Below are 144,179 nucleotides of genomic sequence, written 5' to 3'. Positions count from 1 at the left end.
CCAGACGTTCTGTCATATACTTGGTATTTTTCTCCTCCAGCAGTTTCAGCTGGCCTCTCAGGTCACTAAGTTCATCTGAGGTAGAAAAACACGTTTTACTTTTAGCAGCTCCAACCAAAGCCAATTATTTACCTTAATGACCTGGACTCTTGATGATCCTTTTCCATTTACTAAATTTTGCTTTTTGATATGAGATAATAATTAGAGTAGAGAAATTGTAATCAGCTTGATGATGAGGTTAGAAATAGTGAAGTTATATTGTGGAAATAAATGTTCAACAGATGTAAGGACATTATGACTTGATATTATCTACATTGGTAAAGGTGACACAGAAAGGAAAAGGTACTCAGTGGTCCAATCACTCTGTAGTCCTCATCCTAATACAATGTAGAATGTGACAGGTACATACCTGGGTACAGTATTTCTTAATTACAAATGCCGATATAGTGCAGGCAAACAAATAAAGGGAAGTAATTCCGTCTACAGTGGGTATACCTATTTCATGACTAAATACTATATCCCAAGAAGTATATGTATCCTAAAGTTAGCATCTGTAGGAAATACCATGTATGAGGTATCCCCATACATAATGTGACACAGTGAACAAAGAGTCAAATGGGACACTATTGCTGATGCTTAATTTGACAATAAAGAAGAAACAGCAAATGAATTATGAACCAGATGAAGTGACAAACTGAATGATGGATTAAAGCCTATAATCCCAAAGTCAGATGGATAAAAACTTATAATCCAAAAGTTAGATGGATAAAAACCTATAATCCCAAAGTCAGATGGATAAAAACTTATAATCCAAAAGTCAGATGGATAAAAACTTATAATCCAAAAGTTAGATGGATAAAAACTTATAATCCCAAAGTCAGATGGATAAAAACTTATAATCCCAAAGTCAGATGGATAAAAACTTATAATCCCAAAGTCAGATGGATAAAAACTTATAATCCCAAAGTCAGATGGATAAAAACCTATAATCCCAAGGTCAGATGGATAAAAACCTATAATCCCAAGGTCAGTAATGTAATGATGGATAAAAACCTATAATCCCAAGGTCATATGGATAAAACCTATAATCCCAAGGTCAGTAATGTAATGATGGATAAAAACCTATAATCCCAAGGTCAGTAGTGTAATGATGGATAAAAACCTATAATCCCAAAGTCAGATGGATATAAACCTATAATCCCAAGGTCAGTAATGTAATGATGGATAAAAACCTATAATCCCAAAGTCAGATGGATAAAAACCTATAATCCCAAGGTCAGTAATGTAATGATGGATAAAAACCTATAATCCCAAAGTCAGATGGATAAAAACCTATAATCCCAAGGTCAGTAATGTAATGATTGATAAAAACCTAAAATCCCAAGGTCAGATGGATAAAAACCTATAATCCCAAGGTCAGATGGATAAAAACCTATAATCCCAAGGTCAGCAGTGTAATGATGGATAAAAACCTATAATCCCAAGGTCAGATGGATAAAAACCTATAATCCCAAGGTCAGATGGATAAAAACCTATAATCCCAAGGTCAGCAGTGTAATACCAATGGAAAGGTCTTGTCACAAAGAAAACGTGTCCGATATGTATGGTTAACATATATACTGTGGCCAAGGTTGTAGTTTTTTTTTTTTTTTAAATTAGGTCAAATGTCATGGTCAAGGTTAGCAGGTCCACAATGTAGTACCAATGGAAACGTCTTTTCACAGGGAACACACATATAAAATACCTAAGCTATATCCTCATTAGTATTGAAACAACACTGTAAACTTTAACCTAGCTGTATACAAACAGCAGCGACACCACCAACAGTATAGCAATAGCTCCCCTGGACTTTGTCCCAACAAGCTAATAAAACATAATCGAAGCATAATGGTATACATAATGGTATAACTTACCTAATTTCTTCTTGTAAGATTCTATACTTGATTCATACTTAGACTGAAAAGGAAATGCATACATTTATAAAATATCTGATGAAAATGGAGATGGTGGTTTTACCATATTATAGCATTCCACAATTCAAACATTTAATATAGCAAATCAATACCATGGCTATACCTACATACAGGTTGTGTAACCGAAATAGTCTGACCAATCTCAGTATAAAAACTCAGTATACTGCTGCCTTGGTACATGATGAGTGACAAGATGACGTTTGGTATGGAAAATCATTAACATTCAACATCAACCATAAACAGTGATTTAAAAGCTTTGTTTCATAATAAAAACATCAGCCAAATTATAAACAGTTGTGATTTGCAGGGAATACTTACAACTTGTTCTGATGTGTGACGAAGGACATCCACCTCGTCCTTTAGAGAACGTGCCTCGTCTGCTATTGCCGTGAGCTCGACATTCTGGGGACATAAACCTCAGTTTTACCATCAAAAGGTACTTACTTCCACATATACATACAAAGATCTTCCTTAATACCCCAAACCAATAGTTCCCATTAAGTTATACTACAATGCATATTCAGTGAGTAATTTGTAAAGATTGATGATATAAATTTTTTCTTTATTCAGGTTTTTATTTACTTACCTTTTGTTTAATTTCAGAAAAATCCCTTGCAAGAATTTCAGACTTGATTCTTATGTCATCTCGACCTGAAAAGATGCAACGGTTACTTTAAATTAAATATATCAAATGGAATAGACGTTCTATTGTCATTCATCTGTGTATTGATGTAAAGGCGTTCTAGGTCAGTAGACAAACACCAGTTACAAAACAGTTATACTTAAAAAAGTAAGATGTAACTACAAAATTTACTCACTCGACTCCAGTTTAAAATTCTCTTCCTGCAGCTTATCAACCTGTTGTTGTAGTTGTTGGAACCTCTTACCGGCCGGGGTACTGTGAAACAGATATAAACATAAGGTCATTAGCGGGGTACTGTGAAACAGATATAAACATTACGTCATTACAAACACTGGCTGTAGTCACATTGTTTTTTTTTTAAATCAAGGTCTCCACACAAAACACCTGAGGATCACAATCTTCTGTCCTAAGTACCTCATACCCAAGTAAGCTCATTAACTAGTGGTTTTTAATGTATTCAGGATATTATATCAACAGGATAGCCAGGTCCTTAATATATAATAAACTGTTAAATACTGTCGTGGACTCCTGTTATTTACTGTACATGTAATTCATCCATATATTAACATGTAAAACTGTCTTTAGATATCTAAGATATGTCAGAGTCCAGTCTGTAGTTATATCCTATGCTCTCTGTCCTATCTGCTCCAGACTAAATAGGGAAAACAGAAACGAAAATGTTTTGCAATTTATTTTGGTATTTATAGCTTAATTAAGACAAACATCACTGCTGAAAAACTATCAATACTTTGAATGAATGACACAGAAATAATGTAATGGAAGAGTCTTAACTATCTATATGTCATAAGATCAGAATTCCTTCCCAACATTGACACTGGTATTGACTGCTGAAGTATCCATGATATGACTAGTATCAGGTGATATCAATGACAGCATCCATGATCAATATGACTAGTATTGGTGATATCAATGACAGCTTTAACTACTTGGTGCTGGTCTAAAAGATATGATAACAACTGTACAAACATATGCTTACACTGTGATAGGAATACTGTTTTTTATAATGATAGAATCTTGAAGATTTACGACTATTTATCAATTCCAGTGCCTGCTACATTAAAGTATACACATGCCACTATCAAATTTACACCTATCCCAAAATTCAAATGCAAAATGTTAGAAAGACAGGATACTTTAGTTAGAACAAGACTTCGCTTAAGGGGTTTTCAGTCCATCATTCCATAAAAATGCAATTTTAATCACAAAATACAATAAAATAATTCTTAAAAATTTCAGTATTTATTAAAACAGATATACAGTAATTTTATCTATGATCGATTACATCATACAAGGCCAAGCCATTGATTTATAAAATAACAATTGGTTTTGGATAAAAAGCAAATTAAAGACAAATTAAAAAGTTAAATAATCTTGAAAATGATATATATTATATACGAATACAATTATGAATAAAATCTCAATAAATACTATACAGTGTTACACAAAAGCACACAATAAGAGACAGGGTACTGAACCCACAGTTATCCCAAGGAGGTAAAATGTAAGCAGTATTCAATGCATGTGTATACAGTAATAGTAATGGGATATAGATAAATGAAGAAGCTGGAGAAAATTGGCTGGCATAGATATTCAAGAATATGATGTGATCAATCTTTGGAAACATGTTTTACCTGTAAAATCTAGAAGATACTTAAAACTTACATTTTATCTGAATTTTTTTTTTCTTGGAAATAGTATGCACAATTATATAATATAACTACAACCAGTTTTTTTGTTTTTAATTAGGTTGAATTCCTAGTAAGAAAAATCAGAATCAATTAATATTTTGAAATATCAAAAGAGTCAGAAATAGTGTTATTTGAATGGTTAAAAATTCTAGTTAGAAAATTTTTAATGACTTTTTATGAAGTTAAGAAAAATTACATTATTTAGAAATAGAAGTCTTAGTAAGAATACTGTACAAATCTGGTCTCAATACATCAAAAATAGCTACACATCACTCAGAAATAGGAGAATACGGTCTATAAAGCTGGTCATGGTACAGTAAAAGTAGCTACAATGTATATATGTATAGACTAATAGGATAGTCACTAATAATATAACAGTATTCAACCACTATAACAATTATATCTTCATTTCAACTTAGATACAAATACGGTGGAAACAAATTTACATTGCTTTTAGCTAGGTGACACAACACTCCAGATATTATTTTACCAGACTTGTCAGTGTCTAAACAGCTTTTACTTATACTGACTGTGAAGTGGATTGGTGCTATTTACAATAAGCAAGATCAAACATTATACTAAATTCTGAAGAAAAAAAAGAAAAAAAAAGAAAAAAATATAAATTCATGTAAAGTAGATATTTCCAGATGTATAAATATAAATGTAGAAATATAAAACATATAAAAAGTTTATGAAATATATGCCAAACAGATATATAATACACATGATTTTGTTTTTACAAAGCTACAAATCTGAATCTGGTCTACCCTGAGGTGGGGGTCTCACACTGACAATCCAGGCTGGTGTAACACGACAAATAAAGGGGTCGTACATAGCTATATATATATTGCCTGTCCTCAACAACTGTTCACAGCGTTACTAAGTGAGGATGTGACAATGTTGTGTGTATTGTACTTTACAGTGTCTGTATTTAGTCTTGTCTGTGATGTGACTTGTAAACTTATTGAGGCGAACGAAAATATCCATTCCTGTCATGGTTTGAGTCCAAATGCAAACTAGTAGTATCTGATGCACAAACGTCTGAAGCCCAAGCATATATCCAATTAAATCTCAAGTCCATATAAAAATAGCTGTCCAGAGACATGACATGCTTTGTAAGTAGGGTCAAAGGCCAAAGTCAGCTAGCCAGGCAGGTAATAAAAGGACACAATACAATAATTATAATCTTTTACCCTGGCGGTACATTGTACATGAATTGTATTAATTTTTCCTTGATAAATATTTTGTGTTTCAAAATAGGACAACAGTACTAATATCAATTAATTATTAGATATTACTTGTTATTAAATGTATAAAAACCTGATAGTGTTGATTTTAAAACAGCAGTGATCATGAGATATACTATTCAGTAATCCGGAAACTGTACGCATTATCCTAGGGGAGTTTTTATGTAAAAATATAACATTTTTGTACAAAAAAGCTGTACTACAAACCCAATACTTTTGAAATTAACACAGAAAATAACACTGTCATTCTATCGAAGTCCAAAGATGTCAGGATACAGATCTGGATTAAAGATTACTAATAATGCATTAACGACATTTTACAAGACTTTTTAGTGTTCATCAGTCAAATATCATTTCTGTTGAGTATCATCAGGGGAACACAGCCTGGTACACACACAGACCACGGCCTGTCAGATCATGCTATTGGTTGTCCCCAGACCTACTTGGGACAGACTATGTCAACAGGCATGCTCACAAACTTTCTGTGTAATTATCAGTTGTTCCCATACCATCAAACATGTCTCTGATTCACTTATACACCTAATTCTTCTGTCTCTTACAGACATACATATACAGAAAAAACTGTCTAGTTACTCTCTCAATGTAACTAATATCTCAGAGAAATGGTCTCAAATTGATAATTCAGGAAAATTATACATGTATATCATGTACATTTCGTTGTATTTTTCAACCAGTTATGATTTCATCTAAAATATGTACTATCATAAATTTGATAAATTATTAAATTAAAATGTGATAAAAATTTGATATAAACTTTCACCCCTGACATTCATTTGGCTAATGTAGAATTTGATTTGTTAAGAAAATCTATCAAATTGAGACTATTTCTGAGACCACTTGGTTATTGGTAGAATAATATTTCTGTTATTTAGGAAAATAGGACTTGCTTATTTCCTCATGCAAGATTCGTTAAATGCCTATTAACACTATTGCTCTGTTACCTGGACTGAAGAATGTAATTGACACACCTGGTGAAGGAAGAATCGTTACAGGTAAATTACAGCTGTGCTGAAATAATCCTTATAGATCCTCTAATCCATAACACAGTGCAGCAAACTTAAATCAAAATCTAACTAACTTGAGACTCTCAAAATAAAATCAAAATTAGCAAAGCACACCATTAAATACAGAGCATATCATAGCTGTTTATGACTAAAATGATATCAATTTATTAAATAAAGTGCAGCGATATCATACACATCTAGAGGTACCTGTAGTACCAGGAATTGTAGTGAGTATGTAACTATATAAACTTTAAAACAAATAATTATCACTTTTGAACCAGTTACTGGTAAACCATTATATACATGTGTGTGTATATATAATTATATCTATAAATATATATCAAAACCTAAAATAGTGTACAGTATTTATATCCAAAAGAGCAAATCAATTGTAAATTGCTACAAAAAATGCTTGTCACAAATAAGTCAAATATTTTAGATGTCATGTACATATAAATACATCACATACAAAATAATATGGAAATTATATATAAATCATGCATTCATCCATTATATGGTACTATTTTTACTTCCTGTGAAAATTATTCTGGTATTCTGAACTGTTGCTGTTAGAGAAAGGTTAGACAATTTCTATTTTTCTTGGTTTATTGAAATCAATTTAAAGTCAATTATTTATAGCTCCTTAATTTGGATGTTTATAAAGTCATGTACATTGCTTTCCAGACTTATATTATACAAATATTCACACTTGTCCAAAAACTTTTCTTGATATTAATATCATCATGGTAATTACTTTATTCCAATTTGTTGGCAAATGAAAGTGTATGTTTTGAGAGGGTTAGCAGGAACTGTTTGTGGTGTAAACCTATACCATCTGGCTGTGCTGTTACTAAACAAAATTACTTACGCTGGATCATCCAAGTTTTCTGCTAAGTTTAGCCTTTCGTTTAATTTGTCATTCTCAAACACTAATGCCTGTTTTTCTTCCATTAAACCAGCCACCTGTAAAAATGTTTTTAACATCACAAAACAGATTATCACAAGAGGAATATAATTTTCAATGTTCTAATTATCATTTTAGGGATTTTAAATTCTGTTTTTCATTTTTAGTTTTGTAATTTTTTCTGGCGTGAAAGTCACTTAATTTACAGCAATTTTTTAATTATTCTACTGGAACAAAAACCTCTGAAAGAGTTATATCCCCTTGCTCAAAATGCATGCCATTTTCCTGACATTTGTCAGCATTTTACCTGTTGGTCGAGCTCATGGCATCGCTGTGTCAACTCCTCTCTTGCCTCCAGTGCACTGTTCATTTCTTCAGTTGTCCGTCGCAACTGTAGTAACATTGAATTGTTAGATCTCATTTCTTAATAGAGATGTTTCACTGGTTTGTGAAAAAAAGAATCTCTGTTGAATAAATGGTTCCATAGATATTTACCTGAGATCAATGGGTCTAATCACTACAGGGGAATGTATCTTTTGAATACTAAATAGTAATCAGCAGTGGAATACAGCTAGGTAATGACAGATCTATATAAAACACATCCCCACTGCTATCTGTCTGAATCAATATCTAATTACCTGTTCCGCTAATTCTGATTCACCGTCACTACTGGTGGTGATTTCTTTCGTCATGAGCTGGAAAAAAAACAAAAAAAACTGTCATCAAGGATTTTAAATGACCCTTGGGAGTGATGTTTTTGACTACTGAGCATTAGATTTCATTTGACCTTTGGTAGTGATGTTTTTGACTCCCCAAGAATTAGATTTCATTGACTCTTAAGAGTTATGTTTTTTACTCCCCAGATTTTGAATTGAGTTTAATTTGTCTTTAAGGATATTTGACATGTGCTTTGACCTTGAAGATTGATGATTTGACTTTCAAAATTGCAAGATGTCAATTGTCAACAGAAAGTGCTGGTCATGGTATTTTATCTCTTTATGTGTGACCCTCAGTTCAATAATCATTGATGTGTTTTACACAATATCAGATATTCAGATACTCTAGTCATGATGACCTACCTCTTGTATGGCATTCATTACAACATGCTGTACCGACTCCTCCATGGACATGATGCGCTGGATGTACTCCTGTTTAGCTTCGCAGTTGACAGCACATCCCAGAATCAGCTGAAGCAGGCGGCCCAGTTCTGACACATTACTGTGCTCACCTAATAAACGATTAATTCAATGATAAAACTTCAGAGAATATAAGTTCTATTCAGACTGAAAATAGTACAAAACAATTTGATTTCTAATGTGAAATGTGCATCACTTTTTGAGTCTCAATTTTGAGTCCATAACATGGAAAAGTTAATCATATTTGCACTCATGTCTCAAGGTATGATAGTAACTTAATTCCACTACTAAGACTTATTTATTGCATTTTTGCCAGTGAAATATAGAAATTTATCAAACTAATAAAACTTATATTTTCACTGCAGTGATCAGCAGTGAAAATATAAGATTTGGCAGTGAAAATATAAGTTTTCCATTTTTGACCAATCAGACCGGACCTTTGTATTCACTTCGTTGAAACTTGCTGATTTTTCCAATCGAAGCGGAGATAGATCAATTGGTTATTTTGCTATATTTCTGAAATTGGTTATTTTGCTGTATTTCTGAAATTTTCAGTATCTTTTGACAAAATATTCACTTGACGTTAGCTATTCATGCACAGATTCGCCTGTAACAGTAGAAAACTCTTAAATTGCGTTGAACAGTCCTTTCAAAATGTCACCGTCAAGTTGACGTGGAGTAACGTCACAAAGAGATGACGTCATTACTGATTCCCCCACTTTTTGACACTATTAATTTTTTGATGTTTTTAATTTTGTTCATAAGTTTATGAAATGCAATAAAAAGAAAATTGAATGGTTGCCTGTTAAATATAACACATATTTCACTCGTATGACAGAATATTTCGATATTTTTCACTCGTGCTTCACACTCGTGAAAATATCGATATTCTGTCATACTCATGAAATATATGTTATATTAAACGGGAAACCATTCAATATCATCTATATATCACATTTGTGTAAAAGTTAACACTGTCCAGTAATATTGTTTATGATAATCTCACAGGTTTTGTCTATCCTAGCAGGACACATGTGTATCGATCACTCAACATGTTCCTTAATTCACAAACACAGACTATGCCTCCAAATTTGATACTTTTACCAAAGGTTCCATTGAATTTCAGGCTTGTGAGAAAGTTAAGATGAAGTTGTTGGAAGCCAAAATATATAAATGTTCAGCAGTTCAAAGAGTTTGTGTTTTTAATATCTTATCTAACAGTACATATCACACATTAATATCATGAAGTAATCAAGGGTATCAGTATTTTATCTGGTTTAGTTTGCTTGATTATCTAGTAAATTAACTTATGAAGTCTATGATCTTGGTTTTTATAAGTACACTAGATGTAGCACTGGCTCTAGCTCTTGATGACATACATTTCAAGTACAACCGGATGTGAGCCTAGTCGCATTTCATAATAGCAGGGTTAGTCATGATACACGTGTACTTGAGGCTCAATTATAATCAATCCTTCACTGGAGATATAGTGATACAGTATAGACCTGTCAGACTTTAATTCTGTACAGTCTATGTACTGGAGGTGTATAATGATACAGTATAGACCTGTCAGACTTTAATTCTGTACAGTCTATGTACTGGAGGTGTATAATGATACAGTTTATATCTGTCAGACTTTTGTTCTATAAAGTCTAGGTATATATACTGTACCTCTCGGACTTCAATTCTATAAAGTCTAGGTATATATACCTCTCGGACTTCAATTTTATAAAGTCAAGGTATATATACTGTACCTCTCAGTCTTCAATTCTATAAAGTCAAGGTAAACATACCTCTCAGACTTCAATTCTATAAAGTCAAGGTAAACATACCTCTCAGTCTTCAATTCTATAAAGTCAAGGTAAACATACCTCTCGGACTTCAATTCTATAAAGTCAAGGTAAACATACCTCTCAGACTCTCATTCTATACAGTCTTGGTACTAGTGTATAGTGATATATATCTGTCAGACTTCCATTCATAGTATATATAGGTATGAGTGTATAGTGATACAGCACAAACTGTATGATATAACTTGTATATATTGTAGTTGAACATACGTTGTAGTGACACCGTATACCAATAGAGTTTTCACAAACAGTATATATTGTAGTGACACCTTACCAATAGAGTTCTCACATACAGTATATATTGTAGTGACACCGTATACCAATAGAGTTTTCACAAACAGTATATATTGTAGTGACACCTTACCAATAGAGTTCTCACAAACAGTATATATTGTAGTGACACCTTACCAATAAAGTTCTCACAAACAGTATATGTTGTAGTGACACCTTACCAATAGAGTTCTCACAAACAGTATATATTGTAGTGACACCTTACCAATAAAGTTCTCACATACAGTATATATTGTAGTGACACCTTACCAATAGAGTTCTCACAAACAGTATATATTGTAGTGACACCTTACCAATAGAGTTCTCACAAACAGTATATATTGTAGTGACACCTTAACAATAGAGTTCTCACATACAGTATATGTTGTAGTGACACCTTAACAATAGAGTTCTCACATACAGTATATATTGTAGTGACACCTTATACCAATAGAGTTCTCACATACAGTATATATTGTAGTGACACCGTATACCAATAGAGTTTTCACAAACAGTATATATTGTAGTGACACCTTACCAATAAAGTTCTCACATACAGTATATGTTGTAGTGACACCTTACCAATAAAGTTCTCACATACAGTATATATTGTAGTTACACCTTATACCAATAGAGTTCTCACAAACAGTATATGTTGTAGTGACACCTTACCAATAGAGTTCTCACAAACAGTATATGTTGTAGTGACACCTTATACCAATAGAGTTCTCACATACAGTATATGTTGTAGTGACACCTTACCAACAGAGTTCTCACATACAGTATATGTTGTAGTGACACCTTACCAATAGAGTTCTCACATACAGTATATGTTGTAGTGACACCTTACCAACAGAGTTCTCACATACAGTATATGTTGTAGTGACACCTTACCAATAGAGTTCTCACAAACAGTATATATTGTAGTGACACCTTACCAACAGAGTTCTCACATACAGTATATGTTGTAGTGACACCTTACCAACAGAGTTCTCACATACAGTATATGTTGTAGTGACACCTTACCAATAGAGTTCTCACATACAGTATATATTGTAGTGACACCTTAACAACAGAGTTCTCACAAACAGTATTATATTGTAGTGACACCTTACCAATAAAGTTCTCACATACAGTATATGTTGTAGTGACACCTTACCAATAGAGTTCTCACATACAGTATATATTGTAGTGACACCTTACCAATAGAGTTCTCACATACAGTATATATTGTAGTGACACCTTACCAACAGAGTTCTCACATACAGTATATGTTGTAGTAACACCTTACCAATAAAGTTCTCACATACAGTATATGTTGTAGTGACACCTTACCAACAGAGTTCTCATGCAGTAGACGTTGTAGTGGATATTGTAGTGACAACTTACCAATAGAATTGACATCAGGCATTTGGAAGTCGTGGATCTGAATACCAATCACCTGTAATAATAGCTCAAATTTACTCAACCTGTACACATGTACAGACACATGAAATGACAAATTTACCTCTGCCATTAAATGTGAGTCTTTAACAACACGTACAAAATTTACTTCTTACTTCTCATGCATTTTTTATCTCAAAGAAAATGTGAACTCAATTAAGAAGACAATGTAGGGGTCACATGTTACACTCATGATCAGGACATCCAGTAGTCCCTTCAGAGTATGTTTTTGACACCCAAAAATCATATTCGATTCTTGGGGTTTTGACCCTTCAGATTTCTGAGAAATAGTATTTGATTTCTGAAGTTGCTGAAATACAAGGGTCAACTGAATGTCCTATGCACAGAACACAGTTATACTTAAAAATACAAGAGGTCCATGGGCCTAAGTTTTGATATATTCTAGCATATTTGTCCCCTGTGACCTTGAATGAAGGTCAAGGTTATTCATTTGAACAATCTTTACAGTACTAGTACCCTAGGATGTCATAGGCCCAATATCAGGTCTGTGGGCCACATGTGACCTTAAACAAAGATCAAGGCCATCCATTTGAGCAAACTTGGTAGCCCTTCATCACAGCATCCTACAAACCCAATATTAGGTATCTGGGCCTCTTGGTTATCACTACTGCCCAGCAAAGTCATTACAAATCTATTACAAACCCATTACAAAACCATTAAAAACACTGATTCCATTAAAATTGGCCATTATTTCTCGTTTCCATTTTTGGGACAAACCTGGAGTTAAGTAATGTAATGGGCATTATTTTTCTAAATTTCAATTACTTTCCTATCAATATTTTCTTTGTAATGGTCATTAACAAAATAATGGCCATTACTTCATGTTTTGTATTTTTTTTAATGGCCTTTATTCTGTTTGTAATGGCCATTAGAGTGGAGTCATCATAATGTTATGGCCATTACTAACTGTGGATTTTATGTACTCCCATAACATTTTCCATTTAATGGCCACAACAAATTATGATCACAATGTAATGGCAATTATTTATTGGTAACTTCATGTAATGCCCATTACATTTTCCATTTAATGGCCATAACAAATTATGATCACAATGCAATGGCCATTACTTATTGGTACCTTCATGTAATGCCCATTACATTTTCCATTTAATGACCATAACAAATTATGGTCATAATGCAATAGCCATTACTTAATGGTACCTTTATGTAATGCCATTACATTTGTTATTCCTCATAAGTGACATTTTTTTTCTTGTAATGGCCATTACAAATATTACAAATATCATCACATCATATTGTAATATATATGACAATGTTTAATATACTACCATGAATTGTTGACCTTAAATTAATGTATTATTTCAGTATCTTATTTTTCATTATATTGTTATTGTTGAATTCCATGTCTATATTACAATTTTGTTGTTGGCTTAAAGAAGAATAAGGAAACTGTACAGGCTCACTAAACCCCTTCACAATAAAAAAAACTTCAAATTTCCCGCCAAATTTTTCCCGCCCAATAACTTCAAGCAGGAGAGTTCCAATACATGGCAGCCATGAGGCTTTTCTCACACATATGAACAACATGTTATTTTACAAATGAAGGGAAGTATTTATCTTTAATACCTGGTTCATCATTAATACAAGACTACCAGGAAATGAAATATTCAACTCTGGAAGTATGTCAACCTGTTTATAGGTAAGAATTAACTTAAAACCAATCACCATGCATGTGACCTAAATTTACATAGTGTACATTATATTCAAACAGCTTTGGCATTTCTTAAATTGTATTGCCTATTCAACCAAATTGTACAAACACACATCATATGTACATTGAGAATTAATGCAATAATGAACATAAATCACTCTTACATGTATCTGAAGAATATTAAAAGGATTTTGGGTCCACATGATTGTGTACTGTGAATATCCATTTTTGAAGCAGTTATCAATTTGAAACAAATGATGGATCACTTTGAATGCAATTTTTAATGGAAGGACTACATGTACAACGATATTGTCAAACATGCATAGTGATACAGTTCATGATGAACTTTGATGAAATTAAGTGGTAAAATGCATTTTCTAAATTTTCTGAATGCGTCTTATGTAATAGTCACATGTAGGTCCGTTAATTTTGTATACCTGTATATATATAATGGCCATTACACTTTTGTTTGTAAAAACGTAATGGCCATTACCATTGTGTTGATCTTTAAACAGTTTTTGTACTTTAAAAGTAATGGTCATTATATTTGTAAAAATTATGGCCATTAAAGTGTATTTTCTTGTAATGGTCTTTTAGTTTTGTACACCTTTAATGGCCATTACACCTTTTCTGACGAAATGTAATGGCCATTACAGAGTACACTTCAGAAAGTAATGACACCGTTGATGGGCATTACAAAAATGGTTTTGCTCCAAACCTAATGGCCATTACATTACACCAAAAATGTTTAATGCCCATTACACCATAAGGTTTGATGCCCATTACACCATAAGGTTTGATGCCCATTACATTGAAAACTAATTATTGATGGCCCCATTACATTGTAATGGCAATTACTTAGCGAAAACTTTAATGGGTTTGTAATGGGCAATTTGATAAACCATTAAAATCCTTAAAATGCATTTAAATTTTATTGGGTTTTTTTCAGACCCATTAATTTTGTACCTTTAATAGTCATTAATGTTAAATTAAAAGCCATTATTAAAATAATTAATGATCATTATAAATGTTTTGTTAATAGCCATTAAAATGTATTAATTAAGTACCATGAACTAATTGATTTGTTTCAACCCTTTGATGATCATTAAAATTGAAAACTGTCACATTTAAAGACTATCAAACTTGTATTAAAATTTTTCAATTAATAGCAATTAAAGGTACAAAATTAATAGCATGATTGATGGTTTTATAATGGGAAATTTTAATGGGGTTTTTAATGGCCGTTTTAAGGGCTTGGGTATGCAGTAGTGTATGATGAAGAACTTGTTTTAAAATTTTAGCATATTTAACCTCTGTGACCTTGAATGAAGGTAAAGGTCATCCATTTGAACAAATTAAGTAGCCCTTTATCCTAACATGCTACAAACTCCTGTATCAGGTCTCTGAGCCTCTTGGTTAGCAAGAAGAAGTTGTTTAAAGAACTAAGGATATTTCAACCCTGTGACCTTGAATGAAGGTCAAGGTCATCCATTTGAACAAACTTGGTAGCTCTTTATCTCCACATGCTACAGGCCTTATATCAGTTATCTGGGTCACTTGGTCATCAAGAAGTAGGTAAAAGATTTTAGCATAATTGACCCCTATGACCTTGAATGATGGTTGCCCATTTGAACAAATTTGATAGCCCTTTTCCAACTATGCTACAAACCCAATATCAATCCTTGGGTCTCTTGGTTATTGAAAAGAAGTCGTTAAAAGATTTTAGCATACTTTATCCCTGTAACCTTGAATAAAGGTCAAGGTCATTCATTTGAACAAACTTGATAGCCCTTTATCGCAGCATTTTACAGGCCTAATATCAGGTCTCTTGGCCTCTTGCAATTGGTTATCGAGAAGTTATTTAAAGATTGAAGCATTTTTGACCAAATGACCTTGAATGAGGTTCAAGGTCATTCATTTGAACAAATTAGGTAGCCCTTCGTCCTAGCATGCAACAGACCCAGTATCAGTTAACTTGGCTTGTTGGTTATTGAGAAGAAGTTGAAAATGTAAATTGATTACTATGGACGACGTCAGACAAAAGGCGATTGCAATAGGTCAACTGAGACTTTGTCCCAGCATGCAGGTGCCCTAAAAAGTAAGCAGGTTTACCTCTAAGTTGTACTCCAAAATTCCTTTCAATACTTTTTTCAAGTTGCTGACCTGTAAAGTAATTTGGTATGTAATTATTAAAAGATTTAAATGTCACTCTAGACTAATATGTAATGAGACTTGTAATTCAATATAGTCTATGATAGAAGTTAAACAGAAGTTGTATCAATAACAGAGTAAAGGCAAAGTTGTAAATATCCCCACTCCCTTCACAAAAAAGCAGTGCATATCATCACTAAAGTAGTCAAGTATGACCTTTGACCTTTCAACCTTGACTGGTGACTACAAAAATAAATCAGATGTAGAACTGATGTCATAATGGTGTGAAATACAAACTAAATCTGTTAACAGAGAATTGCTGTACTATGCAAGCTTTGTGATACGGATGGATGTACACACGTACAAATTGATAACTATATATCCCCATCTTTAAGTTCGGAAATACAATGTAAATTGCTTAAATATCTAAAAAGATAAAATCTACATGATATTTGTGTTTGTGGTATTGCCCTATAGCAGCCATGCATCTGAAGATAGCTGGAAGATGGCTGCTGGGACTAAAATCATTAGCTTTAACACAACTACCATGTTGATCTTATCTTTTTATATATATATGTGGTTCAGTTTGATGACAATATTGTGTATCGATTAAAAATAAGAACAAACGAACGACAAAGCAAGTTGATTATCGCAAGTGTTTTCATGTGAAGATAGCAAACATCGAGATAGTTGAATACATGTATACCGGTATATACAATTCATAAACACCAGCGATAATTAACTTTGCTTTGTTGATCTAATTAAGTTAAATACACATAAAATTCCACCAAGTCAAGTGCACACCTAGACATGTGTGGAAAAGGAACTTTCTCCATACAGGATTATTGCAGGTACTGGTATCACAAAAAGACTTTGCAAATAGGAACATTTGATTTTTATTTACTATATAGCGACATGATACCTTATTGATAATAATGTTATTACCTTCACTAGGCCTACTATTGATTACATCATAGTGTCTTTATGATTACTAAGACTTTAAAAGCAATTGCCTAAAGATGGCCATAAGCCTACAAACATTAGTGAAACTCAACTACTGTGTTTTTATTTTATCTTTTGAATATTTATATAATTATATACACATTACCTTCAATCTCCAATTAGTAACTTCGTCTGTCTTTATCTTGGTCATCCATACTTCATTGAAGAAATTTGGTGCACTGAAAGGAAATATAATTGTTACCTAGCTAGTTTGCTGATCAAGACCATCAACTGTGAAATCTAGTAATATAAGAAATCCTTGATCATACAGATCAGTCAAATTTATGAGAAAGAAACAATAATATGGCAAGTACAGGTGACTATAACACTCTTTCATATGTGTTTATGTAGGATAGTGATATCTGAGGGGTCACAAAATGTTATGAAACCTGAGGCTTGCTGAAGGTTTTACTGCATTTTGTAATCCCAAGGGCGGAATATCCCTATCCTACATAGAGTTGATACACACATTTATAATGAAAGAGTCTTTTCCTTTCATATCACTACCAAATTTGTGGCAAAAATGTCAATCAGCTATCCATAATTTTCATTTTCCAATTTTTTTATTTGACATTTTTACCAAAAATACTTATAATATTATGAAAGATCACATCAAATTATGGCAAACTGTAATTAAGTTTGCACTCATTCCATTCATGGTTCAATGCATGATGATCTTGAATGAATAATTTGCTGATAAAAATTGCTGTAACTTGACTGACTCATGACATGACCATGATCAAATTGTCAACACCGTACCTGATCCCCCCAAAAAAGAAGAAGTTCTATCAACAATACTTTCAAAAATCAACAAGGAAAGGTGTTTTCCAATTTTACATATAATTTGATTTGCACTTCGACATATTTGATCATTTTACGGAACATACCATGCATTTTACTTCACTGTCACATTTTTTTTATAAATTACTTCATCACTGCATGATGTCACAACTGTCATTGAAATTCTAGTCATAGTTCAAGGGGCTATTGGGAGTGAGATATTAATCTTGATTGTCATGAAGCAGCGATGTTTCTTGGGCGGTAATATTCACAGTGATTTTAAATTTGGCAACTTATTTGTGAATCAGAGAACAGTAACTCTATATGAGTAATCATTCTTTTCTGTGACATAGAATTATATGTGTTGACCGGTGACCGTGTTCTTGATAGAATGTCAAAGGTAGGCCTGTCAATAAAGACGATCAGTAAAAAGCTAGGATGACTTCGGTTTTCTTGGCCGCTATATATAAATACAGACTTTGTGTTACAATTAGAACAAATATTTTCTTATGTGCGAGCTTGAGGGGTGTAATTTTTACAGAATGTTTGTTTATCCAAGTACCAAAAAACGTCTGAAAATGTGCTACATGTACACAATACTAATATATATAGGATAAGTCCAAATACATGTACACCTACTGAGGGTACCTACTGAGTAAAGTAACCAAAATTTCAGGCTCCGTGCTGATGTAGACGGAACCATTTTACTGTGTAGCCATTGCTAGTATTATGCATATGTATCTTAATTACTGAATACATGTATATATTCTTATAGTCAAGTCCAACTTTTTAAACCTGACATTGACGAAGACGATTGACATATATATATGTAAACACATGCAGACGATGCTATATTTAAAATTTGTCCCCATTAATGAATGCATATTACTTTGCACACATGAAATGCTATGTAAAATAGCTTTTTCTCACACCTTTGCATATGTAAGATACATATACAAGCCTTGGTTCTGACCCCAAATTCTACACCCGAGGGTAGAATTTCCCTATTCCACATACCTACATATGATCATGGACTCTATTATTCTTGCATAGAGCCAAGTCTTACATGGGAAATATATATCTATTTAAATTATTATTTCAATGGGCATGTATACATACGTACTAGTTTATAGATAGCCCACAGAGTTGATAAATTGAGGCAATTGTGATGAAAAAAATGTCAAGATACAAAATGTATATACATTTTACAGGAAATTAGGCTATGTGTACAGTGCATTTTATTGTCCATGATAATTCATTATGCATAATTATGCAATTATTTATTCCTGTTGATCATATCATTGATCATGGCCAACTCTGTATCTACTTATACTTTACTCACACCTTAATTAAATATGTGCCTTTGTAATTACGTCAGTCGTATATTCACATAGTGTGTAATATATACATTTTTGTATATATATATATATACCGTATATGACCTAATAAGGTCGCCTGCCCTAATAAGGGCACCCCTACCTTTTTTCCAAGAAAAAACTCTTTGACTTAGTGTCAAAATGGTGTTCAAAAGTAATAATCCATGTGAAATGTTTTGCTACTTAATGTGTTCATTTTCTTCATCAAATTAAGTCACTGGAACAGAAGTTTTTCGCCATATTTTGTCTATTCATACAGATGTCAGTACAAAATGTGCCCGAATGCTAAACACACATACAATTTACTTATCTATAACTACCATATTTATTTGAAGATAAAATAACAGACTTAATGCATTCTGTTAACTAAATGTTAATTGTTAAGAACAGAAAGCTAGTAAAATATATTGCAAATAAATTATTAGGTCAAAGAAAACAATGTCTGATATCTGATATGATCTGGGAAATCACCTGTGTCTATAAATAGAACACAAAATAGTTCCATTTGAACATAAATGGTGGAACACACGATCTAGCTGTTCTAAAGAACCGCTGGCATGTTTTACAAGTTTACAAGAATATTCAAGTGATGTTTAAGCTTACTATATGATAATGAATAGATATATTCATCAGGGATATTTTTATGACTGAATATTTTACCGTTTCCACAGCCCTGGGTATTCTGCTATATTAAAGGTATAGTCTGTTTCATAAAACTTCAGAATAACGAATCTTAATAAGAGCGCCCCAACTGTCAATTACCTGCGCCCTTATTAGGTCATATACGGTACTTACATTTGATGTAGAACTTGTGCCATAGCAACACCATCACTAAGATCATCAGCAGATTGACATGGACCACTGATTCCAAACGTCTGCATCTACAATGACAAGGCATTTTTTTTATATACAGAATAAAGAAGTCATTTTAGACAAGTCAAAGTAAAGTTGAGTGAAATATTACCATATGTTAAGGACCAATTACAAAATCAACAGTCATTTTGTATTTGTTTGGTATTACCTGATGAAATGTCTGTTTGGTCTCAGATGACAGAATTTGATAAAATTAAACTTACATTGTAGATTTCACTACTTTCAAAGCAAACAGCTTATAGTGTACCATGACTGTTCAATTATTAGCACCAATTAACGCGCAATATAACAGAGCACATGACTAATTCATTTAAAATGATACCTCTGTTAGCGATAGAACTGGTGACATCTGCTGGCTTATTAATACTATAGTCTTACGCTAAACTGATCGAGTTAAAAAGATATCTTTATAACCGAGCAGGATATTGTGGCTAGTATTTACCAGAGTTACAAAACGGAAAGCTTAGTAATGTTACATGTACTAGTCAACAAAAATCTGACCAGCATTTTGTTTGTGGAACTGCTCTCATCAATCACCATTTTGATATTACCAGGCAAACATCATTTCTGTCGGAAGGATAGATTTTGAAGTGCATATATGATGAATCAAAACAGTTTTAAAAGCTTTAAAAAAATATAATCTACCTTGTGGTTTAAACCAATTTTTTCTTGCCATGATCTAGAGAGATCAGTGCATTAGTGTTACAACTGAAACCTTGAGCAATCAGAATATCAACAATGATTAAGTATTTGTTTGGTCTAAAAATGTCTGTTGGTCTGAAGACATGTAAGAATATGAAAGAACATTGTTTACCAAAGGAACATAGCTCGAAGTGAGTACTGGGTACTTTTATCAGCTTATAGGCTAATTTGTGGCCATTATTTCCCCATTTCTAATATATTTACGTGCAACTGAATCATGTTGATAATAAACATACTGACCATGTTGCTATTCCTACTGGAGTCAACATTATAGTGTAAAAGTAGAGAGTATAAGGTCACCTTACACTGGTACCCAGAAAAGTACTAATTTCCTCGTGGAATGCCTAATAATTAGGCATTCCCGATTATATTAGGCATTCCACGAGGAGATTAGGTACAAAATGAGGAAATTAGAACTTCCACGAGGATTTTAGGCCTAACTGAGGAATTTAGGCATTTCGTGAGGAGATTAGGTATAAACCATGAGGAAATTAGGCATAACATTTTTAAACGTACCGGTGTGATCATGTCACGCACCAACGCCCACGCAGCGTGGGGTAGCCTTAGGCGAGTGCCGATCAGCCAGTGTTTACCTGTGTTCTGGTCTGACATGGTCACTCTGTCAGTAGGCCTATTATACGTGTAGCTTGATGTTTAGTGTAAAGTCATCACATTTATGTCATTACATTTATGTAACAGTGTCTTATTTTATGTTTCAGGTATCAACAGCAGTCGGAAAGAAATTCAAGTGAATTATTAAACATTAAAATTCAATCTAAACAAGAGGCCCATGGGGCCTGTATCGCTCACCTGGTTGGATTAGACCAAATGTCGAAATAATGTTCATATTCAATTTGTTTTATTTGTAAAACTCTAACAATGCTATATATGGTTATAGTGTGGGAATCCGAACTGCTTTAAAGATTAATGAAGTCCAGATTCTCTAAGGTCTGAAAGACCTCAAGAATTGTTTATAGAACATGCATTCATCACTTTATGACTATATATAGCTAGTAGCGATTTAAAGGAATAACCTCTATTTCCCTTATTTGGCCCAGCCCCTTTGGCCCTTCGGGGGTCAGAGTCACCATTTATGCAAAATCTGTTCCCCTGTTTCTGACAAAATTGGGTTCAAATCCATACATAACTTTATGACTAGTAGCGATTCAAATTAATTACCTCTATTTCCCCCACTGGGCCCCGCCCTTTTGGCCCCTTTAGGATCAGTCACCATTTATGCACAATCTGTTCCCCTTCCCCCAAGGATGTTTCAGACCATATTGCGTTCAAATCCATTCAAATCTTAATAACTAGTAGCAATTTAAAGGAATTACCTCTATTTCCCTTATTGGGCCCCACCCATTTGGCCCCTCCGGGGTCAGAGCCACCATTTATGCAAAATCTGTTCCCCTTCCCCCAAGGAGGTTTCTGACCAAATTGGGTTCAAATCCATTCATAACTTTATGACTAGTAGCGATTTAAAGGAATTACCTCTATTTCCCCCATTGGGCCCCGCCCCTTTGGCCCCTTTGGGGTCAGAGCCACCATTTATGCAAAATCTGTTCCCCTTCCCCCAAGGATGTTTCTGACTAAATTGGGTTCAAATCCATTCATAACTTTATGACTAGTAGTGATTTAAAGGAATTACCTCTATTTCCCCTATTGTGCCCCGCCATTTTGGCCCCTCTGGGGTCAGAGCCACCATTTATGCAAAATCTCTTCCCCTTCCCCCAAGGATGTTTCTGACCAAATTGGGTTCAAATCCATTCATAACTTTATGACTAGTAGCGATTTAGAGGAATTACCTCTATTTCCCATATTGGGCCCCGCCCCTTTGGCCCCGTTAGGGTCAGAGTCACCATTTATGCAAAATCTGTTCCCCTTCCCCCAAGGATGTTTCTGACTAAATTGGGTTCAAATCCATTCATAACTTTATGACTAGTAGCGATTTAAAGGAATTACCTCTAATTCCCCTATTGGGCCCCGCCCCTTTGGCCCCTCGGGGGTCAGAGTCACCATTTATGCAAAATCTGTTCCCCTTCCCCCAAGGATGTTTCTGGCCAAATTTGGTCAAAATCCGATAAGAACGTTTTAACTAGTAGCGATTTGAAGCAAATGTTGACGGACGGACGGACGACGGACGGACGACGGACGCCGCGCCATGGCATAAGCTCACCGGACCTTCGGTCCAGGTGAGCTAAAAACGAACGTGTTCAATTGTTTTCTAGTTTGTTTGCATGTTTCATCACCCGGCGGTCATTACGTAAAATTAAAGATTATAGCTTAAGTGGCTTCAACACGGCCCTGTATTTAATTGATTTTGTCATTGAAATATATCATAGCACTCGAAAATGATTCACCTTTGAAGCGATCATTTTGGCCATACGATGCTGCGGTCGTAGATTTATGTTGTTTTAATGTTTACCGAAGGCCGCCCAAGAAAAAAAATGAGAATAATCATAGACATCAACTCCTTCCACATTGATTACTCCGTAAATAAGGTGTTGTTTAATCGTTTTGTTTCAATATTGCAGCGTTATGATACCGTATAGATTCCGAAGTAAATTGTTTGTTTACACGCATCAACTTCACGTTCCGAGTCTCAGAGAGCCATGCGGTAATCGATAGATCCCGATAGATGGCGCTTAACAAGAAAAGGTAACTCTAAAGTCATACTTCACGGAACATATGTTTTATTGTACTGTACATACTTCAGGAATAAGATTAAAAACAGAAAATTCAAATACAAATCGTTTGACTTTTTGTTATTGTGTCCGACCGGACATGTCAACGATCGCATCAAGCCTATACAGGTAAGTTATTGTGTATGTGATTGTATTATATTTGCTTTTCAGAAATTGGACGTATGCGGTACTGCACATACAGACATTCAGAAATTAGTGTCGTTTTATGACCGACACACTTCGATACATGTCCGGGTTATGTCATTGTGCTTGTGTATATGTTTATCACCGGATCGACAGATGGCGCTTAACAAGGAAAGTCAACTCTAATGTCATACTTCATACTTCAGGAATTAGATTTTCTAGAATAAAAACAAAATTCAAATGAATTTACTTGTTGTTATTTTGTCCGACCGGACATGTCAACGATCGCATCAAGCCTATAGAGGTAAGTTTTTGTGTATGCATGAATTATTGTATGCAGCATAGAGTTACATTTGCTTTTCAGAAAGGGAGATAGTTAACTAGTACCAATTCAAAGTCGTAACGTTACCCACAAACCCGTACCAAAATTTTGGCTAAGACGTACCCGCAAAAACTGGCGAACCCGTACCCTTCTTTTTCAATTAAAATAATAAAGAATATTAAAGTTTGTTTGATAGTAAAAATGTTTTTATCTATTCCAGCATGTATCTCGTTATTTTAGGTACATACAATCTATGTAGAAACATACACTACACGTATGTACATGAAACCAGCCAGCTATGATTTCAATCTGACAAAATGAACAACGACCAATTTTTTGTTTGTTTTTGTTGTTGTCCTTTTTAATAGAAACCGGCAAATAAAATGATGTGTGTGTAATGAAAACACGTGTCGTACACGCTATTGCAATGTAAACTAAAACTGCGCACTAGCAAAACCATTTTCCGTAAAATGAACACGGATAACACTTATGTACGGCTATTTTTTTTTCTTTGATGTACGGTACGGTAAAAAAAAACCATTTATGTAGCGTAAAAAATGTACAGGGGAGTCCGCACGTTAAAAATGACGACTTCACAACTAATTCAATATATTATTTATTTCATAGACCCTTTTATGTCGAATACAAATATAGCCTGTCAAATTGTATTGCAGTATTTCAAAGTTAGAGCCTGTAAACAAATTGTGAATCATGACACGAGATCCGTATTAAATAATAAAAAAGGTCGATTAATATTTACTGAAATAAATGATGATATTTCGTGCCATTTGTACATGCAGGGACATACCATACTCCTACATTTGTGTAACCACGGACAGAGCAATTAAAAATCTTAAGTTCCTAATATCTAACATAAAAATGCCGCTGATTTTATTTTGTATCCGACCTTATTGGGCTGATACCAGTGTGATTAGAACCATCTTCTTGGGATCTAGATAAAATTTACCCTACCGCATTGTCCCGACAGTAAACGACCAGTACCTCTGAAAACGGTCCTTTTCAGGGCCGACCTCTCTTCACGAAATGTGAAAAAAAATTGAAAATGCACAACCTAATATTTCAAAACGCCAATCGTACGTAGTTTCACTCGGGCAACAAACGGTCATTTTTGTACACGTGTTGTTGCAGCAGTACAAGATGGTATTTCGGTATTTAACTAACGTTATTTTTTATGTTTCTGGTATCAACAGGATATTCTTTTTATATAAGAAAAGACATAAGCAAACTGATGATGTGGGACAAACAGCACGACACCTAATTTGCTAGTTACGTGACTCCGCCTATTGACAGATTTCGTCACCTGTCACCGTCTTCCAATGAACACAAGTAGGCGGTGACGCGGGTTAGTTGACAGCTAGACAGGCGCCAAAGTTATATAAACTAATCCAATTAGACTACACCGCAGGTGGGCGGAGTCACGGATAGATGATCTGTCGTGTCAGATGATTACTTGTCTCAATGATTGTTATATTCAATATTAATGCATTTATTGATCACTTGGAAACTGTATGTATGTATTCATGGTCATGATGAAATAATAAGATTTTGTAAGTATTGTATTTCAGGTTTCAGATTTGAAATTCTGTAATTAACATATCCCACGGACAGTGAAGTGATCACCGAAGGCTGGATTCACAAAATACATCGATATACATTCGTCCGATTGCAATGAAATGTCGCACGATGTTAGATATAAGTACAATTTGTATGTTACAGAAAAAGAATACTCTAAACATATTAATTAACGAATTCCTGGGCGTGCAAAAGTCACTGGACACCGATATATGTATTTAATTCTATACAATTTTTCATTAAAAGGACGTCATTTTCATTTAAATTAATTTTGTAAGATGGGTACGACTTCGCCAATTTCCCTGGGTACGAGCCCGCCAATTTTAAGTACGATTCCGCCAACGTTGGGTGCGATTCCGCCAATTTTGGGTACGAGTTTGTTTGGGTACGGGTTGGAAAGGGTACGAGTTAGCCATAATTCCGTACTGAATTCGTACTCAGTAGGCATTGAGAAATTAGCGGTCCACCTAATGTCCTATGAGTTTTTTTGCACGCCCTGCAATTCGGTAAGTGATATTTTAAGATTATATTTTCTGTATCATGCAGATGAACATAGAACCTATAACATGCAAAATTTGATTTTGATTGTACAGGCGAAGTTAAATGCAAGGTGAGTGTCCCGCGAGGTGTTCGCACGCCACATGATTTTGAAATGTGCCGATCAATTACAGTATGTACCAGTACCACCTAGTGAGTGTCCTGTGGCGCCGTACCTTGACGTATCGGTTACTGTCACTGATTTGGTCACTGATGATTTAACTGCCAAAATTTAAAAACTACATGTTTGTCCGTTATATAAGAATTATAAATAATATTCACATTTCCCTCCACAAGTTCGTTTATAAGAATTATAAAAGAAATAACTTCAAACGTATTTCTCTCCTATATCCGTTTATAAGAATTATAAAAGAAATAACTTGATCACACTCAACATTAATATCGGGGCTGTATTGAAACCCCATACTTAACTGCTATACCCCGCCACACTTCCTACATATATGTGTCGAACAGACTTAGTCATATAGTAAATCCGATGTCCTTTCAATGGAACAGATATTATTTTGGAATTTGGTGGTATTTTCTGAACTAGATTTTTTTTTTATAATTATATTCTATATGCATGCATGTATTGTCACAGTAAAACTTATAGAGTTCGCACCTTAGTGGAGCTCATGCTTGAATTTCTCTTCTGTGTCAATTGCACAATGTGTTTTTATATACATGTATATACAAATAGATAAAATATTGTTTAAATATCCAACTGCATATACAAATAGATAAAATATTGTTTAAATATCCAACTGATTGTTCAATTTATCGTGATCTTTAGCCTGTAATTATATAAATATCATGGAAGCATCCAACTTATACCTGCAATTAATGCGAATTAGACAAAAAAAATCATGCAAGTGCTGATTAATTTTTTAGTTATATTTGCGAGTAATATATATATAAGTTAATAACAAGTGCTACCGAAACCAGAGACATAATTTTCTATTATAACGGGCCGTATATAACATTAACATCTTTCTAATTTTCTATTATAACGGGTCATATATAACATGTAAAATTTGAATAATTTCCCGTTTTAACGGGTTGTTTATAACTTGTAAAACATTTGAATAATGTTCTATTATAACGGGCCGTTTATAACATGTAATGACTTACATAATATCCTTCGGATGGTATATATAAAAATACATTGTTCAATTGACACGGAAGAGAAATTCAGAATGGCCATTTATGGTTCGAACTTTATAAGTTTTACTGTGACAATACATTCATAATAGAAGTTTGAAATTAATTTCAAACATGATGTGAAAAAAATGTTGAAGAACTTAAATTCTTTCTTGCCAAAACAGCGAGAGTAATTTTTCAACATATCTACTTGACCTCCCTTCTAAGCTAGCCTATTCCTATTGTAAATTTCGAATTTGTAACATTTAATTACCAATCGAATACATAAGATGGAATAACATCCTAAGAGAAAATAGAATCTGTAGTCTTCGTAACCTGAATGAAATAGGAGACGAATTCCATTACCTATTAAATTGTATCATCAAATAGCATTAAACAGAAAAAAAATATGTATTTAGATACTATTATGAAAGACCTTGTCATTAAAATTTAATACTCTTTTTAATTTTGTAGTAGACGATGAATTGAAATCACTTGTGAAATCAATTAAAGAAATAAGTATACGACTCAACAATATTTAACATAATCTCTTGCTTAACAAATGTATCGATGTATTATATCATATGTCCTGTACAAATTTTGTATGTATATACAAATGTAATTCTCTAAACTTTATATGTTTATGAGAATAAAATATTGTCATTTCTCAGTTTTGGGTATATGAAGGAGCCAATTAAGGTTAATTATTCTATAGGCAAATCTTCGAAACTCACTGAATTAAAAAATATATATCTGTTTGATTTGAACAAAATATGCATTTCCTTCAAGCTCCGTGTACGTACTAACAAGCAATTATTAGCACGTGCCGATTAAACCGCCAAAAATCACGGACACCTGTGGTGCAGTGACAGGTGTGTGACGAGTTTGTGAGCCGTAATTTCACACCTGGTATTTACGTAATTCTCCGAACATGTTTGTATATCATTTTAGTCCTGTTTTAAGAGAAGACATCACTTACGACACATCAATGAAACGTAAGATCTCACGGATCCCAATCACTTCACGATATGTATACAATTAAAAAAAAACACACAAAAAAACATACACTTTAATTGTTGCGAGTTTAATTAGTTTTAATCGTAATTAGTCACGGTCAACTTAATTGTAGGCCTATACTTTTTCATCATAAAAACAACCAAGTTAAAACTATGGTTTTAATCAGAGACTTATGTACATACAGAATACATGGTCAGTGTCTTAAAATATAAGCTGTATTTTGGCGAGGGTAAATAAAGACCACTTTTGTCTTTCTGTCCCGAGCCAAAAATACAGCTGATATTTTAAGACACTGACCATGTATTCTATTTATCCTACAGCAGTCATCAAAATAATCATCAAAAGTCATCATTTTGAAGTGAAACGGTGTCAAAAATGATTGAAATATGTTCGCCTTTTAAACGTAGTTTCACTTTCAAGTAGCTCAGTCGAACTTACGCACGTGCTAAGATTCCAAAATACAACTGTTTTCCGTCACTGCCGTATACAGCGAAAATATATATGGTGGGTGTATTCCGACATTGCGGTGGCATTTGCACGATAAACATCTATATATGTCTCTGTTTTAATAAGTAACTATGATATGTACCTGTACGCAAACTATCAATAATGTTATAATTTTTGGAAATCACCTTTACATGAATCTTTCTCAGACATTTAATCGTCGGCAATCCATGAGACCATGACATGTTAAAAACGGGATGAAAATATGTTTCTGTAGAAGTACATTGTAAGTTCCAACACCGATTTTTCATTCTGGAGATATTTAGTCTATTGTACATCATAATTAATCTACAATTTATTTTTTACCTTTTGAATGAATTAAGTGTCCTTCATGACTAAAAGCAGATAATGCGTTAGTTTACTGTACGTGTGTATCGTCTTTACTCGCAAACCAGAGTATCCAGACCTGATTCATTGTTGGTATGTTTATTTGAATACCAATTTGCGAATAAAATCGCAAATTATTTTAGAAAAAAAATGATGCCGCGTTCCTTTTTATAGTAATGATTTATAGTAAGAAATGGTAAACACATAACTAATATACATTATTTGGTGATTGACAAAATATTGAATCGTGTATTACATATGTATGTCCTTTGAATAACACACACTTACCTGCGATAACGTAGCTCTGGACGACGGACGGACAATTTCTGACAGATGGTCGTCGTCAGCCTGCCGGAGAACAGTGATCATGAATTCTCTTACCTGTATACCTGACATGCCCAGTCGCTCATAATAACAATTTTTTTTTAAATTTCAAATTCATTTTATTCTCTTTTCACCTATTGACATGATATATAGAGAAAAACATATTTACAATATAATATATACAATTAAAGTAGTGTTCGTAGTTGATACATGGCACAGTTTCACTACAAAATATTTTCATTCTTATTTATCAAGGAGGACGAATCATGTTGTTAATTAATCTGATAAAAATACACATTTTCATTAGTTTTTTAACATCAGTCATATTCATTAATTTGTTAATTCAATAATATTTGGTCTCGACCAATAGTATTTGTCTATATATAAAATAACAAAAACAGCGCACATTTTATTATTGTTTTTAAGCAATTAAATATAGATAAACATATACACAAGCACAATGACATAACCCGGACATGTATCGAAGTGTGTCGGTCATAAAACGACACTAATTTCTGAATGTCTGTATGTGCAGTACCGCATACGTCCAATTTCTGAAAAGCAAATATAATACAATCACATACACAATAACTTACCTGTATAGGCTTGATGCGATCGTTGACATGTCCGGTCGGACACAATAACAAAAAGTCAAACGATTTGTATTTGAATTTTCTGTTTTTAATCTTATTCCTGAAGTATGTACAGTACAATAAAACATATGTTCCGTGAAGTATGACTTTAGAGTTACCTTTTCTTGTTAAGCGCCATCTATCGGGATCTATCGATTACCGCATGGCTCTCTGAGACTCGGAACGTGAAGTTGATGCGTGTAAACAAACAATTTACTTCGGAATCTATACGGTATCATAACGCTGCAATATTGAAACAAAACGATTAAACAACACCTTATTTACGGAGTAATCAATGTGGAAGGAGTTGATGTCTATGATTATTCTCATTTTTTTTCTTGGGCGGCCTTCGGTAAACATTCAACACAACATAAATCTACGACCGCAGCATCGTATGGCCAAAATGATCGCTTCAAAGGTGAATCATTTTCGAGTGCTATGATATATTTCAATGACAAAATCAATTAAATACAGGGCCGTGTTGAAGCCACTTAAGCTATAATCTTTAATTTTACGTAATGACCGCCGGGTGATGAAACATGCAAACAAACTAGAAAACAATTGAACACGTTCGTTTTTTAGATTGAATTTTAATGTTTAATAATTCACTTGAATTTCTTTCCGACTGCTGTTGATACCTGAAACATAAAATAAGACACTGTTACATAAATGTAATGACATAAATGTGATGACTTTACACTAAACATCAAGCTACACGTATAATAGGCCTACTGACAGAGTGACCATGTCAGACCAGAACACAGGTAAACACTGGCTGATCGGCACTCGCCTAAGGCTACCCCACGCTGCGTGGGCGTTGGTGCGTGACATGATCACACCGGTACGTTTAAAAATGTTATGCCTAATTTCCTCATGGTTTATACCTAATCTCCTCACGAAATGCCTAAATTCCTCAGTTAGGCCTAAAATCCTCGTGGAAGTTCTAATTTCCTCATTTTGTACCTAATCTCCTCGTGGAATGCCTAATATAATCGGGAATGCCTAATTATTAGGCATTCCACGAGGAAATTAGTACTTTTCTGGGTACCAGTGTTACTAGCTCATCAGACTGAAGAACCTGGGTTGTGGTTGTCTTCGCGGGCGAAGACTTCGTGAAGGAGGGAGTAGTGTAAATGTAGAGAGTATAAAGTCATCTTACTAGCTCAGACTAGCAGGAATTTCCCTTTAACCTAGTGGTAGGATGTTTGCCTTTTGAGCGAGAGGTCGCTAGTTTGAGCCCCAGTGTGAGCAAGGTATTTTTCATTGCTACTTCGATTCCTATTACAATTTAATTGTTTAAGTTTTCTCCAGTCTCATAACTAGCTATGCACAGACTTGGTCCAATCTGTAAAAGGTGTACTGTAAGCAGTACTAGTGAGCAGGGTCAAACAATATGCACACCTGTCAAATGTAATTAGAAGAATTATCCGGATCCAATCCTTTTGTGTTATCGAATATTATTCATTTCATGCAATTGTTTAGTCAAACTGAAATGCCATATAGTCTATATACTATCTTGAAATAAGATTTGCACCACCTTGTTTTGTAATTCCCTCCTTTGGTAATAGGAGAACAAGTAAAGCTGCTGAGCAAAGCAAAAAGCTATCTGCCTGGATTACATTATGAACTTTACGAAGGTGGTGTACTTCACAATCCTCACCTTTTACTATAAAGTCAGTGTTTAATTTTTCTTACAGTTTGAGAAATACAAGTTATCTAGAAGTACTTCTATAGTGGAATACCCCGATTTTTTTTATATATGCGAAATTAAAGGACAGAGAAGAACACATATTTGACAAGAATCAAACCCTGGTCTCTGGCGTGATAAGCCACGGATCCACCTTCCGAACCAACGAAGCATGCTCTGTCACCTGAGTGACAGAGACCGTATATGTATTTAACACAATGTAGAATCTACACTGGTCCTTTTACATAAATCTACTGTCAGAATTTCAAACACCTAGAGCTATATGTTTAGTCCCAAAAAAATCACTGAAGTGAGCTTTTTTTTAATGAGATGGATATAAACGTAAAGATATTTAATTCTGTCCAATGCTGCATTTTTTTTTACTTCTCACTTTTGATTTTGACATTTTCAGTGTCAATATTTGACACTTGGCCTACAGAGGCGTGATCTGACAGCTCACAGGATAAGGATATCCAATTTCCATATTAAATAATTAAGTCGTGGAGGGTGATGGTATATGCATATATAAAAAATAAACGCTTTTATTTTCACTTACCCATGTTATTAGACTAGAACAGACTTCGCCTCGATCCATGGTCTACAAAAATATTCTATCTTCTAAACTCCATAAAATCAACAAAAATGGCCAACCAAAATCAAGGGGGACAATTCTTATTTCATTTCAACTTCCGGTTGTTGTCAAATCAACTTCCGCTTTACTTTCCCTTTCGTAAGTTGGTAAGATTTCATGTCATATATATATTCGTACTAATAATCTTCTTTTGATATATTGTTATAAAGACCGTCACATATCGTACTACCACGTGCTATTTCTTAGTTCGAACAACTGTCATGTACAATGACCAGTCTTTGTTTACAGTTGTAATGTTAGAACGAACACTGCTAGATCTCCGAGACTCCGGCAGAAATCTGTCATCTGTCAGAAATTGTCCGTCCATCCGTCGTCCAGAGCTACGTTATCGCAGCTGTTGTAATATATACTATGTTAGATCAGAGACATATATAGTATGTGTATATATGTCTCTGGCTAGATTTACTAGTGTAGCGGGGGACGTTTCTAATAAGTGTACATTTTGTGTTCTATGTGTTAATGTGTTGAATGAAGTTCCTGTGCTAGTTAGGTAAGAGTGGCCGTTGTGTGTGTTTGTCCACGTGTACCTGTCATGCATTGTGCATTGTGTCGAGACCCTATGTGAGTGTACTGTGTTTGATTGGTCGGTCGTGTGTGCATTGTTACCGGGGTGTATATATACGGGTGCTGCGATCTTTTACAGCGGGCAGTTTGGAGGGATTGAGTTCCTGAAACCGTCACACTTAGGTGATTACTAGCAGTAGCGGGGTGCATTAGGCGGGATGGGGGTTGAGCTATAGCTGATAGAGGGTAGGGTATAGGATGTTATGTATGTTGTAAACATTGGGCCCAGTATGTGATTGTGTTGTGTACTTTTTGTGGAAATGTAATAAATATTGTTAACTGTTTAATTGTGTCGAGTCTCCTTCACCAGCGTTAACAAGCAGACCCAACGAACCTGGGTTGACGTGCGATTCAGGGTAGTGTGCCGGGTGCAGTTTGTACATAACAAACTGGTCCCGACACGCTCCTGTTACACTAGTAATTTACAATACTAGTATTATAAATTTCTCCACCTGCTAGTTTTACTTTGCATGTCTTTGTTATCTATTGACATTATAACAATGATCTATTATGAATTTAGGCACCAACCATTTAACTTCTCGGTGGGGCCCAGGGGGAGTGGGGTATTTGTGAAAAAAATAGTTTGCTTCCGTTTAAAAAAAAATCATTGTTTGCAGCTATGGAGTTAAAAAAGGTTTTGATCTGTTTAAGTGATGGAAAAAAAGTTTGATTGTTGCTTCTGTGAAGAGTAAAAGAGCCCAAAATTATGATTAAAAAATCAAATGCATATAGTGTCAGTTACATATCATTCAAAATTTATATATTTAAAAACTGTTGACGTCGTTGCTTGTATTGAAGTATCAAACTGTATTTTCATAAATTGTGTTTTGTATTTTCATTATAATATTATATTTTAAATAAAAGTATGCTGAACAAGAGGCCCATGGGCCATAGTGGTCATCTGAGTTTTGAAATATTTCGGTTAATTTGACCCTTTTTGGCCCGCCCTTATGCCCCTAGGAATGTGTGTTCCCTATAAAAACTATGGTAAATTTTACCCCCTCCAGGGGCAAACGTCAGACCTCAGGGTTATAATTTTGGTAAAGAACCTTAAGACTACCATCTATGCAGAGTATTTGATTCTACCTTATGTAGGTCTTGAAAAGAAGTTTTTTTAATTTGCAGTTAATTTGACCCTTTTTGGTCACGCCCATCAGCCCTTAGGAGTAAGTCATGGTCAACCTGTGCATACCATCAAGCTAGTCATCTCATTATGATAATATTATCAAAGTTAAAATGAATTCCAATAGAAATCAAGCAAATGATATTTAAAAATGTGATTTCCCTATATAAACTTTAGTTAAGTTTACCCACTCCCAAGGCGCAAACGTGAGACCTCTGGTTCATGAAATTCACAATTTTGGTAAAGACATCAAGACCTTGTATATGTGAATAATGCTAAAAACATTTCACATGTAGTTTTTTTCAGAAGTCAAAAATGAGGTTGAACTTCAAAGTCTCCATCTAACATACAGAAACTTGATAAGCATGAGCATAAAGTCACTGTTAAGTTAAAAAGATAAAACTTTTATATTTTACATCTTTCTTTGTGATTTCAGAGGGCATAGGAAAGACTGAGGCAAGATGTCACATGAGGAGGACTCCTGTCATGAAAATGATTTGCCATTAATGGCCAATGTAAGAGACATTCTTGTTTACCATTACATTCTGGATCTCAGATGTCACGTAGAAGACAAGATGATCAGTGGATCTGTTGTGGTTTGCTGTAAACCAACTGCAAGTTATGAAACACAAAGTGATGATATCCATACTAATAGCAAAAATACACCCGATTGTTATGAAACAAGTAAATATTTACCAACAAATAGCCTTTTACCAAATGCATCTAGCTTAATGCCCTCACCTACAGACTCAGAGGTTGTATCTCAGTTCTCTGTGAAATCTCATGATGAGGATAATTTTGGTTCTAAAGAAGTTAATTCGGTTCAGATGTCTGCCGTAACACAATCTTTAGTTTCAGACTCGAATAAAAAACTGTTGCTGTCTCCAAGTGACCGTATCACTACAGACCACTCGGATTTTCCCACACTGTGAGATTTCCAATGGGTTTCAAAATTCAGAAAAAGAAAGATGCATCTTTGACAGAAAGAGAAAGTGTTTTCCCTCTGATGGACTTGAGGAAACTACAATGACAGAAAAGGTCATGAAAAATGAAGAGGCACTATACCAAGATCACAGTTCTACAGAGGATACAAAATATATGCTGAATAAATCGAAGTCACCTTCAGTTGTTCATCCTGCGGCATCTTCTGATGAATTTATTGATTCAGATTTCCAGATGATTTTTGACTGTTGTGACATCAATATCCTGAATGTTCATGATTTAACTGGCTGTGAGGAAATGCTTGATCAGGTTGCTGATGACCAAATCAGCATAATAAAAAGATTTGGGAACAAGGAAAATTCAAATGCAACTACTTTAAAGTTTATTGTTGAAAAGCATTGCTTGAGAGTTTTTAAGCCTGGATGCTCGAATATTAAGGACTTCCCAAATATGATGAAGATAACATTTCTGACTAAACCTGAAGGCCAGTCACTGAAGTGGACAGTAGATAAGGATAACAAGTATGTATCTCCAATCAATTTTCATTATTCTATTTCAGTTCATCTGGTCTGAAGTGCCAAGCAAGCTTTGACAATGGTGCAGCATCTATTTGCTAATTGTCTTAAGGTCACCTGATATAAAGATTCATGTGACCTATATAGATTCTATTACCTTTTGTTTCATATTTTCTGTCATGGGTAGTGATCAAAATTGCTTTGATGTCAGCAATCATCTCTTCAGACTGAAATATGCGGGAAACTTGATTACCCTGGTAGTACATATATGTTTTCTTGTAGATGAAAGGATTTAACTGTGGTCTATAAGAAATATCATTCCTTCCTTCCTTCATGTTTCCCCTTGGAACCAGAGTGAAATTTACTGCTACAATCAGAACATTCTGTAAGATAATTATTCATTTGGGTATCAATTCAAACCTGGTTGGAATTACATCGTATATTAGTATGTATACTTCATATATCGATGAGATGATATGAATACTTGACCATTACCTGTCTATAGGGGCCGAGGGGTGTGACCCGAAGGAGTCAGCTTTGCTTATATATCTGCAATTTGTTTCTTTAGATCCAGACTTACTAGAATCAAATACTTTTAACTTTGTGACAGACACTGAATATAACACAATCTTTCATCTCTTAGATTGCATGGTAAGTTCCATTTCATGTATGCTTTTCAGGCCATGTGTGTATACTCATGGGAACTGGATAAACAACAGGTCTCTCTTCCCTAGCCAGGATGCTCCTGTCTCCATGGCTACATGGCAAGCTGTGGTATCAGTGGAAGGGTCAGTAGAAGTTGTGATGAGTGGAGACAGGGACCCAGTGATCAGTACCACGGAAGATGGTAATTATATATAAAAGTCCAGCATGCACAGTCATTTGGTGAGAAAAGAAGTTTAACTTAGCTGCTGCATATAGACTGTCAAAATATCTAACGTTCAAAAAAAATTGAACTTCTTCAATTGCTATTGCTATTTAATTATTCAGTATATTGCTGGCATTCAAGTGTGTAAATATATTTTTCTGAATTACAATTTTCTTGTAAACTATTATAATACTAACATGAATTTTACTTAAAGGCTTCTTAATGCATGGTAAATGGTTGATGCCAAGCTTTCATTCCATGATTATCTGTTGTAGGTTGGACCCATTTTTATTACCACACACAAATGGCTATGCCTTCTTCCACCATATCCCTGGCTATTGGACATTGGTGTGTCAGCTCTCTCATCGATTTGAATAGGTAAATATGTTTTCATTCTTCATATGGTTTCCCTTATATTTCATGTTTCCTCTTGGCTACTACTCTTGCGTCTACTTCAGTTAAAGCTCAATATCTCCCTAGCTTCCTGACCTGAAATACAGGTAATCTCCCTTAACAAGAAATTACATATGATTTTGTTATATCGTAATATGGCATTTGTTTTTTACATTACAGATTGTCTGAACCAGAGCTTGAAAAAACAGTACCTTGTCGACTGTTCTGTGCCTCCAGTGTCATACCTGCTGCAAAGCTAGAGATCGGTCAGTACATAGGGAGCTGCCTGAGAGCAGCATATGACACATTAGGGCCACACCCCTTTCAGAGACTTGACATTGTAGTGGTACCCTCATCGTTTGACAGCCTCGGCATGGCAAGGTTAGTTTGTATAACAGCTATGGTAGGTTGGTTATTTATATTCCTTAACATCATCTTGCGGTCAATTATATATGTTATGTCATATTACATTTTGAAACAGTAGTGTCATTAGTAAAACAACAACTACACAAATGTCCACAGCCCCAGTATGCTGTACCTGTCCCAGTCAGTGTTGGTGGGAGACTTCAGCATGTGTGTCCGCATTGCCCACGAAGTTAGTCACTCTTGGTTTGGCCTGGCAATTGGTCCTAGTGACTGGACAGAGGAATGGCTAACAGAGGGATTCTGTACCTACACAGAAGATATCATACACAGTCTTGCTATGCAGGTAATGTAAAATTTGCTTCTGTATCCTAATATTTCTGTTGATCATTCTGTTAACATTTATATGCTATTTTAACAGTATATAATCTGTATACTCCAGATATCTCATCAGCATTAATTTCTGCGTATAATTCACAAACCAGTGATTATACACTTGAGCAGTTATTACAGTAGCTGTCTATTTTAGATTTAAATCCTTGATCTGACTTGATGATCCTCACCTAACCACCTCCAGTTTGGAATACAGCCACATCTCTGGAAACCAAAGAATCCATTTTTTTGGGGTTAACCTTCTAAAATTCCACAAACTGCATACTAGGATTTTGTTACTCAAGAAATATACAGGCTGATTTTAGAAGGATTTATATACAACAGAAAAAACACACAATTTTCAGAATAGATATACCGGTAGTCCTGCATTATTAGACAAGTTTTAGTTACAGAAATTAAGAGGGGAAAATTCCTAAAGCAAATTTTAAAGCCAGTATAGACAGTGATCTGGATTAGGGAGGCTTCATGTTTTAAGTCTGATTATACTGTATATGCTTGAGGCATTTGTTATGCCACTCTAAAATGGTAAGTTTCGGTATCTTGTACAGACTGTAGGTGCATGGACACAAGAGTACGGGGACCACCATAGAGAGATAAGAGACTTCCTCAGGTATAGGACGCTGGTCGCTGAACTGGAACACACAGATGAGGAACTCCAGACACTGAGGTATAACAGGCCTTTGTATGCCACCCTTTCCTTTAATCTATAAATTTTGAGTCAGAATTGGGTTTTAATATGAATGCAAGTTATCTCCCTTACTATATAATATGTTAACAGTGTGTGATTATAAATGGCTATTTGTCATATTTTAAGAAATTGATATCAAAGCGAGAATCTTTAAAGATTTATTCAATATTTGTTTATCATTAACATATAGAATTATATAATTTATGTTCGTTGATTATTGTTTCAGGCCAAACAAAGAAGAAAGTCATGATGAGTCAAGTATAGCTTATGTGAAAAATGGAATGAATCCTGATAAAAGGTTCATGCAGGTTCATTATCTAAAGGTAGGTGTTGTGTTGTATTCATTGACATAAAAGTCCTCAGAAGTAAGTGTATAATGTACTTACATTGTACAATACTAAATGTGTGTAGTCTTTTGTCTTCTCAAATCTGCTCCAATTCAATCAATTTATTGCACCAAACAGTTCACACAAGCATGTATTGCATTTATTATTAGCCAGTAATGTAAAACTATTTTTCACTATTATATATGATTTCAGTTATTTTGTTCCCCTTGGAAAAGGATCGGCTTTTCACCTCAAACCGACACCTTTAAAATATTTGTACCCAGGTTCGGTGATCTTGGGTCCGTCAGGGTCTTACATTCTGGGTCATAATTTGTACGTGAAGTCTGACAAATAAACACAAACTCAAGATACACAAAGTTCAGGTAGTTTTATTAGGGTACCACTAAACACTATGTAAAAATATACAGAGACACAGGGACAAATTATACAATTCTGTCACACACTCAACACACACAATACTATAGGACAACATGACAGTAGTTTAGTAAACTAGCGGCTACATGGCCATACTATAACGATAGTACACAAAACTACTGACAGTGAGTGTTACCATAACAGTCTGATAAAGACTTTCATTCTGACTACGTGAGTCGGGGAGAGCTGAGCCAGGCAGTCCTATAAAGACTTTCCATCTGACTACGTGAGTCGGGGAGAGCTGAGCCAGGCAGTCCTACAAAGACTTTCCATCTGACTACGTGAGTCACGGAGAGCTGAGCCAGGCAGTCCTATAAAGACTTTCCATCTGACTTCGTGAGTCGGGGAGAGCTGAGCCAGGCAGTCCTATAAAGACTTTCCATCTGACTACGTGAGTCGGGGAGAGCTGAGCCAGGCAGTCCTATAAAGACTTTCCATCTGACTACGTGAGTCGGGGAGAGCTGAGCCAGGCAGTCCTATAAAGACTTTCCATCTGACTACGTGAGTCGGGGAGAGCTGAGCCAGGCAGTCCTATAAAGACTTTCCATCTGACTGGCGAACTACACAGGTGTACCGGCTTATATAGACAACCGCGGCAATCCGCACGTGCAATATTCGCGCCAAATTACCTGTACTCGGAACACTTCCGCTGTCAAATGACTAAGGAATTCCGAATAGTATATCGAACAATACAGTCGTAACTTTTAAGTAGACAGTCACCATATAATCTATTCAATAAAGTTTATAAATTTCCTCAACTTTTACACCCTTAACAAAGTTTTTTGTAAAATTTTTAACAACATTTGTTAGAGTAATACCCCTTTTAGTAGATATTCTGTTTCAAATAATGAAGCAATGTTTCTCAAGCTTGGCATACTGCATCTCTGTGAGATATTGTTAAGTGCTTTCGCTTTTTGTGAAATTTCCACAACATTTGGTAGAGTTTGTCCCCTTTGGTAAAAATTCTGTATGGAATTTTGTGTCAATTGTATCTAATTAGGAACTGTAGCAATATTTCTGAAAATTAGCCTACTACATATGTACATCCTTGCGATATATAATTGTGCATCTGCATTTTGTAATATTTCAACAAAATATCTTGCAGTTATGCCCCTTTCTGTAAAAATCAGCTGGTGGCCATCTTTGATTTTGGTGGAAAGTTTATTATCCCTATTTCTTGATTACTACTTGATGGATATATATATTTCTCTAATTTCATCTGTAGGTTCCCCTTAGTGCTTAGTTTTACCTTATTTTTTGTTGTTGTCACCATCAACTGGTCACTATTAACAAGTTTTTCAATCAAGATGTAAGTATAACTAGACTCTCTTTATTATGAATAACACATAATCCAACCATTCTGATTTTAACAAATGGGGGTATGCACAATTAATGTTTCTTAGTTAGCCTCTGAATAACAGTTCCGGTTGTCCATTGACTCCTGGGATTTGCAGAGGATATTAGTCAACCATCCTGGCAACAGTTCTAGTTAGATCTTGAAAACGTTGTTTTTTGTTTACTTGTCAAATTTGTTCATTTTTAATTTAAATTAGTACTTTATTTCGGATTTTCCCTTTCAGATGAATAATCATGTTTTCCAGAGCAAGAAGAAATTCGATTTAACAACATTGAAAGAGTTTACTCTTTGTTTATTACTGTAACAGTATTTAAGTCCTTGTCTACAGATCTCTCTCAGTTTTAAACTGATCTCTATCAAACATTATGGTTTTGGAGCCTCTCAGTTGTACAATTCAGAAATCTTCTTTTGACATTTCTATATTTTATATATTTTGATACAAGTCACTCTGACATCAGTATATACATATTGTACCTCCTCACTCTGACATCAGTGTATACATATTGTTCCTCCTCACCCTGACATCAGTGTATACATATTGTTCCTACTCAATCTGACATCAGTGTATACATATTGTTCCTCCTCACCCTGACATCAGTATATACATATTGTACCTCCTCACTCTGACATCAGTATATACATATTGTTCCTCCTCACTCTGACATCAGTGTATACATATTGTTCCTCCTCACCCTGACATCAGTATATACATATTGTACCTCCTCACTCTGACATCAGTATATACATATTGTACCTCCTCACCCTGACATCAGTATATACATATTGTTCCTACTCAATCTGACATCAGTATATACATATTGTTCCTACTCAATCTGACATCAGTATATACATATTGTTCCTCCTCACTCTGACATCAGTGTATACATATTGTTCCTCCTCACTCTGACATCAGTATATACATATTGTTCCTCCTCACTCTGACATCAGTGTATACATATTGGTCCTCCTCACCCTGACATCAGTGTATACATATTGTTCCTCCTCACTCTGACATCAGTGTATACATATTGTTCCTCCTCACTCTGACATCAGTGTATACATATTGTTCCTCCTCACTCTGACATCAGTATATACATATTGTTCCTCCTCACACTGACATCAGTATATACATATTGTTCCTCCTCACCCTGACATCAGTATATACATATTGTTCCTCCTCACTCTGACATCAGTATATACATATTGTTCCTCCTCACCCTGACATCAGTGTATACATATTGTTCCTCCTCACTCTGACATCAGTGTATACATATTGTTCCTCCTCACTCTGACATCAGTATATACATATTGTTCCTCCTCACCCTGACATCAGTATATACATATTGTACCTCCTCACCCTGACATCAGTATATACATATTGTTCCTCCTCACTATGACATCAGTATATACATATTGTTCCTCCTCACCCTGACATCAGTGTATACATATTGTTCCTCCTCACTTTGACATCAGTATATACATATTTTACCTCCTCACTCTGACATCAATATATACATATTGTTCCTCCTCACTCTGACATCAGTATATACATATTGTTCCTCCTCACTCTGACATCAGTGTATACATATTGGTCCTCCTCACTCTGACATCAGTATATACATATTGTACCTCCTCACTCTGACATCAGTATATACATATTGTACCTCCTCATTCTGACATCAGTATATACATATTGTTCCTCCTCACTCTGACATCAGTGTATACATATTTTTCCTCCTCACCCTGACATCAGTACATACATATTGTTCCTCCTCACTCTGACATCAGTGTATACATATTGTTCCTCCTCACCCTGACATCAGTGTATATATATTGTTCCTCCTCACTCTGACATCAGTATATAAATATTGTACCTCCTCACCCTGACATCAGTACATACATACTGTTCCTCCTCACTCTGACATCGTTGTATACATATTGTTCCTCCTCACTCTGACATCAGTATATACATATTGTACCTCCTCACCCTGACATCAGTACATACATATTGTTCCTCCTCACTCTGACATCAGTGTATACATATTGTTCCTCCTCACCCTGACATCAGTACATACATACTGTTCCTCCTCACTCTGACATCGTTGTATACATATTGTTCCTCCTCACTCTGACATCAGTATATACATATTGTACCTCCTCACTCTGACATCAGTATATACATATTGTACCTCCTCACTCTGACATCAGTATATACATATTGTTCCTCCTCACCCTGACATCAGTGTATACATATTGTTCCTCCTCACTCTGACATCAGTATATACATATTGTTCCTCCTCACTCTGACATCGTTGTATACATATTGTTCCTCCTCATTCTGACATCAGTATATACATATTGTTCCTCCTCACTCTGACATCAGTGTATACATATTGTTCCTCCTCATTCTGACATCAGTATATACATATTGTTCCTCCTCATTCTGACATCAGTATATACATATTGTTCCTCCTCACTCTGACATTGGTGTATACATATTGTTCCTCCTGATGCCTGGTTGATTTATACTTCTTTGTTGTTGAAAAGCAGTTGTCTGGACAACTTTTAATACTGGGTCAGTTGTGTACAGTAAACCATTCACATGTGTAAGAGATGCATTTTTCCTCAAATTGTTTTTAAAAAATTGGTTACAAAGGTTTCAAATTTGTGAAAGCTATTTGCCTTTAGAAATCTGTTTTATTATTGATTTCCTTCAAACTACCTGTGTGAACATAAGTTGGTTTTTAAAACTACACTCAGTCTGCGTAAGGAATCCTGTTACAATTGGTAGTAAATAGGAGTTCTCTGGTGGTTCATTTTTTTAGCCATTTCTTGATCAGAAATGAAAGTTTTGAGTGACGTTCATAATACCCTCAATAGACAGGCTTCTGATTGGTTGAAATGATTATAGTTAGCAACTGCAGGGGTATTTTATTGTCATTTGGTTCTAGTTTTAAATCAATAAATGGATTACTTATAATAAAGTCTCCTTAATCTTTTCCGTTAATTTTATTCCCTTTGTACTGCTTTTAGTGTTGTAATAAAAGCTGGCTTGGATGTTTCTAATTTTTCAAATAATATCGCAATAATATGAATCCCCAACTGACATTCATATGAAAAACCTTCAATTATCAAATTAAAAGAGCAGACTTTAATTTTACTCCCCATATTCATGGTATGAAGCTAGTGCTATTTTAGGGTAAATATATCGATATACCACTAATGGCATAGGACCTTCCAGTCATCTGGTTGGTTGAGATGGTTGAGAATTTTTCAGTGCTTTGTGTCAGGTGATCTTTTGTTTCTGTCATCAGGAATTGTTGTAATGTCATGACTTTGTGTGGAGGTTGGGTTACAATTGTAACAAGGGCTGTTTTCTTTGTCAAATGCATTCAAACTGTTCGTCGTTTTATTCAAATTGAGCTGACAATTGTATGTGTGATTTAATTTACTGATGAGGTTTTGTTCTAGGTGATAATGTTAATCTGGACAAAAGACATTTATGTCATTAGTTGTAGACCTTTAGATTAGACTCGATTGGTGACATAGTGTCAAACTTCAAACTTTGTAAACATTTGTCAGCTTGGGTAAAATGCGGGATTCTCAAATTGGTTGGTCTCACAAACATTCTTCAAGAGAGCTCTTAATCAGCTGTTGGGTCACAGACCAGACGGAAAATGATACTAGTTAAGAGTGTCATAAGACACCTGGGCCATGGGAGGCAAACCTTGATACTATTATAGTAGGTGTAGATTTACAAATCCATTATACAAATTAATGTACATGTATATATGATCACACACTGAGACTTGTTCAGTGAGTGAGAGGTCATTTTGTTGTACCTTCGTGCTTATAAATAATCAAAGGCACACTTGGAGCCATCTTCATTCCAACTTACAATAGTCATAACTGAATGTGCACAGTTCGGGGTGAAGCCTTATCTACAGGTGTAACTAGAGAAACTGTCTTCATCTGTCAAAATCCATTGGCAAGTTCCTCTCAGCAAAAAACATCAATAATTGTTTAAGGATGGTCAGACAAAGCACTGGTGAAAAGCTATTTGATCAGCCTGTCTGGTAACAGAGTTTGTGATTAGCAGCGTTGATATATCTATTATATTACCCATTAAAATGTCTAGCAGAGCAAATATTGGCTGCAAAGTTAGGCTACAGGCTGCGTATGTCTTTGGACTTACCTCACCGAAAGGCCTTCATTATGATCCTGATAATGAAATGTCAATAGTGATGTCAAAGTGTGAAAACTATTCTTTTGGAATTGGTGATGACAAACTTCAACTGTCAACATCCAGGATGACTACCTGTAAATAAAATACTCATTGGGTTATTCTGATCAGTCTCAAAACTGAATGACTGCACACCTACAATTAATATAGTTACAAGTACACATGCCATTATACTGGAAAGATAAATGGAATATTAACTAAGAAAGTGATAACACGCTTCAGCAATCAAGATACAAGAATGATGCCTCTTAGACATTTAGTTTTCAAATAGTTTGTAACCCTATATATAATCATGTCTTATAATCATAGATATATCTAAGTAAATTGTACCAGGTAATTGTTTTGATATATTTCAGGGTTAGATATATACCGTATCTTAGGTATTTTTATTAGGTAAGGTGTAATGCAACGGTTCCTGTATATATACGTTACGGAATATTATCGGATATAGTCTTATATATGTGGGGCAAAGAAATAATATATATGGTAATAATCCGGATAACACTGGATCCTTGCAAAGATATGTCTGCATGATACGAATTACTTGAAATGTTAATATGTTAATAAAGAAGTAATTCCAGCAGTATGTACAATGAAAAGAATTACTTCCTTGCCCCATATATTTATGTATATAGGCTTTGAGTCAAAAAGGTTATTAAATGCAGAAATAATAATGCAAGGTTTTCATTTACTTGCACATTAATTTACTTGCACGTGTATTTACTTTAATTAGCATACAAATTAATTGATGAACCGGATGACTTGGCAGATAATGTTAACGATACTAGGCTGTCCCAAGACACACAGGTCTAGAGATGACTTATGACTCCATTAAACGATCGCGTACTTAAAAATCTGAGACAAGGCTACGGCAGAGAGTCGGGACATTTCACTGAAATTTTGTGCTAAAAAGTAATAAAAGCTGCAAATAGCAGAGTTTTTCGTACTTGCGTTTGTCTTCATTCCACCAGTAAGTCACCGCCTCGAAACTGAATGAGCACACCTGGGGACAAAGGTCATCTACATACAAGTAAAATGTGGTAACATTAATGAAGACTCACTAAAATAACGGTAAGGCCTTGATGCAGCAGGAAAATGGGAAGCAGACTCATGACCATGACAAATGCAACGTTTCTTTCAAATGAAACACAATATACTACAACCACAAACTCCAAAGTCACACCCTAGAACATGTACAGTCCAGTACCTTGGCATAACACTTCAAAACAACTTCTTATTGGACAAAAACATAAGCAACATAACAGTCAATGCATTGCACAAATCAAATGAAACCTCGATATCAACTCCACCGACCTGCATTAAGAACATGCATACAAAGCACTAGACAATCTGACTCAAAGTGGAATTCTGTTCTTATATTAACACAACAACCACATACAACAATTCGAAAAAATGTAACGCAGATCAGCACGACATGTCGCAAAGAAATACCAGAACACTTTAGAGTTACAGAGATGATACACCAACTATAATGGCAACAAGAAGACTACAGACAAGAATTTTACTATCCTACAAAATAACACACCACCCAATGGTCATAAACCCATCAATCCTCATACCTGCTGACTCATGTACCAGACACTTAAAAATACATATCTGTTCTGCTAAGAGAGACAATCTGTCCCCACACAAAATGGAATCTCCTTCCTGTAGTATTTATACAATGTAATCATTAAACTGATTGCAACATATGCAACCATAAGAAAATCTCAAAGTCTCTATCTATCAAAACCCATTTGCAAGTACTTCTCAAGATATAGCGATAACACAAATTGTTGAAGGTTGATGGACGAACCACAGTTGCAATGTAATTTGAACAGTCTGTCTAACAGTGTTTTTTATTAGTAGTGTTGGTCTATCTATAATCCATAAAGATATTTAGCAGAGCAAATATTGGAGGATAGGTTTTTGTTGAACATACCTTTCCAAAAGGTTTTCATCAATGTCAATTATGACGTAAACATGCATATTTTATAGTAAATATTTTATTACAAAGACACAGTTAAAGAAATACAGTTATGATAGATTTGTTTAATAGGCTTTTATATATTTTTAATCAATACCAACACATACCATACATGTACTTTGTGCTATAACCTCACCCGAAGAGTAGTCGGCATTGTAGCATTTTTAAGAAAATTGTCATCCTTTGGATAGCAAGCATTGCGTAGTCAGTTAATGCGTCTGACATGTCAGAGCATGTAGTGTTTTTGATTTCAAGTTCAGGAGTGTGTATAGAATAATGTAGTCAATCAATTATTTTTTCATTCTTTAAAGACAACAAACACATTCATCAATTTTATCTGCAATGGGGATTGAAGGATGTGACAAGATCTTTCGTCATGATTTGTATCGCTGGTCATGTCGGAGTACAACAGAAAGATATTAAACTGACTTCAAATTTTAACAGAAAACCCATTAAGATGAATTGGTAGCACTATTATTCTAATTGATTAAATAAATAAACAAATAAATCATTTTATAATTCACCCTGATATTGGTTCACGTACAACAGCTGATAGGTCTCGCACAGCCGACCATAAACCATACCTACATTGTATATACTTTGTCCAACAGATTAAAAACTCACTTCTTTCTACCTCTCTTACGTTTCCTGTTTAGCCCACCATCATCAGATGGTGGGCTATTCAAATCGCCCTGCGTCCGTGGTCCGTGGTCCGTCCCTCCGTCCCTCCGTCCGTCCGTAAATAATTCTTGTTATCGCTAATCCTCAAAAAGTACTGAAGGGATCTTTCTCAAATTTCATATGTAGGTTCCCCTTGGTGCCTAGTTATGCATATTGCATTTTGAGACCAATCGGAAAACAACATGGCCGACAGGCAGCCATCTTGGATTTTGACAATTGAAGTTTGTTATCGCTATTTCTCAGAATGTAGTGAAGGGATCTTTCTCAAATTTCATATGTAGGTTCCCCTTGGTTGAAAAAGTACTTGATGGATGTTTCTCAATTTGAACAGATTAGTAAGAGGAAGGGAAAAATAGAGAAAAGATCAATCTGACATGGAACCTATAAAGATCATTCAATGGTGGGCGCCAAGATCCCTCTGGAATCTCTTGTTCTTTTCTGTAATTGTTAAGTGTCTTAGTGTCAGTGTGTGAATATGTGTCGTATCTGTGTTGTATCTTGTCATTGTATATATTGTATTTTGTTTAGTTATTTGTTGAGGAAAACATCTACAATGTAGTAGCTTCTTAGTAGTATGTAATCCTCCTTAAAGAGGTACAGAATTTAACCATTAACTACAATAAAGAAGTACAAACTTTAACCATTAACTACATACTGTTGAATGTATAAGATTAAGATGCTGTTACATATGTATGTTGTACTTTAATTGCGTTAGAATGATGATTGTTCAGAGACTGAAGCTTGTTTGTTTCAGTATGCTGAAAATAGTATTGGTGTAAAGGTCATTTATTGATAAGGGATAAGCTCTTGTGAGTTCACAATTTCTCATTATTCAAAATGAAGAAATAATGTTTGATACGAAAAACCACAGTGTAGCAACACAGATGGGGTACAAATTATGGCACCGATGATAAGCTTTATGATACATGAATGGATACATCACATGTATTATGTAGCTCAGTGTTCATCATACACGAATGTATATTAATTTAGTTGACATCTCACAGTTAAAATATAACTAAAACTTAAAAAAAAAAACCAAAAAAAACAACAACATGATAGCAAATTTTATAATGTGATTTTTATTATATTTGATCTGTTATTTCCGATCTCCTTGTTCATTTACACTTGTCTACATGTAAATTAATGTTTTATTGATTTTATGCCCTTAATGTTTTTGTTTATTTCAGTTTTGAGTTGTGATGCTGTTTGTGCGCCACCATTCTCTGTTTCGTGCCATCAATATGTTATTCTGCTTCCATGTGACCTTTATCATTATAAAATGGGACATGTTTACAACTTGATGAAATAAACAGATTTGTTGTTAATGTTGTTTTTGTAGTTGTCGATCAGTTACGTATTTCGTTTAACTTTGATGTTTGTTTTTCTGTCGGTGTTGATCTGCTTCATGTACCTTTTTCTAGTTGATATGTACAACCACTACATGTATATGTTAGTAAAAATAAATCCTTTTCAGGATAAGTTTATGTATCGCAATGAGTATTAGCTTTACTTCGCTTAATATTATATATAACTCTATTTCCTCGTTGTGTTGGCCAGGGCTACTTTCTTCTGAGACACCTTGAGGAAAAGGCAGGAAGAAAACCGTTTCTGCGTGTGATGAAAGACTATGTACAACAGTTCAATGGACGACTGGTTTCATCTCGGGTATGAAACATATCAGATGTACATTTCGTTTCATGCATTCTTATCTAATACGCCAAAGAAATGCAACCTCCCTTAATGCCCAAATATACACAACTTTCGCTATAATTTGAAGAGAAAAAATGATCGATTTATAAAGATATTCATGTATATCCAAGACAATACCGTGCGTTAGTATTTATATAACAGCTGTTAAAATTCTCTCTTTGTAAACGTGCCTACATTTACGATCATTGACCAACCAGCGTCGAAAAACCACTCTGACGTTTCCGAGAGAGGTCTGAATTCTGAAAATAAGCATTGTTGACAAAACTATCAGATGACTTACTCATTGGCATGGTCCTATCTTTGTTTTATTCCTCCTCATTTTTTCTTCCCTAATGCCTGTGTAATTACGTTAAAGTTTAGTACGTTTGTTTGTCAGTTGTACTAACCATTTAATTATAATCAATACATACGGCTCATATGTTTTTCAGTTGTACTAACCATTTTATCCTGCAACTGCCACCGCATTGTCGGAAAACACCCTGTATATATATGTTTGATGTATACGGCAGTGACGGAAAACAGCTGTATTTTGGAATCTTAGCACGTGCGTCAGTTCGACTGACCTACTTCAAAGTGAAACTACGTTTAAAAGGCGAACATATTTCTATCATTTTTGACACCGTTTCACTTCAAAATGATTACTTTTGATGATTATTTTTATGACTGTTGCAGGATAAATAGAATACATGGTCAGTGTCTTAAAATATAAGCTGTATTTTTGGCTCGGGACAGAAAGACAAAAGTGGCTCGCCAAGGCTCGCCACTTTTGTCTTTCTTTGCCCTCGCCAAAATACAGGTTATATTTTAAGACACTGACCATGTATTCTCTATATATAAGGTAGCACTATAAATCGGCAAAAGTTCTGGCCCCTCACAAGGAGATATAACACAAACATACCGCAGCCTCCCAAAACACGCATACGCACTCACCACACACATGCATATCGCACACACGGGAGGCCGTCCTTAAATGACCTTAGCTGTTAATAGGACGTTAAACAAATAAAACCAAACCAAACCAAACATATGTTTGTCAGTTGTTCTAACCATTGAACTCTAATCAGTAATAACGGCTCGTATGTTAGTCAGTTGTACTAACCATTGAATACTAATCAGTACATATTACATTGCAGGAAGTGTTGTCGTTTTTCCTGAGGAAATGTTCAGAATTACAGTGAGTACCATCTGTTGTTGTTATTTTAATCGGAAGTGTCATTCTTATATATTTGTTATTCAGGGCAAGTCAGATATGATTGACATTAATGGTTATGTTTTCCTTATTTTGAAAGGGAAGAACATATCACAGAGGCAGTAATTAGCTCCGAGTGGTTGGACTACCCTGGTATACCCAAGGTAATTTTAATCAAAATTTTTGTGTTTTGCATTTTACTTAAAATTATCTGCTGTTGATCAGAGAAAATATCAATAAAGAATGAAATAAAGTATTTAATTTGAAACGAAATTGGTCAAAATGAGTTTATCACCATATACTTCTTGTAAAATGGAGGGACCAAGTGTGCCTACACCCGAGTGTTTAGATAAGGTAGCTACGGAATGAAGTACATGCTTAATTTCTACTAACATTACAATGTTACGTCCTGTCAAAACAATAACAGGTTAGTGTAACTGATGTCCAATAAATGAAGCCACTTGTTTTGCAATGACTATTGCTCATCATGCTCAGTAAGATAATATATCGACTTGCAAAACCAGAAAGACACCTTATTACATGACTTATGATAGCAATTAATGAATCCATTAGTACTCCATAGGTACTCCATTGGCACTTTCTGTGATAGCCATGTACATGTATCCATTGGCACTTCTTTGGCACTTCCTGTGATAGCCATGTACATGTATCCATTGGCACTTCTTTGGCACTTCCTGTGATAGCCATGTACATGTATCCATTGGTACTACATTGGCATTCCTGTGATGGCCTTGTGCATTTATTCACTGGTACTCAATTGGAACTTCGTGTGATGGCCATGTACATGTGTCATAGGTACTCCATTGGTAGTTCTTGTGATGACCATGTACATGTATTCATCGGTACTTCATTTGGCACTTCCTGTGATGGCATACATTTTTTCATTGGTACTCCATTGGTTCTTTGTGTGATGGCGTACATGTTTTCATTCGTACTCCATTTGCACTTCCTATAATGTATTCAGGTGCAGGTACATACCATGCATATGACAGTTAATTGGTACGTGTATCCTTTCCTGTGATAACCATATCTTCAGTGTAGATTATTTTTTTTAAGCATTTGAATTATCTTCAGTCAATAATAATGCTGTTTTAGTTGGTTGATACAAAATGCCCATTTGGCGAGGGAAAATTAAATCTACAGGTAAAAGTTGTATTTTAAGCAGTGAATTGTCAAGATTCAGCCATGATTACTAATGGAATAATTTCGGTTGATGATCATGTTGTATTATGTACAAAAGCAAATTGAAGACAGGAGGTTGTAGGAGGTTCTAGATGACTCCCGATCACCTAAGAATGTTGAATTTCACTAGGACCATGGCTACATTATGGAAAAATTCAGGCAGTCTGGTCATATTTAATTCAGAATTAAATTTGCTGCCGAAGACGTGACTGCAAACAATGAAATATTTATGTGCTGTGGTCTGGTTTCTTCTTTTGTATTTTGTTTCTTCTGCCACGGGCGTTTCCGTCTTGTCACTTTTTCTCAAGAGCCACAAGGCGAAATTTGAGGAAGTTTACAGGAATATGTGCAACAGCAACTAATTTTTCAATTTTTGATTTTTCCCAACTTCCGTTTCCTGATAGACACATTAGAAGTAACTCATACAAATTGGTTCTGTTGGTGTATTATGGCACTATGAAGACAACTACTATTCCCTGATTTGACACCATGACCAGAACCTGACTAGATTTGACAAATTTTTCGCCCATTGAAATGAAAGTGATGCTGTAAAATTAATTTAATTTTGGTTGTGTAGGTTGTTTTGTAATATGATACTAGGAATACAGGGGTACCACCTAGATAGGGCTTTCGTTGTAATTCAGGGGCTATATCTAACGCTCGCCCTTAATCATCTGTTCTATTTATAGACATCAATTCAATATAGGTAGTACATGGATCCTGACTGATTCCTCGGACTGTTGATCTGTTTAACGGATTGAATACTAATAGATGTGTTTCATTGTTTATGGCACCATAGAAAATCACTGTAGTAATGTCCGCTACACGTGGATATATATGTGAAATTTAAATATATAAACTGAAAGGGAGCATCAACATTATAATCACAATAATTCAATATTCCTTGAAAATATGTATAGTTTCCCTCGAGTTAACTAAAAGGTCAAAAGAAGAACCTAGACAAGGTTTAGGGTTTAGTTTCACTAATCAATTTAATTTTAAAGACCTTGCTATTTCTTGTTTCAGCATCTACAAAATTTCCAAATGGGTATAGAAAATACTGTTGCAAACCAGGTGCTTGATGAGGTATGATCTATTTTCTAATGGACTTTAATGTAGTTTTTTGTGTCGCCTTTAAAGGTGACATACATCGTCGGTGTCGGCGGCGTCGTCGTCCGCACTCTGGTTTCCGTCCAATAACTTGAGTTCCCTTTGGTCAATCAAACACAAACTTCATACACTGCTTCCTTACCAAAAGTGCTTGCTTGGGATGGCTTTTCAGGTTCAAAGGTCAAAGGTCAAGGTCACTTTCTATTAATAGAAAATTGCTTTCCATGCAATAACTCGAGTTCCCTTCAGCCAATCAAACTCAAACTTCACACTGTGCTTCCTTACCAAAACTGTGTGATGTAAAAAAAACCCAAAAAAACCCCCATAAAAACAAAAACAAAACTGTGTGATGTACCTGTAACTCCTGTGTGGTGTACATGTACCTCCCGTGTGATGTACATTTATCTCGTGTGTGATGTACCTGTAACTCCTGTGTGGTGTACCTGTATCTCCTGTGTGATGTACATGCATCTCGTGTGTGATGTACCTGTAACTCATGTGTGGTGTACCTGTATCTCCTGTTTGGGGTACCTGTATCTTCTGTGTGGTGTACTTGTATCTCCTGTTTGATGTACCTGTATCTCCCGTGTGATGTACCTGTATCTCCTGTGTGATGGACCTGTATCTCAATTATAGATATATCTATCCTTTATTATTATCTTTTTTTCGTTTGTGATAGTTGTGTCATGTTTGATGACTAACGCACCGTCTCGGACCCGTTCATTGGCATGCATTTTTTACGGTAGTTTATTAGTTATTAAGCTTATTGAATCAATTTGACATTGACCTACGGAACATCATTGATTAATCAAACTATTGCAATGATGATTATCATTTCTCCTGCAAGTCACTTTAAATAAAACATTTTCAGCAAAAAAAAAAAAAAGATAAAAATCTTTACAAAGGTTTTTTGATTCTAAGGCGATGGCATCAAAATTCTTGTTTTTGTATTGATGTTGATGGAAACTACACGCGGCTGTCTTGTTTGTCAAAACTTCTATGTGTTATGTTTATCAAACTGATGTATGGGAAGACATTATATACTACATATTTATCCAGTATATATATTGCAAAGTCTTAACCTTGCGAGAGCATTTTGCGTGATACTGTTTTATGCTACTTTCTTTGTTTTGATTTAGGTTAAAGATTTAGCCGATATTTCCAGGTATCAGAAGGGTTCGAGACAAAAATGGCAGCAGAAACGACAATGCTTGATGAAGGTTTGTTCTTTTTTTATAACCTCGAATCCCACTTAATTAATCGAATAGGACATGTACGTGATGTCTGAATGGTGAATTTTCTACGGCCATGACATGTTTTCAACAGAATATTATTATTAGCATCATGATCGTTAAAAGTCCTGGATGGTTTAATGTATTTTGGCATTTTCGGATTTCTATACAAATGTAAACAGATAAATGTATGCTTTATATTTGAGTTTAAATCCAAAACTTTTTGTGTGTATGCCTACTTGACGAATATTTGCCCATCTCGTTAGAATATCCAGGTGAACGATACGGATCCTCTCGAACTATTCTGACTTGTTAAGGTGGAATAATAATATGAAATTAAGATAAATCGAATGGATACAATTTGTTTCTGTTTGTTTTGAATGTTAATTTCCATAATGTATGTAGTACCAGTTATACGTATATCACTGTTGTGGGCCTGGGTGGAAGCGTATGGGGTCAGACTTTGAAAGTAAACTCGAGTACCGGTAGAAAATCATCTTAGTCAGGCAGGAGAACCTTTTTAGACAAATTACTACTTCTGGGATTAATACTAACGGTGCTTTCATAAAGCCCACATAACAGAAACATAGGGTGGTTGTTTTGCGTATATGTAGCGGTAACGCACTTGTATAGGCCCCTACAAAAATAACACCTAGGCATTTTTAAATCAACTCTCTAGCTTTGTTTATGCTACTCGCGGGCTTGCTTGGTTTGCCACATATCCAAACGTGACTTAATAACAATAAACGTAATGGAAACATGATCAGGTCCGATCACTGCAGTTGGCACTTTGGCCTAGATGTCAATAATGATACATATTAATTAGTGTATTTACAGAATGATGAGTGATGTGCGGACCATTATTTTCCTCTCTTCCAGCTTCTCTTTTATCGGGGGTAGTTAAATGCCCGAGATCTGGCGGGATAGGTTAGCAAGGACAAAATTGGTGACCGTTGCTTGCCCCAATGGACTTAGTTTCTTTGAAACCATTTAGGTCCCCACCTTATAACCAGGTATAGCATTGTTGGGCATCAAAAGATAAACACAATCATGTTGTACATGTATAGGCACAAATGTCGTTCCCCACCCTAAGGGACCTACCGGTAGTTTCTTGTTTATGTTTTTGAAAAGATAAACACAATCATGTTGTAGAAATATACCTTAGGTTCGTTCCCCACCCCTATTGACTTACTGATAGTTTCTTGGTTATATTCATAGCATTGCTGGGCATCACGGGCTAAAAACAATCCTGATGTAGAAATAGGCCAAGGGGTATTTCCCCGTCCAAGAGACTTGGTCTCTTTTAACACAATCATATCGTAAAAACAATCCCATTTATCTTTTCACACCCCTAGGTACATTGTATTCTGGACTTCGTTTCTGGGTTATGTCTTACAATCAGTTGAGATCCCTCATATAACCATATAGCATTGTTTAACATCAACAAATAAAGCCATTTGCGAATTGAACATGAACATTATTTTGAGGTTTGGTGAAATCAAACCAGGCGAGCGATACATGCCCTCTGGGCCTCTTCTTTTAAGGAGGACAGAACCGTGGATCATTAATTGTCTTTCGATATTTCATAAGATAGAGACATCACTGACTAACCTAGGGATGATCCTGGGTTGTTGAACTTTTTATATGAAAACCCGATGTTAAAACATTAACCTTAAAACTGTGATAACGAGTGTTAATCATCAGCGATGTTGTAACGAGCAGGCGAGTGTCGATAGCCGCATTCACCTGAGGATCTCATATTAATCGGCGGTATTTATCGAAATAAGAGATAATGAAGGAGACTATGTATACAATGTAGTCACAGGGTTATTTATGATTTACATTTTATTGAGAACACATTCAATCAGTTTGACAAGGAACAGAGACTGAGCTTATCGGTTCAGTATTCGGTTTGACAAGAAACAGAGACTAAGCTTATCGGTTCTGTATTCAGATTAACCGGGAACAGAGACTGAGCCTGTCAGAGACTGAACCTGTCGGTTCTGTATTCAGATTGACAGGGAACAGAGACTGAAACTGTCAGTTCTGATTGCAGATTGACATGGACTAGAGACTGACCTGTCGGTTCTGTATTCTTTTGACAAGAAACAGAGACTGAGCTGGTCAGTTCAGTATTCAGATTGACAGGGAATAGAGACTGAACCTGTCGGTTATGTATTCAGATTGACAAGGAACAGAGGCTGAGCCTGTCGGTGTGTATTCAGATTGACAAGGAATAGAGACTGAGCCTGTCGGTTTCTATATTCAGATTAGCCGGGAACAGAGACTGAGCCTGTCAGAGACTGAACCTGTCGGTTCTGTATTCAGATTGACAGGGAACAGAGACTGAAACTGTCAGTTCTGTATTCAGTTCGACAAGAAACAGAGATTGAGCTGGTCAGTTAAGTATTCAGATTGACAAGGAACAGAGACTGAGCCTGTCGGTTATGTATTCAGATTGACAAGGAATAGAGACTGAGCCTGTCGGTTTCTATATTCAGATTAGCCTTGAACAGAGACTGAGCCTGTCAGAGACTGAACCTGTCGGTTCTGTATTCAGATTGACAAGGAACAGAGACTGAACCTGTCGGTTCTGTATTCAGATTGACAAGGAACAGAGACTGAACCTGTCGGTTCTGTATTCAGATTGACAAGGAACAGAGACTGAACCTGTCAGTTCTGATCATCTTTCTGATGATGTGACCAATACTTTACCGATATTGGCATGATTAATGCTGTCGTTAAAAGAGAAGACGGTTACTTTTCTCGAACACTTGGACTGTTATCACTTTTTTAAATAAACGACTCCTTTTAGATCTCTGTAATTGTTATTTCGTTTTATCGAGTAAAGTTGGAATCTTTGTTTTGTTTTCATGATTTATGGTGTTATTATTTATCATACATATGTCCATACTCGTATGCCTGTAAAATGTTACCTATCTATGCCATCTTAAAGGTTTTGGTTTACTGGAATAGCTGTGTTATCAGATGTATACAAAATAAACATCTTAGCGGTCCATGTAGCTGCGGTATCAGATGTATACAAAATGAACATCCTAGCTGCCCATGGACCGCTCATAGTTACATCCTGAACATTGCTGTCTGTGTTGGTTGATTGAGTATATTTCCATTTTAAGATGGATGCTGTTCAGCTTACCCTGCTAATGGAGGAACTTCTACAAGCTAGAAAAGTCTCTAAAGATGTACTGTATGGCCTGGGGGCATTCCACAATGTATCCGCACAAAATGCAGAAGTATGGCTTCTTTGATATTATATAAATGTGATAATAGTAATTTGAATAGTAAAACATCATCGTAATTCTACTAATGTATATAATGCGATTGTTTCTGCTTATTTGCATACAGAAAACAATAAATATATAGACATCATTGAATACAATGTGGAACATCATTGGGCAGAACATGTTGTTTATATATGAGCAGAAACACGACTAACTTACTTAATCATTTTACAGAACAATACTGGGATGTAACTAAATAAAGATAACAATATTTGGAGTTCCTCCACCACTGTTTGTCAATTGTTACATTAGATTCTGATCTCAAAATGACACTTATAAAATTATTTAAGAAACTCATCAATGTATACACATGTGCCTCACATTTGAAATAGGTAATAAAAGTTTTGCAAAACTGTTGCCCTGAAGGGAACAATGTCGCCTTGCTATTAGAGGATTAAGATTCAATAACCCGTGTAAAGTATGTGTCTTTGTATATTCAGCACAGGAATCTTAGCAGTAGATTCATTTACAGTATTTCTATAAAACAGATTCAGCATCGATGGTGTGAACTCGTCATCAAATACAAACTGAAGAAACATTATGGAGATATAAGACATTTCCTTGTCCATCATCAGGTAAGTTGGTATATCTCGACCCCTCCTTTGCCCGTCATTAGGTAAGTTGGTATATATCGACCCCTCCTTTCCCCATCATCAGGTAAGTTGGTATATCTCGACCCCTCCTTTCCCCATCATCAGGTAAGTTGGTATATATCGACCACCTCTTTGCCCGTCATCAGGTAAGTTGGTATATATCGACCCCTCCTTTGCCGTCATTAGGTAAGTTGGTATATATCGACCCTCCTTACCCCATCATCAGGTCAGTTGGTATATATCGACCCCTCCTTTGCCCGTCATTAGGTAAGTTGGTATATATCGACCCTCATCAGGTAAGTTGGTATATCTCGACCCCTCCTTTGCCCGTCATCAGGTAAGTTGGTATATATCGACCCTCCTTTCCCCGTCATCAGGTAAGTTGGTATATATCGACCCTCCTTACCCCATCATCATGTAAGTTGGTATATATCGACCCCTCCTTTCCCCATCATCAGGTAAGTTGGTATATATCGACCCCTCTTTGCCCGTCATCAGGTAAGTTGGTATATATCGACCCCTCTTTGCCCGTCATCATGTAAGTTGGTATATCTCGACCCCTCCTTTGCCCATCATCAGGTAAGTTGGTATATCTCGACCCCTCCTTTGCCCATCATCAGGTAAGTTGGTATATCTCGACCCCTCTTTGCCCGTCATCATGTAAGTTGGTATATATCGACCCCTCTTTGCCCGTCATCAGGTAAGTTGGTATATCTCGACCCCTCTTTGCCCGTCATCAGGTAAGTTGGTATATATCGACCCCTCCTTTCCCCATCATCAGGTAAGTTGGTATATATCGACCCCTCCTTTCCACATCACCAGGTAAGTTGGTATATATCGACCCCTCCTTTCCCCATCATCAGGTAAGTTGGTATATATCGACCCCTCCTTTCCCCATCATCAGGTAAGTTGGTATATATCGACCCCTCCTTTCCCCATCATCAGGTAAGTTGGTATATATCGACCCCTCTTTGCCCGTCATCAGGTTAGTTGGTATATATAGACCTCTCCTTTTCCCATCATCTGGTAAGCTGGTGTATCTCAACCCCAAAATATCGATCGATTTGAGATTTTTGAATAACCGCTTATGTTTAAAGAGGCAAGTTGATGAAAAGTTTGATAGTGGTTGGTATCATTTTGAAAGATGCAAATGGTTTCTGTGTCTTTTATACAACCCTCTTAGATTGCAGTTGGAAGACATTGCTTGTAAGGATTTTAGTCCCCGATGTTTATCATAACCTGCATGTCGCATTTTAATTCATTTGAATAGTGACACTGTTTAGAATTTTAGAAATGTGAAACTTTAATTCCTCCGTGATGTTGTTTGATGTCTCTGAATTTTATCAGTCAAAATACCATAAAGTATCCTCATTAAAGATACAAATGTGTGTGTACTATATGTATGATGACCTGAAGAAGATATCGTTTACAATTACGAAATGTAACTAACTGTATATATATGTACCTGTGTTTTTAATATTAATTTTATGGAGTATTTCAGCTAAAAATCCAACAAATTCGTGCATTTTCGTCAGATCTGTTGACTATTGATATGTAAATTTGAAACAAAAAATTGTAGTATAAAATGAAAGGATTTTACAAAAGACACAAAAATGTATGATGGATCAGAGAAATCCAGATCAGTTAATAGTTTTCTATATTGTTGATATTTGTACCTCGATTGAGACAATTGCTATCTTCGTGTATAGTCCATCGTCTGTCTGTAGCTGTGACATCCTAGACATCAGTTGGCATTGCTGTCTTCGTGTATAGTCCATCGTCTGTCTGTAGCTGTGACATCCTAGACATCAGTTGGCACTGCTGTCTTCGTGTATAGTCCATCGTCTGTCTGTAGCTCTGACATCCTAGACATCAGTTGACATTTCTGTATGATGTAAACTATCAGGCTTTGCTTAGAAAAGTGGACATTCTATTAATGTGGGAAAGCAAACAAGTAAATACATCTACGTGCTAAATCAATGCTGCCCTTGTTTAGTTCGTAGCTTTACCTTTAAATTCTAGGTAATATCTTGTCTTTTTTCAGGCAATGGGGGTGTATTTGTACGGTGAACTTATTATTTCAAGAGACAAGGAACAGAAGTTACTAGCATTTGATGTATTCGAACAGCTGAAAGACGACATGGAACCTGACCCGCTGAAATCTGTACGTGCTATGTTGTTCGGTTAATAAAGTTTTACCTTGACCTACATGTCTTTTATCCTGATGTTAAAACGTGATGTCGCAAATTATAACTGTCTTTATTTAGAGTGGCTATAACCTTTGAATTATTTAAAAATATTATTAGGCATGTAAAATCTATTTCTGTGGCAGGTTGTCATATAGACAAATCAACAGCTAGAAGCCATCTCAAGCAATAGATTCACTAAAAAAGTGAAAAGTAAAAAATTGATGTTTTCTGGTTATATGTACAAACCTATTTTGGTTGAGGACGGAGTCATGAGCTACCTGTGCCTAAATTCGATTACCTCAGTGCACAAGGTTTGGAGGAACATATTCAAAGAAGTGAACAAATGACGTCATGAAATGAACAATAACAAAAACAAAAAATATTTTAGGATAAAGAAAGTAAAAAGAGAGAAAAGAATATTCCCTTTGATCTCCAAATCAATTGTGTAAAATAAAGCGCATTTGGACACTGTATGACGTAACATACACTTCGTAAGGTGTATTTAAGTTTATTGAACAGTTTTTGTAGTTAATCAATACTTTTAATCAGGTGCACTACTTCATGGTGTACGTCAGGATAGTATGTAAGGTACCCGCTCCCTAGGATACACTTGTTACTATGTTTTAAATTTAAACAATTTCTCATTCTATGAAATCTATGGTATACAAGAGCAAAATGAATGAAACGTCTTAAATTTACATACCAAAGTCACAAAATGTCAGTTACTCTTCTATTGTGGATGGAAATTATAATTCAGCATCACAGGAAAGAAAGTGTTCTCACAAAAGTATAAAGTTGAAAAAAATGACTTAAATGTAAATGAAAACACAGGCAAAAACAAAAAAAAAAACAAAAAAAAATGAGCGAAGCTATTTTAATGATGTTTATATACAAGTATGTGCTAGCGGAAAAGAAGAGACGCAAGTTTTTTTCGATAGTTAATATTTTACATGATTCGTTGATGATGTGTTCTTGGGTGTTGGTTTCTCGATTATTTTATCATTACTGAATACATTTTGATTGCCCTAACACGACGGTGTTTGCGTGAATACCGTTGAAACAAGGGTACCTACCATATGCCGTTTCCTGATCCACTCATGGCATCAGTCGCTGCTCTTACTTTCCGTAACATTGACCCCATCAAGGTGTGCATTCCACTGATGAATAAGACCTGCGTGAGTTGAGGTACGTTAAATGGGACGTTAACGCGCTTCCTAACCCTCCTGTCTAGCTCGTCCCACAAGTGACGATCGGGGACATATCTTTAACGTACATGTAATGTTACGTTGATGGATAGGAGAAAAAACGTGTGATCTCAAGACCTGATCCCGATATTACTCACGTTAGGTGTTTTCATGCCTTGAGATACCCCTGTCCAAACTATAACAGACCCTCCCCTAAATCTGTCGCTTTCCGTTACTTAAGTGTCAGAATACCTCTCACCACGATGTTGATAGACACGTTGTCGTCTATCTGACATGTAAAGCGTAAAGCGAGACTCGTCAGTGAACAACACGCGTCTCCAATGGGCCAAACGAAATCGATTAGGTGTAAGTGCAAACAGCCACTGCATTAGACGTTGGCGTCGCCTCTGCGTAAGTGGCGGACCAACATAGAGACGTCATTGCCTTAAATGAAACTCCCGCAACCGATTCTTAACTGTTCTTGGACACACTGGCCTACCATGAGTTCCGAAAACTTGGCGTGACGTCACCGGCGCCGTCTGGAATCAGTCACTGAGGTGCGAGAGACGTGTGCCTCTATCTTGACGTCGCGACGTAATGCTGGCGTCCGCTCCAGGGACAGTCACACAATATCCCTATGGCTCTGAGACGCACATCTCGACGGGATGCTATTGTCTCATGTATACCATAATGCTTGGCTTCATGACATTGCGAATGCCCCTGCATTATCAGAGCAATTGCCCTTCCTCTATCGACTTCACTTGATCGCGGCATTTCGCTGTACTATAGTTTCGGAAAGAAATGTTGTGTAACTGATCTGTACTACTGTTACAGTGTTTGATTTGTAATGATTAACCAGCACAGATGGTGCAATAGTACCTGGGATGCACACTTTCTTGAAAAACTGCTGAAAGCATGCAGCGTCGAGCGTTGTCACGGTCGACTGAATTTTAACTGAAGAACATTTCCACAGTGCACGGATGTAGCTCAGTGTGAAATTCAATTGAAGTTAGGCCACGTGTCGAAAAAGTTATATTAGAAAACTGCACTTGCGTTTGAATTTCTTTTTCCCGCTATTATCGTCTATCTGCGTTGGTCTACTGAAACGATTATTTAAGGGCAATGATCTTTGATATTTGAATTCAGCTGCCGTTTTGACAGTTTAGCCGTCGAATAGGCCATATCTGTTTACCTGGCGTTTGAACTCATTACATTGAAATGTTTTTAGCTGTGTTTATTTAAAAGATAACTGTCGATTGCAGCTCCCCTGATCGGCCACCGGGGGTCATATGTCTTGCCAGAGCGTCCGTTCTCTGTCTGGCGTCTGTCAAGGTCTATGCTTTAATCGCTGATTAGATTTTTGATAAAATTTAGAAACGTGTGAAGAATCAGTGTGGTATAAACGAGTTGTATGACTCCCCTGGAGTGAAGGGGAACGGGCCTAAAAATGGGAAGTGAGCTAGGATGGTTTTTTTCAGTAAATTTTGGAATAATGTTTCAATCGGCGTCGTATATTTTTCATTTGTCAAGGGGAACCATTTAAGAAATATAGGCGAAAACAAATGTTATATATAAGCATGAACAAGTCTGTAACCTTTCAACCTTTTAACGCTTCACTTATCGTGTATACTTGGTGGCGCGACAATGAAAAAAACACACATTTTCTTTTCGCGACATTTTTACATAATGTTATCGTCAAACTTGCCTAAATGTACACACGTATGCACTCACGCACTCGTGGGTTATTCCTACGATGAACAGACTATACTTACGTCCGCACGATAGGTATATACTATACATGTAGGTAAAAAAAAATATCCGTCGGATATCAAGGCGTTGGAAAGATCAAACACAACCGCACCCTTCGTGTCTCATGTTTACAAAGTATTTTATAAAAAAAGCTATCATTGATTGAATCTTTGGATGAAGTGTTCTTGCGCATCTCCTGTTGTATTTTGTTGTTCAGGCCCACTATTATTTTCTCAACGTTGCTTCCGGATTGCACCTTTGGCCCCTAGTATCTTTGACAAACCCTCGAAGGACGAAACAGCTGTGCTGTGCAGTATACGTTGTTTTTACATTTCAATGTGTTGTCTGGTGTTATATGTTTACATGTTTGACAGCATAGACATATACATCTAGCTCATTTACCTATCTTTTAAACACAGGACGACTAACAAACATACTGCATATGAAAATATACACTTTTATTGATATGGCTATACAGTGGGAGGAGGATGAATTAAGTTTTGTAATGTACTAATTCCGAGAAGAAAAATATTTGCAAAATATCAGCTTTCTGTGAAATAAGATATCTGTTAAATATAAAACACTTTCGAGTGATGTCATTTAATTTCCAGTTCCGATCCCGACCCATTAAAGCACCGAGACGCGCACATGCTGTGTTCCAGCTTACACATTTCATACAAATCGTTACTCATTGACGTCCTCGAGCACTCTACAAATTCTGGTACACACATGTCCGCATAGCACCCTGCAAAAAAATCAAACTCGATATAGAATCACAAATAAAAGGAAACGTTATCGTTAATTCATAACAACACTTTCCTTAATTCATAACCACACTATCGTTAATTCATAACAACACTATCGTTAACTCATAACAACAATATCGTTAACTCATAACAACACTATCGTTAACTCATAACAACACTTTCGTTAATTCATAACAACACTATCGTTAATTCATAACAACACTATCGTTAATTCATAACAACACTATCGTTAACTCATAACACTATCGTTAACTCATAACAACACTATCGTTAACTCATAACAACACAATCTGTGATAATACACACTCGTGAGTCACGGCTGTTGCAATCTTTCCCCTCCAAAATCGTGCATTTGTAAACAAACATAGCGGCGCCAAAACGTTTGGACGCCGGAGACCGTGTATTTTACAACGGAGAAATTTGCCAGATTGTTAATTTCTATCAACCCAGAGCAGACTTTGCTAAACAATATGTTGTAAGGTCAATTTCCACAGACAACCTTTGGAGAGCATTTCTACATGAATTGCTGGCCGACATCCCCGAAAGTTCTCGTAACGTTGCCGTCAACTGGCTTGGGATTGACGTCAGCTTTTGAATATTCATTAGCACGCGCGCCTTATCGTTTCTTTTGAATTGTAACGGCCATGTAGCGACACATTTTCCGGGGTTTCTTTGCCGTTTTTCTATTAGGAAGAGGTAGATGTCAGAACTAAACAATACATGGTAGAATAAAAATAATCAACTTTGACTCGTGTATTGTTGCAGGATATACAACTCTGACTCAAATTTTTGCAATTTTAATTAATAACTCAGGCCTGCGGCCTTTGTTATTAATTTAATTACAAAATATCCTCGACCTCGTTGTAAATCCTGCAACAATACACGAATTATCGTTAATTATTTCTTAAACAACACTATCATTTACCCACAACACCACTATAGTTAACCCATAACAATACCATATTTAACCCTTAACACTATCGTTAACCCATAACATATCAAATGCAATGTTATTTGATTTGTTGAATGTTTTGTTATTGAAGTAATAAAAGTTGCCTCGTTTTCTATAAGTAAACACGTTGGCGGTGGACAAGGGTCCGTTATATCAATGACTGATAGCCATTTGGGAAAGGTAGTTTTCAATTGCAATTCCAGATAAATATCAAACATTTTACTTACTGTACACAGAGAGGGCTTCTTCACAGCCATTTGTAACTTGCATCGGGGTGATGTCAACTGTAAAAGGAACTGTATCGTTAAATATGATAGTCTCGTATGTCTTTTCAATGATAACATTACCGGTAGGGTAAACAATGATTTATTTGTTAGTCATTCTCATAAAGGTAAGTGTTAACTGGTCAACGTGTTATTAGTACGGGTTTAGGGATAAGGAACGACAACAGATGTTAGGTCTTGGAGAACAATAGAATTACAAATAACAGGCAGAAGAGGCAGCTAATGCAAAGCCCCCACAATTATTACTCTCATTCATTACTCAGAGCCATAGTCGTTGTGTAGGTATGGCGGGGGTCTTATATATGGTAAGTACAATGTCGAATTGTCCATTAATAACTCGATGTTCCTTTAAAGGATCATTGAAAAACTCACCTTCTTTCTGTGAAGCTGGCGATAAGTTGTCCAATGACTTTTTGCTAAACCATGCTGTCAAAGAAAAGATGATAAATATACTTGTCAATATTACACGAAGTTATTTTATTATTTTATTGTGTAGCTACATGACAGAATAAATGTCATAGCTGTATACATTGAATATTAACCTCTGCCTTATAATAGGAATTGTTATTCATCAAGAAAACAGTTACAAAATTGCTGTTTAACTAGCAATATTCTAATGTACGGTGTAATACAGCGCAGTAGAAACTTACAATTTCTTTTGAATATCGTGTTTGGGAAATATTCATCTGTGGAAAGCGATCGACTTTCAGCAAAATCTGAAATTAAAGCATATCAACTGAAAAATCATTCAAGTAATATTTTAAAGTGACAAGCTACGTGATTTCCTAACGGCGGTCCTATTACCATTGACAATCTGATAGATTCTGATTGATGTATGCCGTGCCCAGTGTTGTTGGTGCTATCGCAAAACAACATGGGCAGTTCAATAAAATCAAATCGAACAAGATTAAAAAGAATCAAATATCAATTATCATTAAACTTTTGTGGACGTCAGATTGAATTTAATGTTAAAGGTTCACGTGACAATGACTTGGTTGAGATGAGATATAAAGATTGTCTGTCAGGACGATCTACCCATAGGCTTATGAAACAAAATGTGATCAATTACAGTCTAACACTACACATAACGACCCCAAACTATTATCACTTTCAACGCTTTCACAGAACAATTGGTAAGAACTGTTCCGAGACTACACATCTTGTTCGTTAGAGTGGAATAGGTCACCCATTCTAATTATCATATCCGCGACGTTGTGACCTAATTACCGCCAACTGTTACTTGACAGGTACTTAACCTGTCAATATACGATTATTACCATGAATAACCTTAATATAGATTAAAGTTGATTAAAATAACGTTCCTGACCTGGCATGTGATAGGCGCATCTGTCCAATAGAGCTCAATACACGTATATAAATACCAATAACAAAGTCGGTCATTCGACAAACCCGCAACGTGAAAGGTAAGGGGTCACCTGCCCGACTACGTGGGTTTTCTCCGGGTACTCAGGTTGTTCTCACAGTTAGACCCCTCGCACACTTCATCCGGGCCAACAAATGTGAATTTTATAAGATGCCATAAGTTGTTTCGCAATATTTTTTTCTGATACAAATAGTCCAAAAGAAGAGAAGAAATAATATGAAGCGACTATCTATCAATAACGAGAAACCTTCTTCCAATTACAATTCTCTGTAATTATAAAGTGCGACTCCGGATATGGCCATGCTAATCAGACACCATGACAAACACCATAATTGATGCCCGATCAAAAGGAAGGAAGTCTATTTGAGAAGCGACATGCTACTATCGACACTCAAGTAAATATTCAATATGTCTCGACACGTTATAATAGCTTCAGACGACCAGAGCTTAGTCGACGGTCACCATTGTCTGACAATGTGGAAAAGTCGATTTGGAACTTCACACTAAATGGCTTGGTGTAGGCATATCTTTCTTCAACTTTATTACAATCCACAAAATAGACCAGAAGTTTTAGCTGAAAATAATTCCCTGTTCTCAACATGTCGACTAACAGACATGCCAAGAGGCCCATTAGTGTCTGGCTCGTCACTTTGATGGAAGACGACGAAAACGAAGATGTCATATTTCAAACGGTACTATTTAAACCTACATGTAATGCATCGATACAAATAAGTTATGTATGTTGTTGAAGAATAGGAATGGATCTTAATTTCATAGATACATTAAACATGTTTTTTTTAGCAAGATACAGATTCTTGTAGAAAAACACACACAAAATGTTGTGATATTAAAGTCACCCTATTCTTGAGCTAGGTGTGACATATTTATGTGTCTGTGTTAAGAGAAAAGAGGATTAGCGTAATAAAATCGGGAATAGCCGTCCGAATACATTAGGTATATGTCCACTCAGATGTAGCTCCGTTTAACCGGATTCGCCGGTGGTATTGACCGCGTACTACAAGGGATGAGAGGTATCGCTGTCTGATTTGTGACCGTGTGTACTACACGCCATATCCCCCACTAAATCTACTTAATCCGTCGTAGGCTTATTTATAATTACTTGTTAGGGCCTTGTCAGTGACTGGTTATAATAACAGCTTTGAGTATATCACATATATTAATCTATAAGGACTATCATTGGTTATAAGAACTATCATTGGTTATTAGGACTATCATTGGTTATTAGGACTATCATTGGTTATTAGGACTATCATTGGTTATTAGGACTATCATTGGTTATTAGGACTATCATTGGTTATTATGACTGTCATTGGTTATTAGGACTATCAATCAGGACTCTCATTGGTTATTAGGACTGCCTTTGGTTATTAGGACTATCATTGGTTAGTATAAACCATATTTCATTTCGTAAATGTGTACAATTTATCATCAAACCAATATAACAGTAATGAAAGAGGATCCAGAAACTAGTTGTTAAACTTATATAAATCTGTTTCCTTTTAATTAGGACTGCCATTGGTTATTATGACTATCATTGGTTATAAAGACTATCATTGGTTATTAGGACTGACATTGGTTATTAGGACTTACATTGGTTATTAAGACTATCATTGGTTATTAGGACTATCATTGGTTATTAGGACTGACATTGGTTATTAGGACTATCATTGGTTATTAGGACTGACATTGGTTATTAGGACTATCATTGGTTATTAGGACTATCATTGGTTATTAGGACTATCATTGGTTATTAGGACTGACATTGGTTATTAGGACTATCATTGGTTATTAGGACTGACATTGGTTATTAGGACTATCATTGGTTATTAGGACTATCATTGGTTATTAGGACTATCATTGGCTATTAAAACTATCATTCGTACTATATAATGTAGTAATAAGGATATGATGCTCGCTGTCGATGAGAATAAATTTGTTTTAGATTTTCCTATAAATAATATCTGTTGCAGTTAATGTTATGATTTTTCGATTATTTCCTTCCCTGCTATACACCAGATAATATGACGGGAAAGTGGATAAGAATGAGCAAATGAACATTTATATGAGAACACGTTATGTTTAAACATTTTTGGGGAACGTATATTGATTCCAAAAAATAGCACATTCAAGTAGAAACCAGATTATTGTGTTGATATATTAATTGACGCTATCATGTTAGCATTTCAAATGGTTCTATCGAATTATTAGGTAAACATATTGAATGACTTTATTGTAAATGCTTAAACTGTTAATATAAATATTTTTTGTTCATTTGCAGTATTGACGTTTGTGAACTATCTGTTAAGTGACTATCACAGAACGCTATGTTAATGGCAATAAATAAAAGCAGTATTCCTATCAGATAGTTCTAAACTAGATTTAAAATAAAAACAACGTGTCTTTGAAGTAAGGAATGAGTACTTACGTATTTGTAAACTGACTGCCAACGCGAAGATCATAACAACACTTGTATATCCGCTGTACGTTTGTGTGAAATACATAATTATAGATCTGAAAAGAGAGAAAGAACGCCATAATATGATGTTTTATGAAGAAATGAATTGCCAGGTATATGGTACGGTAAAGAAAAAAAAAGAATTAAAATATTTAAAACTTACTTTACAAATGCAATCAAATAAACAATCCGTGGTGAATGGCGACACTGTGGTATATGAGATGATGACACTGCTATATACAGACTATCGATGTTTCCAGTTCTACTCCGTTCTTAATATGCTACCTGTTGCTACAGTCGTTTTCATTTTATTATCAGCTATCTGATAATTGAGCGCACGTCATAACCGAAGGCGGTGAAATGTCTCCCAATCCTCTACGAACAAAGACTTTTGCGCGACTGTGAATTGTTGTTTGAGGGACCACGTGATAGAGAGGACAGTTGCTTATTCAGGGGAGTGCTTTGTCCACCATTTTTGGATATCTTAGATTTGTGTATATCATTTGACAAGTAAAGTGCGGTTTGACATTTTATATTATTTCCCAATTCATTTACTTACATATTTATAAATCCCTCGAAGACTGACTGCTGTAAAACGGTACTATGTGACAAGTCATGCGATTTAATTTAAATATCGTTGACAGTCCTAAAATGATCAATATTTTACTATTTGTAAAGTCACATGTTGATAACCCCTTTCACTGATTGGTTTCCTTACTGACATGTAACTTTCTTATGTATGCTACTCGTGAATGCCTGCCTGCTACTGTCTGATATGCAAAATCATTTTATACCCCCCCCTTTCCTGGCGCGCTTAAAATCCAAATATTGCAAAGTTATTGGCTAGTATTGTGACATACTGTTGTTCATGAAACTGATGTAAAGATATACTTTATAATGTATACAGGCTAACAAATAACAATTAATTTATTTAATGTGATTCTAGTTTTACTGTGCTGTAAAATGTTACTTAATACTTGCATTATTGAAAATATAAGTTTTGAAGGTACAGTTATATTTACAATCATGATTGGCTATCATTGTAACAATGCATATTTCTACAATATAAAAAGTGCTATACGTTTGTCTTTTAGATTTTCTGAAATTATTGGGTGGTAAACTGCAAGAGGGAACTTTTGATTCCTGAATGTCAAGACCTACGTTTTGGGATTAGTGGAATCAATTCCGAATATAAGCAGGTATATGAGAAATGTAAATTACCTTTATCAAAAATATATCAAACTAATTAAAGGCATCTTCTCTTCTGTATTTTGACATTTCGACTTCCATAATTTCCTTTCTACATTTCAACACGTTTGACCCTTGACACAACTGACGAGTCCTAGACGGACGAAACAGCTGTAATATGTCCCTAACATCACATTAAGTTCATCCTTTGGTATATACACAGTGTACTTTACTTAGTTGCTATTCAGCAATGTGTTTTGTATAAACATACAAATACTACAGTATCTATATGGGAAGTCAACTGTTGAAGGACTACTTCGGTCTGTGAAGTATACCCGAGTAAATAGTTCCTTTGTTTTAAAGACCCGAATAGTTCCACTATCGACACAAGAGCATTGACTTATATTGACATTTCTGATTGTTTCCAAAATAACTATAACATATACAGGCATGCTTTATTTAAAGAATGGTTCTAATAGTTTACTATTGCAGTCTAATATTGATGAAGTAGAAGAATGTGTTGCCTGCGTGTTTATCACATTAATGTCACTAACTATCGATACATGCCTACATTGACATAGTGTTAATGTGTTTTAACGTCCATATACATACCTGTTTTAGTCACGTAAACCGTAATATTATCAAGTTAGTACCAATATCATACATCGTCTGAATAAACACTTATTTGAAATTATGCAATATCTATTTAAGACGTAATGATGCCAATTATATCACGTATCTTAATTCTGTTCCCTGAAAAATACTGCAATTCAATGACAAATACTCATCAGTGAACGCTGTAAACGGTGGGGTTGTATTTCAGCATTGAACTGCTTTCAGTTGGCATTTATTTGCTGATAATGCCAACTGGACATAAGCAAATGTAATGAAGCGCACTAGCGTTTCATGTTAAATTTTATCAAGTTGGCATTAGCCAATTACTGCTATCTGAAAACAGTTCACTGCTTATATCACTTGCGAATAAAAACGATCACTATAATTAACGGATTTCAAGTTTCCCCACCATTCTCGACTGTGAGCCTGTTAGCAACTATACTATGCTGTTCTGCATAAAAAAAAATGCGTAAGATAGCGTTAGTTATGTAGAACAATAATGTAATACAACGATACATGTATATACTTATCAGTGAGCGCTGTGAACGGTAGAGGCATAAAGAACAATAATCTATTACAATGACATATACTTATCAGTGGATGGGCAACATTGTCTGAAAGAAGACAAGACAAAATTGTTATTATTCTATAAAATGCACAATAATATAGCTCCATCCTTATTAAACGACATTTTCCCCAACAGTTGACGAAAACAGTCTTTAAAACTTAAGAATTAATCAAGATTATATACCACCTAGATGTCGCCTGTGCTATTTGAAAAAAAATCATTTCTCTGTAGTACAGTTAAGATTTGGAATTCTCCAGACATTTCTGTAAGATCTTTAGAAACTTAAAAATCAAATAAAACGGAAAAATCTCTAACTAGACTGACGGTCAGAAATAGAAAACTTGACATTATACATGTACATAATCGACTTCGGTATAGATGTATTGCATTGAATGCTGACCTCTTTAATGTCAATTTAATTCTGTATCCATCTTGTAATTGTTCCTTTTCCATAGAAAATGCATTACACTACTTTTTCCAATTTAACCAATTTAATGATTATTGTGTAATTGTTTTGAGAAAATTATCTATGTAAAATGTGAATATTGACTTGAATTTGATACTCCATGGTTCTGATGCACTTAGTCAGAAAGTTAACGAAAATATACGCTTGACAGTTCAAGAGTATATAAAAAATACTAACCGCTTTTAGTAAGCTGAACGATATTATTATTTCTGATATTGTGCATGAAATTTACTGTAATAATCAATTCATATTCATCAAACTTACATGTATTTACATGGATGGAGTTTACATTAGTATTTGATGTACAATTTAATTTGTGGATGTTATAGCATTAGTAGTTATGTAATGTCACCTATACACACTTCATGGTTCTGATATACTTAGGAATATATGGAAAATATATGCTTTTAGTCCAAGACTAGAGCTGCGATATGTGCTTAGTAATTGGTTTAATCAGTGTGGAGCGTGGTCAAGCGTGCTGATGACTCGGTGAATGTGGCAAGAGTTGATATGACCAACACAGAAGCTGAGCCCTTCATACGATTGATCAGGCTACCAGGAAACTGAACCATTAATACGATATACGAATATTATATACTGCTAATTTTAGTAATATACCAATATTTGACTTGTTACAGTGTAGGCCTATGTTGTGTATGAGATTCATTTTGATAGCTAAGTCATGTTCATTGAACTTATTTGTTGTATTGCTTTCAATAAACTTGATGTTAAATGTGGGAACTGGTATGGAATATGAAATCGCGTATTGTCACCTTATATATGAATATTGTTTTTTATATATACATATCGTTATATTATATCACATATGCTGCCATTTGTAAATGCCATCGTATATATCTTTATGGAAAATGACGTTTATAAGTTGTACAACTTGTGTCCAATTCCTTTAGAATATTTTCAAATAAGATATGTTTAAACTAAACCTATCAGTGAGCTCTGTGAACGGTAGAGTTATATAGAACAATAATGTAATACAATGACATATATTTATCAGCGAACGTTGTGAACGGTAGAGTTATATAGAACAATAATATAATACAATGGACATATACAATTGTAATTATCAGTGATCGCTGTGAACGGTAGAGTTATATAAACCCTATATTTCTCCTCAATTGCTGTGAACGGTTAGTAATAGTAATATACCATTTTAAAGAACTAAATATCACCCAAAAGGCAGTTGACTTTTGTAATATCAGTGCTGATGATGCTATATGAAAATAGACATTAAACAAATTCGCAATGTTTTGATTTATGCAGCAAAAATGATATTCAATATTACTGTTGAAGTAGTTGTAATAAACGGCAATTAGATAGAACATGTCTGAAATACTGCAAAACCGCATACTGGAACTTATGAAACGTAAGTCATCAACATATGTCAGTGATGCGGCCGATGGCCACGCTACTATTAACTTAATGTAATTAATTAGTGATACCTGAATGATCTAGGTAGATACGTCAATGGTATATACATATATAACGTGATACAATCATCCTCTCTAACACGCAAATAGAGTAGGAGGATAATGATGTGTGTCTATACTTTATATATTTATTTATTAATGTAGTATGAAATATGTATATCAACATGGAATAGACCCCTGAAATTACTAGTGAGAGGAGCTAAAGGAATGTAGAGGATAGTTATAATGTAACAACGCTAACATTTCATAGCACATTTAAAAAATCAGCCACAGTCGTAAGATAAATAAATTATCACGGAAGGTATACTTGATTGTTCATTATAATTATCTTTTTTTTCATACCTATTCCCGCAGATTGATAACCAGCACATATTTAAGTTAACGACAAGTTGTGTATCCGGTTATCTGATTGATCATTGTATACAGTGATTTATGGTTCATGTTTTAATTCCCTGTTTTGCTGCTTTTGTTCAATGATGTGAAAACATTGATATAGAGGTTACACAACGAGTCGATGTTGGATATGGAATTTATTTCACTCGAGTAAGTTATTTTTTAAAAGTTACAAAAGACACGAGCTTTAGCGAGTGACTTTTGTAACTTTAAAAAAATTACTTATGAGTGTGAAATAAATTCCATATCCAAAAATCAGGAGTCGTGTGACCTGTTTCTACAACAATGATATCGGCTTGAATCAAAGGGGAACGTGACCAAGTCTAATTTCGCGTATGCAAATAGGGTGTACAAGTGACAGCCGGGATCCGGTGATGTGACGTCATTCGGTTATTGATGACATTAGTAACAATTGCAGTTCTGGTCAAAGGTCACCGTGTCAACCAATCAAAACGCGTTTAGGGTTTATTCCACGTGTGGTATTAACTGAACGTTATTCAATGGTTGTAATGATTATTTCATGCATTGGCAGTTGAAATACACCCACCTATTGTGGTAAAAAGCTATTTCCGGAACGTTTCATCGTCTGTGACAGAGGAAAGATTAATATTTCTTTATCTTTCTTGATACAAGAAGTTCATAAGTCCCTATTCGGACAACGTCAAAAATAGTACCTCGCCATCAGGTAGGCGCCACTGACGTACCTATGGAGTGTATTGGTTTAACTATACGACCAATAACGTTTGCGCTAATAATCACCCTACAAGTGTAAGGATATTTTATAGATACGACATACGGAGTCTCCGTGCTTCAAAAACGTTATTTATTTATTTAATCTAGTTAAAATTAACCTTTTAACATACATTATACATTTTAGTAGCATAATCATCGCCATGGCCCATTGGTGCATTGTGCATTGTGAACGGATTACGAAAACAAATACATGTAAAGTGGCTCTACCATACGAGCTAATCACAGACTTGTTGAAAAATGAAGTTTACTTTATCATTTGTATTCAGTCTTGTTAAAGCTAAAATTGAAATATTTCATCAGTTTTTTTTCTTAATTTTACGATACCAGGGCACCAGAGGACCACTTTTTAGGAATATGATTTTATTTGTCTCTTGGTACATAGCATTAAACAAGACAGACACTGCAAGAGGTTGTCTTTCTATGCGCTCTATGTAAAAAAATATTTGAAATCGGGAAACCCACTTAAAAGTTGCAAAAAGCCTAATGATGCAACTTTACGGCCATACATTAATATATATTTATATGTTACGGATTAAAGGTTTGTTTTCAAAAGCTCAAAAACTGTTCGACATTTAGTTTTCTTTATTTTGAAAACGGTCACGGTTAGGTCAAAACAGGTAAATAGGCGCCATACCTCTTTGTACAGTATGGAGCATGAGAGAGGAGGTTTCTTTAATTCTACATGACATTTGTATAAAATTTTCTCATCCCGTCATCTTGGCTCTAACAACAGGATAGATAACCCACACGTCAATGTTTTCCTGTTTTAAATTGAGTAATATAATCAATGCAATAGTCATTTTTGTCCTTGTAAAGTAAGCGGACAAAAGGCTGATGCGCAAAGGCATCAACAATCATTAACGGGTGACACTATTGGTTCTTCTTGGTAAAGAGATTCATGGTATACCTTAATCTTAACATTCATAACAACAGTGTTGTGATGTAGGGATTGATTTATAACAGGTAATTTTACACAACAAAAGTGTTGTGATGTTGGTGTTGATTCATTACAGGTTAATCAACACAACACCGGTGTTGTGATGTTGGTGTTGATTTATAACAAGTAAATCTGCACAACACCAGTGTTGTCATGTAGGGATTGATTCATAAAAGTCTTCAAGTAACAAAGGTCTATTGTATTCAAATGGAAGACTTCACGTGTTTAAATAGTATTTAATTTATCGTTACTGAATCATTAAACGCGCAGCAAATACACAACATCCAATCTATGTTGGATAGAAAGTGGCCTGTACTATCGTGGAGATATTATCAGTGCCTCGTGAATAGCGTTATTAACCCGTTCACCGTTTCTTTGTACAAGTCCCTAGAACGTTCTTTGATCTGGGTAATTCTCTACCTTACATACTAACACTGGGATTATATAGGTCGCTAATTGTAACAATGTATCGATGAGTTGGTCATGTCATCCCGTAATGAATCATTGTTACATCTTTGACTTTGATGAAGTCTAATTTATAGCGAGGTATTGTTATGTTAACGGTGTAGAAATGTATTTAAAAGTGGATGGCTGGCGGTGTTTATGGTTTTGTGGTACTCTATCATTTCCTTGGTGATGTCGGTGTTTACATTACCGGAAGTAGATTTCGGAATAATATGTTATAACAAAAAAGGAAAAAATCCTTGAATTTACTTAAAATGGAAACATACAACAATGACTTTGTTGTAGTTAGGTATGAAGTCCTCAAATACAATTTTGAAAAACCCGAAACTTACACGAACCAACTGATTTTAAAGTGGAGATTCGCAAATGCTTTTCGGTTTTTGATATGCTTTTTTTTTTTTTATAAAAAATGAATCAATGAAATTTGATTTTTGAATCTCTGTTATATGAAAAAAAGGTCAAAAGTTGGGAGAAAAAAAAAACATTTAGAAAAGATGTTTAAGCGTAAGGATGTTGTGTAGAGGTTTAAGCTGTCATAAGCACACATTTTTTTGTGTTTTGTAGGCAGGGAGAAGATGATCGTAAGAGCTGCTCTATATATGTTCCCTTTCTAAACAACTCTCTGCTGCCAATGTCTGCTTTGGCAATGCCTCATTTTTTATCTTTAGTTTAGCGTTCGCTCCTATGAGGAAGGCTTTTGAGTTCTGTCCCCAAGCCGAAACATACCAGGGTATATTAAAATAGTAGTTGCAACTCCTGCTTACCGCTCATCATATAAGGAGAGGGTCGCCCGTTGTAAGTATAATTTGACCGGGTGGAGTGTCCTACTGGGTGTCTTGGTAGTATGCTTCAGTGAGGTAGCACTATAATCGGCAAAACTTACGGACTATCACAAGGAGACTTAACCCGACCATACCACAGCCTCCCAAAGCATACACACGCACTCACCACGCGCATGCATGTCGCTTGCATGGGAGGCCGTCCAAAATGACATGATCTGATGATAGGACGTCAAACAATAATAAACCAAACAAAACAAAACTTTTGTATAGTTGTATAGGACGGATAAAATAGTTTCAAGTACATGCATATAAAGTTAATCGCAATTTAACAGAACATTTATTGTTTAATTGAAATGACAATTAATTTTAAAAATTTATCACGAGGAACTTTAATTTTGAATCAGATTGATCCATAGTAGTCATGGTTTTATCTGTTAAATATGTTGAACATTATAACAAGATTCTTGAAACTTTACATCTCGTGGTTATCTATTTTATATGTTTTAAATAAGGCAAAAGAGGGCTACTCCCACACGTCTACATTAACGATGAGACGAGGCCAAACAATAGGCTGAGTAATGTAGGCGTTAAACCAGTAACTAATTAAGTGACAAAATAATAATTATATTGCTGAAAAGGATGCGATACGAAAAAAACACATAAGATGATTCTTGAAGCTGAGATATTTTTGCCCTTGTTACTTTTTTCAAAACTCTTCGTTAATTGACTATAACCATTATATATCAAGTTTGATATGGCCCTGGAGTTCTTGAGGTTATAAGGTTTATGAGGTTATAAATATAGACGTGTATCACACGGACAAAAAAGCGTGAAGGTTAACTATTTCATGAAATATACAGGCGTGTTTTTATATCTTAATAACCTTTTACACAGCTGTATGTTTTTAATGTAATGCACCATCGTGTTAATATGATGTTGTATACAATTTTCTTAAATCTTATTTATATCACGTATGTATACTGTAATGTAATACATCGGTTATTATATCATTTTGTATACAATATTATCTTAATACTAAACATGTATGGTGATGTAATTCAAAGTCTTCCTTATAGCACGTTTTACACAACTGTACGTACACTTTAATGTAAGGCATCGGTTATTTATATCATGCTATATAAAATTATCTTAATACTACAATGTAATATATCGTCGAATTAATATAATGTTATACAGTTACAATACCATAATGTTATAAGCATTCGTATTTATGTGCATGCATGTGTGGTGTTATTATACCACATATAGTCCGATCTATAATGCGGTGTTTATATCATCACTGTAATATTCAGTTTTACTAATATTGTAATATAACATTTCGTCGTATTAAAACTATAATTCCATGCTATATATACCATCTTTAAAATGCGTGTCGTCGACTTTTTGATAAAATGTGAACGAACAAAAAATACAAAGCAAAGCAAAATGATTGAATATAAAGCCACGAAAAGCTAGCAGAAGACAAACGAGACGTTATATTTACTATCATAATTTTATCCAAACTTTTTAGAATTATTTTCTCATAAAGTGAATAAAGCTGCTAATCATTGCGCCAAATTTGACACAATCAGTATTAGTGTTCGTTTTTTAATTGCAGTACGTGTTCAAGATGGATCACAAATGAGAACGATTTTTTTTACATTGGTTGAATAAAGTATTCAGATACATTTTAAGACGAAATTATTTCGATGAGAGGCGACACTCATGAGAACGTAAGTACGTGTACTATGATATCGATGCTGCCAATGTTTAATCTGTACGGTCAGAGGCCGAGTCCTACGCACCCAGTTTGGTATACTATTTATAAGTGGTGTGCGTGATACGGCCATACTTAGGATGAGACACCAACACTAGGTTATATCGAAATAATCTCATTCCATTAACGGTGCGCCCATTACCACCTAATTAATGAATAGAATAGTTATCCTAACAATATAGCAAATACGTTCTTCGTGTTTTCAATGACGTTATCAAACGAAGGACACGATCATCTAGTGATATACGAAGGGTATTCTACAGAGTGCACGTAATCCATCAAGTCATCGGTTTGTATATATGCGATTGTCACACCATTACTTTCAGTTAGCTGATCAATAAGCGGAAATCAATCGACAAATATCGTGTAATGACTCTACCACATGCCCAACTGTTTACCCACCTCCAACATCGTGGTTGTCCATAGCCGAGGATCTGTTCAACATTTTTGATGTCTACTACATATAAGCATTACAAGATTTTACAAAACAAATGTTCTGAATTAGTAATTGGAAATGTACAGACGGTAGCGATTAGAGGTTTTGATAACTCCCATAGATTCACGTGATAAATGCCGGCAGAATTGCAAGGTGCGACACGGACATGTCATTATCTTGCCAGTATGGCAATGTGGAAACAGCATGGCCCGATATTTTTGCAGTTAACACAAGTGTTTTAGTATGTGATACAAGTTATGCACGCCAATTTGTAATGATTTAAGCTCATGCTAGCTATTAGAGATTTAATAACTTGTAAATCAATACACTTAGTAAACTAAAACAAAAACAAACAAAATATAAAAAAGACGTTCGAGAAATGATTATTTAAAGTTGGGGTCATTAATGTAATCATGTTGGAAACTAGAGCTGAAATATATGTCGTCTGGCATAGTCCGAGTAGTCGGTAAACTAAGATATTCCTTATGACTTAGAACTTCAATGATTGTAAAATATAATAATGTTATGATATAACATTATATTATAAGACGTTGGGAACTGGCTTTACACATAGACAGTACATAATGTAATCAGGATAAATGAACTGGGGAGAGTACACACATTCATTCTACCATAAAATATCCATCTCATGAGAAACCTCCTATTCAGCCACGCAGGTCTTTCTCTTTTCCTTAGTCGTTCATCTTAATAGTACCAACTGGGCCAATACTCGTATCTTAACGATTCTAAAATTAAAGTAATTAGTTACACTATAGCATAAAATCTCAGCTACATAAGATATATCGGATTTGATACACATACAATGAAATGTATAGAAAGGGTCACTTCCTGTAAACATGTTTTGAAAAAAACAAAAAAAACAAAAAACAAAAAAACAAAAAAAATAACAATGGCACAGGAAGAGATCTATTGAGAGTTATCAGAAAAAGGAAAGAGAAACAGAGATGTGAGAAAACACAAATATGTATATATATCTAAAACAGGGTGGTTAACCACTAAGAGATATGGACAACTGTGTTGTGATTTAAGGTAGTTTATAATAGTTTAAACAGAGATTAGTTTTGATTTGTTCCGTTGACAGGTCAAACTTATTATTTAGATATGAGACAATATGTACAGTGAATAGCAAATAAGAATCAGAGGAGGAGAGTCATATAGGGTAAAGTAGTCAATGGATAGCGTACAATATGAGGTACTAATTGTAAGTATTAAAAACACGTTTCACTTACGTTATACATACTATGTACATATAAACAGGAATCATAACAAACTCCAAACATTATTACATGCAAATCTTTGGTTTGGTTTGTTTAACGTCCTATTAACAGCCAGGGTCATTTAAGGACGTGCCAGGTTTTGGAGGTGGAGGAAAGAGGACTACCCGGAGAAAAACCACCGGCCCACAGCCAGCACCTGGCAACTGCCCCACGTAGGTTTCGAACTCGCAACCTAGAGGTGGAGGGCTAGTGATAAAGTGTCGGGACACCTTAACCACTCGGCCACCGCCGCCCCTATGTACATCTTTACATCTGAGTAGCATATGTACGAACAATACTATGAGCTATGTAGAAGTACTATTAACAACACCTTATTTATCGTAATCAAACTAAAAGCCACGATCTCAAATCATTAAAACCGCTCATTTGTACAGTAATTATACCATTCATTATATTCGATGAATACATGTGATAATATACAATATAACTAAAACAAGAAGAAGTGAACAATTATGAAAACATATCCGCAAAACTACATATGTTGATTTGCAAGCATGTACATAAGAATATTCACACAAAGAACTCGTATGGTTAACTGGTTGTTCCGAGTAAAGTACAGTTTCTGTACATGCTTTTTAAGATTTACTGGAGTAGGGGCGTAAAAGGAAAGCCCATGAAGAACATAAATCTGACGACATTTAAACAAGTCAACCAACACTCTCGGCTGTTTACTGCTACCAGCGGAAGTAGCAATGCACGGTACACATCCAAAAGAACAGAGATCCGCGTCGCTCTTGACGAGAATTTTGCGACTCTCTTGCGACTTTTTTGGAAAGAGTTGGCTGTCCCATGTCCAGAAGGAATGTATTTTCTTCAGGTGTCGATTACAGTTCAAAACCTTCACGAAACGTCGGCGGTGATTTGTCAGGGCCTCAACTATCGGGATTTCCGTTCAGTTTTGCTTTTGCCGCGTACACTTTCCGGCGATCGCAGTAGCGGACAAATTACAGAATGGCCGGGACTTTGCGTTCTGAAGAAATGGTTCCGAGAATATGACACCGCGAAACCTGAGAGTCCTCAACATCAATGTTAAGTTTATCACGGCATACTTGCTAAATGGCTGATAGTGGTTTAAAGCTTTGAACGGTTTCTAATTGGGGAACAAGCACATTGATAAACTTGAGACATATCTAACGAGAGTATTGTTCTTGTTCCTCAAGTATCACATCATGTTTCATATGCCCCGAATATAACTCAGTAAGTTTGGCCATTGACCGTGAGGCTCTTGTTCTGTATCTGTTTATGTAAGGAGTCAATCTTTTTATTTACAGATTGGCTAACTCTGGAGTCAATTAGAAACTGACTTCTTTATATCAGAGACGCAACTTCCCGCATTTTAGGATCGTTTAAGCAAATCTTTTAACTGAGCAGCAACAGTTTCTTCAGCCGGTGTAACGAACATAGGACTTTGTATAGAGGTAAGGAACTCACCAGTTACCGTGCAAGCTTTTGTTAATAATGCTGTATTTTCATCTTTTTTTATCCATTTGTTTCTTTTGAGGGCATTCAGAGTCATTTTGTTGGGAATTAAATAATCTTTCACTTCGACCAGAACCAACAACGGGCTCGCTATATGACCTGGTTTGGTCAGGTGTTATAAAACAGGTTTGACCAGTAAAGTCCTTTATAGGGAACATCTGGTTATAGTTCATACTGATGGAGCCCTCACCCGTGACCTCACCATCCAGCTGTTACTACAAGTAGATATTATAATCACTATATTGCTTGTGTAAAAACCGCACTTTCAGTAATTCAGACTACAACAAATATTAACGAAGGTTTATCACCAATATCTTGTTGATGACCCAGTAAAAACGGTATTGAATTCAAAACATCATAAAAGTTGAACATAACCAGAGCCGATATTCCCTCCGAATTTACACATACACCATCATGTGGTATCTCACCAAAATATCTATGTCGAAGGGATAATTACAAAATTATGATATAAAACTGACCAATGAAAAAAATGAAAATTCACGTTTTTACCCCAACAAACAAATTATGTCTGTTATCAACAAGTGATAATGGTCAGTCAATCCATCAGGTTATTCACACAGTGTCGACGGCCTAGCTAAGTTTAAGGTTTTATCTAAATAGCAAATACAGTGATATTCTACAAGCATATAAATCACTATTCTGGTGCACAAAATATAACAATGCCTTAATGCTTCCAATTGTCTATAGCAGGTAGTGCGAGTGTTTGTTTAAACAAATTTGACTTGATAAAAGCATAAACACCTATTTTCTTTTTACCTTGACATGCAAATGGTGGCTGTGAATTATATTGCAAAAATACAGTATGGCATATAGGAAGGTATTGTGAATGGCTTCTGTTAGCGCATTCGGGTAAAATATTTTCTCGTATAAACATAATTATGTACATTGAACTTAGGGTGTGTAATGCCTTGGCGTTGTGTTAACAGTACATAGCTTTGCTGCAGGTGAAGTTTTTCTAGCACTTGACGTTGCACTTTTCTTTTAAAAATCTTTTTGTCTACGACTTCTTGCTTCGTTGTATTTTGTAAGCGTCTTTGTCCTGTCTACCCTTTCAAAGCTCTCAAATATATATATAAAAAAAAGTTGAATGATATCCGCCCTGGTTCCACGGTATTCTAGATTTGGTCCTTTTTCAGAGATGATGGCCAGATGACATATGACGATCATGGCTTGTTTACACTAACCTCGCATTATCATCTTGACGGTAGTAAAGCAGACCCGTCACCTGACCCATTCGGCTTTATCGATAACAATCCAAGCTGTTGTTGTATACATCACTCAAACTAAACAATTTGAATATGATAAACATATCCATATGTAATAATGTTTATGGGAAAGATTCGTACATGGCTCTATCGTCAGTCTAATTCATTCTCCAAAGGAAGAGTGGTAAAAAAACGTGAATGGCTCCATCGTCGGCCTATTTCATTCTTTAAATGCTTAGTCGCTTTTATTAAAACATAATCTCACATACAAACGTTATTTTTTAAACTGATTCAAAGAAGAGAAGCTATTTCTTCATCGTAAATATAAAAATATCCTAATGTAAAAAACTCCAGAGTAAAAACACCTTGTAATATTTAAGAGTTACATTTTTGATTGAAACGCTAAAATTACAAGATTTTACATGCAAAAGTTTATTCTTCAGTTCCTCAACCGACCATTAATAACCTGTTCAACATAAAACTTTCAAAAATACCTACTTTTGCTAATCCTATGTGAACAACGTGTCAATAGATTAAGCGTAATCCCTTTATTCCGTTCATGTACCTGTACCTAACAAGTTTCTTTCCTTTTTCTGACTTAACTGAAATATATTATGCTTTTAAAATTTTGATTGTGGAAAGATATCTAATTCTGCTATCTTTTTCAAAAAAAGGTTATTTCAAAAGTAGGAATGTATATTCTACATGAATTTAGTTTAGGACATTCTCACAAACCGACATGATTAAATGTCATATTGCTCACACAATCATAAAAATGAAAACATTTAATTCCTTCATTTGCTGTATAAGCCAGCCAGAATATTATTGGTTAATTTCTTATTCAGATACACAACCTCTACAGCGATTCCGTTTTGATTTCAGCGCTACAGTGTGTATTATAAAAAAAAAACTAATAGTCATTACCCAGATTCGAGGTAAAGTGTAAATCAAACTAAATGAAAGGCATCCTAAACCCGAGAAAGTAACCAAAATGAAATTAGGAGGTCGGGACTACAGCTGAAAAATCTATGTAGGAAGTGGTAACTGTCGATTCATTAGAAACAACAGCTCTTCTTCTGAGTAAAGAAAAGATGGAGATCATTAAATTGCAATCGTCATTTAAAGGATCATAATTAGAACTATGCATCAACTGTCCATAACTCAATCAGAGGTATCGGCCACCTGGCTCAGCGGTCAGTATTTTTTATATTTTAGTTTTAATAGTTTTGCAAAATATAATATATATCTTAAGTTGAATTCAAATGTCTATTCCACATTAATTTTTCAAAAAAAGGACATTAGGTGTTGACTGATCACAGTCGGCGGAGGTCCATCAGAATACATAAAAGCCCGAAATACGTACATATTTATTTCTCAACGATAACTACATGCATCTAAACTTTGCCAATTGCATGTATTGCCAAACCAGGTATATATCAACAGCTCTTATATAATCCTACGATTGATTATGTAAACTGCTCCGTCATGTACATCATACTATAACTTATGTCAGACAGACGATCGAACAATCGTCCATCCACTCACACCTTTTTGGGGATCATTCTAGACCGTTGACAAGTGTGCAACAAGTCATGAGAATTTTTATTGGAAATCGTTTATCGTATTGGCGTATTGTGTATTTTGAAATAATATCTGAAATTCGTAATGTTGATTGTAATGTAAAATTCTTTAAAAAAAAAACTGAATGTCTTATCTTAACTAGTATCCCTCTTATTTTTATTGAATACTAGGTATGCGTGATTGTGTTCATCATTTAAAATATCCCAATTTGTTTCCCTACTCATCAATCTTAATAAGCAACGCTGGAAGAACAATGTGTAAGAAACGCTTCATAGTATTTTACGATACAAACATTTGAACATTCTTTTTAAGATGGCAATTTTGCAATAGGTGCAGGATTTCTATTTTTGTAAGTAGATAGAAGTCGCATCTAACGACAAAAGTGTGTTTGAACCATATTTCTATGGGTTTTTTTCTCCAAGCAATATGTAATATATTTGGGGCCGCGGTGGCCGAGTGGTTAAGGTGTCCCGATACTTTATCACTAGCCTTCCACCACTGGGTTGCGAGTTCGAAACCTACGTGGGGCACTTGCTAGGTACTGACTGTAGGCCGGTGGTTTTTCTACGGGTAATCCGGCTTTCCTCCACCTCCAAAACCTGGCACGTCCTTATGTGACCCTGGCTGTTAATAGGACGTTAAACAAAAACAAACCAAACCAAACCAAGCAATATGCATTTTTTTGTTATTTCACGGTTATCGATAAAATTGCACGACATACTTTACACAGGAGAGCATATCGCATCACTAATTTGTTTACGTATTCTTTCGAAATCAAAACCAAGCAATAACATCCCTTTTTCTTGACTGAAGGGGCCGCGGTAGCCAAGTGGTTAAAGTGTCCCGACACTTTATCACTAGCCCTCCACCTCTGGGTTGCGAGTTCGAAATCTACGTGGGGCAGTTGCCAGGTACTGACCGTAGGCCGGTTGTTTTTCTCTGAGTACTCCGGCTTTCCTCCACCTCCAAAACCTGGAACGTCCTTAAATGACCCTGGCTGTTAATAGGACGTTAAACAAAAACAAACCAAACAAACCAAATTTCTAGACTGATTAACCCTAGTGGATCAACTTCTCCAATTTTTTCAGTAATTAGCGGTATATATATATATATATAAACTTAAAACAAAAGTTGTGCATCAATAGATATATACACAATATATGTATACAATCGATTTTAATCTGCTAGCGTGGAGAGACAGGCAGCTAATCGTGGTCAGTCTCGCAAGCGAGATGTGATCATACAGTCAAATATACAAAAACAACCCACGGTGATTCCATCCATTACAAAAAGTTGGCAGAACATAATTTAGTGACTAATGAAACGTTATCGTCAATGTTCGTTTGGATTCTAAATTAAACCGTCCTAACTGCTGGGATTTATTTCCGACGGGTAGCGATATGTTTATTGATACACGTGGCATGTGTAAATATACCAGTAATAGAAATACAAGTTAATACGCGTTCCACATGCTATTCTCCTTTATGTTACAGTGATAATGTTTCCTTTTCGGCTTCTAGATAATCCAAAAAGTAAATTCACGTGCAAGGTAGGGCTTTACCACTCATTAATACCCAATAAAAACGTTATCCATATGAAAGTTTAATTTAGTTATATTAAAACATTTAAATAATGTAAGTTAATGCGCCTGTCAGGAAGTACTATCACTCACGTGAGAAGATGTTGTTAATGACGAAGATTAGTGGTCTCAAGAACGATACAGATACTGCATCAGTTAGAATAAATATAGAAATTAAACATGACGCTAACACACAAAACAGAGCGTCAAACATGTCCATAGATCAGGTAGGCACTGCAATCATCTAATTAGATTTGTTTATACCAATATCAGCTATATACCGCTTCTGTGGAAAGGAAAATTTATGATGGTGAAATTGAACCAGAGGCAGACAAATTCAAGTTTCATTTAATTGATATGGACGTTTATAAGTGTTACTATTTAAATTCTCCTTTTTGATCAATTGTGTAGAATTTTCGGATTAATTTTCTTTTTTTAATGTTCCTTTCAGTGCCTTTTACTAACCATTTATTTGTACGTCATTGATCACAATCAATTAGAATTTCATTAACATCGACACACACGCTTCAAATGAAGATCTGACAATCTTGCTATTTCGTTCTTGTCTAATAAGTTAATTGTCCTGCTAAGTTCTTATCTGTGCGCTTCCTTGCATTAACCAGAACGTCCGCACTGTGTGTTTACAACATCACCTCGATGTAGGATAATCCAGTTTCAGCAGTCAAGCATGATATTTCGCCATGGCATTGATAAAGCGACATCGAACATTAGAGTAAAAGCGAAAGTACATCGAGTGATGGTCTATCTTCGACGAATTGATAGAGGATGAGCACGCGAAAACGGAATATAAAACCCAGTGTTTACCATCTCTCTAACATTCTTAAAAGCGACCAAGCTACTTTACAATTAAAAAACATAGTTTATTAGTTGACAATAGCTAATTATATTTGAAACCATAAATATTTCTAAAGCAGCTGCAAAATAGAACTACATCTTTATGCACTGCTTCACCGTCAAACACGCATGTTTCTTAGATCTATCAATATTTCATTCTAAATTTGGACTCAAGAAAAGTGTGAATTACCAATGTTGATCTATCTGCACATGGATTTAATTATATGGAAATTGTCTGTAAACTTGCCCCTTATTTTGTATCGTCTCATCAGTATTTATCCGTTAAGTGGTTGGTGTAGGTTTTACGGTTGACATCATGATTACATTTGTAAATATTCTATGTATTTCAATATGAAGTGAGACGTGTTTGATTCTTGTTGATATGCCTAGTGGTTCTGTTAACACCACCCCAGCTCTCTTATGGATTGTGACTAAATCCTGATCTGGCCTTAGATTTGTATGACGGGTGTCCCCGAAGAATACACTTACACAAAAAAGATATGCATCCTTGAGAGAAATTATAAAAAAGTAAGAATTTTACTTCGAACACTTCACACGGAAAAGAATCAATTCCAACACGTGAATACATTATATATGAGCATATACTGACGGACTTTATATAGAATTACACAGGTTTTAGGATATTTATTTACTTTTTGGATCATGGCCCAAGTATCATTGATCGCACCAAAAATATGATCGAATCTTCCTTTTGTCAATCTTCGTGGAGTGATTCATTGGGTTTGTATAAGACGAGTTCAACGTGAACTGCACTCTGAACCAGAAACCGTCACTCTCACCGTCGATAACTATATATACAACAACAACCAAAACGTTTAAGTTCATATTTCAGAGCAAGCAGCATTCCTTTTGTTTGCTCAAGATTGAACACGAATTTATCTTATTTCATCTCATATAAAGCCTATTTCGATGTCCTTGTTAAATGTTTTAACAACGTTAAGTTCTTTGCCAGGACCACTGTAGCTTTCTGATATGGTGCTTTGTTCTTTCTGTCTTCAGTTTCATCTAAATGGGTCCAGTATCCTCATCGCCAGAATTGGTACATTGATATTTCTTTCTTGCCTTCATTTGACGTGTCTCTTCTGACACCCCGGCCATCTATATATTGGAATCATTTGATCAGTTGTCACGCGAGGTGTCTCTCCTGACACCCCGACCATCTATATATTGGAATCAAATGATCAGTTATCACGCGAGGTGTCTCTTCTGACACCCCGATCATCTATATATTGGAATCAAATGATCAGATGTCACGCGACGTGTCTCTCCTAACACCCCGGTCATCCATATATTGAAATTATATGATCAAGTGTCACGGGGCATGTTTCTCCTCCTCCTACCATACATATATATTAGAGTTATATGATAAGGTGCGGCTACAGTTTGTGACATTTCAGCATGATGACAGGAATAGCTATTAACACCTGACCCCTAAAATGACAATTAATGTTAAAAATGTTAGAAATATAAAAAGGCAAACAACCTGTTTTGTCTAACAGAAAAGTACATTTTTTTTTCGTTGTCCTCACATCGTTAAAGCATTCTAACCACCGGATGTGACTAAGGTGCAACACGCCCGTTTACAATGATCCGTATGTAAAGATATTATAGTCCAGCAGCAGCCGACTAAACCTTGCAGTAGCGTCCACATAATGTTTTTTTTTTAGTGTTTTGTGTATGTTGGATGAGTGCTGATTCCAAAACTGCTTGGTGCCACTTTGGCACCCTTGAGCATTTTGAAATATTCCAGATGGCCGCCAAGATGGCTGAAAAAGCTAAAAATGGCAATAAGTTACTCATTTATTACTCTATAGTTTAATTTTTTATGTCTATACTGGGTTTTTTAGGGTCATAAATACCATTAAAATCATGTAAAATACAATGCAGTAATCAATTATTTAATTCAATCTAAAATAACCCCCAAAATGGCCGTCGAAACCTCAAAATTGCAATAAGTCATTGTTTCCCTAGAGTTTTCTTTGTTGTGTCGTTTTGCAGGTTTTATGAGGCAAGGGACACATTATGAGCATATTAAAAACAAACTTCAATATGTAATTAGTCAAATCCAAGATTTTTAATAACCACCAAGAAAATCAAAGTATCAAAATTACAATATACGAACTCAGAACTCGTAATGACAATGGTTGTCGAAACCATAATCATGTTTATCAATCAAATTATTTGTTTTTAAGTACATAAACTTGTATGGGGTATAAGCGTACCAATGACACCAACCACAGCCCAAACACATAAACTTGTATGGGGTATAGGCGTAAGAAAATATTTGTGTTACTTCCTCCTTTTACCCGACTATTGTTCGAATGCGGACACTGCGAATAATAACATTCATTTTATGTGCTTTATATAATATTCTCTCAGCTCTTTCCTCATCCATTCTCAGTTCCATTTCCAGTATCACTCAGCTAATCTGTATATGTTGTCCACTGATTCTCCCAGATGTGTTCCATGGCGTAGTCACAGAAAACTGCGCATGTCAACTGAGCCTTCTGACAGCCACACCCAGCTGTTGCAAACGGATGATCACTAGTGCAACCGCATCTGGTCATCTTCAGAATTCCAGGGGGAGTTGGGGGTACGTTGGAAGGCAGTGTAACGGGTGAAAGAGCTTTTGACGCTTCATTCCGGATCCAGCCAATGCCTTTCGTATCAAGATCATATGGGCCTTTCTCTAATACTGCCTTCTACACACCTGTATATGAGCACGTTTGACGTTTTTAGCAAATGACTTGATGTTGGTGGCAGTGACTTTAATTTCGGAGTTGCAGTAAGTTGTTTCTTCGCCAGTTAAGATACCAATATTAATTTTGATAGTGAGGTTTGGAGATGTTATCTCTTATTTGAGCTCTGAAATTACTTCATTTATATCTGCTGCCTGCTCACCAAGCTATCTGTGTGTGTGTTCTTTTTTAAGAACCTTCAGTACTGTCCCTTTTCCAAAACATGTAGGCAATAGTGTCACATCCTGACAAAGCATGTGCTGCCAAAAGATGTTGTACTATATTAGCATGTTTCTTTGCCGTTGTTCCTTTATCTACTGATGACCTTTGTGGACTGGTTGCTTATATTATGACAGAGCATGTTGGATTCTGGATATGGTACAGGTAAACCAGTAAGATGAATACATAAGTATAGTCACACTGCACTTTGATGCATTTGTGCCATTGTGTTGCAAGACACGTCATTTGCTGTGGAATAGTCACGTCTGCCTCCTCGTGAGTTGTTCTCATGTCAGTTCTTTCTAGCAAGGCAATCATATAGACCTCAAATGACGCAGGGTCAAGTCCAGTTACCACTAGTCTGTGATCTGTAGGCTGAAGATTACGCATCCGTTCTAACATCTGCTGACAAATAAGGTATGTGACCTGCACTTTGTTTTCTGTGACTGTTGAAAGGGTAAGGGAGTAGTGTGCGCAATCATGTGACATCTTGTTGCTCTTTCCCCTGCACACAAATTTCGAGTGCCACTCTTGATGCGATACTCGTAATGTCTGTCAAACGCAAGGTACGTATACGAGCTGGCATATCCTCCCTGTGTGAAATAACTTGTGGTTTTGTGTCATCCTCGCGCATGTCTGCTATGTCTTTGATGAAGCGACTGCAGACTTGAAGGTTCAGTTCCCATTGTTTAAAAGCAGATTGGTTAACAACTATTCCCACAAGTCATCTAGGACCATGGCCATACCGCATAAATGTTGTTATGATAAACATGTCTGACCACATTGCATTCCACAACCAAGTTGATGACGCATCACATGCTGACCTCCAAGAATGCTTGACACAACTGCATATTGAAGGGCTTCTATGGGTCGCATATAATATAATCCATACCTGGCATAACATTTAATTATAACATAATTTCCATTCATACTGAACAATATTTTGATTGTGATTTTGTTACTATAAAGCAATCTCCATATCAAAATATAAACACCAATAACCATTTTAAGGAAACAATACATGACTTATTGCAATTTTGAGGTTTTGGCGGCCATTTTGGAGGCTCTTTTAGATTAAATTGAAGAATTGATTACTGCATTGTATTTTACATGATTTTAATGGTATCTATTACCCTAAAAACCCCAGTATACACACAAAAAATGAAACTGTAGAGTAAAAAATGAGTAACTTATTGCCATTTTTAGATTTTTCAGCCATCTTGAATATTTCAAAATGCTCAAGGGTGCCAGAGTGGCACCAAGCAGTTCTGGGATCAGAACACATCCGACATGCAAAAATCACTAAAAAACATTATGTGGACTAAAATGCAAGGTTAAGAGAGAAATCGGGGTTTGGAAACCGGACTATTACAATGATCCGTATGTAAAGATATTACAATGACCCGTATGTAAAGATAATACAATGATCCGTATGTAAAGATATTACAATGATCCGTATGTAAAGATAATACACTGACCCGTATGTAAAGATAATTCAATAATCCGTATGTAAATATATTACAATGATCTGTATGTAAATATATTACAATAATCCGTATGTAAAGATAATACACTGACCCGTATGTAAAGATATTATAATGATCCGTATGTAAATATATTACAATGATCTGTATGTAAATATATAACAATAATCCGTATGTAAAGATTATACACTGACCCGTATGTAAAGATATTATAATGATCCGTATGTAAAGATACTACAATGATCCGTATGTAAAGATAACACACTGACCCGTATGTAAAGATAATACAATAATCCGTATGTAAATATATTACAATGATCTGTATGTAAATATATTACAATAATCCGTATGTAAAGATAATACACTGACCCGTATGTAAAGATATTATAATGATCCGTATGTAAATATATTACAATGATCTGTATGTAAATATATAACAATAATCCGTATGTAAAGATTATACACTGACCCGTATGTAAAGATATTATAATGATCCGTATGTAAAGATACTACAATGATCTGTATGTAAATATATAACAATAATCCGTATGTAAAGATTATACACTGACCCGTATGTAAATATATAACAATAATCCGTATGTAAAGATAATACAATGACCCGTATGTAAAGATAATACACTGATCCGTATGTAAAGATACTACAATGATCCGTATGTAAATATATTACAATGATCCTCATGTAAATATATTGCAATGATTCGTATTCAAAGATACTACAATGACCCGTATGTAAAGATATTACAATGATCCGTATGTAAAGATACTACAATGATCCGTATGTAAAGATATTACAATGATCCGTATGTAAAGATAATACAAATGATCCGTATGTAAAGATATTACAATAATCCGTATGTAAAGATAATACAATGATCCGTATGTAAAGATATTACAATAATCCGTATGTAAATATATTACAATAATCCGTATGTAAAGATAATACACTGACCCGTATGTAAAGATATTATAATGATCCGTAAGTAAATATATTACAATGATCTGTATGTAAATATATAACAATGATCCGTATGTAAATATATTACACTGACCCGTATGTAAAGATAATACAATGATCCGTATGTAATGATACTACAATGATCCGTATGTAAATATATTACAGTGATCCGTATGTAAAGATATTACAATGATCCGTATGTAAATATATTACAGTGATTCGTATGTAAAGATACTACAATGATCCGTATGTAAAGATATTACAATGATCCGTATGTAAAGATACTACAATGATCCGTATGTAAAGATATTACACTGACCCGTATGTTAAGATATTACAATGATCTGTATGTAAATATATTACAATGATCTGTATGCAAAGATATTACAATAATCCGTGTGTAAAGATAATACACTGACCCGTATGTAAAGATATTATAATGATCCGTATGCAAAGATATTACACTGACCCGTATGTAAATATATTACAATGATCTGTATGCAAAGATATTACACTGACCCGTATGTTAAGATAATACAATGATCCGTATGTAAAGATAATACAATGATCCGTATGTAAAGATATTACACTGACCCGTATGTTAAGATAATACAATGATCCGTATGTAAAGATAATACAATAATCCGTATGCAAAGATATTACACTGACCCGTATGTAAATATATTACAATGATCTGTATGCAAAGATATTACACTGACCCGTTTGTAAATATATTACAATGATCTGTATGCAAAGATATTACACTGACCCGTATGTTAAGATAATACAATGATCCGTATGTAAAGATAATACAATGATCCGTATGTAAAGATATTACAATGATCCGTATGTAAAGATAATACAATGATCCGTATGTAAAGATAATACAATGATCCGTATGTAAAGATACTACAATGATCCGTATGTAATGATACTACAATGACCTCTCTGTCAATAGACTCGGAGATGTTGTTCGATAGTATTATTGCATTGATACAATTCATACTGTTAAATGAATTAGTATGTTCAATGAGATAAAAGAAAGAAAGAAAAACAACCCAACATACTCATCGAATTAGCACATTTCCTGAGCAGCATGTATCCAAAAACAGAACCATTTTACTTGCGGTAGTGAGCATTGGATTGCAGTATAATTCTACATGTTCATCTCATTTAGCATACATAGCATCATTTGTTTTAAGTGCTATTTATTTTTGTACATCAACTAATAAGTTGAGAGCTGGCTGCCATAAAAACTAGCCAGCAGGGACTAGTGGCCAATAGGCTGTTCATACACTTATTATCTGTTGGAACTGTCTGATACTGTCTCCATGTGTCCTTATCTGACGTCACGGACGTACCAAACACGTACACTGAGTGTTATTTTAGTCTACAATGTTCTATCTAGAGCTTCGGATGTAACGAGTACGTTCGCTGTGATATATAAATATAAGTCTAGACGCGTATCTAATTAACGTCATAACTGTATCGAATGCGCACACTGGTGTAAAAAACTTTATCACCCAAGCAAGGTCCAGAATATTACCATGTAATTCTGACATATAAATACAAATGACACGGTGATGGTAGGCCTTATACCCTGACATTGATAAATCGTCCAAAAGGTGATATGAATACATGGATCGCAATGTATACATATATTGATGCGAAATGAACAAGTATTAAATATATTCATAACAGAACAAATACGACAGGACATTCAAATGTTAAACCTTCAGATCAACAACACAAAGTGCAAATGATACATTGTGTTAATGATTAGATATATAACATACATGTAGTAACACAATGACGAAAGAAGACAAATTTATGGCTCGTGCCCTGACTTGGCCTATATATTCACAGTTGGACATTTGCGTTCACAATGTATGGGGCTGATTTTATCTTTCCAAATGCCATTTTTTTCTACGTCGCCCTTACATCTGAAGTTATTTATCCCTCTCTGAATTATGAAGGCGTTCATTCCATGGGATGGTATTTACAAGGATTGTCAGAGTAACACTTAAGTTTATTTAATTAACCCCGTCTAATTATATTTCTTCCTTAATTTTAATCAAACCATTAGAAGTTCAATATGAAAGGACGAAATATTTAAATGGGGCATATGTTGACAATGTTAAGATTATACCCTCGCTAACATTCTTATGGGATGAAAAGGCCCGTTATAAAGTGATTTAAAAATACCATGTCGTTCGTGATCCATAAATCCCACTGACGTACGACAACTAGCTGTTCTTTCTGCATACTTTCTTTTTTCACTTATTAGTGTTGACACAGTAGAATTTGCTCTCATAACCTGGAGAGTATCCCCAACTACCGTACTCTACCTAGATATGATTATAGTTTGATGTTATGTGACCCTAACAAAGTAGATTAACAACTGGCGGATTTATCACTAACTTTTCTTGTGTCATTATATGTCGTTCAGTTTGCAATTGGTTGCATGTTTTTTATTCTGTTGTTTTGTTTGTTTACATAGCATTGTAGAATATGTCTTTATGTATCTGTCAATTTTAATATGTTTGACAAATTTCCTTATCTTTACTTATATTGAAATTTTAGAAAACAACACAATTTTATGATTCATTTAAAACACTTTAAGTAACCAACTTCCACAATTATATTTCCTTAATCATAATATTTGAAACTTTGATTTCAGAATAGCCGTATATTGTTGCTAGATCACAAATAATCAAAATGCAAGACTAATGTTCGACTGCTTTTAACATCCCGACCGGGTAATGCCATTTCATTCTCTGCACCACACTGTCAGCTCGCCATCTATAACCATACTCACACACAAACGCAGCCTGAATGTCGTGGTATACCGTATATTTGAAATAAATGGTATATCAACCCCCTGTGAAGAATGTGTAAAATAACACGGTGGCGATAATGAGTTTACATTCTCTTTTGTTCTCAACAAAAACAGTTTATACCTATGCCGATGAGAAGCAACAAGTTAATATTACTTTTTAAAATCGGTCGTAAATGGCGGAAAGTGCTCTTCCTCGTCCCTCTTAAAAATATTTGATTTTGAATGAACTGAAAAATCCCAACTTCTGTCTTATTAGTACGAAATTCTTCATGTAAACAAAATTTGAAGATTATATTACAAGACATTAGAAATTTATCGCCAAAATAAAATCTTCTTAAACCCAGCATAATATATCTATATTGAAAGTAGCAGTTTATCACACTTCATTTTCAGTTTCAGAAATTGTAATTTATCGCTCATCTCACAACTAACACTGCACAGAGTAAAGTACATGTGTTGACTACGTAGGGGAACCTACATTTAGTAACTACAAAGGGCAAACAAAATGTAGTATATTAACAAGGCAAATTATATCTAGTAACTACACACAATTTTTCACTACACATGGCGAAACATATTTAGTATATTAACAAGGCAAAGTACATTTTGTAACTACACAGTACGAAACACATTTGGTAACTACAAAGGACATTAAACATATTTACTGCCCACGCAAAGTATATTAAGTGACTGCATAGGGCAATTCAAATTGGTGAATTTTGGCGAAACATGATGTTTCAGGGCGACATAATCAGCTCATTTGTATCACATATATTGTACAAAATAACCATGCCGTAATAACCCCAAGTACCCATAACACATAATAGGATCATTGGTTTGGCCGGATTTGACTTGATATATGTATAAACACTGATTTTTTTTTATCTTGATATGCAAATGGCGTTGTGAATATTATCACACAAAGTTGGCATATAGGGAGGCATTTCGAACATCAATTATTAGACACTATGAAGCACTATGAGCATTACAAAAAAAAAACTGTTTTATGAAAAATTTCTAAAAATGGTCTTAAGCTCCACAGATTTATTATTTGTCTTGCAGTCACCCTTTTTACTATACATAAGATCTGTTAATAGTATGAAATAGGAGTTTTGAATTGATTGAAATTCCTCCCTTTATGTCGTATTAGTGTTATTTTATTCACAGCCGCCATTTTGATGTCAATGTCACAACAAAATAAGTTTGTATACTTACCTTATGTCAAATCCGGTCAAACAAATGCTCCGATTTTGTGCTATAGACACATGTGAGAATAACAGCATGCTTATTTTTCATGTTTGATTATTTGTTTGACTTGTAATTATTTCATGCTGCATCTTACTATAAAGCAACTCAACAAAAAAAAACTTTCAACGTCTAAAAGCAAACCATTAATCATTTTGAGAAACTACGTATCAAGACCAGGATTTTGTTATATTATATTGCTAGGTTTTTACAAAGTGGGCATTAATTCACTTTTAAATTCAACATTATTCACTATATAGATTGCCCTTATTGCCCATATTTAGTCAGAAGCATATAGGGCGACGTTGGCTTATTTCATCCAGTTAGATTAAGTCGAACGATACACCCAATAAAGGTCTAGCTTTGTTCCTTCTGCATGAACGTCGTTTGAATGATCAGTTCCGATGTTTGCAATACTAATCTATATATACTACCCAGGACTGAACATTTTCAATAGAGCATCTTCATTAGGATCTGGAGTTCTGGCAAAATCTTGTAAACTAAAATGATGGCTATTAATACAAGAAAACCAAAACACGTGCGAAAGTATAATGAAAGAGAACCAGTACTGCATATAAACGTTTACCTAGTTTTTAAATATATTTTTGTCAAAAAAATAAAACTGACTAGTAACAATTTTTGACAGAATATACTGATCATCACTGGTATCAATGCGGTTCGATTTTTGTGTAGGAGTAGAATCAGCTACGATTTGTTTATCATCATAGATGTGGCCAGTATCTCCAAGTGTGGCCAACGTATTCATGGAACATTTGAAAAATGAATCAATAGCTACTGCCACTGTATAATGCAAACTAAGTTTGTGGAAGTGATATGTTTTGGTTTTTTTTTACGTGTATGTGTGTGTAGAGTGATTACATATTCGAAGTTGCCAAAAAGGATCACAAAAAGAATTTTGACTAAACATATCAACATCGTCGATACAACTAACACCGTCAAAGTCACGGTGAGAAAGACATAAATAATATCATACGCTTCCTTGATACCAGTTTGGTTAAGAAAGATGACGCACTGTTGAAGTATTGATCTATAGAAAAAGACATACACAGTCCAACACCTTCTAGTCTCACCAACGTTTATATCAGAGTATTGGTCTATAGAAAAAGGACAAATACAAATCAATACCTTCTTGTCTGGCCACACATTATTTCAGAGTATTGGTCTATAGAAAAGTGACAAAACAGACCAATACCTTCTAGTCTCACCAACCTTTATATCAGAGTATTGGTCTGTAGAAAAAGGACAAATACAAACCAACACCTTCTAGTCTAGCCACATATTATATCAGAGTATTGGTCTATAGAAAAGTGACAAAACAGACCAATACCTTCTAGTCTCACCAACCTTTATATCGGAGTATTGGTCTATAGAAATAAAGACAAATACACACCAATACCTTCTAGTCTCGCCACCAATTATATGAGACGTTCGGCGTCGACGAAAATCACTGAATATATTTGATTCCATTGCACAGAACAACAGGACGGAGGTCGAAGGTGATTTGTCCACAAACAGGTGGTCACACATGCATATTTGTACAGTTGTAACCGAAATAAATTGGGAATCAAATCGTATAGGTATTATTTTCCTAAATCTGCAACTTATTTTCTGAACGTTTAACCAAACTGATATTTTGATTTTAGCACATTCCATTTCTTCGAATTATCCATACTTAGTAATATCTTGTTTTGTTTCCAGTCATCTTTGGCCATGATCTGGATTTTCAGATTTACAAGCCGATTGGTTGAAGACCCGACTCTATGTAAAATGTACATGTTGATATCAAATTGCGTACAAAATATGATCACTTAGGATTTCTCTTATACACGTATCACATAAACAGCCCAGTTGCAAATCTATGTTCAATCCTTTTTTTTGCAAGTATGTTACCCCTATGGAAAAAACGATAGTTCAAATTAATTTTAAAGTATGAATTATACACCCTCTAAAATGTTCAATATACGTTTCAAATGCCATATTTCAAGAACAAAAACTTAATTCATGAAAAAAATGATATTATGCATCAAATTTTGACTGATATCATAAATCAGCAAAATACTATTTGACGACGTAATAAAACAAGGTTTATAACTTATATCGTACGACTGAACACAAATCCAAGAAAAAGTGTAAAATATTCATGGCATACAAATCCAAAAACATCTTAGTTTTTCCTTCTTATGTACCCGTGATCGCAGCCGTTCAATTGTCGCAGAAGTTTCAATTGATTTTGCAGCAAATGTGTTCTTTCATGTTTTTGTTTACCAAGATTATAATGTTAATATATATATTCTGCATTGCTTTCTGATTTTTATGTTTTAAATAAAATTAATGTACCACACCAATCATGAATTCAGATAGCTTTCCTCAGAGATGCTCCTCGGAAAGGGAAAGGAGAGTACGCCACGATTGACTTCAAAACGAGAGGGCATATTTAAAGGAAACAATATCTTAAAGTATAGAAGACTTACATTGAATAATCTTAGCAGGATATCACGATTAGGAACTGGTAAAAAGGTTATTAGTTTGACTGTAAGATAACGACGAAGAACAAATGTCAAAAGCCTCTCCACAACAAAGCCAAGAAAAAGAAGCGTTTGTTGTTGGCACTCGAACATAGAAAGTTAACAGAGGATGTTTAGGAATAGGTCTTCGTTAATCTAAACGTAGGATGAAGGTACTGAGGAGTACGTACAAACGCATGGTGTAACTGTGAAACACCCGACAGGGATTCCGTTTCAGGATGTAATAAATTCTCAGTTTGTAGCAGTTTGTCTCCTGAAAAAGGTGTGTGGCCTTTTGAACAGTGACAAATATCAAAAGGAAATCATGAATGAACTTCTAACAACACTTGAGCTATTCCTGTGAAAAATATCTGTTTAGCAAGATTGAACACCATCCCATCCCTCGCGCACCATCCTACCTGCAGGGCAAGGAGATATGAGTTTTGCATGCCCGGCTAACAGCCCCGATTTATCTAAATCACATTGAGAATGTGTGGAACTATTTATAAAAGAAAATCGCTGAAAGCATGCCCTCAAAGAGATTTAGAAACTCATTTCAGAATCCTTGCATTTGATTCGCCTGTCATGTTTAAAAGAACTTATACATAAAAATGTGTTACAAAGTGTTGTTGTACATGTACTATTTGAATAAAATATATAAATGCTTTCATAAATTCTCTCATATAATTGTGCTGATATCGGCATCGTTATTTTTAACCAGGGGTGACCATTTGTAATTGAGCTGCACATGCAATCTTTATTCTGATGTAGTCGGCGTTCATAAGGGAAATAGGTTTTGTATATGTTACGTTATCGGTAACGTTATGTGTCGTAATTGAAATGGTCCGGTATGCCGCTGTTTTAAAAATAGTACCCATTAGTTGACTAAATTGTCCTATGCTCATCATTAAAACATAATGGCGAAAATAATCAAACTGTAGATCAGCAAACACCTAGTTTATTGGAATGGTGACTTCTAATCACTACAAATTAGGTGAACCTTTGCATTCGTCGTTTGAATGCTGTAGCTGAACCATATGATATTACTGGTTTGATGTTTGATATCTAACCTTGCCAGAACGGAAAAGACTGAGTGGATACTACGTCACAAAGTCCAACGATGTCCGCTGTGCTACATAATGCCAACGATACGGTGTTTTAGCGACTTAAAGAGCTAGGACAGATCATCCTAAATCCTGATGAAGATTGCTGAATTAATCAACAAAAAGTGCTCACTATACGTTTTATAGCCTAGCTAATGGGGCCTGTATTTGCCGAAGTCTCGCGGTCCCAGTAAATATAGTCTGTGATTAATGAGCCGACAGAACCGTTCATCGTAAGAACGGTTTTATGGACGGTGGAAGGAGTGGCACATGTTATGGATATTGCATAAGCCGGTGTATGGGTTCTGTGTGTAAAAGTATGGATGCACGTAATGCCACACCGAATCTTGTAATTTGACCACAAAATGGCGCGTTGACAGGTTACTTGTGTATTAATTTAGCTACTACTTCAATAGCCTACAAGATATTCGATCTTCGATCCTTTCATAGACGTCATATTATCCTATAGATTTTGGAAGAAAACAAAAAAATCAACCAAAGCACATCAACGACATAATTTCTTGTTCAAAGATAATTTTCAAAGTTTACGATTGCTTGCACATACCCTGCAATCCCTATTATTCAATGCGAGTTTTCTTAATCCACTTGTCATAACAACTGACCACCGATTATCAAGATCCGACTCTCTTATCAAATTATCACTAACGCCGATCCGCCTGTCCTGCAACCCATCTAGCGCTAATCCCTATTCGACCTTCCTGTTATAAAGTTATCACTAACTCTGATCCGCCTGTCCTACCGCCCGTCTATCGCTAATCCCTATTCGACCTTCCTGTTATAAAGTTATCACTAATGCAGCCCCACTTGTCCTACCGCCCATCTAGCGCTAATCCCTATTCGACCTTCCTGTTATAAAGTTATCATTAACTCTGATCCGCCTGTCCTACCGCCCATCTATTTGCTAATCCCTATTCGACCTTCCTGTTATAAAGTTATCACTAATGCAGCCCCACTTGTCCTACCGCCCATCTAGCGCTAATCCCTATTCGACCTTCCTGTTATAAAGTTATCATTAAATCTGATCCGCCTGTCCTACCGCCCATCTATTTGCTAATCCCTATTCGACCTTCCTGTTATAAAGCTTTCACTAACACTTATCCAAATGTTTTACCACCCACCTATCGTTAATCCTCATCCGACCTCCTTATTATAAAAAAATATCAATAATGATAATCCAGCTATGCTACCCTCCCGTCCTCGCTAATTCTATTACTACTATCCTACTCTTTAGCTACGATTGTTTAATTACATTTTTACCACCAATGTTTCTCATATCAAGAGTCAGATGTCACCCGATGGCACGGACATGTACGAGAGAGCTCACTAGAAACCATGATATTTTCTTTCGATATTTTCCGAATTATGCGGTAAGTATCAAATTATTTTAAGTATGAAATTTATTTAACAACTTTTTTTACTTGTAAGTTAGAGTTCACTGCGACAATTCAGGAATCCATAGACACGGTAACAGTTCATGCACAGAAGGTAACGAAAATACTAGTGTGTCGTCATTGCCATAAATCCTTTTCATCAAATTTTGCATCAGATAGACTTTGTACGATCAAAGTCGGATGCGATTTTGTTATATTGTCCTTGTAGAGAAAAGAGTATCATAACTGGTGAATTCGACGAAAGTACAAGGGAAATACGAAAAGTTTTGAATCTCATATCGCAGAACTTGCACGCCAAATGGCATTAAAATGTGCGATCGCTGAAGTGAGAATCTTGACCTGCAGGTAAGGGGTGAGAATATTACCTTCTGCCCAAATCACATACTGCTCTACATGTAAGGCGTAAGTATTGCACCTACTACCCCCAATTCATTAATCGTCTAGGATGTTATCATTTCTCCTCTTCCTTAACAACTTTCGTTCTTACTAATGTGCCCTTGACACTGTCTAATTTAGGACTTTTGTTGAACGTTCGCCCCATCGAGGAATGCTTTGGACTATGTTCCCTGGCCGAGAACACAGTCTATCAATTTGTATTTATTAGTCCTGCGTTGCGCATATTACGTGGGGAGTGGGACGACTAGTTCGCCCGTTGTCGGTATAATAAGATCAGGTACGGTGTCCTGCTGAGTGTTTTCAACAGTATGGTTCAGTAAGGTAGCACTATAAAGTAGGTATCACTCAAGCGCTATCAGAAGGAGATAAACACAAACATACTTCAGCCTCCCCAAATACGCACGCCTTCACTTATTACTGACGTGGCGCCTTGTTATACGACCATATCTTTTGATAAGACAAAACGAGACACAAAACGAAAAGCGGAGGCTGGTAAAGCAATGGACTGTAATGATTCCAAAACTAAGGGAAATGCTGAACACTAGTAAAGTCATCTCGGACATTAAGGAAAGAAAAACAAAGGAAAACCAATCTGAAAATTGAAGAAGGAAAGTAGTGAACATGAGAGATATACAGAATATGCTTAAAGTATGTGGCGGGACAAGTACGGTCGGTGAAATGCTTGGGAAAGTAATCAGAAATAGTTTTAAAAAATGCAGGCCTTTTCTGGGTTATATTTGATCATCAGAAACGCCAGCGGACTTAAATGTCAACCCAAATTATTCTTCCTGTCAGATCAGGAATGGTTTAACAAAGTCTGAAAGAGAACAGGAAGCAGTATTGAAAGAAGAAGCAAAAAGATAAGATGATGCAGAAACAGAGGATTTAACATATCAAGTCCGTTGGCCGTCCTGGAACAGAAAAAAATCCTTCTTTTTAAGAAAAAACGGCGAATTAAGTTTAATTGTTTAAAAACAAAATGATCTAAACTGCTTGTATCAATCAGTGCTCTCGCCTCAGATATGTATTCTACAATGCGTGTAGATGCAAATTTTGTCGGCGTCCAGCAACTTAAGTCATTACTCAGTATACTAATCGAACAGTCTATCCGGCCATCGCTAATCTAAATCTGAAAGTCCCCCATATAGTGTTTAAGAATCTAGTGTGAAGGAAGAGCTAAAACATTGTTTTGATTGACTTAGTTTGATTTGGTTCCGTATTTACATTTTGATACTGCCGAAATTTTTAGGTGACCTTTTTATGTATCAGTTCTTTTTCCGGCATTTAAGTATTGAAGAGAGAGTTATGGGAACCAAAGAAATGCTATCTCCATCTGATTAATTCCGTTTGATTTTTTTTTTAAATAATAACTCATCTAACGATTGTGTATCAGAACGAGCTGGAACTTGCTATTGAACATATTGTCGTTATCAACCATTTCACAGCTTAACAACCTCAAACGTTGTTTTGATAAGTAACGTAATTCACAGGTCCCGGATGACTTTCTAAAAGTACATTAAACAGATTAAGTACAATCTAATTAATATCAGGAAGCCCTAGTGACCGTCGAATTAAGGGAGAGTCATTGGATTTTATCACATTGACTGAAATGAAAATATCACTTTTGCTATTACATTTGTACCTGTCCTTCAAATACTACTGGCAATCCCCCATCTGTCGGTAGGACAAAGAAGGGAAAAAAAATTACGTCTTGAAATATCATGTACTTATCGATTGCGGTACTTTTGTGCATAACGCCACGTGTGTGGGATTGTTCAAAAGACCAAAATCAATATTACTGTTTAAAAATAGTTCTAAATGATTCAATACAAAATGTTAGAAAAGTCAGATTGGGAAATTTGTTCCATTCCTTTTGGGACGAGGAAATCCTGCGTATCATATCTAAGAATACAACTCAGAGTTATTTTTGGGGATAAAATACCTCAAAATCATGCTGATGAATTTTAATGCAAAAGTGATCATGTATGCGACATTGAATAAAAATAATACAATTCATTTCAAGCCGAGAAAAAGCAAGTATTTTCATCCGTTAAAATCAAATACCAATATTTTCAATCCGATAATCCTGAAGCAATATAAATGGATAATTATTTCGCTTATCGGTGACTTGGGTACAAGTCTTTACTTAAAGATGTATCATACTCTATTCAATCTTATCGTTCTTTTGGTTTAATGCAGTATTTTCATTAGTTTCCCGTTTCAAAGGAAACAAGACATTTCCCCTACGTTGAGTGGCCTGATATATTTCTGCTGTGATATACATAAGCATCATTGTAAAAGGAGGAGCTTCTAGCTATGTTAATTTCCCATAGGGGTCGGCCTTAAAAATGTTTTACCTTTACAGATCACCCATCGATGCATTGCTTTGTGTCATTAAAGCTGATTCCTTTGGCTAAACATTTAACCCAAATTAATCGATGATACACGTGACTAGATTACTAATTACGTAGCTAAATTTCTAAACTAAAAACCCGGATTGTCACAAACCAGATGAAAATATTCATCCATTTTAACGAAATAGGAAAGTTTGAACCACTAATTAAATACCAAGGTACTAGAACAGTAAGTATACCGCTGATCATTTATCTTTCAAAACATTCTGTGAACATTCAGTCCATGCAAAATTATTCAGCAAAGAGAGCTTTATCACTTACCCTTTCCCTGCCCAAAGATCACAACTTTATCATTTGTGCAAAGTGTTGATTGTTGGCTTTGAAGTGTGTCACCCCGATGACTTGTTTGTTGAACGTTAGTGGACATAACAGACGACCATGTTACACTCGAAAGCTTAATGCACATATGTGATTTTACTAATATAGAACAATCCAAACCACCCATATAAGTAATGCCGTCATGTGTAGGTCCCGTTCCTAAATGACCATCGCTGTTGATTATAATAATGATGTTAGAAACTATTCAAGTAAATGGCTTCTATGTCAATAATTTGAAATATTAATTAAAAGTGCTTCTAACTTCTTTATAAAATCACGTCTGACAGAGATTTTAAACATTTTATACAGTAAGTGTACAGTACAATGAGAGATAGGTGGATAGTGGCTGGTTTTTCTGTTTTTTTAAGGAGTGACATTAAAATCAAGAATCCAATAGAAACATAATAGTTCCCCAGTACAACTGGTTGTTTTGTGTTTTTAGAGCAGATTAAAATAACTTTACTGATGATCTCTTGATTGGCATGTGTGCGAAGTGTTGCAACAATGATCAGAAACGAAAGCCGCAATCTTAAGATCAAAACGTTGGTGTTGCAGATAATACGTGGCGGAACATACCATAATTATCCTAAGAGGATCTATTTTATGGCCAGTACAAAAAATGTATTCCCATGCCAAATGCAAACTACGTATTAAAAGTGTAAATTACAGCTTGACTATTTTGCCGTAGCGCGCAAAACACCAACTCATATTTCATCACAAACTGTGTTATCCATGGTCCTCACGTAATTGTTCACGTCATCTAATAGGGAAGATCTTAACCCCAAGGTTAAAATTTGCACTGACGAAAGAGAAATTTTGACTTCCCAACTACCTTTCAGATCAATAGAAATCATCTATGATCTTCTGTAGATATTACATATGCTATCAAAGCGTCTTCAAAAAGTCTTTCTATTTTCTACATTTTCCTCTCGGGATGTTGCAGATATAAAAGCCCTGACAAATTGGACAAGAACACAGTTTCGATACATTCTGTCACATTGTTCGTCCTCTATTGACACTGGTCTTTACACTACAAATCACGATGTTCTTGAAATACAGTAAAATCATTAGACATTATTATTGTTCCATTGTTCCTTGGACGTGAACATCTTGCAAGAGAAAATATTCTTGAACACAAAACAGTGTTATCCGAAGCAGTTTGCTACGATGGCCGATATCAGCCGTCATGTTACTCGCATTTATGTTATGCGGGTAACCTGACATAGTAAAAATCACATGACGGGTTACTCTCATGTGATGCGAGTAACCTGACATAGTAAAAAAATCACATGACGGGTTACTCTCATGTGATACGGGTAATTGTTCGCAACATTGAAGTAGGTGACAATACACATGCAAAACTCGTTAACATTCCAGGCTTACACGTGTTGCACATCAACATTGCAAATAAAAAACCTTATCTTTGATTATTTGTGTTGCATATAAAATCTCCTGTCCAATGTCACTCAACATTATAATATTGGGATTAAAATTTGGTCAAATAAGGAATTTCACTTATTTCCTCAATTCTTTTTGGTGAATAAAACCATTCCCTCCAATTTAGATTTTCGGGATTTTTTTTTCTACCACATAAATATACCAATCTACAGGACAAATAAAAAAAAATCTGTTGCAATTAGTCTGTGGTCAAATCATGAATTGACTAGACTACACGAGCTCCATTGTATCTACATGCCACACATTGGCTTATAAAACTGGTTTAATCAGGAAAAAACAAAATTACGTAGATATTCGACTGTCGCCATGATAGCCTCTTTTGAAAGGTCTAGTAAAAGTATATTCTGGAATGTTAATGGGTTTTGTAAGTGTACAGGCATCTCCTTCGTGACTGTGTACAGTTACTCGCATCACACGCTAGTAACCTGTCAAGTGGTTTTTGCCTATGTCAGGTCACTCGCTTCACATGAGTGTAACATGTCATGTGATTTTTACTATGTCAGGTTACTCGCTTCACATGAGTGTAACATATCAAGTGATTTTAGCCTATGACAGGTTATTCGCATCACAGAAATGCGAGTAACGTGAAGGCTAATATCGGCCATCGTAGTTTTCGGCAGGTGGGCGATCACAAGCTCCAGGGAATCTTCTACTGTGGTCGGAAAAAAATCGGTAATATTTGATGTTCATGAGCTGGCCCTGGTTACAATCTGGACACTGTAGGACCTTTTCCTAGAAGCTATAATAAAGCACCTTTAAAAATTACGAACGCCGGCATGGATAATATTTCCTGGCTAGAGAAAGATGAAAAGGACGCTGATAATCGGTGGTTTCAGGATGTTGTTTATTTTCTAGGTTCGGAATCACGTGGTATGACAACAAAAATGTAATTTTAACTAAAACCTGGGCAGACTCAACATGGCGAACGTTAAGCTAACCTTGATAGATCCAGAACTAAATCCAGATTGACAGTGAAGTCATATCGATTCAAGCAATGGCTGTTTTTTTCAAAACACAACTTGCCTCCAACTATTTCATTGATGTCATCGAGGCACTCGTTAGAATAGTAACAATGCAATCTGAGGACACATACATGTTAAAACACCAGAGCAAGACTAATCTATCAGCACTAACAGGACATTCTACGATGTCAGATCCACTCGAAGAATAAGAGCAGTGTAAAGTACAATGTTTTGATCCAGCATGACAACTCCTTCACCATTAATCCCCCCCAAAAGGATTATTATTGCCAGTGTGTTACTTGACAAAGAATCATGGGGGTAGGTGCCACCATAGCCAGTATCCTATACTATTTAGATACTACAAAGTACATGCATTTGGAATTCAGTAAACCTTTGCATCTAATAGACAAAAGGTTTAAGAAAACCCTAAAGTAATGTAGATTTCGCTGCCACCCTTTACTGAGAACTTTGAGAACTACAATGTAAAGCACATCTGACACGGCCAATATATTCTAGGACGAGGATGCCATATAGGATTCCAGATTGAATGCAGGTGGTCAAATGTGTAAACCAAAACAAGTCTATCATGTAGCATTCTTATCGGAAAATTGGTAAGGGAGTTGAAGCAACATTAACTGTTTGTGGTTATCAGGGAGCATGGCGGCCATTTTGAAGTTTAGAATTTCACCTTAGTGGGTTATTAATGTAAGTGTCAGTCCCTGTGAACTAATAAAGCCTGGTATACACATCTTATTTCAGTTTACTTTGCAATATTTCAATGCAAATGAGATTTTCCCCTAAGAGGTTTACACTTATCTTGTCAATCAATTTTAATTAATTTTACAAAGCTCCTAATTACTTTTTTTGTGCAATACATTCAATACTGTTTGAAGATGTTTTAGCATCTTTTTACGAATGGACTGCATAAAGAAATTATCACTCAAAATCCATGACGTTTTTATCTCCTGTTCTTAATGTATTCACAAAACTTCCTGCTTTGTATATATGATATCTAACATGCTAATATCAGCATCATCATATTTTTTAAAAAAAGAAGAAATAATATTGCAGCATCCCCCCCCCCCCTCCCAAAGCCCTACTTTTTCATTTTTGACATAGGACGCGAAGTATATGTGCGTATGTACAAGTTTGGACGTAAATGTCCCTTGTGTAAATGTAGAACTACATACGCTATCAATAACACGTTTTGAAACCTGATCTTTGAGCCTAAAGTGTTATATAAATGCAATATTGTTCAATGGAGGTTGATTTTATATCTTCCACTTTTGGGACATATGACAGAGCCATATTGGTCTATTGTCTTCCTTCATTTATATCTCCCATTGAGCACTGTTTTCCAAATATTTATTTCAGAATGAGAGAGGGAAGTTCGGTCAGTACCAGTACCGTGGTGTTAAGTAGTCCTTGAGTGGTACATTGCTCCAACCTCTTGACACAGCACCGTCACATATAACTGTTTCTCGGGCAGAGAATACTTTTATTGAAGAATGGTGGTAATTCACGATAATTATCGTTATGTCCTTGATGTTCTTTAACATTAAGCAAATGTACTGTTACTGATTCTATAACACATCCTGTGTTACAGTGAAGGAGGCCGCGATTCCCATTGATACTTCAGCTTTTACCAACACTCGAACATGCTATTGAATCAACATATTATAGTTACCGACATTTCACAGCTGATCGATGTAAAACGTTTTCTGATAGTAATGCAAAGCTCCATATTGACTTTCCTGATGAGTCACTTAATTAAACATCTACATTTAATGGATTTATTGAAATCCGATTACAATCTGGAAGCTCTGCGTGTAAAGTCAATATTGTGTACTCTCCTCTCGGTTTTTATGTATTATCAACCTTAAAAGTACTTTTAGATAGATAGATTGTGTCCGAAGGATCTGTGTGAGCAGTCTTAACTTGGAATAGGACCATATCAAAAAGCATCCCTCGGTACAAAGATCTACAATTTTCTCTGAAAGTTCAATGCTCCCATGTACCTATAAACACCCTTTCATATATCTAATTGATAGTGTACGTTATTTCACGAAAAGTATGGAAAATTAGTACTATACAGCAAAATAACACGCTGCCATGTTACTGCGGGCCACACGGACACTGTACTTATGTTAAAGATCACAATGTTTTTTCAGTGGTTGATTCAATCTTGTCTGATATATTGTGTTCGGCTAACTGTTTATACGACTCCCTCAGATGTGATCTAAACGTATGCATCTTGTCAGGGAGAAAGCATTTAACCGGTGTCGGGGAGACAGCATTTAACCGGTGTCGGGGAGACAGCATTTAACCGGTGTCGGGGAGACAGCATTTAACCGGTGTCAGGGAGACAGCATTTAACCGGTGTCAGGGAGACAACATTCAACCGGTGTCAGGGAGACAACATTTAACCGGTGTCAGGGAGACAACATTCAACCGGTGTCAGGGAGACAGCATTTAACCGGTGTCAGGGAGACAGCATGTAACAGGTGTCAGGGAGACAGCATTTAACCGGTGTCAGGGAGACAGCATTTGACCGGTGTCAGGGAGACAACATTTAACCGGTGTCAGGGAGACAGCATTTAACCGGTGTCAGGGAGACAGCATTTAACCGGTGTCGGGGAGACAGCATTTAACCGGTGTCGGGGAGACAGCATTTAACCGGTGTCGGGGAGACAGCATTTAACCGGTGTCGGGGAGACAGCATTTAACCGGTGTCGGGGAGACAGCATTTAACCGGTGTCGGGGAGACAGCATTTAACCGGTGTCGGGGAGACAGCATTTAACCGGTGTCAGGGAGACAGCATTTAACCGGTGTCGGGGAGACAACATTCAACCGGTGTCGGGGAGACAACATTCAACCGGTGTCAGGGAGACAACATTCAACCGGTGTCAGGGAGACAACATTTAACCGGTGTCAGGGAGACAACATTCAACCGGTGTCAGGGAGACAGCATGTAACCGGTGTCAGGGAGACAGCATGTAACAAGTGTCAGGGAGACAGCATTTAACCGGTGTCAGGGAGACAGCATTGACCGGTGACAGTGAGACAGCATTTAACGGTGTCAGGGAGACAGCATTTAACCTGATGCAATTGTCGCCTTTCTGTCGTCATCATTGGGCGTATTGATATCAATGTGATTACATCGGTAGGATATTGAATACAATGCCTTGATGAATCCGAATTAAATTACTTTTGAAAACTTTATCTTAATGTTAAAGAAATAACAGGAATTAATGCACCGTGCTGGTTAAAGTCAACGTGTTGTTATGATGGATTTGTTTGACTGGTCCGTTTGCTCTTTGATCGTGTAATGAATGGCAGTAATCTGATTGGATTGCACATGACAATGATCATGACACGGATGATATAGGTTTGTAAACATGCATACATTAATTCGTAAGTCCTATAGATCAAAAGGTGGGTGAAATAACGAACACGGCTTTCACTTTTAATTCTCATATCAAACAGATAGCTAATACAAACGAGAGACAGACAAATCCAAGTGCTCACCTTATTTCCATATGTGTGAATGGTTAACGAAAATCTAATCTCAATTATTTGCGTCGTTGAATATAGAGGGGGTTGATACCTTAAGATGGCTTATCAGAGAGATTCGATTGATATACGTTACTTCGCTGTCGCTAAGGCAGAGACCATGTACATAGGATACGAGTCTTGGTTTTGAATAATTACATTTAAGATTCCTTCTTCTAAGATATTACACTTTAAAGACCCAGTGTCATTTTTTAAACAACCAAGTTACAACTTAAACTTAAATGCTAATAGGCCAGGTGATTAACACTTCCTCAATCGTTGATTACATTTCATCTTAAACTGCAGAGCGTAGCGGTTGTATGCCCTTTCTGTCCCTGAGTACCAATATTTATGACATCTCTGTCTTGTACACGAGCTAGGTGACCACAGCTAGTTTGCTGTTAAGAAACACTAGAAATTGATAATGAAGACATAATATGTGTTGAAAAGGTCATTTATTAATGACAAATCAATTTCAGATATAAAGATATACCCCCAAGTTATAAATTAGAGAAATTATGACTATAACAGCAAAGATGGGGTAAAAAATAGGCATGACATAATACCCAAACAGTACATCCATAATATATTTAAATCAATATAAAGATTATATAACCTCAAGATACCATTTTCAACATGATGAAAAGTTGGTATATGCATATTAGCGAGTATAAGGAGTCTAAAATTGACAGTTCAATACATGTTACACTGGGAGGGCATAAGGGTGGGAAATCAAAAGTGTTAAAAAACTTCCATCAGTGGAGATAAACTTTTTCACTTGATTTTCCCAATGGAGGTGACGCTACTGAGGGTCAATCTCCTCTGTGATAGGTCCGGTGGCTGGGCTACGTGGCTGCTGATTGGCTGACCAATCACACGCTTCTATCCCTTAAGCCAAAATGACCAGAGGTCAGTCAAGTCCTGGGAATTTTCCATCACGTGGCCCAGACATGGACCTCCTTCTTGACCCCTCAATGTTAGCCATTTACATAAAAACCAGAACAATGGGAGATGCGAGTGGTGCCAATGCCCCTCTCAACATATAATAAACAAACAATTACAGACTGACATAAATGTATTTATTTATACAGATATAAATAAATGTTATTTATGACATCTCTGTCTTGTACACGAGCTAGGTGACCACAGCTAGTTTGCTGTTAAGAAACACTAGAAATTGATAATGAAGACATAATATGTGTTGAAAAGGTCATTTATTAATGACAAATCAATTTCAGATATAAAGATATACCCCCAAGTTATAAATTAGAGAAATTATGACTATAACAGCAAAGATGGGGTAAAAAATAGGCACTGATGACCTAGTCCAGATATTGTATAGAATGAATATATCTAGGGCAAGGTCATCGCCCCATCCTTGTTATTCATTCCTTTAATAGAGCCATTCAGCACGCTTACACTGTAAATTTGATTTGCTTTCGCAAATGATTGAATTGAATAATATCAAATAATAAATGATTGCATAAGAAATGCTAGCAAGCCCCTAACCTAGACTTTAAAACATCATTACGTTGAATATCTACAATAAACGTCAGCAGGTCCGCAAGTGTAGTACCAGCAGAAAGGCCTTATCACAGGGAGCATGTATCGAATATTACAGGCCAATCTTTTACGGTTGATATACTGTGGCCAAGGTTAATTTGTTTTTCCAAATTAGGCCAAAGGTTACGATCAAGGTCAGCAGGTCCATAAATGTCATACCCATGGTAAGGTCTTGCCACGAGGAACACGAGTGTCAAATACCCAAGCTGTATCCTCATCATGATGGACACATTTAAAACAAACTGATCTCTCTACGGACGATGCCGATGCGATAGCAATAGAACAACGGAGTAAAACAATTGTGTGTGTTTTCTATCGTTTCTTCGTCTGTTCGTATTTCCATAAGGATAACTTACGTTCCAGTATTTTAACGAAGACTTGATAACAAAGGAAACCTGTTTCCGCATGTTAACTTAGTTCCGATTGGTTGATCAATAAAAGTTTCAGTATCAAGATTTTAAAACTTAACTGAATCGCATTCAGTTAAATTGAATCCAGTGATTTGTATTCCTCAATGCCGATGTATCACACAATATTTATCTTCAGGCCGAATTGCCTTCGAGTTTTCAATGGGCAAAATGTCTACCTCACGATTTCCAACGTTTCAACCCGACGCTGAGTAATAATGTTTTTTTAATTAACTAGAATGTAGCTAGTACGGACATCTGATACAGTTCATCAAGTTACTTGCTTACATTCGCCATTTTAAACAGCAGTATGCATCTTCTGTATCCAGTTTTCGCGCTCTTGACCACATACTATAACACACTGTATTTCTCCAAATATCTTCTTAAATTGTCCATACTGGTATAATTACTTCTGTTTACAATTTACGTATTTCAATGTAAATCAAAGCCTCTGTAAGCAATTTAAACATGAAAAATATGTTACTTTTCATCTCTCTCTATCTCTCTGTTTGTGTCTCTCTATTTCTGTCTCTCTGTTTGTGTCTTTGTCTCTCTGTTTGTGTCTCTCTGTTTGTGTCTCTCTGTTGGTGTCTCTCTGTTTGTGTGTCTATGTTTCTGTCTCCCTGTTTCTGTGTCTCTGTCTCTGTTTCTGTGTCCCTGTTTCTGTGTCTCTGTTTCTGTGTCTCTGTTTCTGTGTATCTGTTTGTCTCTCTGTTTGTGTCTTTGTCTCTCTGTTTCTGTCTCTCTGTTTCTGTCTCTCTATTTCTGTCTCTCTCTGTTTCTCTGTTTCTGTTTCTCTGTTTGTGTCTCTCTGTCTCTCTGTTTGTGTCTTTGTCTCTCTGTTTGTGTCTCTCTGTCTCTGTCTCTTTGTTTCTGTCTCTGTCTCTCTGTTTCTGTCTCTGTGTTTCTCTGTCTCTGTCTCTTTGTTTCTGTCTCTGTGTTTCTCTGTCTCTGTCTCTCTGTTTGTGTCTCTCTGTTTCTGTCTTTGTCTCTTTGTCTCTCTGTTTCTGTCTTTGTCTCTATGTTTCTGTCTCTCTGTTTCTGTCTTTGTCTCTTTGTCTCTCAGTCTCTGTCTCTCTCTATACTATCATGTCAGGTCACGAGCAATCTGACTAGTGTGTCATCTTAATGATGGGTCACCGAGTTACGTAGTCAAGTTGTGTAAAAAGTTAAGATATTGCTATTCGTCGATTCTTAAAACGTATTACCACTATGTTTCATATAAAAAATAGAAGTTACAAACGACAGGCTATTGAATGCGGTACTCATTTCAATCGAGTTATTTTGTAAAAGTTAAAAAGATGTCAGTTTCAATAAGATAGAAACCATATCGAACAATCGCGGGTGACTTGTTTCTATCGCAATAATATGTATCAGAAACGGCAGGATTGTGACCTAATTGAATACATAATATGTGTTTATTCATATGCATTTGTATTTATAAGGCGTAGTGATATTGCCAATGTAAAAAAATCATTAATAAGTATTAAATAATATGTTTTTTATAAAGTTGGTTTGAAATGTCATAAACAAACAAAGACAGCCATATTGTAGTTAGACGTTTCTTACGAGTTTGTGAAGTTTTTCAATTATAAAAAAACCCCAACAAAACAACATATTAATTGTATCTCCCTGTTTTCAGTACAGAACCCCTGGCCTAGGACGTTTCTGAGATACAGACGTGCTATCAATGTTAGTGCCACCATATATACATTGGTTTGAATCAGTCGCTTCGGCAGTAGGTTATATTGTAGGAAATCTCCAACTTTATGTACGTTCCCAACATTTATTTTATTTGTATTCAATACAATAAAACTATCAATATCAAATCAACGAAAACATCATTGTCGGACAAGCCGTTACATTGATCGTGTATATTTGGAACCAGTGCGGAGAACATAAATAGACACCGACATTGTGATAGGTCTACTTTCAGTAGTAGTCAGTAAGTCATGACATGGACTCGACGTTCGACGTCTAGGCGAGGAAAGTTTCGATTGCGTACCGATCAAAGCAAAACTATTATCTGCCTCCGGTATTGTCCTGACCCCCCTCGCAACAGACACATATATATATATATCTTGATGACCATATTCTATCTTAAATATCTCTATTAGACACTTTAAGGTGTAGATTACTATGAATTAATTGTCCTTGTTATGTTATTCTTGATATTTCTATCATCTATATTTTTTTCTGAAAATGTGCTAGGAAATGTTGAAAATGGCTGCCCTCCACATTTTGACTTGTCAAAAATATGTTTTCTGAATAATGTGATGCAAAGTGTTTCTCAGTTTTTTGTTTTCATCATTGATTAAATGAAAAAATGGTCTCGAAAAAAAAAAGGAAATGCAACTTATATCAAATGACCCGTGTTACAATATTGACAATACTGTCCTAAAACACATTTTGAAACAAATGTATGCCAGCAAATGACTTTGTTGTTAAATATGAGTCTGATATGCGTCTTGTGTGAGGTTTACTGTATAATACGGTATAGTGGATGAGGTTTCCCTCTCTTGTGACCTAACCTATCGTCTATTACCGGTCGTCACAATCACCATGGAGTCGACGACGCTTGGTATCCTCTAACACAGCTTCAGTGTCATTAATACAGGAAACATCTGTCCTATACCTGACTAAGGACCTTTATCCGACAATTAAGGAGACTACGAATGCATTTAAAGCATTAAGACATGTTACAATAGCAAATTAGGGTCATGTACCTGCTTTTACAGATGTTTTACTTTATTTACAGTAATTTCTCGCCTTCGTTGTAGACGTGATCTGAACATATCGACGGATTTCCACTTCATTACTGCTAACAGTATTGTCATTCAAACACCCCGAGATCGGAAACATCATAAAAGCTACACCAATACCACAGCGCCGAATAGTCGGAGTGTTGTTAATGATATTCCTGTTATAGGTTTTGCTTCTTCACTGCTGTTCATGCTAAGGTCATCAGAAGCTTGTTATCGTTTGATCAACTTTATAAACCTGGTGATGTCTTAATGAAAAGCAGGATGTCTGTCTAAACTAATGCGATCACTCTTTCTATTTACAATGTGTAGCGATGAAATGTATGCATCAAATTAAACATTTTTCAAAAGGCTAGTTTTTTTCAATCACGGTCCATGTCGTTTTAAGATTAAATCATTATTATATATAACCTTTGCGTATTTACCTCCAAAATCCGTCTTCCATTACATGAATATACGTCCGGTTTCAATCATTATTATATATAACGTTTAGATATTTACCTCCAAAGCCCGTCTTTCATTACTTGAATATACATGTACGTCCGGGTTTAATCCATCTCACATGTTTGACGTTGCTTTATTAATTTTTGATCTACTTTGTCTAACTCTATATTTGTATTTATGGATGTTCCTTTCTAGTATCGTATGTCTTTTGTTTAATCCTTTCTGATTACAGTGGTGCATGAAGACACTGCTCGTGGACCTATGTTAACGATGCTTGAGCAATCCTTTCTGATTGCAGTAGTACATGAAGACACTGCTTGTGGACCTTGGTTCATGATGATTGCCGTTACCTTCATGGCACGTTTTGACTCATCTTAATGATACAGTGAAGCATTTCAATATGGAAAATTACGAATAGAGGCACCCCACCCTGTCCATATTTTCTTAATTCGACCTAATTGGAATTATTTTCCATCACAACCCGTGTGTTAACAATGGTTTCCATCGTTGGTAATATTTGGTTCGATTTTTAAAATTTTAATATTCGAATTACATTCAAGTTAAAATTATACACTGCTTGAAACATTAGTATAATTTGTAGTTTGATAAGATGTATTTATTTTCTTTTCTTCTATCATATTATTGTATGTATCACTACTTTTGCATCTGGAATCATAATAGTATTGCCGTTGACAATCAGTGGATTACTTCAAGTATATTTGTAATTCCGATAATTGAATATACAAGTATTCCAAATATATTGCTGTGTGACTTTTTATTCTCATCATAGTGTACTTTTATTCAGCACAAATTACGTGATTGAAACATTCGCACGCGTTTTATTCTACAAAATAAAAGTGTACCATAACCCAGGTGACTATAACACAGGTAACTATAACTCAGGAGGTGACCATAACTCAGGTGAGTATAACTCAGGTGACTATAACACAGGTAACTATAACTCAGGAGGTGACTATAACTCAGGTGAATATAACTCAGGTGAGTATAACTCAGGTGACCATAACTCAGGTGACCATAACTCAGGTGAGTATAACTCAGGTGACTATAACACTGAACCTGAATATATCTCAGATGACTATAACAAAGGTGAAAATAACTCAGGTGATCATAACTCAAATGACTATAACCCAGGTTACTATATCTCAGGTGACTATAACACAGGTGAATATAACTCAGGTGACAATAACTCAAATGACTATAACTCAGGCGACCATAACTCAAATGACTATAACACAAATGACTATAGCTCAGGTGGGTATAACTCGGGTGACCATAACTCAAATGACTCTAACTCAGGTGATCATAACAAAAATGACCATAACTCAAATTACTATAACTCAGATGACCATAACTCAAATGACTATAACTCGGGTGACTATAACTCGGGTGACTATAACTCGGGTGACTATAACTCAAATGACAATAACTCAGGTGCCCATAACTCAAATGACTATAACTCAAATGACTATAACTCATGTGACTATAACTCAGGTGACTATGACTCAGGTGACAATAACACAGGTGACCATAACTCAGGTAACTATAACTCAAATGACTATGACTCAGGTGACCATAACACAGGTGACAATAACACAGGTGACCATAACTCAGGTAACTATAACACAGGTGACGATAACTTGGGTGATAGTTAAGACCACAAGTCCTTTGTAAGTAACAGTAAGTAAATATAATTATACCACAATAGGTTGGTTTTGTTCAACCCCGAAGGCATGAAATAACCATTACAACTGTTGAGTTTATACCATCCGTGGATTAAACTAAATTTGTTTTGATTTCTTGACACACGTTTGACCGGGACTTGATTTCTAATCAAATGAGTATTCTTTCAATCTATTGTCTGGAAAATGATAAACTTGTTTATTTTTTTGTTATAATCTATAATAAAATTTAACAATTCCACCTATTTCAGAAATAGTCAGTTTTACATATTAATTTGCGGTATTTTACTTGAGGTCGTATCCTACCACCCAAACTGATATTGAGAAAAAAAGAAAAAGAGGTCAACTTATCTTCAAAATAGCTTTCGTATACATGTAAGAGGCAACTAAATTTGTCAACTTATCTTTTCTCTATATGAACAACTTTCTTCTTCCTAATGTCACCTAGGATACTGCATCATATCTTGTCTTTAGTTAATGGCTCGCCCCTGTGAGTAAGGTTTACCACACACACGTTTCTTGCAAACAGGGGCGACTGTCCTTAAATGACCATAGTTTTTTTTTAAAGAATGTAAAACAAAAGAAAACAGTTTATCGCCAGTGCTGTATATAGGCTAAGTCTGAAAGTGACAATTTGTTATCCATGTTTAATTAAAATATTACGGAGAACCGCTCTCAGGGGATTTGTCATCCTTCGATAAAGTTTTTTTCTGTGTTAGTTTTACATGTGGTACGTTTTATAAACGATACAATATCTTTAGTCCTCTTGACGTCTGATGACTTGACCAGTGATAACTGATGGGATAAACTATCATAGCATTCAATCGTCAGTTTCGTTTTGGACACCTTTTAGGAACTATTTATTTTTTATTTCTTTCCAAACCAATTAAATGCAACCGGTTATTCAAAAAGAAAAAAAAAACTATTTACCAACAGCTGAACACCATAAGTTCTACATATTGTTTGGTACCCTGTAACATGCGACATAATCATGATAGAATCTAAATGTATCATATGGTACTGAATCATAATATTACTTTTAAACTATAGAAAGAACAAGGTTACCCCTGTGTACCATCCATTACTTCTCAAATAAATAAGATATACATTTTAATTTAAATGGATATTGTACGTTTACCTTCCCCTTCTGGAATGGTCGTGAATCTGACCTTTAATAAAGATAGGCGTTGTCGACTTAGTAGAGGAGGATGTGTACCTTCCGGTATCATACACATCCGTTTGGTTTTTATGTAATGAAAATAACAATTTTAATGTGAAGAGTATGCAGAAATAAATAGAACCCCACTTACGTTTGCAGAAGGTAATGTGTGACTGCATAATATATATAACTGTCTGTACCAACAAAAATGTTTAATGTCCTCTCGTATTTAAAGTGATATAAATGGATTGATAAGGCAGAACAGACGGTAGAATGGGAACATGGAAAGGACAGAAAGATCACGCACATATTTCCTTAGAGCAACATTCCACTCTGTAATTTAATAATGGTCTATATAGATAGATACCCAATCACCTGCCTGAAATAGCTGTAAAATTTTGAGAACATTTTAGATGTCAAAAGACTGTCTCTTGTGTGATAAAATACGTCCAAAACAATTTGCAACGGTACTGGCATATTGGTACTTAAAACATAGTGTCATATGTTAACAATTTCGGACCTCTCTTCAGGAAGTAAAAAAAAAAAAAAAAAATAACGCGAAAATGAATTACTGCCTGGAGACTAACAATCAGAAAGCTGACTACGGTTGTCATCGTTCATGTTAGTATTTCCTACTGTTGTTGAATGGACGTTTTACATTTTTGTTGATACCGAAAACCGTATCCACAAAGACAGTTTTTGGTTAATTACATGCTAAAAGGAATGAGAATGCAGTTGTATACCGGAAATCATGATCTTTCTACTCCACGTGCGGCGCTCGTCAAATCCAGTTTACTGTGTCGGCCAAAACCGATAAAAGCGAAGTAAACAGTCGCGAGAGATACTTAGACACAATCGCTGGAAATCGGGCCAGCGCAACCTCTGACAGACTGTCTCACCTTTTTAGTAATCGCACCCTTTTTACACCATATACACAAGCAATATGTTTATTATTAATATTGCTTCGACATTTCTCCATGTCACGTTTAAAGTGCTAAATGATAGTACATGATAATCTCTGACCCGAACAATGTAACAATGTGTTCCATTATCGAGTACAACCTATATGATTGGCTTTCCAACAAGAGACACTGCCGAGATCTGGCAATTACATTGCATGTTCCCTTGTTACGACTGATGGCCTGATTACATCCTTATATAAAGCTTATATTTCCGTCTATCAACTGTGTGGTACGATATTGTACAGCGATCACTTCTACAGTAACTGATATTACATTGGATCATTATTAACACGGGTGAAAATAAGGTGTTTAACATTTCATACAGATGTTCTTGTTGGTCGTAACTCAGGGATTCTATTTCATCTGATTCTCGCGCAGATATTTTCAGACCAGAGTTTTTTTTATTAAATATTTTACACGATTTTAACGTCAACGATCGTAAAAATATCACCAATGTATTAATGTAGTGACTTTCAGCATTTCTATCCAGAAAAAATCTGGAACAATTGCAATCATTAGCAGCATTACTAGCGAGAATGATGATACTGTCGGACGACCCCATTAGGCTCCAGAGTCAATTCATGGAGCTCGCGTTACATTTCAGATCTAATGACAAGGCGTTCATAGTTTGATTTTTAACTTCCACTGATGATATATCTTTATTCAAAGGATCTGCAAAACAGATCTGTTTCAATAACGTGATTTAATCAAAGTAATTCTTAGAACAAAATTTATAGCGTAGTGGATGTTAAAAATAAAGACGTCACGTACTTTAAGCTTAGCAATATTTGTACATTTCGTAGAATATATTAGTAATCAATCAAATATGATAATTATCATAGGTATTACAAAAATAATGCTATTATGCAGTATGTCAAGACGTTCGTTATCAAAGTGTCAAAAATGACTTGGACTCTTCCAGTCCTTGACAGAGATCAAGGCAGGCAATGAAGAAACAGGTCTGGTAAACATGTTATACTAAGGTGATTTTTGAGAATTAATGATTTTGGAAACTTGGTTATTTCTTTTCAATTGCAGCAATATTTGCACATGTGTATAACGTATACAGAATGCTGCCATTCTATAATCAATCTGGAGGCTAATTCAATTGATTTTGAAAATGTTTTATTTTAGTGAATTTTGGAGTTTACTCAAACCAGACAAAATGGTACATAAAAGATGTGTCGTGTAATTCTTGAGTTGAATTCCTTTACAATGAAGGCTTGAATGACCGGTCTTAGGATAAGTTGACTTCCTTCACATCGTAGTATGAATAAAGGGAAGTAAGATATGGAGATTCACATAACTGTCCAGATTGAGAAACGGGTTGAGGATGTGGATGCTCACATAACTTATCTAGACTTTGGGGGACTCGTTTAGGATATCTTCACTCACATAACTGATCTGACTTGGGAGACGGTTTTAGGATATGTTTACTCACATAATTTATCTAGACTTAGGAGACGGGTTTAGGATATGTTTACTCACATAACTGATCTGACTTGGGAGACGGGTTTAGGATATGTTTACTCACATAACTGATCTGACTTGGGAGACTGGTTTAGGATATGTTTACTCACATAACTGATCTGACTTGGGAGACGGGTTTAGGATATGTTTACTCACATAACTGATCTGACTTGGGAGACGGGTTTAGGATATGTTTACTCACATGATTTATCTAGACTTGGGAGACAGGTTTAGGGTATGTTTACTCACATAACTTATTTAAACTTGGGAGACGGGTTTAGGATATGTTTACTCACATAACTGATCTGACTTGGGAGACGGGTTTAGGATATGTTTACTCACATAACTGATCTGACTTGGGAGACGGGTTTAGAATATGTTTACTCACATAACTGATCTGACTTGGCAGACGGGTTTAGGATATGTTTACTCACATAACTGATCTGACTTGGGAGACGGGTTTAGGGTATGTTTACTCACATAACTTATTTAAACTTGGGAGACGGGCTTAGAATATGTTTACTCACATAACTTATCTAGACTTGGGAGACGGGTTTAGGATATGTTTACTCACATAATTTATCTAGACTTGGGAGACGGGTTTAGGACATGTTTACTCACATAACTTATCTAGACTTGGGAGACGGGCTTAGAATATGTTTACTCACATGATTTATCTAGACTTAGGAGACGGGTTTAGGACATGTTTACTCACATAACTTATCTAGACTTGGGAGACGGGTTTAGAACATGTTTACTCACATAATTTATCTAGACTTAGGAGACGGGTTTAGGACATGTTTACTCACATAACTTATTTAAACTTGGGAGACGGGTTTAGAACATGTTTACTCACATAATTTATCTAGACTTAGGAGACGGGTTTAGGACATGTTTACTCACATAACTTATCTAGACTTGGGAGACGGGCTTAGAATATGTTTACTCACATGATTTATCTAGACTTGGGAGACAGGTTTAGGGTATGTTTACTCACATAACTTATTTAAACTTGGGAGACGGGTTTAGGACATGTTTACTCACATAATTTATCTAGACTTAGGAGACGGGTTTAGGACATGTTTACTCACATGATTTATCTAGACTTGGGAGACGAGTTTAGGATATGTTTACTCACATAACTTATCTAGACTTGGGGGGACTAGTTTAGGACATGTTCACTCACATAACTGATTTGACTTAGGAGACGGGTTTAGGACATGTTTACTCACATAATTTATCTAGACTTAGGAGACGAGTTTAGGATATGTTTACTCACATAACTTATCTGGTCTTGGAAAACTATTTTTCATGGTAGGTTGACTCCCTTAACTCGTGAGTGACTTATAAAAGGATATGTTCACGGTTTTGACTAACACCAATGTTTTAATCGAGTGATGTATAGTATGGTAACACCAATTCAAATGATGCTGATGATTATAAACCTAGGATGCTTTCGCGTGTCCTCTTTGAATGTTTGTGTAACGTTAGGGGGCTAATACAAGCTGGTAAATTACATATGGATCTAGATACCTCTCCTTACACGATGTACTAGAATCATCTTAAGTCGTAACTTCAAAGAGATTTATTACACGGCTTGCTTAAACTGGATTTCAGTAGCGCTGGAATCCTCCCAAAGGTGACACATCATTAAGACTAATGTTTTTACTCAGAAGAAAGACTATAATTGCAGTTTTTTCGACAGCCATCTCTCCATCCAATTGCCGAACGGAGACTTTCTTTCTATTGGAATATATCTTGTGATTATTTCAATGTAGGCGAAGATGTCTACGGGGACTAATGCGTCCATCCCACTGGGTGGAACTGCCAATATTCTGCGTACGGTTGATATGTCATTGCGATCTAATCAGAGTCCATATTGCTGCTACGATCATATCGTGTACAAATTAGTAAGCATAGATAAGTACAAAAATGCGATACTATTAGCTATTTACCATCATATCTCAAGAAGTGTACATATGGTATACTGTTCCGGTTACGTTCTCTTTACAGAAATGTTAAACAAAAGTAAAAATGTGCTAATAAATATTAACAAGCAATGACCCCTTATGGGGAGCCTGAAGTTGGTTCCGAGTTCCGAGTTCCGTTAAGTAAAACGGAACTAGGAACCAGTTCCGAGTTCCGTTTGAGATAAACGGAACTACAAATGTAGGAACCAGTTCTGAGTTTTGTTTTACTTAAACGGAACTCGGAACTTGGAACCAACTTCAGACTCCCCAATTATGGGATTTTCCTTGAAATAGTACACCGTTCCGGATTTTCCATTCCATATGTAGTTTGCAGTTTCAATTGCATGGTGAACTTGTGTTAAGAAACTGAATTCAAAGGAGAATATATATATCTATCTTGTTTGCTTATCTATGCGTCATTCATGTGAAAATAATGTGATATAGATATTATTGATGATCTTATCATCAATAGTCCTTTGATAGATTCATAGGTTAGTCAAAGTAACCGCGGCCATTAACCACAAATAAAATATTGATTCATAAAATAACCACCGATTAAACGACGGTACAACATAATATTCATAGAATGTCATCGATACCGTATGATGTTCACAGAATGTCCACGATAGTTAATGATATTCAAAAAAATGCCCAAGATACTGTATGATATTCACAGACTGTCCAAGATAACGTACAATTGTATGATATTCACAGACTGTCCACGATACCGTATAATATTCACAGAATGTCCAAGATACTGTATGATATTAACAGAATGTCCAAGATACCGTATAATATTCACAGACTGTCCAAGATACTGTATGATATTAACAGACGGTCCAAGATACTTATGATATTCACAGACTGTCCAAGACACTGTATGATATTCACAGAACATTCACGACTTCATCTTAATACATGTACTATAACCATTTTCTAAAGAAGAATGCATTCTGTGTTTGTATATAGCTCAAGGAACATCTCGAAAAGTCCATGAAAAGAGTTAGCGAACGCCTATATTACTTTTACTCACATTTTAAAAATAAACGCAGAATGGTGCCTATCTGGAGCTTATATGATCTATCTCAACCAATGTTTACACTTGGGGAGGTTTGTTAAAAGAAAAACAAATCATTATACCGTCAATAATCTCAAATACAAGATTTCAAATATTAACTGGAAATGGATTACGTGATACTCTCCAGATGTGGAGTGTTCTATTACAGACAAACGTTCCTGACAGGAAGATGTACAACCACATAAATACGAGTATAATTATATTGTAATGCGATCATGATGCTATTTTAATACGAGTATGATGATATTGTTGTACGAGTATGATGCTATTGTTTTACGAGTATAATGATATTGTTGTACGAGTATGATGATATTGTTGTACGAGTATGATGATATTGTTTTACGAGTATAATGATATTGTTGTACGAGTATGATGATATTGTTGTACGAGTATGATGATATTGTTGTACGAGTATGATGATATTGTAATACCAGTATGATGCTATTTTAATACGAGTATGATGTTATTGTTACACTAGTATGACGCTATTGTAATATGAGTGTAATGATATTGTTGTACGAGTATGATGCTATTCTTTTACGAGTATGATGATATTGTTGTACGAGTATAATGATATTGTAATACCAGTATGATACTATTTTAATACGAGTATGATGCTATTGTTACACGAGTATGACGCTATTGTAATACGGGTATGATGATATTGTTGTACGAGTATGATGCTATTGTTATAATCTTGCACTGAACTGGTTGCATTTTTTGTTGACTGAAAAGATATTCCAGAAAAGTATCCAATTGATCGTTTTAACTTGCTCATCACTGTAGAAAATAAAAACAAAATAGCGCGTCCACAGCCAACATTGACGACCCAGTGGGGGAGTCAATAAGTTAATCATAGGAGACACCTCATAGGGAAGAAGTTGATTTGTGTTCGATATTAACTACCTTGTTAGAATAATGAGGTTTTAAATAAAGCATGGCAATTATCTTCGTGTGCCCCTTACAAATAGGAAAATACAAATCTAATTGTGTTGAAGGTGGTAACGGTAGTAACAATCATATACTGATGGTGATAAATGATGCTTAGTTTAATAGTGTTTAATAAGACTACCACCTAAACATTTCTAACAGCTGCGGAATACTTCTCATTTACGGCTTTACCAAAAATTCTGTATGTCATTTCGTTTTTGTTTTTTGTTTTGATACTTATGAAACAAGTGAGTGCAACTGTATGTTTAGCGGATAACTCGCAAATATCAAAGATCCATGAAAATGCAGAACACTCTCTGGTGAAATGCCTCCGGCCAGTCCATAACTCTAGACCACTACCGGCGCGGCTGATCTGCACAAATTGAGCGAGAAACGGAAGTAATCAGAGCTAGTAGCTTTATGGTTTCATAGTATTACCGCTAATCGTTATTTATAGGTCAGGCAGCACATATATTTGGAAATTGGTCGAAACGACGCCTTCCTCTTTGAATGAAGGAAGCAGCTGACATTTAAACCACAAAATCCTCCCGGAATATACGGATTTTATAGATCAGACGTGGGACATGTAGATTAGGTTGAGGGCAGAGTTCACACATGTCACAAACTGATCTAGATATCGATCTGACTGTGAAATCACTAAAGTGTCTGTTATATACTTAACAATGTGTCAAATTCCTTCATTGATCTACAACTGGCTTACACTTTGATGCCGAGGAAATCGAGATAAATAAAGTTTACGTAAGCCTATTATATCATTAGTAACGTTACTACAATAAGCATGTGTTACGGTTAATCATCGCGAAAGTCGGCATCATGAAACATTCAGCTGTGAAATAATGGAGTTTGGTTTGTCTCATAATTAAACAGCAGTAATTTACTCACACATGAATATGTCTACTATAAGTAATAGTGCATTATTGATGCTTTAACCTTGAACGGATTTGGGATTTACGACTTTTCTCGCATATTAATCCCTGATAAACATCGCTTGTTATATCGGCTTCTTTGAGGGAGTAGACATGTAAGAAATCTAATGTTGAAAGGTCTTAAGTGAAGTAAGTGAATCCAATATAAACGAGAAAAGTACCTATCTTTATCATTAGCAAGTGAACGACAGATTAGTTTTAGTCCTCGGTTAAAAATCGAAACTTGTTTATTTTGAAAGGAAATTGCATTTATAGACAAAGAGTGTTATACAACAGGTTCAACAATCCATGGTTGTGACCTTGGAGTCAGGATTAATACACACATTTCCTTAGACGTGGTGTACCCTTTATTTTGGCAGACTTCAGACCAAATATTTATATCATTCATAAATTGTGGTGAAAAAAACAGAAAAGTATTATACGAGGGAGGGGTCAGAAACCATAAAAAAGTACACAAAGGATAAATATCAATGGAAAATGACCTCCGTCATCTGTTATGGGGAGTGATAAATGAACAGTTCAAAGTTGAGTATATTGCAGCTTATCTAAGAGCAAATGGCATGATAGGTTTCCAAAATTTGAATATTTACTTAATAATTTTACACATCTGATCCTGCCTTGTTTAGATGTTGATTTCACCGTGGAAATACGATTTTTGATCTCGGTATCAAATCATGAGATTTGCTGTTAATTTCATAATGTGAATAATTAAACGGATAAGTCGATAAACTAAAACGCGGTTCTTGAGAGATTGCTATATTTAGCTTGTCATGCCTTAACCACCAAGCGGACTTGATTGTAATGTTGCCTTTTGCGTTGATATCTACTCAATCCTGTTCCTCTCACAGTTATAACTAGTTCAAACGTGACCATTAAATCTTGTTGTGATGAACGGGTCGTCACTTATTTGCAATATTTGTGTGAGTTTTATATCTGATTTATATGCTTCATTATGAAACATATTCTATCATAATTTAAATGCACTCGGTTTGCATGTACATTGTAAAGTCGCTAGAATGGCGCTCTCATTTGTAACCTGTACTATCAAAATATGTTTAACCCGCATCCACAAGATAACAGGTCTTCACTGTGAATTGACGAGCTTGCACCGAATTAGCAAACGCATTAAATCATTTATCATTAGGAGGAATTGACAGGTCACAAGTCAGAGCCACAGATGTTTGTATCCTCAATCTTAATTAGCCGACAACTTAATCGGAATATGTCAGCACAGCATGGGATGTCGAATGTTACAAATTAACTTCAATTTATTTGAATTTGAAAAACAATGTTTATTCCTACGAAATGTCATGCCTTTAATATGTTTTCCCACATTTGATCATCCCTTTAATATGTTTTCCCACATTTGATCAACACAAAAACATCTACAGTAGTTATGGTCTGGTGGGAATGTCGCGAAGTTGTGAGCACTTATTTAATAAGCTACTGGTTTATTGTCTACGCGATAATGTTTAATCACGTTTAAACTGTGATTCTGTGATACTTCTTAATGGTTAATATGGTATATGTATTTTGTCTAATCATCTTTAATTAAAACGTTTTGTGATACTGTTTAATCAAATCTAATTAAACGTTTTGTGATATTGTTTAATCACCAATAATTAAAATGTTCTTTGATACTGTTTAATCACCTTTAACTGAAACGTTTAGTGAAACTGTTCAAGCAATTTCAAATGAAAATGTTTTGTGATACTGTTCAAGCAAGTTTAGTTAAAACATTTTGTTTATAATATTCAATCACTTTTGATTAAAACGGTTTCTGATACTGCTGGATCAATTTGATATGAAACGTTTTGTGGATAATGCTTAATCAGTTTTGGTTAAAACGTTTTGTGATACTGTTCAATTAAGTTTAATCAAAATGTTCTGTGTTGCTGTTCAATCAATTTTTATTTAAGACGTTTTGTGGATAATGCTCAATCACTTTTGATTAAAATGTTTTGTGATACTGTTCAATCAAGTTTTATTAAAACGTTCTGTGGGTGTTTTAATTGAAATGTTCGGTGATAATGTTCAATCACATTTCTAGTATTAGTAAAATGTGTTCATGTTCGATATAATATGTACATAATGAATCACATAGGCTGTAAACATGCTGTAATGTTGGGTGAGTGCATCAATAGCTTTCCTTGTAAACACATGTAAATAGTAAACAACAACAAATGTTTATTCATCTATTATGACATACAAATGTACATAATATGTTGCAAACATTGTATCTCAGTTATATTTTTTATTTAGTGTATCAGGTTTAAGCTAAAAAAAAACCAGGGAAAAAAACTGAAAATGTATTAAAAGATATTTTGAGGGACCTTTAAGTTAAATGATGTATAAACCTCTGGATTCAAGCAATAAAACAGCTAGTTGAAGTACGTGGGTTATCCGACAAGTTTGTTATAATAACGTCGTAAAGTGATGTCGTTGAACGACGTTGCGAGCAACGTTAACGTCAAACAGCATACAAGATGTGACATGATCCAATATAGTGATGTCAAATCGCCAAACATTGACGTGACAACATAATGTTTGTACAATTTTAATCATGATCCCCCCCCCCCCCCCTCCCCAGTCCAGTTTTGACATTTCTGTTTCGATCTATTTTTCATCTATTTTGATCTCTATAGATCTATTTTGAGTTTTGTTTTTGATCGCTTAATATCATCCGAACTTTGGACCATAACACCACTTATGAGTCCTAAAAGGACGAAATAGCTATAATTTGTTTTGAAACGTGCTAATACCGTGTATGTCTATTTGTGCACTACTTTTATGTTGGTATGTAAGAGACTTCATATTTCTATCAAAAATACGCAAAATATATCCGCATTAATCACGATTGATTTTAGTGACATTTTTTTTGTTTATTTGTCGACCGTAATTGTAAATAATGTATTGCAATAGGTTCGCTTCGCAATAACTCATCTTTGTACTTTTTATTGGGTAGTAATCAATTAAAGGCCGACTAACTAGAAGCCTCCCACACATACATAACGACCACCCTGTCCGTTCAATTAAGATACGCCTATCTATGGTTAGTAACGTCTAAAAACGTAGGCGTATCACGTTTGAAAAAATGAAAATGTTTAATCTACAACCAATCATAAACCATTTAACGATGGCATGCAAATAAAAAAAATCAGCTTACGACAAACGTCGTGATACTATTGTTTGATATTTGTCGATATTACATAGAAATGCCGACCAATCTAGGAAGGCGGCTGACATGTGTGATATGAATAATTAATACACATGTACAGTTAGCCAATACTATTTATGTGAAGTGTGATTACATTGTGTAATTTACCAGCAATATAAGAAGCATTGACATTTTACATTATACTTTAAATCCCTAAGTAAATCATACGGCATTGTCGGCATACCTGATTGGAAAATAGAAAATAAAAATTGAAATAAATGAATCTAAGTGATGATATAAAGTTCCATTAGTGGTCCGTCACGAACACAGATATGTGAATTCATATATACAGCCCTTGTTATCGCATTACCAATTACTTTACTAAGTGTATTAAAACGAAAAGTGAAGACTTTTAAACTAATTGTTATGTTTATATGCAGCAAAAGACACACATTTCATTCTAGGAGGTGCTTTTAGAAAAAATAATAGTGACTTAATTTCCCACCGGGTACATTAATTGTACATCATGTTCGTAACAGTGGAATAGACCACCCTTAACTGATTACCATAGCCGCCACGTTGTATCACTTGCATTTCACTTAGATTGCCGGAGTTCGATTGACCGATTGGACATGAAAAGGTATGGGGTCACCTGCTCGACCACGTGGCTTTTCTCCGGTACTCCGGTTACCTCCTACTGAAAGTTCTTACTTCGCGCTCCGTTCAGGCTAACAAGAGTGATTAATATAAATTGATACTATAACTTGTTTAGCAATTGCAGTAAAATGAATAAAGTTTAATTCAAACTGTTGTGGTAAAACTATTATATTAGGTCTTACTTCGATTTTGTGTTGAAGTCATTTATCAAATATAATAAAGTTAAAATTGATTACCTTTAAAATGTCATCTCTTCAAAAATCATCCTAGCTAGTGATTTATTTCTGTTGTAATTTGATCACAAAACTATGACACAATGTTGCATTCTTCCTGCTGCCTTAGTATAATTTATAAAAAAATTGTTTGAGTAGCGCCTAGTTTGGAAAATGGACAAGCGAACAGTTTGACCAGAACAGATGACGTACAGTGCGGGTACACAGCGGTCCCAACCATTACGGAGAAAACACCGGTAGGGGAAATCACCACTAGCAATCGAGACAAGGGTGATAAACAATTACCCCATCGTCTCGTCACATTAATGTACCACTTTTAAGGATGTATTCAGGTGATATTAGCCGGTATGAAACGGAAATCGTTGGAAAGGTAAGGCAGAGGAATGGTTCCTGCTGAGCACAAATGATTCACAAGAGACCGCTAATTGTTGAACCTATCTTGGCTTACTCCCAATGTCTAACTTGGCAATGCATCAGTTTTGAATACACCCGAAGAACTGGTAAAGTAAGATTAGAAGGAACAGATACGAGGAATGATTGATATTTTATAAGCCTCGTATTGAAGGAGGTACTCAAGGATATTCTTTTTAAGTCCTACTATTCTCTGACTATATAGGGCCGTGTACCCAAGGACTGGTCACATTTGGTTACATAATATCGACGAGGTAGCACTCTAAAGTCAACACGACAAGCGGCGTTTGCAAAATGGATAAAATCGGCGATAGAGCAGTGGTCCAATATTTCCATAGAGATATTTAACAACTAAGGATATCCATAATGATATGGTAGAAAAACTAGGGAAAGATGGTGGGTGGTGGAATTTTAGACCGGCCGACAGAGCCTTGAGGATGACCTCCATCCTGGAAGGCATGTCAATGTTGCAACCCCAGAAATGGTCAATAAACTTCATGATATTGTTATGTTTGTTGACAGACGAGTCACAGAATGATATTGGCAAATCACAAGAAAGAGTAAATTCCATTCTGACCGAGGATCTTGCCCGATGGGTACCAAGACTTCTGACAGTTGATCAGAAGCATACCAGGCGCACATTATCGCGTGGTGTAATAATAACCTTTCTGAGGAAGATCCTGCCAACTTTCCTCAGAGATTTGTCACTATGGGTGAAACGTGGATCAATCCTTCTACCCCAGAGGCCGATCAAAAACCGAAATAATGGAAGTAAATGTACCCTGGCTCTCCCCCGCCAAAGAAGACAAAGACTGTTCCATCAGCTGGGAAGGTTATGACCTCGGTTTTCTGGGAGGCACATTTTATTCTGTTGATAGATTATCTCCAAAAGGGACAAACAATCAATGGCACATACTATGCTTCACTTCTGAGGCAGTTACTGGAAAATATTAAACTTAAGCGAATCGGGAAGCTAGCTGAAGGTGAGGTATTCCATCAGACCAATGCTGTTGTTCACAAGTCTGTCATTGATATGGCTGCCATTCACGATTGTGGCTTTAAATTGATTGATGATCCGCCTTATTCCCCTGATCTCGCTCCATCAGACTTTCATCTATTTCCAAAATTGAAAACATCCATTTCATGCACCCATGTTCAGTCAGATGGTTACGTCATACATACAGTGGATGTCTTTCTATAAAAGTGGCATTGAGGATACTGAAGGGGATTATGTTGTTAATTTATACAGTATGTCCATCAAAATTCAATTCTCTCAATATAAGGCTCACAACATATCAAACAGCCCCGTACATGTACGATGTAACCTCTGACCAACTTAAATAATTAGTAAATAATACCAAATACTGAAACTGTACAACTATATAAATCAGTATGATAGACTGGACCTAGTCACGCTGCCCTTGGTCAAGTCACGCTGCCCTGGACCTAGTCACGCTGACCTTGCCCAGTTACGCGGACCTGGACCTAGTCACACTTGCCTGGACCTAGTTATGCTGCCCTTGCCCAGTCACGCGGACCTGGACCTAGTCACACTTGCCTGGACCTAGTTATGCTGCCCTGGATCGAGTCATGCTCATCTGGACCGAATACGCTCACACGGACCTAGCCACACTCACCTGGATCTAATTACTCTCACCTGTACCGAGTCACGCTCACCTAGACCTCATTATATTTGTCGCCATATTTCAGTTTCCTCTCGCCTGGAAATGCTTTATGTTTGCCTGACTAGTATTCAAATCTAAAGCACATTGGAAACTGCCGAATGATGCAAGTGTGAAAAGGCAAAAACGTTATTTGAGAATAACATAACCTGATCGTCACATGTACTATATCTCTTATTCCTCCCAATAGAACACATTGAACATCTCATTGTAATAATTCTTTTGATGAGCTGAGTTGACTTATCTCAGTCAGAGGTTTATGTTTTCCACATTTAAATAAATTTGTCACTAATTTGAAACTTGTAATGTATCTTTGTTCTTGGTTTATGGGATGTCCTCTTTGTTTCGAAGATTGTATGCATCGCTTCTATTTTATCATTTCCGTTCAATAGGCCTTTTCTTTTTGTCTTCAGATGATTATTTGATTAAGAATTTTCACTCAAACAAAATTCAATACCCGTTACACAGTCGAGACCTTCACTCGCACTATCTCACTTCTTTGAATGAAGATCTGTGATCCGGTATTATGTTATACAATGTACGGATAATGCAGCGTGTACCTAGACCTCGCCATCTCAAAATGAAATGGCTTCAAAATCTCTCGAATTATGGGGTCTAGCCGTAAAACTAAGCTAAGTAACAGTACTTAATATCTTTCATAACACTTTCTGTATAACATTTTCTGTATATATCATGTTACCTTTCACATGTTATTTACAAATGTGCTTTACTATAAGTACTATCATCTAATGTTATTAAAGACCACTTCATTGTTCAAAGCTTTATAAACTATAGTAAAAACATCTACATGAGAAGGAAGTTTGAAAGTAAATGGAGAAAATGGAAACCTATCCTGGAAATGTAGTTTATCTTACAATAAATTTTGTTTTCCCTACTATACACGCTAACCCCAAGTCTCGACATTTGGCTTTAACTGTTTATTTAGTTTTTCTATTTTTTATTTATTCATCTAACACTTACAGAATATACCTGGTAAGTAAATGTGTCTCTCTCTCTCTCTCTCTCTCTCTCTCTCTCTCTCTCTCTCTCTCTCAGTTGATCACTTTATTTGAATGGATATATTAGATATATGTCTCTTTCCCTTTAATGTACATTGTATGTGTGTCTGGTTGTAATGTCTATGTAGTGAGGGTGTATGTGCGTGTTATGTGCTTGTGAGGTGAATGAGTTATGAGTGTTTAGGTTGTGTGCGGGTATGTGTGGTTGTGTGTGGAAGTTATACATGTTAATCTGCTTTGCAGAAATACTCATGGCAGTCCATATGTTCCTTACTCCACAAACATCATATGTTTGTTTATGTTTGTTTGTTTTTTTTAAATTTATTTTATCATGACTTATGAGAACTTGTGATGATGTTGATGATGACAAGGATGAGAAAAAGATTATGATGATTATGATGAAAGATTGCGATGATGATGATGATGATGATGATGAGACAATAATTATGATGATTATGATGAATGATTGTGGTGATGATGATGATGATGATGATGATGATGATGATGATGATGAAAATGAGGATTGTGATGATGATGAATGTTGATGATGATGATACGCTCTGGTTAATATTAAACAAATAATAGACGATAAATGAGAAAGATGATGATTTTGATGAAGGAAGGTAATAATAATGGAATGAATTGTATACTTGTATGTGAGTGGATATAACATGTATATGTTTTTGTCATCAAATGCTTTTGAAAATAAAAAAATAATTAAAAAAAAATAAGTACTATCATGTACCATGCTTTCCGAAAATAACCTCTTGTTTCAAAAAGGAAATGTACACGGCCGTTTTCAAAAGCATCATTTCAACAACAAAAATGATTTATGAAAAACAAACCCATATGTTACCGGTATTCTATTACTAAGTGATTTTTTGAATGCTACCTTTTAACGTTTTTGATAGTTCGGTGTTTTTTGCATTTCTTAGTAGTGGGCGTTCTAGTGATGGTTGACCCTAAGGAAATACCGAGCATAACATAATATTATGTTGATATAATGTTGACTGTTGACAGTAAATATGGAGTGTGGAAAATATGGAGTGTACTTAATTGCAATGAATATAAGGTATGATGAGATCGTCATGGTCAACGTTTGTTTTAAGCTAGTGAAAAACACCATGCATATATCTAAAAGTAAGGAAACAGGAATTTGTGCAATTTTATCTTTGTTGTATTTCATCTTGTCTCTAATCCTGTTTAAGGAAATACCAATTGATTTGATACATGCACTTTATCTGTAGACATAGCCGAGTTCACGTAGCAATAACAAAGATCATTAACTATTGGGTAGGCATCAATGTTGAGAAACAAAGACTTTTGTTTTGTTTTCAGTTTTTTTTAGATTCTTAAACTATGATGGAACTAATGGATTTAATCTACTCGGAAAGTGCATCTTGCCTTCATGTTGACGTAGCCTTCAATGCCAGTTACCACGTGTCTAGAAGAACAATGGTTTTATAGAGAAACACTACGGGAACATGCTGAAAAACTTGTTCGTAAACCATCTTAATGCAACTGTTGTGGCGTTTTCTTGTAAATGCAATGGCTATGATTTGATGTGTGTGGAATGTCTTGCGTTGGAGAAAGCATGACAGTGAACTGCTACCATCACTAGCGAGACTTAACAGCTGTATGATGGAGTGTCAGACCCGTTATCTATTCAAAATAATTTACAAGGTTGATAGCAAAGTTATTACTTATACATTTTATTATAATTCCCTTACAGACACCAATTACTCTAATATTGCTCAGAAATAAAGTAATTAACACCAACCACCGTTATCCTTATTGTTTATTTAAATCATATAATCTAGTTGTGTCCTCAAAGTACTCGATATACTACCATAACCAGGCATACCCCTCACCGTGCTCATAGAGTATAAACATCATTATATCAAGCCTCATGGGTGAAATTTGTCTGAAGAAAAAGTCGTTTGCTACCAAGTGATACGCATCGATTTGGAATACACATTTTCATTTCCGCAGATAACATATAAATTAAAACCATAGCTTAGTTATTATGTTTATAATTATTTTAGTTTACATCTGCTTTATATTATGCAAGTGTTTATTGCTACATATATTTTAAATGGCTTTGCCCACCTTATACACTTTGTACCATCTATTCTGTATGAAAAACATAATAAATCGATCAGTAACAGAAAATATTGAGTAATGCATTATTACAGAATCAATACTTTCTGGAGAATTGCTTCGTTTGTATTCTTCACAGCTCTGAACTAAATTTATTTGTCACACTGAGTTCAAGACACTTTACGAGTGCCAATCTTGCTGTTTATCAAAACAATTCATTATCATTATTTTTGATGCTCATTAGAGAATACTTAACGAGACACATACCCCACCGTTCCATGGAACTGTTCTACAATAAAAGTTGTTAATGAGGTATCGCCAAACCAGAAGGTACAATGACAAATTCTTATGCTGAGCAACGAACTTTTGCGGTAGCACCATTACTTTCATTTTTCACATTTAAACATTGCACTTGACTGTGGATGTTGGAAATTTCGAATAAGTCTCAATTGTCTTTCAGAAACCAGGTGGCTTAATTCTTGATATTTCTTTTCAGTAAACATAATATGTTAATGAATGTGACCATGGGGTCTAAACGAGCTTTCAAAGTGAAATGAGTTTTTTTAAAGTGAAAAGAATGGTCAGTTATGTCTTAAAATGATATACGAGGGCAATAAATAGTGGAACTGACTATACAAAAATACACCAGGGTAAGAAATAGTGGAACTGACTATACAATGATACACCAGGGTAAGACAAAGTAGAACTGACTATATAGTGATACACCAAGGTAAGAAATAGTGGAACTGACTATAAAAAAATGCACCAGGGTAAGAAATAGTGGAACTGACTATACAATGATACACCAGGGTAAGACAAAGTGGAACTGACTATACAATGATACACCAGGGTAAGAAATAGTAGAACTGACTATACAAAAATACACCAGGGTAAGAAATAGTGGAACTGACTATACAATGATACACCAGGGTAAGACAAAGTGGAACTGGCTATACAATGATACACTAGGGTAAGTAAAAGTGGAACTGACTATACAATGATACACCAGGGTAAGAAATAATGGAACTGACTATACAATGATACACCAGAATATGAAAAAGTGGAACTGATTATACAATGATATCCTAGGCCAAGAATAAGTGGAACTGACTATACAATGATACACCAGGGTAGGACGACAAAGTGGAACTGGCTATACAATGATACACCAGCGTAAGAAAAAGTGGAACCGACTATACAATGATACACCAGGTTAAGAAAAAGTGAAACTGAGTATACAATGATACACCAGGGAAAGAAATAGTGAAACTGACTATACAATGATACACGAGGGTAAGAAATAGTGAAACTGACTATACAATGATACACGAGGGTAAGAAAAAGTGGAACTGACTATAAAATTAACACCATGGTACTAACAGACTGGCACCTTGCCTAAAATACCATAAATGGGCTTACCTTACAACTGTATGAGAAAAGATATGCTATTTGACTGGACAGGAATCTTACCAGGGTATGTAGAGGAAATATATACATGTAGTACGTTTGCTCATCTAATCAAAGACAGTTTAAGTGGGCTCATTCCTTTTTATAAATATCACGGCCAGCAGAATACTACTAAAAGCAATTCACCAGTAAAAGAGTCAATTAACATAAAACATCGAACATGGCACCGCTACATGGAATCACTCTAATGCTTGTGTTTGGTAAGATGACAAGATGGCACAAACCAAACCGCTCAATAAATACAATTTTTTTTTTACAATCACTGTTGGTATTGGCAGAATAGCTGGGAATTACAAACAAAGCAAAGGAGGACACCTAGATGTCGTGTACATGGACTCCTTAAAAGTTTGTTGATAAAATACCACATCGGTAACTACTAAGCAAACACTTAAACGATACGGCTTAAGCAACCCAGTAGATACATGGATTCAAACTATTCAAATAATTAATGTTAGCGAGTAATTTTCAATTTCGAATAATCGAAAACATACATGTAGCCAATGAACACTGGCATCCCATAAAGAAGCGTACTTGGCCCGATTGTATTTGTAGTATATATAAATGATAAACCCGAAATTCCAGAATTGCAGTCTCCACTATTGCCGGACGATATAAATGATTTATATAAGCTTCAACAGAGATCAGAAAAATGGTTAGTAAAATTCCATCCAATCAAAAGCACGGTTCTTCCATCAAATCCAAAAAAGATATGCTTCATGAAAGGAGCAGCAGACGAACAAAACCTGGAACATATAGTATCTATAAAAACATTGGAAATGTCATGACACATATCCAACTTGGAGTGACAATTACATATTAAGATGAACAAAGTGTTTAAACTACTATTTGAGGCACTTGTTATAATTTTTGGTATAATTTTGAATATGCTTCGGGTGTACAGAGCCCCTTCAAAATCTAAGATATTGGTTTTATAGAAAATGGCAAGCGGAAAGCCATGGACCTTGTATAGGGTCTCAAAAACTACACGTCCTGAGAGGCTACAACGATTAAACCTACTTACTCGAAAACCGTCGGATTCAGTTTCGAGTAACAAATAGACAGTCGGAATAATTTGCCGCATAATGTTATTGACGAAATTTATGTTAAACAATTTTATTGGACAATCACTGACAATGTTAATTCAAACACTGATTTATAACAAACACTTTAATTTTAACGGATCCAATCACTTGTCATTTACTTTATTTTAAAAAGATTAATTATTGTTATATTTATTTAATATATACATAAACACTTTTAGCTTGCTTGCATCACATATCTGATAAAGCATAATTAAAAAAACCCAGCGGAATTGAAGGAATCAATACCATCGTATGTCTACAAACAGAGCGATATACTAAGTCCGAACATAAGAATAGCATAAATCTTATGCAACGTTAATTTTTTGAAAAGAATTTTCGATTTACAAGGGATTGAAGCTGTGATGTCTGGTCGACTTCAGATTCAATTTCCGTTTACATTGCATTTGGGATACGATGTCCGTTTGACTTCAGATATAATGCCTAGTTTACAAGGTATTGGGGCTACGATGTCCGTTTGACTTCAGACTCAATGTCCAGTTTACAAGGCATTGAAACCACAGTGTCCGGTTTAATTCAGATTAAATGCCCAGTTTATAAGGCATTGAAGATACGATGTTCCGTTGACTTCAGATTCAATATCTAATTTACTAGGCATTGGGGATACAATACCCGGTTGATTTCTGATTCAATATCTAGTTTACTAGGCATTTTGAATACGATGCCCGGTTGATTTCAGATTCAATATCAAGTGTACTTGGCATTGGGGATAGATGTCCGGTTGACTTCAGAGTAAAAGTCCAGTTTACAAGACGTTGAGCATACCATGTCCAGTTGATTACAGATTGAATGTCCAGTTTACTTACGAGGCATTGAGGGTAGGATGTCCGGTTGACTTCAGATTTAATGTCCAGCTTACCTCTTTTTGGAGAATAACGGTTTAATCATATTGTGAAGACTGTAGACATCGTAGCCATGTGGAAACCCGGAATAATGAAGACTCAAACCCAGAGCAGATTAACAATGAAGTATTTAAAGGTGAAACATTGTTTCAATTGTCTTAGAGTTAATTCCACAATCTAATTAAACTCATATCTCACTTCAAATGTTACATATGGTACAAAAGAAGATCAAATTTCGACTAACACTGGTCACTCAACAGTTTGAGTGATTCGATGGTACACAGTTAACAATATATAAGACATGGTCAACGTTGTAGACAAATATGGAAGGTTTGGCATAATAGTCGTGGGTTGTATGGACCTTTCTGTGAGTCGTAGTGTTTTCTGCATTATTAGAATTACAATACTCTTAAATGGGAAAGATAGAACATTTGCAGTGACTTCAATGGTGTTCCATTATGATCACATACAGTATATGCTCTAGTAAGCTAAGTCACATAAGTGTCCGGGATTACGAACTGACTTCGAGCTCATAAAGTCGACAGACTTTGATAAACGTGACTGCCTCTGTAAATGGCAGGAGTGGCTCTCGTACCCGATTTCCTCCCACGACATGATCAACTGTGTTTCCGGTCTCTCGGGGCTTAGATCGGTATACTGTCACAAGGAACACCAGTTTTGCATGCCAATCCACAATATTGACAATCAAACAATCAAATGTTTCATATGGTTGTTCCTAAATACAAGTAATCATATATTTATCCTAATTGTTGTTATATTGATTCAGAGGTATCCATTGAAAATTGTGGCAAAATCTTTAGGTTTACAAAACATATTTTGATATTTCAAGAATGCGTTTTATTTGAGAAATAAATTCACTTTAGTTTAAAAGAAGTTATATTAATAAAGAAGTTGTAATTGTAACTCGAAGGTACTGTAATAATGACTCCCTCTGATTCCAGGATTTTAACATTAAGCATACAATACATTTTGTATATTTCTGTCAATGTTTAGTGTGTCTGGTTGTCATCAGTGAACGACTAACTGAAGTGAAGTCATATATTTGTCGGGCAGCACGGGGTGGTATATGTAAGGCAATAATTGTGTATGTTATGCGATTTATAAATGACATGCCGAATTTGTACACACTTAGCTATGACGGTTACAGTTTTATTAGTACGAGATTGATAAATTATGAACTGACAATAAGACAATTATTGGTCAAATAGCGGTTAACACGGTGACAAAAGTTAAAGTGATAAGCGTGGGAGACGGGAAAAGGAAGTTGAAGAGCAATACCATGTGCTAAGTTTTCAGCAATGTTATTTTCCTAAGCTTGAGTTAGTTGGCTGTTACATATATGTATTTATTTATATAATATATAACCAATATATAACTTCAGAATTCGCTAATACTACTAAGGGTTTCTATTAGGAAAGCTATCATTATTCATCATACACCCAGGTGTGACTACTTAATTAAAAGATAAATGAAATGTTCTTTCTGTCTTTTAGGAAACGATTATTCATAGGTGATGATATGGGCCAAAGTGTCACTCTGAGTAAGTTTGATTCTTTGGACTTGTCAGTATGGCTGTGGCAAATAAGGAAACGTCCAGTATTTTAACAGTATGTCAGGGGTAAATAGGAAAATGTGCAGTATTTTCACAGTATGTCAGGGGTAAATAAGAACAAGTCCAGTATTTTAACAGTATATCAGGGGTAAATAGGAAAATGTCCAGTATTTTTACAGTATGTCTGTGGCAAATAGGAAAACGTCCAGTATTTTCTAAGTATATCTTGGGCAAATAAGTAAACATCTTAATGCACATTACGTTACAATCATGAGTTAAAGCAATATCAACAAAATGAGTTATTACATTATTAGCAAGATTAATGGATACTTAACCGCATACTATTAATAATTCTCTATATATTCTGACACCTTTAACGGTATCTAGCCTGTGTCTCATACCTTTTAACTTGATCCGAGGCTTTCCTTTTTATAGAATCTGTAAAACTGTACTTAAAGGAGATGTATTTATCAATAAAATCGTATTCAGATATCACCGACGTCAATTTTTCTTGGCGACAGAGCAGAACAACGTAAAACTGATGCGATGTGTCACTTTAAACAATAACATAGATGGTGTATAGGTAGTTTTCTCAGTTTCTGATTGTTTTGAATGTTACCATGTACATTATTTCAAACTCAAAATCATATCACTTTTTACACAACGTAGATTCTGGTTACTATACCAGTGGCCAAGTTCATAGAAATGGAAAACCTTTATCGCTAAAGATGAAAAATTGTTTTGAATATTGAAAATGTTTTCGGCGTCGTCATCATTTAAATGTCGAATCCAGGCACTACACATGCTTGTGATGACATTGATTACCAATCTTACGACCATTCCCACATATTGCGATTATTTCCCATTTACTTTTATCAAGACTGAACATATAATATTCATTCTGCTATGTACAATGCATTAAAATGGATATACTTTCAGAATAATTTTCAGTAAATGCATCATTTTAGTTTTACAACAAGCGACTATGTTATTGCGAGTTAAACGCATAGACTCTTCTTTATACACAAAAACATCGTCTGATTATATTGATATAACTGCATAATGTGAAAAAAGTATTAAACTTTCTTTATCTTCAATATTACGCAAAAAGTGCGTTTTTCGTACGTTGATAATTGGCAGGTAGTTATAATCGATACAATAATGATTTGGCGAGAAACGATCGCAAATATTTCCTTAATAACGATTATGAGATTGAAAACAAAACGACGTAAGATATCTTTTTAAATTCATGCAATAGCCTTAAGAGTCATTTCTCTGAAAACTTGACACATGATTTTCGCTTGAATATCGTACATTCTATGACTTTTCAGTTACCTAGTTTAGAAACGAACTAGTGGTTACTGTGTTTCATTCAGTTCATTGCGGTAGTTTTCTGTTGCCGGATCACACTTTCTTAAACCCAGCCTTACATTTTTGATGTACAGATATAGAGAAACACTTGATAAAATGAAGTATTATATAAAAATATAAATACTAAATCACCACGGCAAGACATAACAACCACTCATCACAAACTAATTGGCGAAGTTGTGAAGAGGCGGGTGTAGTTAAATAGATCAGAGTAGGACGAGACGAGAAAGGTGTGTCAGCCCTTATTTAGATACCAGATACCACGTAACTACTGTAGATAAAAACACAATCAAGTCTACCTTATTTACACACTGTGGCATGCAAGGTACAAATAAAACATAATAAAACTTTGTTTATGTCTTCCAAAAGAGTAATTAATACCTATAAAGGTGTATGGGAGCATGCATTATACATCGTCGGTGTACATGTACTCACCTCAAATCAAAAGGGTTCCGACGATTTTCAGGGAAAAAAATAAAAATTTAAACTTTCCTGTGAGCACAGAAGTTTTAAAAACACGTATATTACAGGCGCTGTTGTGGTAGCGATCGGTGCTGGACCACTATGTAACGTCGAGGGCTATATGTTCCAACACACGATCGATCTACGGCCGTCCTGAAGGTAAGCTGAAGAGATATGACAAGGAATACGGAGATTCTCTCTCTGGTTTGTCAACGAGATCAAATGTTGTCTGTCAGTCATAGGGCAATGTCTTAACTGTCATCTTTAGAAGAAAAGATGGATGATAGACAGATGATAAGGGACACTCACTCCAGAACACCTAACAAACAGGTGACATTAAATCAGGCATACTAATTCGTGAGACAACAAAGTCGTCATGTTTTACACTGACGATATAGAATTGTTCATGATTCTTTAAGATTTAAATTTCAGAAACATACTTTTGATTGATTTAACTTGCGGTTCAGATTAAAAGTTTAAATGTGATTGATGCCACAGTGGCATTAAACCCTGATTTAAAAACAGGCATCTTTGCAAATATATTGATGTACAGTCACAGGTATGTAGACAAGTTAACGAATGTTTATTTTTATTGTACAAAAACAACAAAATTGCTAAATTATGTTTAGAAAATTGCAGTGTGGTAACACCTAATTATAAATCTTTTGCGATCTTTCTGATACGCAGAATAAAAAGTCTATAACAGAGATGTACACTAATAGTCTCTTTGAGATTCTGACTTTAACTGATTATTTTTGTACTCTAACGTTTTACGTTTCAAAGACGATCATTGCAGTTTCCTGTGTAACTCATTGGCAATATCCGCGCGAAAGCCATCGTAGACGACATTTCCGCAGATGAATAGAGCATTGTCATAGAAACCGGGCTACATCGGTACACATCACAAGTACTATAGTGACAAATCGTCCATGTCACATCGTAACACAGGAGAATGGCTGCCAGAAAATCTTCTGGTTTACATTCATAACAACTACCTTGAGTAATCAGGTTATTGAAGTGTCATTCTTTATTTGGTACATGCATGTTATACACGAGAAGGACTTATGCTACAGAACCATTGATTTCCATACATTACATAACGTTTTATTTGATATTCCGGTCAATGATTACAGTACAATTCGTTGAATTATGCATTTGTTTAATAAAGTATTCATCTGTGATGGTTAAACAGAAAATAATACGTCATTCATTACATTACCATCAGTTGTAATCTTTTAAACCCACATTCATGTTGATTCATTATTGTATTGTGTATACCTATCTCCTGTAAACAGCTGTACCATCAAAGTGGTATATATTCTCCAACGTTGATATTTACTCCTGTATTTTACCCGATCATTTGAGTGTTATAATTGCATGTATGGTTTGTACCTGTAGTACGACTGCATGAACTATTTCTTCCGTGAAATATGACTGTTTGATATATTTTGTCCATGTAGTATGACTGTGATATATTTTGTCAGTGTAGTATGACTGTGTGATATATTTTTTGTCCGTGTAGTATGACTGTGATATATTTTGTCCGTGTAGTATGACTGTGATATATTTTGTCCGTGTAGTATGACTGTGATATATTTTGTCCGTGTAGTATGACGGTGATATATTTTGTCCGTGTCGTATGACTGTGATATATGTTGTCAGCGTAGTATGACTGTGATAAATTTTGTCCGTGTAGTATAACTGTATGATATATTTTGTCCGTGTAGCATGACTGTGATATATTTTGTCCATGTAGTATAACTTATGATATATTTTGTCCGTGTAGTATGACTGTGTGATGTATTTTGTCCGTGTAGTATGACTGTGATATATGTTGTCCATGTAGTATGACTTATGATATATTTTGTCCGTGTAGTATGACTGTGTGATGTATTTTGTCCGTGTAGTATGACTGTGATATATTTTGTCCATGTAGTATGACTTATGATATATTTTGTCCGCGCAGTATGAATGTGTGATGTATTTTGTCCGTGTAGTATGACTGTGATATATTTTGTCCATGTAGTATGACTTATGATATATTTTGTCCGTGTAGTATGAATGTGTGATGTATTTTGTCCGTGTAGTATAACTGTATGATATATTTTGTCCGTGTAGTATGACTGTGATATATTATGTCCATGTAGTATGACTTATGATATATTTTGTCCGTGTAGTATGACTGTGTGATGTATTTTGTCCGTGTAGTATGACTGTGATATATTTTGTCCATGTAGTATGACTTATGATATATTTTGTCCGTGTAGTATGACTGTGTGATGTATTTTGTCCGTGTAGTATAACTGTATGATATATTTTGTCCATGTAGTATGACTTATGATATATTTTGTCCGTGTAGTATGACTGTGTGATATATTTTGTCCGTATATTATGACTGTATGATATATTTTGTTCATGAAGTATGACTGTGATATATTTTGTCCGTGTAGTATGACTATGTGTCAGGTAACGTGGCGGTCCGAATCATTAGTGTTACTGCCGTAGTGAGGTAACGTGGCGTTACCGCGGGACTTGATCCGGAACGTTTGAATGCTAAATATTAATATTATTAACATTAGTGTTACTGCCGTAGTGAGGTGACGTGGCGGTCCGAGTCACTAGTGTTACTGCCGTAGTGAGGTGACGTGGCGGTCCCAAT

General features: G+C 35.4%; 4 protein-coding genes across 5 annotated transcripts in view; 2 read left to right on the top strand and 2 right to left on the bottom strand.

Moving 5' to 3' along the window:
• Positions 1–32,356, bottom strand: part of LOC117325220 (protein Hook homolog 3-like) — a 44,369-nt gene extending 12,013 nt beyond the window's left edge. The window contains 15 exon segments of the mRNA XM_033881309.1: positions 1–75; positions 1,914–1,956; positions 2,292–2,375; positions 2,560–2,624; positions 2,792–2,871; positions 6,535–6,561; positions 7,466–7,560; positions 7,809–7,892; positions 8,140–8,196; positions 8,581–8,729; positions 12,147–12,198; positions 16,006–16,056; positions 17,153–17,225; positions 19,998–20,083; positions 32,245–32,356. The exon segment at positions 1–75 is cut by the window's left edge and continues 11 nt beyond it. Coding sequence (XP_033737200.1) covers positions 1–75; positions 1,914–1,956; positions 2,292–2,375; positions 2,560–2,624; positions 2,792–2,871; positions 6,535–6,561; positions 7,466–7,560; positions 7,809–7,892; positions 8,140–8,196; positions 8,581–8,729; positions 12,147–12,198; positions 16,006–16,056; positions 17,153–17,225; positions 19,998–20,083; positions 32,245–32,283 — 1,060 coding nt within the window. The 5' untranslated portion in view covers positions 32,284–32,356.
• Positions 32,357–34,355: 1,999 nt separating this feature from the next.
• Positions 34,356–34,985, top strand: LOC117325222. Its single transcript, XM_033881312.1, has one exon. The coding sequence runs from the start codon at positions 34,489–34,491 to the stop codon at positions 34,957–34,959; it is 471 nt and encodes a 156-aa protein (XP_033737203.1). The 5' UTR covers positions 34,356–34,488; the 3' UTR covers positions 34,960–34,985.
• Positions 34,986–35,013: 28 nt separating this feature from the next.
• Positions 35,014–59,766, top strand: LOC117325221 (aminopeptidase O-like). The gene is made up of 15 exons (XM_033881310.1): positions 35,014–35,490; positions 36,165–36,331; positions 36,628–36,730; positions 36,926–37,126; positions 37,268–37,454; positions 38,050–38,168; positions 38,416–38,512; positions 48,779–48,886; positions 50,065–50,105; positions 50,221–50,284; positions 52,350–52,409; positions 53,573–53,653; positions 56,803–56,919; positions 57,456–57,542; positions 59,605–59,766. The coding sequence occupies exons 1-15, from the start codon at positions 35,054–35,056 to the stop codon at positions 59,746–59,748; spliced, it is 2,013 nt and encodes a 670-aa protein (XP_033737201.1). The 5' UTR covers positions 35,014–35,053; the 3' UTR covers positions 59,749–59,766.
• A 3,352-nt stretch (positions 59,767–63,118) lies between these two features.
• Positions 63,119–141,696, bottom strand: LOC117325218. 2 transcript variants are annotated; one of them, XM_033881307.1, is made up of 6 exons: positions 141,494–141,696; positions 68,516–68,601; positions 65,336–65,401; positions 65,058–65,111; positions 64,629–64,685; positions 63,119–63,427 (listed from the first exon to the last, which is right to left on the bottom strand). In XM_033881307.1, exons 2-6 carry the CDS (start codon positions 68,589–68,591, stop codon positions 63,279–63,281), a joined length of 402 nt encoding a protein of 133 aa, XP_033737198.1. In that variant the 5' UTR covers positions 68,592–68,601; positions 141,494–141,696; the 3' UTR covers positions 63,119–63,278. The 2 variants fall into 2 exon arrangements, with proteins under 2 accessions (XP_033737198.1, XP_033737199.1); XM_033881308.1 differs by lacking the exon at positions 141,494–141,696 and adding an exon at positions 68,709–68,946.
• Positions 141,697–144,179: the final 2,483 nt, after the last annotated feature.

This window comes from Pecten maximus, chromosome 4 (genome assembly GCF_902652985.1).
Source record: "Pecten maximus chromosome 4, xPecMax1.1, whole genome shotgun sequence".
In the NCBI taxonomy this organism is placed as follows: Eukaryota; Metazoa; Mollusca; class Bivalvia; order Pectinida; family Pectinidae; genus Pecten; species Pecten maximus.
The sequence above is the reverse complement of the archived record's forward strand: the minus strand, read 5'-3'. Positions and strand labels throughout refer to the sequence as shown.

What these genes read in the sequence shown, in the direction of transcription:
- LOC117325222 (XM_033881312.1), top strand. Translation starts at nt 34,489, where the DNA reads ATGTCACATGAGGAGGACTCCTGTCATGAAAATGATTTGCCATTAATG.
- LOC117325221 (XM_033881310.1), top strand. Translation starts at nt 35,054, where the DNA reads ATGACAGAAAAGGTCATGAAAAATGAAGAGGCACTATACCAAGATCAC. An exon ending in TGCAGGTTCATTATCTAAAG is followed by an intron (nt 38,513 to 48,778) that starts GTAGGTGTTGTG and finishes TGTGTTGGCCAG; the next exon opens with GGCTACTTTCTTCTGAGACA. An exon ending in AACGACAATGCTTGATGAAG is followed by an intron (nt 53,654 to 56,802) that starts GTTTGTTCTTTT and finishes TTCCATTTTAAG; the next exon opens with ATGGATGCTGTTCAGCTTAC.
- LOC117325218 (XM_033881307.1), bottom strand. Translation starts at nt 68,591, where the DNA reads ATGTATTTCACACAAACGTACAGCGGATATACAAGTGTTGTTATGATC. An exon ending in GCCAGCTTCACAGAAAGAAG is followed by an intron (nt 64,686 to 65,057) that starts GTGAGTTTTTCA and finishes TTCCTTTTACAG; the next exon opens with TTGACATCACCCCGATGCAA. An exon ending in AGAAGCCCTCTCTGTGTACA is followed by an intron (nt 63,428 to 64,628) that starts GTAAGTAAAATG and finishes ATTTTTTTGCAG; the next exon opens with GGTGCTATGCGGACATGTGT.